Source organism: Lissotriton helveticus, chromosome 1_1, assembly GCF_964261635.1.
Source record: "Lissotriton helveticus chromosome 1_1, aLisHel1.1, whole genome shotgun sequence".
NCBI classification, from domain to species: Eukaryota; Metazoa; Chordata; class Amphibia; order Caudata; family Salamandridae; genus Lissotriton; species Lissotriton helveticus.
Genome location: NC_136057.1, coordinates 2,090,858,703 through 2,091,002,881, shown reverse-complemented (window position 1 = coordinate 2,091,002,881; position 144,179 = coordinate 2,090,858,703). Strand labels below are relative to the sequence as shown.

General features: G+C 44.0%; 1 pseudogene across 1 annotated transcript; it reads right to left on the bottom strand.

Moving 5' to 3' along the window:
• Positions 1-36,042: 36,042 nt before the first annotated feature.
• LOC144756170 (vitellogenin-A2-like) lies at positions 36,043-95,926 on the bottom strand (annotated as a pseudogene). Its single transcript, XR_013595094.1, has 34 exons — positions 95,822-95,926; positions 95,538-95,558; positions 95,264-95,415; positions 93,524-93,775; positions 91,675-91,836; positions 91,437-91,585; positions 88,801-88,951; positions 85,721-85,878; positions 85,469-85,634; positions 83,360-83,485; positions 81,490-81,708; positions 79,212-79,435; positions 78,996-79,093; positions 77,759-77,883; positions 72,229-72,330; positions 68,798-68,917; positions 68,519-68,708; positions 68,275-68,368; positions 62,940-63,125; positions 59,950-60,097; positions 59,095-59,320; positions 58,806-58,978; positions 57,892-58,425; positions 50,630-50,680; positions 49,854-49,958; positions 47,337-47,549; positions 47,099-47,241; positions 45,181-45,319; positions 44,953-45,088; positions 43,889-44,075; positions 41,190-41,278; positions 39,128-39,225; positions 38,852-39,033; positions 36,043-36,309 (listed from the first exon to the last, which is right to left on the bottom strand). The product of XR_013595094.1 is annotated as a vitellogenin-A2-like (transcript).
• Positions 95,927-144,179: the final 48,253 nt, after the last annotated feature.

The window sequence follows — 144,179 nt, the reverse complement described above, 5'->3', positions numbered from 1 at the left end:
TGTACATGATAAAACATATAATTTCCAGTGCAGAATAGCATCCTTTAGACACTTGGTTCTATAGTTTGTAATTGAATGATTACAGATAATCAGGAACATAGTCATTGTTGTTTCGGGAAGGAGACAACCAGGACATTCTCAGAAGCTAGATGGTGGAAATATCTTCTTGGAGAAATTTGAGTTTTTTCCCATGCACAGGCAAAAGACAAGACAATATCCATAGCCTCTATATCAGATCGACTGCAACTGTCAGGAAAAATGCAAAGACAACAAGGTGATGGATGGAATGCTCGAATTAATCTCAGTAACTGACCATCGCTAGGGCTGCATCCCAATACATCATGTTTTGCCCACTGTTGGAATTGTCCCTTTTTTGGAGGGTTATCCCCAAACCTTTTGTCTTTTGTCTGTTTTTTTTCTGACCTGTTTTTGTTCGATTTATGACTCTGGGCACTTTACCACTGCTGATCAGTGATAAAGTGTATGTGCTCTCTCTTGTAAACTTGGTGAGATTGGTCTACATTATTTTGTCACATTTAATTTACCAGTACGTCCCTTGTACAGTGGTAGCTCATATTCCCAGGGGCAGTTAATCAAATACTACAATTGGGCCTGCAGCGCTGCTTGCGCCACACATTGAATTAGCCTTTCAAATCTGTCTCAGGCCTCTGCAGGGCTTTAACACACAGTTTACTGCTGCTGTGACATGGCATTCGAAGTGTTTGCTATGCCTGAAAATGCCCTCTTACTACATATAGGTCACTCCTCAGGTAGGCTATAGATAGCCCTATGGGCATTGTGCTGTGTAGGTAAACGGTAGGACATGTGCCCTAGCTGTGTGGCATGTTTGGTAGTGACAAACAGCCTATTTGGTATCTCACTGCTATGAGGCTGTCCTCCCATAGGTTTGCATTTGGAATTCCCTGATATGTGTTTCAGTGGAAGCTTCTGATATGAAAGGGGTAGCGTGGCCATGTTTGGTATGTTTTGAATAGTAGTAATAAATCCTGCTTATTGGTGGAAGCAGGTTTGTTATTACTATTTTAGAAATAACACTTTTAGGGTAGCATTTCTGTGGGCTTATTACTCCTTGTGCCTTGCTGATTGTGTATTCAATGTCTGGTTTAGATTGACAGGAGGAGGGGATGTGTATTCACTCTAGCCAGTCACAAGGGTGGTTGAGGTGTGTCATGCTGGTCTGAATAGACTTTGGCTTCTTTTAGAGTGGTGGGAGGAGTTTCACTTGTACCTGAATAGGTCTGGTCTGCATTTAGAGTGGTGGGAGGAGTTGTACCTGCACCTGAATAAGGCTGGGTCCAACTTTCACAATGCTGTCTCCGCCCCCTGGAGTACATCCGGTGCCAGGCATTGGGATTGAATGGGGGTGTTGTGCCGGGATAAGGACTGGCACTTTGCTCTGAGGAACCTTGTGCTGGCCTGCCTGACTGCACCCTGCTCAGGATGTATGATGTTACAACGCATACTTTTACAACGCCAACCTTTACATCGCAAGTTTTACAACGCATACCATTACAACGCATAGTGCTTTTGGGCGCTGGATAGTGAATAGTTTAATTTACTATTCCAACTCCAGTCCCCATGGATAGTAGGGAAGGTGTTGGATAGTACATTAAACATATTCCCTATCCTAGAGCGCCCCCCAGCGCAATGCGTTGTAATGGTTTGCATTGTAAAAGTTGTGTCGTAAAGGCACTGCGTGGTAAAAGTTGCGTTGTAAAGGATGTTTACCCCCTGCTCATGTTTCCCCAGTGCTCTCCAAGGAGTGTTGTTATGCTCCTTATTCCCCTTGTCCTGGCAAAATCTAGCGCATGTTGAAATGCTTCATCTTTGGGTGCTGATAGCCTCCCTGTGTCTCATTATTGGAGAAGCCTGTTCATTTTATTTGCCTGAGGGAAAGTCTCCCATGTGCTTAACTTGGGACCTTCATTGAGGAAAGCCCCATGAGTTTTTCCATGCAAGCCCAGCCTTGCCTGGGCTGAGCTACTACCTGCTGCTGAACACAGGCTGTGAAGCAGGAGAGAACTCGCCCAGCCAAGGCATTGTCTGCGGGCCAGCTGGAGGTCCTTGTGTCACCCAGCAACCAGGGAAGCAAAGCCAATGCGGTGCCATTGCAGGCAGTCAAACGCAGTCGGAGTTGGGCAGCAGTCGGCCTCCCCAGTGCGAGCCAGCACAGCCCTAGGATCAGGATCCATGCTGCTCAAGCTGCACCAGACCGCCAGGCCGCACGCCACTGGTAGACGTCAACACCTTCAACTTACCACCACTGACAGCCTACCTTTTTTTTCTTCAGGGAAAAAGAGAGGAGGACGGAGACTTCTGCCCCGTGTCTGCCGGCCTTGAAGAGCCTGATCAGAGTCCCGCTGGTGTCCGCCCGCTGTTGTGATGTACTAATTACCCAATGCACTCTCCCAACAGTGGTTCTCTGCCTTGCTGCTCAGCCTATGATGATGTCATATAGAATGTTGAGTGGGTTTGCATGTAAGAGAGAATCAGTTGGTGTGGAAGGGCTGAGCAGCAAGGAGGCTGCTCCTGGTGGGGCACTTCTATGGATCAGAACATCTTCCTGTAACTAAGAACCTGTGATGTAACCACAAGAATAAATCTACTACCTTTACCTACAAGCCATGACTGTGCATCATTCTTCGTTTTAACACTGGCGACGATCTGAAGTACCTACGTGAGCTACCTTGAATGGACTTGTACATAGGAAACTGAAGAAGTGCATTTAAAAGAAGCAATCTGGCAGTCCACATACCCCACCAGTGACCATAGACCGGTCGGCCCCATCGTGGACGTGCCAGTGCCTGCTGAACTTGGGTGAGTGTTCCCCATAAGTGTAACTAGACAAACAGAATTTCCTGACTTTTCCATGCTGCCTATATGTCCTGCTGCTTGTTTAAATGCTGTCTTCGAAGAGGTGTCACTGTCATGATGACCTGGTTCAGTACCACCAGTGATTGCTCTCTGCCTAACTGTCTTGGTGTGACGGGACTAGGGACTGTGCCAAGACTGTGCAGTTGGATGACTATGAGGACGCTTTCTTTTGCTTTGAGTAAGCAGTATGCAGTCTTAGACCTGATGTCTTCGGGGACTTTTCAACTGTCATTTTTAAATTTAAAAATGAGGCAAGAGTCTTCACTAGCGTAAGAAGTCTTACTTTCGTGTGGGTCTCGGTGGGGATCAGCGCGGCACATATCCCTCGGTGAAAGTTTGTTAGAGCAGGAGCTCTTCATGCCTGGGCTGCCTGTTCTGGCTGATGACGCACCGGAATCCTGCAGAGGGATTCGGTGTTTAGTCAGCGTCATAACGTCATCAGTTCTCAAGTTTCTTTCATTGAACAGTTGACATAGCTGCGTGTGAGTGCTATAAAGACTGCCTGCACGGAAGCTTCCATCATTTCTCTTCACATCTGAGTGGCTCTGAGAAGGAAATAATTACACAGATCAGCTCAGCTGAGCTGCAATTTTACACAAGTTTGTGTCGCTCTTAGAAGGATATTGTTTAGGATCTCATTTGTGCAAGATTTCATCGGAAGGTTTTGTTTCTACAATTTTACACCTGTGGGTCTCAGCATGGATATGTTCATAGCTGTCGTAATTGATTTTTCCCCATTTTCTGCCCAGTGTTGTGCTGCCATCTACTGCCAAGATGAAATATGACGTTTGTGTGTTTGAATTGAATTTTTTCCTACATCAAGCATGTTCCTGAGGGATGAAGGATCAAGTGAGAAATTGCTCACTAAAGGGAAGTTCATAATGTCTTATAAGATTCTCATACCATCTGCTGTTATTTCTAACATTTTCTTGGTATAACTTAAGAGGTGTAATTTTACTCAGATGTTTCTAACATGCGGGGGGATGTGCTTACAGCAAAGGAATTTTACCAGAAAGTATGGCAGAAGATTTATTTAGCCAAGAATCCAGCTTTTAGCATTACACTGCGAGAAAAGTCAAGAATAGTCTACACATTGCTCTTGCGGTTTACAACTTTCTCTGTATTCATGTTTATTGCTATTTGAACTTATAGTGTAATTTGTTATTTATACTACACTGGCTATTGTGATGGTTTCTTGTTGCTTGGGGAGAGGTGATGTGAATTACCCTGAGTATGTTTTGAATTGATTTTAAGGGTTAGTTACACTCTTATTGTTTCCCCTTTTGTCATGACTGTGTGGTACCCTGGATTGTTATATGTTGTGTGAGTGTCATGGCTGTGCCCATCTGTGCTAGTTTTTCTGAATTTCAAGGATACCCTGGATTGTCATGGGTTTAAGGTTACCCATAGTTTGTTATGAGAGTGTCATGGGTTTAGAGATACCCAAAAAATGTTTGTCTTGGGTTTAAAGAAACCCATAATATGTTTGCCTTGGGGTTAGAGATACCCAAAATATGTTTGGCTGGGGTTTAAAGAAACTCATAATATGTTTGCCTTGGGTTTGGAGATACCCAAAATATGTTTACCTTGGGTTAAAGAAACCCATAATATGTTTGCCTTGGGTCTAAAGAAACCAAAATATGTTTGCCTTGGGTTTAGAGCTACCCAAATATGTTTGCCTTGGGTTTAAAAAAAAAACATAATATGTTTGCCTTGGGTTTTAGATACTCATAATCTGATTGTTTTGGGTTTATAGTTACCTATGGAATATTTTGAGTGTGTTTTGGGTTAAAGGATACCTTAGACTTACTTTGGGTTTAAAGATACCCATATCAGTTTCTGGAGTGTTGTGATTAAGTACTCTGTCTTGGTATGGGTGAAGTCTGACTCCTCTTCTTGGAGGTAGACCTGTCCTGCCATTAGTTTGTGCAATTGAAGGTTGTAGATCCCTGTTTTGCTGCAGTCTTGTGCCTTAGTTGTGGCGCAATGGGTACTCTGTGTGGTAAGTTGGATTTGTAACAGCGGTGTGTAGTTTAAGAATATATCTTCTTGTCTTGCATTCTTTGTTGTCTATGATCATTATCAGGGAGAAGGTTGTGTCATAATGTTTTTGGTAATGCATCCTCCTTTTCTGTCAAAGGTGTGTTTTACTATCTCTATTCATTTTTGTGTATATGATCATTATCGGTGGGGACGGATGTGTTATATGTATTGTTATTAATGCATCCTCCTTTGCTGACATGTGTATCTTATCACCTTCAGTCCTTTTGAATGTTTTCGATCATTATAAGGGGGAGATGTGTTGTAATGTACTAATTACCCAATCCACTCTCCCTACAGTGGTTCTCTGCCTTGCTGCTCAGCCTATGATGATGTCATATAGAATGTTGAGTGGGTTTGTATGTAAGAGAGAATCAGTTGGTGTGGAAGGGCTGAGCAGCGAGGAGGCTGCTCCTGGTGGGGCACTTCTATGGATCAGAACATCTTCCTGTAACTAAGAACTTGTGATGTAACTACAAAAATAAATCTACTACCTTTACCTACAAGACATGACTGCGCATCATTCTTCGTTTTAACACCGCCTTCATTTTTTTTGGAGTGAAAGCGAAGAGGGCAGATGAGCCCATTGGATTGGGGCAGCATTGCGAGTTAGCGGACAGCCCCAGCTATTGGTTTGTAGGCGGGGGCCCCAGTGAGGTCTGCCCGCTGACAGTGGCATTGTGGGGTGGAGTCTCCAAGAAGGTCCCTTTTTGGTATTTTGAGAAAGGGCTGCAGCTGCATTGGTTTCAGCTGCTGCCTATGTGGAGAACGGGGTGAGACCTCAAAGGAGGCCCCCGCTTTATGGCAGAAGAAATTCCTGCATTCCCTGTTGTAGGCTGGCAGGTGGCCCAGAAGCCTACCGGAAGGTAACAGAGTTACTGTATAACCTAGAAGCAGTGCTCAGGTGCTGCTCTTGTTGTTGTTTATTGTTATGCATGGTAATGTGGATATGTTGGGAGAAATTATGCTGTGTTGTGTACTGCCTAACCTGTTTGAGTTTTAGGCCCTGATGTGTTCTAATGTAAGTCATTTTTTACCTTTCATTTGTCAGGATAACAAGCATTATTCCAGGATTTGCCTTACATGTGAAGTAATGGTGGTTTCATAACGTGTGCAATCTACAAGTATTTTCTGGATTGCACAAGCTTGTAATGTTATTAAAATTGCGTGGTTGGCAAAGGGATTTTAGGAACTAAGTGACTGTCATGACAAGTGCCTAGTGGCACAATGATTTATCTGATTGTGGTCTAATGTGTTTTTATGTATAATACAAAGTATATTTTATAGAAGCTTGTGTGGATTCTCTTTTTGTGGCGTACCTGTTGTGTCACTGGTGTGTGTGTGTTGCACAAACGCTTTATGCATTGCTTTGCACAAACAGGTAGTGAGGTATACTCAGTGCATAGCCCAAGCAGCAAATATTTAAGATGAATTATTCATAAGTTGCATCAAGGGGAACCAAAGACAATGACCACCTAACGCTGTCAAAGAAAAAACAATAGTTACAACAATTCTTATTATAACATTAGACCAAGATAGGACCCCCGAGCTTAGTAAAAGTATTCACAATGTGAATAAAAGGTTTTTTTCAAATCAATTGTCCATATACACGCATTTGTAGTCATCAATCCTTTGTCTTTTATTTTCTTGTTTGAGAGATGTTCAAGAACACTTGTTGATACACATGTTGAGTCTTGATAATACAAACAACAGCCAACACGTGTTTCGTCAACGGGTGTGACCCAAATACTGCCTCAAGGCTGTAACAACAGATATTAAACTAATTATAATCTTCCAATAGGTATGCCAAGCCTAAATTATCAATACCTCCACCACAAAATGAAGAGTCACTCTATTTTATTTTTTGGTGGTGGTATTGATAATTTAAATAACGTACAAAATAAGATCCAAATCCAAACAGAAAAGTTGTTTATCAGTGCTTGGTGAAGCTTTCTTTTGTTTCTATTTGGCTTGCAGGCGCGAGACAACTTGGCTCTTCAGTTGTTTATGTGTTACACCATTTCTGAAGGTTAAACAAATAATTCAGCTTTGAGCCGCAAAGAGGAAATACATTCAAAGTTGTTTCAAACAGTGGCCCAATGTATATCTTACCAGGGGCCTCAAATATATTTAAGATGTCACTGGTTTTGTGTCATGACTGTTGGGCCCAGCCTGACAAATGGGGTACCGTTTTTGTCAGGAAACATCTTGAACAGAAAAGCATTTGTTATTAGATTTCTCTGTAGTATGGTCTTTCATATGTTAACCATTGTGCAGGAAAGAAGATATTTTGCAAATTGTCCTCTGGATCACTGAAGGTATGGAAACCCCCAAAACATGAGGTGTGCAAATACCCACTGTTCCTAAACTCAGTTTCTTGTGCACATTTCAAAAATACCTGCTGTTCCTCATACCCATTTTTCATTCTTTCTGTAGACATTGAAAAATTAATATAGGCTGCAGCTCCGTTATTGGCTGTAGGTATTGTCTGTTGTTTGAGAACCTACAAACCCTATATATCCCAGCAACTAAGAGGGTATATTAATGTAAAAGTGTATTGTTTTTGCAACAGAGCAATTCTATTTATAAAAATACTTGTGAAAACATTGTCACCAATTGATGTTTGATCCCATGCATTGTCCTTATACTTTTTTCCAAATATAAGTTTCTTTTGGAAAACCTTGAAGGCTGTACACAAACAAACCCTTGCTGATTTCAGTTTGTCTACTTTTCAGAAGTGAATAGTTTTCCAAGCTCACCCATGGGTTACACACCTGTTTCCATTACAAACTGCAAGTACTTTAAAACTAAAAATAATGTAAAAATGAAAAAAACTTTGGTAAAAATGTTTTTGATAAATTCTGCTTGTTCTTGAAACCTGTACAGATGGTGATACAAACACAACAAATCTTTCTTTGATTTCATTTTTAGAATAAGGCATACATTTTCTTGCAGAGCATTGTTTCAATCAATCAATCAATCACAGACATTTGTAGAGCACGCTACTCACCCGCTAGGGTCTCAAGTCGCTGGGAGGAGGGGGAGCCGCTATTGCTTGAACAGCCAGGTCTTGAGTTGTTTCTTGAAGGAGAGATGGTCCTGGGTCAGCCGTAGGTGGGTGGGGAGGGAGTTCCATGTCTTGGCTGCCAGGTATCAGAAGGATCTTCCTCCGGCGGTGGCTCTGCGAATTCGTGGGATGGTGGCGAGGGCGAGGCTGGCGGATCAGAGCTGGCGGGTGGGTGTGTAGAATGTGAGGCGGCAGTTGAGGTATTTGGGGCCCATGTCGTGGAGAGCCTTGTGTGCGTGGGTGAGGAGTCTGAACGTGATCCTCTCGCTGACGGGGAGCCAGTGCAGGTCTCTCAGATGGGCAGAGATGTGGCTGTGACGGGGGATGTCCAGGATGAGTTGTGCAGAAGCGTTCTGTATGCGCTGGAGTCTTTTCTGGAGTTTGGCTGTGGTTCCAGCGTAGAGGGTGTTCCCGTGGTCCAGTCGGCTGGTGACGAGGGCCTGGGTGACCATCTTCCTGATTTCGGTGGGGATCCACCGGAAGATCTTTCGGAGCATGCGCAGGGTGTTGAGAGAGGATGATGAGACGGCGTTGACTTGCTTGGTCAATTTTTCCCAATTTTCGAACCCACAATGTTGCTGTATTTTGACTTTTTGTCACTGCCCTGCAGGGAAATCCTACATTTCTGGGTACCTTTATAATCTCTTGACTGCTCGAATATAAAAACTCACATTTGGAATAGATACCTTACATAGGAAAAAGCTTAAGAATGCATCTGCACAAAGTGCCTAAAATATCAAAGAAAGTGTTCAGCACTGGGGGTGCAAAAGTATCAGTGGTGAAAGGGTTAAATTAGTGCTTCCACTGTTCACTTCATGTGAAACTGGCCACACACTCTTTGATTCTGGTTGAGGACATGGGAACAGAGCAATATGGTGAGAGAGTTGAATGCTGCCACATAGTTCAGTTGATGACAAACTTAGAAAATAATGTTTTTTTATATAAACGTCTGCATTGTAAAACAATCTCCGAATGTTAAGAAATCAGTAAAGGTAGGTCATTTTTAATGATCAAGCCTATATTTTCACAGTACAAACCAACTTGTATAATATCAGCTCTTTAAAATAAAGATCTGCTTTCATGGTTCTATTCCCAGGACTAGTGTTGCAGTTCGGAAGATGATTTTGCTTACAAAAACACTTACAATTTGCAAGACCTTTAATATGGAATTAATTCCTCTGTTTCTTGTTTTCTGGAAAGCCCTCAGATATACTTTGGTTACATCTATTTATAAATAATGAACATGCAGGGCAACATACCATCTTCAAACACCAGTACATTTCACAAAATGACTCCTAAAGAAAAAATTGCCAAAAAAATGAAATATATTTGCTGCCTAGGTTTCCCTTGCCAGAGCTTTATTATTTAGATCTTGTTATAGAAATTGGGTTCCTGGTTGACTGCGGTGGAAGCCACGGACAAACAGCCATCACAATCCTAGTCGGGGTAAGTCACAAACACTCCCTAAATAAACCTGTGCTCACCCTCTGGTAGCTTGGCACAAAGCAGTCAGTCTTAACTTAAGAGCAATGTGTCAAATATTTGCTAAACACTTCAAACTGCAAAAAAGTGAAGTAATCAAACAAATAAGATTCCACACAAGGTTAGAGAAATAGATAATATTTTAATAAATAAAACAATGCCAAAATGTCAACAATCAAATAAGTAAAACTTATGATATGATTTTTAAAAGAATAAACTGTAAAAACAAAGCTTAGAAGCAATAGGCGCATATTTGGGGCATCTTGGCGTGCCAGACAGGGACAAAGTCAAAAGTTCAGGTCGACCGCAATGGAGCGCGAACCGGATACAAGGACCCTGTGAGGTCCGCTGTCCAAAAGTACTTTAATATTGGTGGCCACAGCGAAGATGTGGGGTGTAGCAGAGCAATGCATTGGTGTTGATTCCGCAGTCGAGGTGATGCGTTGATTTTTTCCACGCAACAGCGACGATGTGATGGTTCCAAAGGCAAAGTGTTGGGTTTCTTAATGCAGTAGAGGTAATGCATTGAACTTCTCCACGCAGTGATGCATTGGTTCCGAAAAGGTAGTTCTCATGTTGATGCACTGGTTCCGAGGGCGATGAACCAATCCTGTTGCTACAACAGCAGCGATGCGTTGATTCTGCTCTCACAGCAGAGGATGCATCGATTCTACTGGAGGAAGCACCTTAGGCCCACTTCCAATGGTCCAGGTGAGGCAACAGGGTGAATGGAAGTCTTTTAGGTCCCTTAGAAATCAGCTCAGGTGGCCAGTCAGCTAGCCCCTGGAGTCATTCTGGGTTCTAGTGATGTAGGTCCACTCTTTATCACCCAAGCAAGAGAAAGCAGCAAGCCCCATGGCAACATAGCAAGGCAGCAGTTCTTCCAGAACAACACACAGCAGAGTGGTAGTCCATCAGCACAGCAGCTCTTATTCTTGGCTGAACGGTTACAGGTCCAGAAGTGTACTGAAGTGGAGATGTCAGATGTCTAGTACTTATACCTAGTTGTGCCTTTGAAGTGGGGGAGACTTCCAAAAAGTTTTTTTAAAGTTTACAGAGGTCCTCCCTTCGTTCCATGGCTCCAGACTCACTACAGGGGGGTGTGCAGCCCTTTGTGCGGGGACTGGACTCACCCTATTCAAGTGTAGGTGTGAGGCTGTGTCCAGCTCCTTCCTCCTATGCTCCCAGGATGGCCCATCAAGTCACACCTAAGCTTCCATTGTGTGGCTGTCTAGAGGGAACATACAAAGTCTAGCTGTCACCGAATGCAGACAGTGATGAGAGACAGGTAGAAGGCACTAAATAGCTAAGAACACTAAAATGGCTAGCTTTCTTAAAGTGGCATTTTCAAAATAGTATCAATAAATCAAACTTTGCCATTAAAGATCATATAACATTACGATTCCATAGGTACCAAACATGACAGATCTACCTCCCCTCACTTGTGAATTACAACGTATTAAATATAATATTGAATCCCGACTGTTATCCCATTGGAGGAGTTGACCTCAAAGTAGTGAAAAGTGAGTTTAAGAGTTTTGCAGTACTAAGACATGAACAACTTAAATGCACATGTCCTACATTTTAAGCACATAGCACACTGCCCTTTGGGCTACCCAGGGCCTACCTTAGAGGTGATGTATATGCAAAAAGGGGAGTTTAAGGATTGGCAAGGGGGTTTAAATTCCAAGTCAACATGCCAGTGAAACACTGCATTCAGACTGAAATGGCAGGCATGGGACAAATTTTAAAGTGCTACTAGGTGGTTGTCACAATCAGTGCTGTAGGCCCACATGAACCATTTAATTTACAGGCCCTGGGTATATGGTATACCACTCTACAAGGGACTTACAGTTAAATCAAATGTGCCAATTAGGCATATATCTATCAAACCATGGAAGTGAGCTTACGCACTTTAGCTCTGGTTAGCAGTGGTAAAGGGTACAGAGTCCTTAAACCACGAAAAAATGAATTCATTAAAATTGGAGGAAAGCAGACAAAATGTTTGGGGGAAGCTCACCCGAAGGCTGACAGATTTCTAACAGATCTGGTCTTGGCTTTACCTCCATTGATTGTTGACTTGGTGAATACCTCTTTACTGCAGGAATTATCTCACATTTAATAAGCAAGAATGGATCACAGTGCTTACTTTATAAGGTCACCTACTTCCTGGTTCGTGTTCAGTTAACAGCACAGATATAATGCACGGCAATTTTAATTTTGCTGCTTGGGTGGATGGACTGAGACTGCATTGCCTGCCACCCACACTAGACCCTGACAGTCCCTGCACCAGGATAACTCAGTTGTTCATTCTGTCAGGTTTATGTATTTCCTTTGTCACCCTGGACCATGTCTTCATAGTTGGTTTTGGTATCAGAGAGTGTTGGGACTGGTTTGTGGTGTGACAGCCATGATCGATGCATTCCTTAGAGCTCTCATCTCTCTCTGTTTTGATTTAACATATTTATGTATCAACATATGAGTTAATATATTGAGCACGCATTTTATGCTGATGATCTTGGATTGTCTACATGTTGTTATGCTCTACAATTGATGTTTCAATCTAGAGGCATTTGTAAAGCACAATCCTAACTAGAGCGGTGACCTAGGGCAGGAACTCTGAGGTATGATTTATGATCTTTTACAATGAAGCAGGATGTTCGTGGGTGTTTAATCCAGTTCTAATGTTGATGGGGTCTTGTTCTAGATCCTGAGTATGGTTGACTGATCTTGCATCAGCTCACAGATGAACACAGGTTAATTGCATGAAATTGAATGGCTCTAAAACCCAGTGTTGTTTTACAACTCATCTAAAATATTTCTGTAACTTAGAAGACTTGTCCTGAGTACTAAAATCCAATGAATACATATGTCTGGTAAGAGTAAAATAAAAAGATTGTTTGTCTTCTTGGATGCATGTGTGTGCCTGTAACAGAAGATAGATTAACACCATATTTTGCTATTTCAATTGCTGTTGAATATGACAAAAAGGAATGTGCCCTATTTATCAGAAGCCTACTTAGAAACAATTGCATGGGTAATAAACGGTTCTCAGATAGAATACTGTAATGAACCATATGCAGAAATGTGCAAGCCAACGTGAATAAGACATTCTGGATTTTCACTAGAACACAGAGAATACAACCAGTGTGACTAAGCCGTGAAAAGCTTTACTGTGTGTGCCTTGCCAAATGATGCAGATTTTGAAAATGAGTGATGCTACTATAAAATTTAAAATTAGACCATACCACAGGAGCAGGAAATCAGCTCCTGTCACCTGGTTCAACAACAAATAAATCTAGCTGATTTTATACCCTATTTGATTTTTAATTGATAAAATAGAAACACACTGACTTGGCCTCTAATTTGAAAAGTGGATACAATACATTATCAGATTTCCATATTATGGAAACACAGCAACTACAGTATTGAGCAAAACTTCAGTTTGGAACTAATGCAGTTTGTTTCATTCCCTATTAAAAAATCAGAAAGTGTAGTGCATATTTATTTGCCCCTCTTCATTGCACTAAGGTCCACTGAATAACACTTGATCTAAATGTATTCTCTTTTTGCATGCTTGTAGGTCTTGGTTTTACTCATTTGGGTGTTAACACCATGTAAGAGAGGAATAGGAACATAACTGAGTGGTTGGTCAACCTTGTTTGAGTTATCATTTGCTCCAACAATAAATATACCTTTGATGGAGATTTCCTGGAGGGCTTTGAGCTACATATGTGGCTTATTGCTATGGTATGTCGTTGAAATGCTCTCCATATTGCACTAAAGCTCCCATTGTGACTTACAAATATAATAAATGAAAAACCCCATGTTTGCTGAAAACATAAATATAACCACTCTGGACAACTAGGAAACAATGGGAAAGCAAAAATGCAGAAAGTGGGAGAAGCAGAGGAGACAACAGAATTTAATACTGGAAAACAGCAGGAACAAGAATGGAAATTATAAAAAATACTTAAATATATAGATGAAGGAGATGGAAGCCTGAACCATAGATAAGGGGAAAAGGAGGCCTGTTGTGTCATCTGAAAAATCTTTTTTCTCTTCTCCTTGCACACTTAGAGGCCAATGTAGACTGCGAACCATGGACTTTACTCCATCAGGCCGACTGAGTAAATGACTCCATTGCCAGGCAGAGTACCTGTCCTCCGAATCTAGAGATGTCTGCTGGCACAGCAGGCAAGGCTTACAGTGGCAGAAACCACTGCCGTGTCAATATCATGTTGATAAACCCATCTGCACATTTGTAACCTGTTTTTTTGTTTAAAAAACAATATCCTTGTAGGAAATTGGATTCTTGATTGAGGGGGGCAGAAACACTTCTTAAGCAACAACCACAATAGTGCCACAGTGAACCATGCAAGTTATTAAATTAAACTATAGTTATACTTCTGGAAGTTTTCTTTTTTTGTTGCTTTTTTCAGCTTGTTTTATTAGCATTTTTCAATAATAATCATCTTAGAATAACTTTTCCAGAACATGCGCAAAATAATTTTCACAGTAGCACTGTTCCTCAGGAAAAGTGGATAGTGGGAGAACAAAAGACTTCTACATCATACCACAATCTGCTTTCGAGTACTGGTCATGTACTTTCCCTCTTGAATATATTCATTTCCTATAAACCTTTGTCATACTCCTGGCTAAATTCGGCTCTTGGTATGAAGAAAGTGGTGCTCGGTAATCTTTTCATTCAATCTCAATTCTTTGTTTTCTGATTGTAATCAAACATATATAACAACTAACTGCTACTCTTCCTGTGGTCCCTCCTCCTTTACTTCCTCATGTGTTAAATTATCTTGCTTGTCTGGCCTCTTTTCCATTTCAGGGTGGGGGGCAAGTGTTGCATGGGTGGAGAAGGGGGCCCACTCATTCAACGCCACGGGTCTAGCTTTTCTCCCTCATGCCCGATGAGCCTCTTCTGTCTTTACTACTTTAACATATGGTGTGTGGAGAGCCCTTCCTCTTGCGTTGGTGCATGGCCTTCACTTTTGTTCTCCATGTCTCCTGTTCCTCTGGACTCCCACCCTCTCATTATTTCAGTCCAAGGTTCAGCTAGGGGTTTTCGCCTTTTAGTTACTTTGTCCACTTGGGTCAGTGCACGTTCTTCTGCTGTAGTCCAATTCGAGACTTCCATCTCCCAGACAGACAATCTGGAGCCCTTATCTGCTTTCCATCTATGCGCTATTTACCTACTGGTTAGCACCGGGGCTAGGTTAATAAATCTGTGCCCCATTTTATTGGTTTTGGGTCTCAGATAAAGCCCCAGCAGGCAAATCTCGGGACTGCATCTCAAAGCGCATGCAAGCACTTCGTTAAGAGTTCTTATTATCGGCAACCAGTACCTCTGTATTTCCATGCATCTCCATATCATGTGTGTAAAGTTGGTGTTGTGTTCTCCGCATCTAGGGCATGCCTTGTCTTAAGTCCCATACATGATGTTGAGCTTGTGTGGGGTTAGGTAGGTCATATGAAGAATATTGAACTGTATAAGTTTGAAATTAGCCTTTCTAGATATTTTCTTAATGCTCCCAGAAGATTTCTTCCCTTCCACAGCAGTCAGAGGTCTGCTGATTAGGTCCCCCCATTTCTGGTGCAGGTGGGTCAGAGTCGGTACCAACAGTTCCATAATTGCCCCACTTAACCATTTTATCAGGTGTCTGCTGGATGCCACATTACCACTATCTGGAGGACCCGGTGTAATCTAGGCTGGTGTGAGTCCCTGCCCCAAAGTGCAGCCTTCGCTCCCCTGACTTTGAAAATTTAGGAACTGGCCATGTCCTAGTTCGTGGTATTCCAGGAATTCCTTAAGGGGTAATAATTCATGTCTTGATAACAGTCCCGGACAGTGGTCACTTCCGCCTCCACCCATTCTTTCAACTGGCCATGTGTGGGGGGACCCACCACCCTCCTGACGCAGCCCCACCACAGGCAAGTAAGGTGCATATGGGGGAAACCCCACTCTGCACTTCACACACCTGATCCAGCATTTCAGGGCCACCTTAAACAGCACTGTCATATTTTCAATCTTATGTTTGGGTTGCAACATACTGGGCAGTAGTGTTCCATGTGGGGGTTTCCCAGCAGTGCCAGTGTCTCAAGTCCTAGTCCATCTAACCACTGTGCCAAACACTGGAGTTGTGCTGCCAGGTAATATGCCTCAAAATCCGAAGCTCCCAAACCTCCCATAGTCTCTGACTATCTCAGGGTCTTGAGAGACACTCTATCCCAGCCTCTGTCTCATATCAGATCTCTTAACAGGGCTCCCATGTAATTAAACCATTTCTTGGTGATCACCTCCGGGAAGTTTACGAAGAAGTAAAACAATCTCGGTAATATCACCATTTTGGAGAGTGCTATTCTAGTCATAACTGGGAGTTTGAGTGTTTGCCAGAAGGCACATTCATCTTTAAGGCATGACCAGCCTTCCCTAAGTTCCCCTCTAATAAGTCTACCTGGCTATGGAAAACATGGATTACCAGGTATTTAAAGGATGAAGGTGCCCATGTAGGCCTGTGTGGCAAGCCCACTGGTCTGCTAAGTGTGGGTCTCATTTGAGAAATCTGGGTCTTGCGTGTGTTCACCTGGAGTCCTGACAGTGTGCAAATTTTCCCAGGATGTGGAATGCTCTCTGTATCCCCTGCCTTCCATCCGTAGAGTATGATATTGTCTGCATATAACAAGATCATATGTACTGATTTATCAAGCTCAATCCCATGTCTTCCTCCCTCTCGTCGAAAGCTTTCCACCAGTGGCTCCATCGGCCAAGAGCAGAGGTGACAGTAGTCAGCCCTGCCATGTTCCCCTATATATAAAGTAAGATGAGGACACCATTCCACCCTTGCGTACCGGTGCTATGGGCTTCGAGTATAGCAATCATACCCATTGCAACCATTCTTCTCCCAGGCCCATGATCCTCATCACTTGGAACAGAAAGTTCCACCGCAGAGAATCTAAGGCCTTTTCCAGGTCAACCGCCACCACCATAGCCTCTGGGTATCTCAGTAGATTCTTATGGAATAGAATGTGATACAATCTCCTCAGGTTATTAGAGGTTGACCTGGTCGGGATAAACCTGTTATTATCCGAGTGGACCAGTCTCTGCAGATATGGCATTAGTCTTGTAGCCAGCACTTTGCTTAGGAGCTTAAAATCAAGGTTCCACATTGATGGCGGTCTAGAGCCTGCTGTACCCAGCGAGTCTGATTTGGTTTTTGGCAATGGAAGCACCAGTGCCTCCCCTGTGGATGCCGGGAGTGGTCCCCCCTGAAAGTCCGACCCCCCCCCCCTTGAGGGGGGGGGGGTGCTGTTACTGGTCGAAGAGCCGGGTATTGAGTTGTCTTCTGAAGGTCAGCAGGACTTCGGTTTGTCACAGGTCAAGGGGGAGAGTGTTCCAGGTCTTGGCGCCGCGATGGGAGAAGGACCTGCCTCCGGAAGTGGTTCTCCGGATGCGTGGGACTGCGGCCAGGGCGTGGTCAGCGGAGGGGAGATTCCAGTTGGGTACGTAGAAGGAGAGTCGACTGTTGAGATAGGCTGGGCCGGTTTTGTGGAGCGCTTTGTGTGCATGGATCAGGAGCTTGAAGGAGATTCTTTTGTCCACGGGGAGCCAATGCAGGTTCCTCAGGTGGGGGGTGATGTGGTTGCGGCGCTGGATGTCGAGGATCAGGCGTGCGGAGGCATTCTGGATTCTCTGTAGTCTGCTGATGAGCTTGGACGGGGCTCCGGCATAGAGGGCGTTTCCGTAGTCGAGTCTGCCGCTCACTAGGGCCTGGGTGACTGTTTTCCTTGTGTTGGTCGGAATCTACCTGTAGATTTTGCGGAGCATGCGGAGGGTGTTGAAACAGGTGGAGGAGACTGCGTTGACCTGTTTGGTCATGGAGAGTTTTGAGTCGAGGATGATTCCCAGGTTGCGTGTGTGGTCGGTGGGGGCTGGTGGGGACCCCAGTAACGTGGGCCACCAGGAGTCATCCCATGCGGAGGGGTTGGACCCGAGGATGAGGATTTCCGTCTTGTCTGTGTTCAGCTTGAGGCGGCTGTTCTCTATCCAGTCGGCGACGGCCTTCATTCCCTGGTGGAGGTTTGATTTGGCAGTGAGGGGGTCCTTTGTGAGGGAGAGGATCAGCTGAGTGTCGTCGGCGTAGGAGATTATTTTGAGGTCGTGCTGTCGGGCAATGCGTGCTAGTGGCACCATGCAGACGTTGAACAGCGTCGGGCTGAGGGAGGATCCTTGAGGGACGCCACAGATGACTTTGGTAGGCCTCGGAGTGGAACGGGGGAGGCAGACTCTCTGCGTTCTGCCGTAGAGGAAGGAGGTGGTCCAGTGCAGGGCCTTGTTACGGATCCCTGCATCGTGGAGGTGTGTGCGTAGTGTGTGGTGGCAGACGGTGTCGATGGCGGCGGAGAGGTCCAGGAGGATGAGGGCCACTGTCTCGCCATTATCCAGTAGGATCCTGATGTCGTCTGTGGCGGCGATTAGGGTGGTCTCGGTGCTGTGGTTACTGCGGAATCCTGATTGGGACGGGTCTCGGATGTTGTTGTCTTCGAGGTGTTGGGTGAGCTGGGTGTTTACTATCTTCTCGATGACCTTAGCTGGAAATGGGAGCAAGGGTCCAGAAGTTCTTGAGACCGTTCGGGTCCGCCTTGGGTTTCTTCAGTAGGATGTTGATCTCTGCGTGCTTCCAGATCTCAGGGAAGGTGGTGGTCTCGAAGGAGAGGTTGATGATTTTGTGCAGGTGGGGAGCGATTGACTCACTGGCTTTGTTGAAGATGTGGTGCGGGAGTGGGTCCGATGTGGATCTGGAGTGGACTGTTCCCATGGTCTTGATTGTGTCCTCGATGCTCACGTTAGCCCAGGATGTCAGGGTGTCGTGGGCAGTGGGGTGCAGTGGGTTCGGTGCGGTGTGGCCAGTAGGGGTCATCCGGGGTCTGAAGCTGTCGTGGATTTTGGTGATTTTCCGGTGAAAGATGGAGGCGAGGGAGTCTCACAGGGCTTGCGATGGTGGGATGTCGTTGGCGTTGGTGCTTGGGGTGGAGAGTTCCTTCACGATGGTGAAGAGCTCCTTGCTGTTGCGTACGTTGTTGTCAAGCCGGTCCGTGAAGGACGTTCTTTTGACGGTCCTGATGAGGTGGTGGTGGTTGCGGATGGCGTCTTTATGGGCAGTGCGGCTGTCTGGCGTCTTTTCATTATGCCATATGTTTTCCAGTTTTAGGTAGGCGCGTTTGGAGTTGAGGAGTTCCGGGGTGAACCAGCTGACTTTTCTGCTGGTGTCTGTGTTGGTGGGGTTTTTCAGTGGAGCGACGGTGTTGGCGCAGTCTTTCATCCAGTGTTGGAGGTCGAGTGTCCCTTCATCCGGGTTGGTTGGGGTCGTCAGGGGATTGAGTGCGAGGTTTGTCTGTAGTTGTTCTTCAGTGATTTTGCCCCAGCAGCAGCTGGGGGTCTGTAGGGTGCGGTGGTGTGTGGGTGGTTTTCGGAAGGAGAAGTGGATGCTGTGGTGGTCTGTCCAGGTGAGTTCGGAGGCGTGGCTGAAGGTGACGTGGGGGCTTGAGGAGAAGATGACATCTGGCGTGTGGCCGGCGTTGTGGGTCGGTGTCGTGGCAAGCTGTTTCAGTCCGAGGTTGGCGAGATTGCCGATCAGGGTGGAGGAGTTGTAGTCGTTGTTGTTCTCCAGGTGAAAGTTCAGGTCTCCGAGGAGGATGTAGTCGGTGGAGGTTAGTGCGTGTGTGCTGATGAGGTCGGCGATGGAGTCGCAGAATTGAGGCCGGGGTCCTGGAGGTCTATAGACGATGGTGCCTCTTAAGGTGTTCTTTGGGTTCGTGTGGATCTGGAAGTGCAGGTATTCGACGGTGATCAGGGTGTCGTTGGTGTTTGTTGAGATCTTGATGGTGTTTTTGTGGACAATGGTGATGCCTCCTCCGGCCTTGTTGGTGTGGTCTCTGCAGGTGATCTTGTACCCGTCTGGGATGGCTATGCCGATGTCAGGCAAGGAGGCTTCGTTCATCCAGGTCTCGGTCAGGAAGGCGACGTCCGGTGGTGTGGTGTCAAGCAGGTCCCAGAGTTAGACGGCGTGTTTGTGTGCGGAGCGGGTGTTGATCAGGATGCATCAAAGCTGGTTGGCTTCCATTGTGGTGGGTGTCTTTGCGCTTTCGTGGCAGGAGAAGCTGCAGTTCCGGCAGGTGAAGGGGCCGTGGGTGTGCCTTGGGGCGGCCTTGCAGCAGGTGTAGGTCCTTCCTGGGTTGAGAGCGATGAGGGTGTTGGCGTCGTAGCAGAGGCGGACATCTTGACTGGTGCGGGGGCGCAGCGGCCGCCATATATGGGAAGGTGGGGGGAGGAGCAGCTGGGAGGCGAGGGACGGGTTGACGAATGGGTGCGGAGGGGGCGGGTCCGCATGGGATCAGGGACCGGGGCACAGAAGAGAAAGTGTACAATTCGGGTCACAGAGGCACAAAAGTCAGCGCGAAGGATGGCGAGGGGTACAGAATATAAAGGGGCACAAAGCACAGAACAGATACAGGCACAAAGTTCACGGGGGCACAGAATCAGCGTAAGGGTAAAGACGATTGCGCGGGGTTCCGAATAAAAGGGGCACAGAGCAAAGCGGCGAGCGGGGGGCAGGGGGCACAGACAGAAACAGGCAAGACAACAGGCGGCAGTGAGAACGTACCTAAGGCCACCACTGGCCACCAGGAATGAGGCGCAGGTGGAGCCTGCGGGCGGTGGAGGACCTCTACTACTCCGGTGGCAGCAGCGACAGCGGGGGTGCAGGCGGAGCTGCAGCGGGGGGGACCTTTCAAAGGTCGTGGCAAAATTCAATAATAGGGGGCTATGGTCCGAGATAGCACGTCCTAAATATTCTGACCATGCCATGTTTGGTGCCCATTGCCTGGAGCAAAGGAACATGTCTAACCTAATATGTAGGCTATAGAGTGAGGAGCAATAGGAGTATTTGCTCCTGAGCTCCTTTTGCAGCCTCCAGATATCTAACAGTTCCCGTTTAGACATCCTTTCCCGAGGGCCCTTGGTTGTCACTGCTGCCGCTGTACCTCTCAATGGTGGCCTGGATCTATCTAAGTCGGGGTCTGCACACAGTTATAATTGCCCCTAGGATCAGATAGTTTGATGCTGTTTCAGATAGAGGATTAGATAATCAGTGCAGGAATTCGGTCTGGTCCTGATTCGGGGCATGTATGCTCCCTAGTGTTACTTCCCTCTCTTCAGCTTCCATTCACCAGTACAAAACACCCCTCTTTGTCTATAATTGTGTGTGTAGCGTGGTGCCAGGCTTAATCCATACAAGGGTCCCTCAAGCATAAGCAGAATACGTCATCGCAAGCAGCTGGCCTCTCCACCTATGCTTAAGCCGATGTACTTTCTCTGCCGTCAGGTGTGTCTCCTGGAGCATTGCTTCCTGTGTGCCTCTGCGTCTGATATAGCTAAGGATGCTATATCGCTTGGCAGGAGAACCAATTCCCCTGATGTTCGAGGAGATCAACTTAAATTCCTCAGCTTAATCCATGCATTGAACCATTTTCTACAGACACTGACCCCCGATCCCCCAACCTCAGATCCTGTGTGAAGGACCCCAGTATGACAAACAACAAACCCCAAAACTAACAACCCCCAACCCAAGAGCAGACCGGCAAGGGCCAGCTGCCCAAACCTGCAAAAAAACATTAGTTCAGATAGAACGCCACTTTCAGCTCCTTCAGAAGGGGGACTCTAGTGGGGGGGGGTGGAAAGGTCCCAAAAAGAAAGGGAGATAGGGCGTTGAGTCTGTCCCAGTACTCCAGTTCATAGGGAAGACCGACCACTGACCCTCCATGAGATCAGGTCTTACCAGGTCTCTGGGTCCCTACCCCCATGCAAGTTAGGTCTACCCGTTGACCTACTTCTTACATGATTTCATCCTCCATGCAGGGAGTGACTTCCGGAGGGTCTGTTTCGGTCTTTTTATTCACTTCCAACTCTGATGATCCTGCAAGCTGCTCAGAGGATGAGCTCATTAATTTGTCCGAATTCTGGGAAGACATCAGTGATCCCACTGCTTGCAGAGCAGCCTTACTTTCCTGCTGTGTCTGGGATGATGTGGGCTTCTGAAGTACACTGGCTTTCTTCGGACGTCTTTGTTGGGTCTAGTAGCAAGCTTCGTCCCTCGAGGGCCCTGTTGTGTTTTGGGAAGGGGTGAGCTCTTTTCGCATGCCTCCAACCAAGCCCATGTTTCCTCAGGAGTATTGATTGACTGCGTAGAGCCATCTAATATAATTCTGAGCATTGCCGGATAGAACAAGGTCTACTGCAGTCCAGCTTCTCAGGGAGCACTCTTAGGCGCGATGAAGGAGGCTCGCTGTGCCTGCAACTGAGCAGTGAAGTCAGGGAGCATCAGTACTTTACTGTTACCCAGGATAAAGGGCCCATGAGCCCATGCCTGTAAGATCGAGTCTCTGTCCATATAATGTAGGAGTTTAGCTACTACTGGTCTAGGAGGTCTCCCCGGAGTAGGTACCTGTCCAGGGACTCAGTGAGCTCTCTCCAGAGCAAAGAATTCGGAGAGGGAATTGGGCATTTCTTCATTCAGCCATTTCTAAAGAAATGTTATTATGTCTGTTCCCTCTGGGATACCCACTATTCTTATGTTATTTCTCCTATTTTTCACTTCGGCCCCTCATTCCAGTTCGGTTACTCTGGTGACAAAATCATTCAGGCGGGCTGCCCCTTTTTGTGTTCTGGGAGGAGCTCTTCCAGAGTAGTTTCCATTTCCTTGACCCTATCAGCCAATTTTCTGTGTTCAACTTGTAGTAGTCTCAGCCCCACTGACACTGTCCCGATATCCTGCTGGAGTGCCGCCTTGGTATCATCTATTGCAGCAAGCACTTTATCTTGATGAAGATGTAGTGCGTTGTCAGAGTTTGTAGATTCTACGCCATCGTTTTCAAGTGGGTTTGGAGAGGACTCCCTTGTAATTGGCTGAATGGCCCCTATTTTGCCTGCCTGTTTCGGCATTTTGTTTTACTTTTTTTTTTTTTTTTTTTAAAGACCTTTATTAGCATCAAAATCAGCGTCATTACAAATGCACTAGTAAGCATACATTTCGTGGCCACCGGGGCACAACAAGTCCTCAGTCAAAGATGTTACACAGCCTTGTTTGCCGGCATCCCGGGGGCCCGGCGGCGATATGTAGAGGACTCAACCCAGCTGTATTGATATTAGCTGCCCCACAAAGGCAGCACACATCGCAGCGCGACAACTGATCACACATTAATAACAACTCGAAGGGAAGGTCTCGTGCGTATGAGGTCAATAGTAGACCAAGAACGCCCAGAAACCCTACCCTAACTTCAACCCCCAACTCTACCCACCCACCCTTGTGTGTTCCGTGGAATGCCCAGTCAGACTGATGTGGATGTATCGTGTCGTGTGAACACCATGTCCCGTGCTACACCTCATCCCGTATCCCAATTGTCTAACCCTGTAGGGACCCTCCCTCTAAGCCCTCCCACGCAGGGAGCCCCATGTACGTCCCAGCACCCCCCCCCCAGCAACCTCTTCACTCTCCTACTCGTAGAGGAACCCCCGCCTGTCCCGCCCATTATTCTGAAACTTGGTCCTGAAGATCCACCTCCTCAGACGTGTCTGAATTACCTTCCTCCCCCTTCCGTAAGTATTCCTTATAGAGGTCCCAGAAGTTTTTCGGCCTACTCCTAGGAGGCAACAGTTCACTGTACAGCTCAGTTTGGGTACAGCAAAACCGCAGGTCCCTCTTCCATCTGGCCACAGTGGGCAGCGGTCTGCGCATCCAGCAGGATGCCACTACTCTCCTGGCTATCAACAACGCCATATCAGCCAGTCGGCGAAGTGATGGCGTGAGTGGCTTAGAAAAGCCCAGCAATGCCAGCGCTGGTGTCTTGGGTAGCGTTTCTTCTAGCATCTGGTCAAGCTCCGCAAACACCTCATTCCAGAACGCTTGCACACCAGGGCAGAGCCACGCCATGTGGAAAAAGTCGGCAACTTGGGTGCGACAGCGCTCACATTCCGCCGAAGGTCGTAGGCCATAGCGGTGTAGTCGCTTTGGAGTATAGTACACCCTTTGGAGAAACTTAAAGTGCACCAGCCTGTGCCTACCATTGAGTGAGATCTTACGGGTGCTGGAGCAGCAGTATCTCCACATGGCATCGTCTATGGGCGACTGCAGATCCTCCTGCCATGCCTCTCTGGCTTTAGATGGCGGTAGTGTCTGGTGTGCAACGCCTAACTTGTTGACCGACGAGAGGAGCTTGGCCGGGGACTTAGTTTTAATAATATAGGTCAGCTCCGGGATCTCCTCAGGTTCTTCCATAGCCGGGCCCATCTCGTCTCGGTAAGCCGATCGCAGTCTGTGAAACTGAAATCGTTGGAGCAGCGTGGGGCTCGCAATTTTCATAGTAAGCTGACCCCAAGTTTTAAGTGTGCCCTCTTCGAATAGATCCTCCATTCTCTCCAGACCCAAAGAGCGAAGGGATTCTACAACGCCTTTCTCTCTCAGGGGGCCCAACCATAGCGCCCATTCTATCGGCATCAGGGGTGAATATAATCGATCGCAAGCACGGGCGCGCACCAGTGCATGCCATGCGTGGTTAGTCGCCTTAAGGGAGTCAAGGCGCCCGACCGATCGATCCAATGGAAGGCTTATCGTAGCTGGAAGAGGGAGCGGGTCTGCGAACAGTCGCTCCAGGAGCAAGTGCGGTGTACGCGCGTCTCCGTGAACCCATGAGTGCAAGTGGGTAGCCTGCACCACACGATAGTAACGTTCCATGTCAGGGGCTCCCAGGCCCCCCAGTTCGCAAGGGAGAATCAGTGTCGCCCACCGTATCCTGGGCTGTTTGCCAGCCCATGCCAGCCGAATGAGTACCTGCGTGAGTTGGTTAAAGAAGGCCTTCGAGAGTACCACTGGTAGATTCGTGAATAAGAACAGAAACCGGGGTAAAACAATCATCTTCATAATGGCTATTCTGCCCAGTAGGGACATTGGGAGCCTGCACCAAGCGTCCACATCCTCCACCAGTTTGGCGAAGGCCACTCCGTAGTTATCACGGACAAGAATGTCCGGGTCAGTGTGTAAGTGGATGCCCAGGTATCGTACCGAGTCCGTTGTCCACCTTAGCGGGTACTCCATAGTGAAGGGCTGCGTCACAGGAGTGAGGGGGAATGCGATAGACTTGTCCCAATTCACACGCAGGCCTGAGAGGGAGCCGAAGCGGACCACCTCTCTGAGGACGGATGCCAGGTTAGTCTCTGGGTCGCGGACGTACAGCAAGGTGTCAACAGCGTACGTGGATATGCCTATCTTATAACAGGGGAAGCTGATCCCCTCCAAACTGTGGTACTCCCTGATGGCACAAGCAAGTGGTTCCGCCACCAGCGCATAAAGCAGCAGCGATAGTGGGCAGCCTTGCCGCGTCCCCCTGCTGATATGTATCGGTGCCGACACTCTATCCCCCAATTTCAATCTAGCCGACGGTCGGTGATACAGTGCGCCAACCCTTTGCAGAAATGGTTCACCCAGACCCAGCTTCCGAAGCACCCGGACCAGAAACGGCCATTCGACTGAGTCGAATGCCTTTTCCATATCCAGGAAAATCGCCAGAGCGCCATTCTCCTGCCGCACATGTTGCATCGTACCCAGGACCGTGCGTATATTGTACGTCAGGTTTCTACAAGGGACGAACCCAGACTGTTCAGGTGCAACCAGTTCCGGGACTAGGAGGGCTAGCCGATTGGCCAGTACTTTCGCGTAAATTTTAGCATCCACATTTAGCAGACTAAGGGGCCTGTAGGAATTGCACATGTTCAGCGGCTTCCCCGGCTTCGGGATTGTGACTAGCAGTGCCTCCCGCATGGTGGGGGGCATTTCCCCATCCTCACAAATCTCATCAAAGTGACCAAATGAGGAAGGAGGATCCCAGCATAGGCTTTATAGAAGCCCACCGTGAGCCCATCAGAACCCGGAGCACTACCCGCTCTCATGCCCGCCAAGGCTTCCAGTATTTCGTCCCCATGAAAGGGGGCCATAAGGAATTCCCTGTCGGAGTTCCGCAAAAATGGCATATTTATATGTCCCAGATAGTCGTCCATGGCTTCCTCCACGCCCAGGGATCTGGATTGATAGAGGTCCGCGTAATATCGACGGAAAGTTGTTAGGATTTGCTCCTCATCTGTGACCACGTCACCTTCCGGGGTGGTCAGTTCTTCTACGACTAGGGGTTTGCGTGAACTCCGCACCATGCGGGCCAGAAGGGCGCCTGGCCTGTCCCCTTCTCCATAAGCGCGGGCCGTAGCATATTTCCCCATAAAGAGGACCTCCCTATCTGCCAGCTCCTGGTATTCTGATAACAGAGGGGCAAACCTCGAGTCGATGTCGGGACCCGGGTCTCTGAGCTGTTTATTCTCCAGGTCCGCTAGTGAGGCCTCCAGCGCGGTCAACTCTCTTCTAATAGTACGCAGTGTACTGAAGTGTTTGGACATAGCCATGCCTCTAGTGAAGACCTTAAACGACTCCCAGATCGTAGAAATGTGATCTACTGAGCCCAGATTTGTAGCAAAGAATCCCTCAATATCTTCCGCCAGTTCGCCCCGAAACACCTCGTCTAGTAGGGCAAAGGGGGGGAACCTCCAGGTAAAAGCTGGGATACCTCTCCTGGCCGTGGTGAGATGTAACACCACGGGAGAGTGGTCAGATAGGGTGCGCGGCAGCACCTCGCACCTGCCAATACTTCGTTGGACCGAAGACGACGCCAACCAATAATCTATACGAGTGTGGACATTATGGAAGGCCGAGTAGTGGGTGAAGCCACCGAGCGTGGGGTGCCTCTCCCTCCAGACATCAACCAAGGCAAGTTTGAGTAATTCGGCTCTCATATAAGCAGCAGAAGCCACCGGCCTCCGGGCTGGTCCTGAGGAACGGTCCTTCTCGGGGTCGAAGACAAAGTTAAAATCACCCCCCCATAACACCCCTGGTTGAGTGTGCTTCCTACATAGTGCGGACAGAGCTGCATAGAAGTCTGAATTGTCATAATTAGGGCCGTAAACATTAACAATCAGGAGGTCTAGCCCCTTGCCTACACATCTGGCCAGGACATACCGCCCCTCAGTATCTATCTCCACCGGGATCAATGTCAGTTGCGAGGACGGGCTAACCCAGGTCAGTACCCCTCTAGAGTGTGTCGTAAAGCCAGACATCACTATGTGTCCCGCCAACCCTCGTGTCTGTAGCATCTTGCTATGGGTGGGCAAATGCGTTTCCTGTAGAAGGGCTATGTCCACCTTATGACGGTGCAGGTAACTAAGGACCTTCCTCAGTTTGCGGTGATCATTTAGCCCCCGTACATTCCACGTCATCAGTTTGAGAGTGTGTGGGGTGTGCGTGCGATCAGTCATGGCGGCATTCGACATTTCAATTTCAACTGTTCCATCATTAGTCTACAGGTAGCATGAGTAGTCTTCCCCATCACAGGGCCAAACACCAAGAGCACCCGATAAGCAGCGAAACACAGCATTACACATGGAGTCCCCTCGAGCCATATATACCTTCTTGCATGAGCGTCTCCACTACCCTGAACACACAAATACCCCCCCCTAGCACCACCCATAATCATCCCGCATAACAGTCCCAACATGTGAATCAGAGAACAGCCTCCCACCCACCCACAGCCGACCAACTCCAACCCGGTCAGACAGGACTCATCGCCACCCACCATCCCCCCCTTTATGCAACAAGAAACTCTACAGAACCCCAAGTAGCCCCCGAAGGAGCCAAAAGCCAAAAGCGCAGGGGCAGAGAAGTCTAGCCAGCTAACGGCTCAGCAGGGAGACCAGAGCTAGTAACCACTCGCGCGCTCCCGACCCGCCCCCCGCCCCGTAGCATTGAGCCCTGCCAGCTCCAGTCTTCGCAGTTTGTTAAGGACAGACCCTTATGTGGAGGGGTCTAGCCCGTTATTGCCCTCAGCCAGTTAAGCGGCCCCCCACCCAAACCACAGCGCAGACAAACCATTCCGATAGAATCAGTTAGATCTCACCCCAAAGTCATATCTCGACGGACCACACCGACTGTGTGTCAGTCCGAGCGCCGCACAGCGCCATCAGTTCAGCAGCGTCGCTCTAGTGTCCGGTTACTCCTGATCATCCAAGTGGGATGAGGCCTCCAGGTCCTCCTGCCGGCTCCTCTGACCATTGCGGTTGTCCTTCTCCCATTCCTTTAAGGATTTCTTAAGCTCTGCAGGGTCGGTGAAGAAGTGAGAGTGACCCTGCCTGTTGATGCGAGGCCTCGCAGGGTACAGCATGGCGTAGTCGAGCCCCAGGTCTTTCAGCTGCTTCTTGTAGGGGGCAAATCGCTTCCTTTCCTCCTGTACTCTCGCCGTGAAGTCCGGGAATAGGGAGATGTCCATGCCCTCGAACTGTAGCTTTCCCTTTTCTCTGGCCAGACGCAATGCCAAGTCCCTGTCCCGGTAATTTAATAGCTTCGCAATAATCGGACGTGGCGGGAGGCCCGGTTGTGGTTTCGGCCCCAGAGTGCGGTGGGCCCTCTCGATAATAAACATAGGGGAGAAGACATCTTCCCCCAACAGGGTCCGAAGGAGTTTCTCCACAAACAGCTCCATTTTACCGGTGCTTGTGGATTCTGCTACTCCCGTAATGCGTAGATTGGAGCGCCTTGAGCGCGCCTCCAAATCCTCCGTCTTATCTTGTATTACCTGGAGCAGCCGGCCAAACTGTCTGCGGTCCTTGTCCCACTCTGTTTGAGCCTCTTCCGCCTCTGTGAGCCGTCTCTCCGCCATGTCCAGCCTCTCCGCATGTTTGTCCACCCTCTCGGACATGCGGTCCATCCTGTACGTCAGCGCGTCAATTTTGGTGCTGATCTCCGTCATGCTGTCCTGCAGGCCCTTTTCCATGTTCCCCAGCATGCCCCGTATCTCCGAGCACAGAGAGTTCTCGGACGTTGTAGGGCGTGGAGGGGTAATTGGTGCTGCCCCCTCGGCCCCCTTTGCCTTCCTCTGGTCAAAAGATAGCTTGGGCTGCGTTCTGTCCCCTTTCCCCATGGTAGTCCTGGTGGACACACAGCCGGCCGGCTCAGGGGTGTGGGGTCCACAACTTGTGAGCAGTGGTCAGGCTTAGTAGTGAGCGAAGCGGCGGAGGTCCCCCCCGTCTAGGGTGGTATTCAGCCGGACCGTTGCCCAAGATGGCGGCCGCCCGCACCGGATTGCAGATTTTGGCCGGTTCGCAGGTCACACCCTTGGGCAGTAACCCTTGCAGTTTGTCCGTCCAGAGGGCGGCCGACTTGGACCTGTGCTTGGGGGTAAGCCTCACACCGCCCCTCCGATGTCTCTTCACTGCGCGGTGGCGGCGAACAGTACGCCTCGCCTTTAGGGCTGCAAGTCTTTTTTGGGGCTCTCCTCCCAGTCTATGTGTGCTCCGTACTCACTGTGGGAACCCCCTCAAGTTGTCGACACCGGACGGGGGCCGGTCCTCACTGCCGCCGCCAGCTCCGGCCGCGAGTGTGCCGACCGACCAGGTGTCTCTGCTGGCAGCCGGGACCGCCCGATCTCCCACGCCGCACGCACTGCGACGTAACCCGGGCAGTTCTTCAGTTCAGGTCGGGGATCGCGGCCTGGGATGTCGTTGCCCCGATCGCTTCGGCGCCAAGTCGCACCGCGCCTATTCTCCACCGGGTAGAGGGGCCACTGTCCTACCGGGGTGTCGTGCGGTGGTCCGCCACAGTTGTGAACGTCGGCAGGGCTGTTGTAGGATGTGTTTGTAAGAGTTTGGCGGGTTATCGGTAAGGAGCTCCGCGCTCGCACGTCTTACATGGACGCCGGCTAGCTCCGCCCCCCCTTGTTTTACGGTTTTAAAGGTGAAGTATGGGAAGCTCTTTCAACATCTCTTCAGCCTCTTCTTTCCACCCCCTCTCCAGTCCCTGAGTGTCCAGGAGCTTGTATTGCTAGAATTGTCAGACTCCCATCGTTCAACAAATGTTGAGGAAACCAGGAGCGTTGTCCTGCATTAGTTTACGTGTGACCCACTATCCATGTTCAGGTCTAGGCCTTCAATTTCTCCCTTGATCTTGCAGGCCTTGATTATCCTTCCCGGTCCAGTCTCTTCACTCTCACTGCTGGCAGAGTCCCAGATGGGGTCTGCACACTCTTTTCTTTAATCCAGCCCATGTGCCTAGCTGTCCGGTGGCCGCTTCTTCCAGCCGGGGCCGTGAATTTTTTCAGCCTGGTCTCACTATTGTCTAATGGGCCCTCTGACACAGCGCCCGGGTTGAGGTATTGCGCTCACCTGTGGCATGTCTCTGCTTGTTGCGCCAGCCTCTTGCTCTTCACTCAGCCTCCTTCTCCCTCTGCTTGTGCCTGTGTCCCTTCTGTTTCCCAGGGGTCCTGTTCTCCAGGGGCCCCTGCCGGCAGGTGGTTTCCACTATTCCCTAGGCCTCTCGCCCCAAGTACAGCCTTCAGACTTACCCAGCAACAGGGCTCACTCACCTCCATCGTTCGAGCAATGTGACCACCTTAATTCCTCTCAGCCTGAGTCCCTGCCGCTCAGTGCCCCGAATCCTTCTGGGCATCGATCGTGGCTGCCTGATCACCCGGATGCCAAGTTTGTCCCTCTGTGTTTACTTCAGGCTCCCGTACCATGCCTTAGTGTCGTGAGGCACATCCATGGTCCTCACCCTTACTCGATCGCTCGTCCAGGCGTCAAGCTGTTCGTGGTTTACTAAGGCGAGCGCCACTCTGCAGTGAGGGTTGAGACAGAGCTCCACTGTCTTCACTTCCTCTCATTTCAGTAACGCAGGCTGGAGATCTGATTCTCCTTCCGTTGTCCCTTGTCTGCTGTTCTGATCAGCCCCAGTTGTCCCACTTTGGCCGACTTTGATACCTGCAGGAGTTTCGCTCTGGTAGCTTGGCATAAAAGCAGTCAGGTTTAAATTAGAGGCAATGTGCAAAGTATTTATGTAGCACACCAACAGTAGTAAAGGGATAACTAAACACAAAAGAATCACACAACAATTTAGAAAAATAGAGTAAATTATAATAAATAAAATGACACTAGAATGATAAAAATCCCCTTCAGCAGAACCTGAGATATGCAATGTCAAAGGTTTTAGGTAACTATAGTGCCTCAAAGTACAGATTATCTTTAGAGATCATCTGGTCATGCTAACCACAGGAAAGTCAAAAGTTATTGCCAACTGAGATGGAGGATGGGCCAGATTCAGGACCCAGGTTAGTCCAACTGAAAAAGTAACTTTCTCAAAGTCTGGTGCAATAAGCCCAATTCGTAGTGGACGAGGCCACAAGGAGAACATACTAGATGGCTGTGGTTGCAGTGAGAAGAGCAGAACTGGCATCAGGGACAGTCAGTGTAGTAGCTCGTAGATCTGATGGGGATTTGCAGACGATTATAACTGGAGCTTCACTTTGGTGGTCTCTGTGGGCTGTTGTTGCTGTAGCACGAAGTGCAGATCTTGTTTCGGGGGTTATCGCTGGTGGTCTGCCAATCCAATCCCACACTGCTTTTCAGTAGCAGTCTGTTAGGCAATCCAAGCCAGCAGAGTGCAGTAACAGCCTTGCAGGGTTCAATTCAGAAGAGAGAGGTCGGAGCCTTGTACATTGAGAGTCTTGGGCAGCGGAGGAAGACTCAGACTGGGTGCCTCGGGCAGCAGCGAAGTCCTCGGACCAGAGGCCTTGGTCGGCGCTGGAAGGAAGTGGAGGAGCACTCCAGAGAGCAGTGAGATCCCCGGGCAACAGCAGGAGTGCCTCAGACACAAACATGGGCCTCGGACAGCCAGACAGTGGTGGGAGCCTCCAACACAACTGGGAGCCTCGGACAGCAGTAAGAGCCTCGTTAAAGCCTCGGACAGTGACGGGAGCCTTGGACAGCAGGGGCGGGACCAGGAAAAAACCCACAGGCCATGATCACCAGAACCTATGTCTGCACTAATGAAGCCCCTTATAGTCCAAAATGCGTTGGCTCCACTTTTGTGTACACTGACAGACAACAAGAATAAGAAGATTTAAAAGACAAAGGAATTATCTGTTTTGCTCTGTTATTTGTCTGATCTTCTTTTTGTATACTCTTTACTCATGTTGCCTGTCTAATGTAATTAAAGATTGCTGTAGAGCAAATGGTCTGGTTCACCAGAGCATTGCGTTGGCAGTAGTAGCAGGCATTAAAGTATAGGAGGGAATGGGCCCATTTGCGGATGCGAAGAAACTGAAACTTCAGGATATCACCTTTCCTTGCAGAGAAGTGCACTCAGATGCCAAACAATGGTTCAGGTCCGTCCTGGAGAGGCCCCTCTTGCAGATGAAGGACTCAATCTAGCAGAGGCCAGCAGGTCTCAGGCAGGTCTAGTTACAGGTCCAGGCTGGCCCAGTTGCAGCGTGTCAGGGGGCAGATATAAGGAGGTCTCTGGAGCTTGCTGTGTCCCTGTATCTCAGAACAGGAAGTCAGCCAACTGACCCTTGGAGTCAATCAGGTACCCTGAGATGAAGGTCGGAAGTCCATTCTTCTTTCAAGGAGAGCAGGACAGGCCTCAAGCAGCAGGGAAATCTCATGGAGAACAAGGCAGACCTCAAGCAGCAGAGCACTCCTCTGGTAGTAGTGGGGCAATCCTCTGAAGAGCTAAGGAGACCTCAAGAAGCTGGGCAGTCCTCTAGGGAACAAGGTAGTCCTTCTTCTGTAGTCCACAGGTGCAGGAGTGTACTGAAGAGGTGGTTCAGGAGGCCCAACATGTATACCTCGTCCCAGCCTTTGAAGTGAATTTACCATCCTATCTACAGCCAAATCTGGTCTGTAAAGTTCTTCCCTTCCCCTGTCAAGGCTCCAAGTAGCCTAGGGTGATAAAAGGCTGGTGTCAAGTTTCTTGTGTGTATGCTGGAGGCAGTCCTTTGAAATGGAAGCAGGGCAGGGAACTGACCTGCCCCATCGATCCTGGCATGCTGGCCCATCTTACCAACCACTATTCCCTCTTTGTCTCACTCTCCAGGAGGAATACACGAAGGCCAATTGCCAAGCTTCTCACTGTCATGTGACACAGGATACAGGCAAGTGGTTGGGACATGAAAATTGCAACTTTCTAAAAGTTTCAATGAATGAAAAAATGTATTGTTCAGTTACTAAAAACTTACAGTTAAAACAACATTATATAATTCTTCTTACATTTCATACATTATTAAGACCACATAATTAAAAGAAACTTTTCATCAATGTATAAAACCAAATATAAATAAAACCATCCTCATTGTCCACAGTTAAGCAATTTCTTCTCCACTATTTCTATAAACTTCAAAAGTCTACCCATGAATTGCAAGCTTTCTCCTTGTAAACTGGCTAAGACTGCTTGTCGGCATGTTCGTATAATTTGACTATTAAAGTCCGACCTTAACAGCCTCCTAGGTTCTTCTATTAGTGCAGGGCAGCTACAGATGATATGACAAATGTCTTCCCTCTTGTAATAACAGAGGCGACACGCCCTCTCACTACTCATCAATTTCCATGTAGGGGCGTCTCCAAGAAATTGGCTATTTCCAAATCGTAGATTCATCAGCTTCAGCTTTGCCCTTTGGCTATTTGAGTCTCCTAAATATCTTTGGGGTTTTAGCATACCGTACGAAGCAATAACTGCCCATGCATGGGATCTCTTTGCCAGTACTGCTTTATCCCATAAAGACGACAATTTTTTGCTGCACCCATCGGAGTCTATCCCTGAAATCAAACCGGCGACTGTTTGTAGTATGTTTATTTGAGCGTCCAGTTTGTCGGCGTGCATTATTGCGGCGTTTGCCATTGAGATCAAGGCTTCTTTGATTAGTGCTAAGTGATTTTCGATTTTAGGGCGCTTCTGCTCTTTATCCGCTCCCCCTCTGGGAGGGCTGGGGATCCAAGGATCTTTGTTTTGTACCGGACCCCTGGGATTTGGGGGATTGGTTTCTAATGTTTCTGCTGTTTCACTTGTTATGTGAGCATTGACTCCAATGGCTCCATTGGCTCCACTAGCCTCGGGTCCCGTTTGCGAGTTCCCTCATTTTTGAATAGCTGAATTGCGTGGGCTATTGTGGCTCAGCATACCCGGTGCTGCATTTGTTTCTGGTGTTCTTTCCCCCCGAACGATGATTATATCTGGTGAAAGTGGAATGGCTAGGTGCCTAGGTGAGTGGGGTTCTAAAGTTCTGTTGCTAACGTCTGTTGATGTTCTGGCAATTCTGGTGGTTTTTCCTGAGCCAGATGAACACGCTGCTCCTCCCGATGCCCCAAGTTTGTCGTCGGGAGTTGTACGGTACAGGAACTCTCTTATGTCTCTGTTACCATCTATGCTGATCGTTCTCTTTGCGGTGCTCGGACTGTTCTTGTTAGCCGTGGGCTCGTGTGTAGTGGAAGCCCTTCCCTGTGGAGTTACAGGTGCTGGTGCTGGTGCTGATAATAGGTCTCCTGTTTGCTGGTCCTCCGGGGGACCCTCCTTGGGACTTGGCCCTAGTTTGGAACCACCTCTGCTAGAGGGTAGAGCAATTTTAAATTTTGCTGATTTGTGGGGGCGAGGCTTCGCTTGAGGTTGGACCAGGTTTGAATTTCTTGTCCTCATATTTGAGATTGCCCTGAGTTTGCGTGAAGGAAAGTTAATGTCGATGAGGGAAAATAGGTTAAGGCCTCCTTTTAAAATTATTGGTGAGTTAAAACTACTGGCCTATTAAGCTGTTGAGCAGTTAGAGTACTAGTTGAACGGTTGAGTTAAGGGACTGCCGGGCTGTCGGGCTATCTGAGTGCTTTTTAAAAAAAAAAGAGAAGTGGCCCTTGAGATGAGAAGACTACCGAGTTTGATGCCACATGGTTGGTTCCCAAGTTATTACGCTGGGAGCCCCTAGTATTTGGTGGCTTAGTTGTTGTTTCTGTGTGGATTCAGGCTCCGCGCCTGCGTCCTTAGTAAGATAGAATTTTTTTACTAATTTAAGACTCTCTCTTTGCTAATATAAGTCCCCCACAGGGCCATGGAGTAGGTGAAAATATAAGTGGAGAGCATGACGCATTTAGGGAGTTTTTGACTGACCATGCTGCGTGAAACAAAAATTAGTTGCCGCTTCGGCCACGTTCGAGTGCTGCCGGCTCCTACCGCATTCAAATGGTTTTACGGCTTCAGCAGCGTTGAAGAAAATGCCTCGTGGCTCCTGCTATTTCAAACAATGTTTGTGGCTACAGCCACGCTGATGGAGTAAGTTGCGGCCCCATGTTGGTGACCTGTGTTAAAGGAGTGTATTTTCACTTGTGAGCAGGATGCTGCACTGCCGGCCCAGGCTAAAGTGCCAGTTGCTGCTGGGCTAGAACTATTGTGAAACAAGATTTGCGGCTCCAGCCGCTTTGGAGGGCGACTTGCGGCTGAGTCTACAAGCACCGCTTGACACGGCTGGAGCCGCATTTTTGCCTGAACGCGGCCCCGGGAGCCGCAAATCCCGTTTCCCACCGCGAACTGTCCTCCAACGCGGCCGGAGCCGCAGACCTTGTTTCAGCGCGGCTGGAGCCGCAATTTTGCTAAAACGCAGCGGGAAACGGGATTTGCGGCTCCAGCCGCATTCGAGGGCGGCTCCCGGGGCCGCGTTCAGGCAAAATACGGCTCCGGCCGCGTCAAGCGGTGCTTGTAGACTCAGCCGCACCAAGAGGAGGCACCCGCCGCGCCGAAAGTGTTGTCTGGGCCGACGGTATACCCCCTCAAGAGAACACCGAACCCACCCGAAAGGGAGCGCCCACCGACAGGGCTTCTGACCCCCGCCGTCTGCGTCAAACCACCCTGAAGGCTTCGGTAGCAAGGAAAGGTAGGCTCCCGTGAATGACTGCTTCTCTCTGGATGGTCTTTCACTGCCTTGCCGTACTGTTGCAGATCGAGTTCAGCTCGGCGGTATACTGTGTGTACTCGAGGCTATCATCTTAACTCAGAGGGAGCTTTTTAAAATGTAGGCTTGTATACATATCATTTTGCACAACTATTGTACGTGGTTTGTGTTCAAGCTTCTAAAATGTAGGGTATCTAACACAAACAACTACAGGAAATATCTCATTTGTAGGTCTCATTAAGGTGATATATTTTTCAATATGCTTAATGTCTAGTAAGAGCCAAACTTTTGTGTGTTTTAGAACAATTTTAGAACGTTCATTTCCAGTCTCCTGATTTTTAGTTAAGCATTACTTGGTTTCAGGTTACCAAATGAAGGTCCTACACAGCCAAAAAGAAACCAAACAGGTATTGTTTTATCGATGAATTATTAGTGAAAGGAAAGTGTGCTTGGCATTTAACCATATGTATTTAAAAATAGATGAAATTCTGAAAGGAAAAATAAACCATTTTAAAGCGTCCTCTTTATATTCCATTATTTTACTGACCTTTCTTTTTTGGACTGCATCAGGTGCTGCACCCCTAACTCCAGTGCAACTGCAAAATAATTGATCCAATCTTAATTCTTTGGACAAAAAGGTACATTTATGTTTACACCTTAATGACTTGCTAACTGAAATGAAACAATGACGCCTGTGCTTCTTTTTGAATGAAAGAAATGTTTATTTGGAAATAATATATTTATATGGAATTTATCATTTTATAGTTGGAATAGCAAATCATGGGTCAATTTAGATTTAGAATCATTTAAAATGACACACTGGTGAAAGGTTGATGTGGAAATCTCATCCTCTGAGTGGTTGTTCTGCGGAGTGCTTTGTAGTTCTTCAAATCAGCATCATGTTGTGTCATTAAAATCTTCACTTCTTGCCCACTTTAGACTTTCAGCAGAGTTCAGAGTAGAATCTGTACAAAAAGAGTGAAAGTTATCAACATGCAACAGCCAGGTTTATGCTGAGGCCCTGAAAGTGTTGACTGTACTAGGCATCAATAAATGCACACAAACAAATGCAGATACATATGTTGTTAGTGGCGGAACATATATGAGTATAAGTAGTTTTTTTTAGCAGTAAGCTCCCAGATAATTGGCAGAATACGTTCAGGCATTACCACAGGATGCAATTTTTACTGGATGCCATATTATCTTCCAGTGCCCTGTTCTCATTCTACAAGCTGCGAAACTAAGACCAAATTGTGTTTTCCTCACACAATTTACAGTAGGGTTTGCCTTGCAAAATTTGTATGGGGAAATATGTGGTATTACAAGACAAGTTGTCTTGTAAATATAGTATTATAAGAGAGGCTCTTATACTTCTTTGGTTGCAGACTTCTATTTCTATAAATTCTATTAAAAACTGTTTTAATCTAAATCATGTGGAGAAGTGTGGCTCACTGGGTAGAGATTGGAGAAGTGTGGCTCACTGGGTAGAGGAGGCAGACCTGGAAGCAGAGGTCAGCCCGGGACCAGGGTTCAATTCCCGGCTCAGCGGGGCTTGAGTCCTAAAATGTCCATGGACTCGACAATTCTCGCTCCGGTGCCTACTCGATTCACTGGTTCTCACTCTGCGACTCTGGGCAATAGCTTGCTTAATCTCCACAACGGCCCCTCGCGGCGGGATGCCTGGCTTTCACCTTGCGGATACCCTGCCGGGTTATCTCACAGGGGAATACCAGGACGGGTTCCCTAAGCAAGCGCTTAGAAACCGCTCGGTGATTTGCGCTATATAAATTCCTGTACATTTACATTTACATAAGTAAACCCCACTTTATAGTCAGTAAAGGCTGCATTTGCAAGATTATATTTTCCAATAGCACAACATTTGTAGGAGTATAGACCAAATAAGACTGGAATTTGATTTGCACCCCCACCCTCCTGTCCACTCAATTGCAGGGTAGGTTAATCACAAGCAGAACAATACGTAAGTTTCTAGGTCCATTGGCTTTTTCCAAAGGGCATCATTTTATCAATCCGTCATACAGGATATCAGCCATACCCCTTCATCTGACCCATATTTGGGTACTTATTTCAGTCAAATTACCTTAACACTCTCTGCATTGGGGAACATATCAGCTCCTTAGGATCACCTGGGCCTAACTCATATAACGTCACCAACAGGGGACTCAAGGTACATCTCTGAGACAAAGCTGAAACACGTCAACAACCTTCCTGAGTCACTTGCTTCTCTGTGCTGTGGCATAATTGGTTCTCTGTCTCATGGGTGTGATCAATTACTATATGGATGAATATCTCGTAAACAGGCATAGTGAAGGGCAGGCTAAGTGATGGAAAAAAGTTAAGAGGGAAAACCCAAGGTGAGGAGGAATCATAGGACCAATATTGTATTTGCTTGTTGCAAAATACAGGTCTCAGTTTGAAATCACTAATTTTGTGTCCAGTAATTACTTTTCTGAACTGATCTATGTATCATTGGGTCTAGTTGGAAAATTCAGAGTCAGAGTGGGTCGCAATTCAACCTACTTCATTAATATTCATCAGGTAAGTTGCAAATTGCAACTCATTCCAATTGGAGGCCATCACAAGGATGGTGGCCTGCTGGGGTCAACAAATCACCATATCTGTTATTGCTTTTCAATAAAATATCTATTTTATAATACAGCTGTTTTCCCTAAAGAAAATGGGGATGCATTTAAAAAGATGAGTTTGATTTATCTGTTTGATTTTTAGTAGAGTTCCAAATTGGACCACTTTGTTTTTGTGAAGGGCTACCATGCCAATGTGGGGGGTTGGCAAAATGTTGATTCATATGATATCAAATTGGCATTGAAGGGGAGCCCTAAACACATTTGTTCCAAAAATGGAACTGGTATCCATTCGGAATACCATGTCGCAAATGTTGAATCTGAGGAGATATGACTGTTAAACGCTTTGTACTTCACAGACAATATCATCTAATAGTTTTGAAATTTGAAATTTTTTGGAACCACTTTTAGTGTCATATTTCATCTCTTTAGCAAATAGAAGATGCAGGTATTTATGTGTGGGTGTGTTTATGTGTGTGTATGTGTAGTAACGTTTGTGCATGGAGTGTGTATTGGGTAGAAACAACCTACTTTCCATTGCAGCACAACCCTGCTACTCCTTGACAGTCTTAAGCAAAATGATTAAGAAACATGCAAACATTTGTGCTACAAGTTAAATTGTGATATTCATCCTACCATTAAACAAATCATGTTCATAATTTGACATTCTAGATACTATTTGGAAATGGAGACAAAATGAAATGGGCTTACATATCAAGTTATAATATTCAGTAATGACTAGGAATACCAGGAAGCTAAATGTGGGAAAACTAATTGAGAGAGGAAATGTTTTATTGGATGCATGGGCCTCTCTGCCAATCTATATGGTAGACTTGGTTCCAATAAAATGATGGCCACTCTGCTAGAGTTATTGCATTCCTCAAATGAATCCGTTGTGTCAACTCACCAGTTCAGAACCTTTGTTCACTGTTAAACAGAACATGATTCCTCTGTAATCCATGACCGGACAAAACTCCCCTCATCTTTAGCAACATATCCATCTGGCATCTGATATTCCTGTTCCCGCTCATCGTCATGGTGGCCACAAACTCCACATGTCTTGCCCTTCATCCACAAAGCTGGTGTAACCTTTATGATAAAGAAATAAAGAGACCTCTGATGTAAATCTATGTAATCTTGTCATAACGGCCAACCATGCAGTGAGTGAAATACATCAGAATACCTGGCATGTGACTCCATTGTAGTGAAGCTTCTCAATGCCAAAGTCCGGTGCGAGGAGGATCAGCCCATCAGTCTCCTTTTCAATCTTCAAATGCAGTTCTGGAATCAAAAGAAGTGTACTGTGGTTGAATTTTAAATGAACAAAGAACTTCAGAATATATTGTAGAACACATGCAGCAGAGATAAAAAAAGTGCTAGAGATAGATCCAAGAAGAGAAAGAGATTTATCTCTTAATAAATTGGAGCTGTACATATAGTTTTAATTTGAAACATCTATTTAGAATGCAACAAGTATGCATATAAACATGCATACTATGCAGGAGGGGGCCCTTTAATTTATTTCCTAGGAAAGTGCAATCTCTAGAGAACATTTTTCAAATAATTACAGGCCTGTTCTATGCCAAATCATCACACTTTATCGACTAACAATAAAGGCTTATCAATTCCACTTTAGGTCTGACTCAATAATAAAGGGAAAATATATTTGTGCTTGTGTGTCAGAATATTGATTACAGAAATATTGAAATGTACAAATATTGTGTTAAGAAATTGACAACCAGAATATTGTGTAAGCAGGTATATAACGGTGTGTGTGTGTGTGTGTGTGTGTCTGTGTGAGTGTGTGCGTGTGTGAGTGTGTATTTTTGTGGTATTACCTTTAGAGTTAAGTATAGTAAATCAATGCAGGCCTATGCCTACTTATCTTCAATATATTCTAATAGTTAATATGCTGGTCTCCATATGTGTGCATGTCAGCTTTCAAAACGTAATATTGTGGTACCATTACCACGTGTATATTTGATTTCCCTCCTGGTGATACTTTAAATCCCATTTCAGCAAACCTACAAAATTGCAAGGAAACATGATTCACATGTCATCAAGTCAGAAGGTGGCATCTATGTATCCTTGAGTAAATTCAAATACAGTTTTAGGATCAAATTATCTGCTTAAGATCAACCAGTGTTGCCACAAAAAGTCAGCATTCAAAATCTTTAAAATGCGATAATTAACTTCACGTGATCAATTCAAGTTAAGATTTTTCGAAGCTTGTAGAAAAGGCTGAAATTAATACATCTCAGACATGTAACTATTGATTTAGCTACTTGTCAGATAAACATAGTTACTTTGGGAAACCTGGGAGTTGTGTGTAATTTTTGTGAATTATGAAAGCACAAAGTGCGATGAACATTTTGAAATTGGATTCCCATCCTGGAAATATACATAACACTACTCATGTCACTGGTATGAGCAAATACCTTTTCGGTATAAGAGAACAAAAGTAACACTCCCATATTTAATGTAAGCATAAAGGGTAGAACACGGGGCTTACACAAAGGGGAAAACCTTCCTTCCAGAGAAAAATTTCAAAAATGCTCATGTTTACTCATGCACATTTTATGAGCGTTGAAAACTCAAATAAGTACAGTTTTGGGAGTAGTGGTGCTCTTGGAATAGTATGACTGCCATGGATTCCCAGGATTTTGGCTTATAATGGTTAAGCAACACAAAAAGTCAAAAATCTGCTAAAACATAGGAGTAGATTCCTGTATTTTTAAAGGTGGTCTTTGTGAATCGATTCAAGAGAAAGACAAGCATGTACATGATTTACTCATTGTAGGACCAACAACCAATCCAATCTGCACCACAAATCTTTTTACGTGTGTTACAGAACTAGAGTGACATTTTTGACCACTTTATACAATTTGAAACCATAGAGAGAATTGGTGACCAGCAAGGGAAGACAATATAGTCAAACGAAAGGACAGGGAGAGCAGGGGAGTGCAGGAGAACGGGCCAGAGAAGAGTCTGAATTCATTTACACATAGAAGGACAATGAAAAACTACAGGACTCTTAACTGAGCATTATCCCCTGATGCTGATATTGAAGATACCGCAGCATCAACTGCTGGCTTCATCTCATAATAGAAGCAAATGAGTTATACTAACTTATCAGCTGTAACCTGGTAGACCCCTGCCACTGACCCTAAAATGGGTCCTCATTTCAGTTGTGATGAAATTGATTGTTTGATTATTGATGCATCCAATACAACTCTGTCACCTACCAGAATGTGATTCATATGGCAGCCTGTTGACTTCAATGCCATTTACCGTCAGCTTCAGGGAGTCAGCAGATGGATACATGTCAATATCGCTGAAAAAGAAGAACAGATTATATGTATGTTTGTAATATCTTTTACTTCCAATGCAAAATCACATGCTTTGTTATGGTAAGTGTGTGGCCTAGCGCTTATAACACTTTGCTCTGTTTGTTTGATAGGCTTGCACTTTGGAATAAAAGAAGGCCCTTCCTGTAAAACCAAAAATGTTTCACTGCATAAACACTTACATGGTCAGGTGGTGTAATTCAAGAATTTCCCTGACACATACTTAACGCAAATCAAGAAATCCCTTCTGCATGGTGCACGTTCCTAAGAAAAAACATTGCACCATCTGATTCGACAAGCGAGAGTCGTAATTCTAATTTTCCACCCAGAAAATGGGCTTTACCCACTGCCCATACCACATGCCTGTTCTCTGGCTCGGGGTAGTCAGCAGATTGGGTCAGCATGATGGGCCACCTCCCATCTTATAGCTTGTATTTCTATTGTTATCTCATTTCCCTTAATTTGACATCAGTTGCATTTTGGGATAGGACTGGTCAATTAGCAAGAGTCCGTGTTTTACCATGATTTTAATTACTGCAGAAATCCATGCTGCGTGTTACATATGCTAGATCCCTCAGTTAATTAATATGGTGTCGTATGATTTGTTTTTAAATGGCCAAATTCAGAATAGGGATGCTTCTATTCTACTAAATTGCTCACTGGCAAAATTACTGGCCAATAGCCATTTTTCACTAACTGGGAAAACCAATTAGCAAACTGGACAACTCCTCTTGGAGTCTATGCCTGAAACCAAGTTGTTGGAAATAGACCAACAAAAAACATCCTGCGAGTAAAAAGTATTATAGACCTTTGCTGCCCATTGAACCAAGCCCCTTCACTCTATGTTCCACAAAACAAATATTACTGGATATGAACGTTGTTCAAAGTAGCTTTTTATATATATAAAAGTTGTGTTTTAAATGGCAATTGGACATAACAATACAAAATCTGAAAATGTTCCCAGTAGAGACAAGCTGATCACATTTTGTCTGGTGTTGCATCATCACTGCCGTAATAACCCAATACAGAGCACTCAGGTTACAGAAAGATAAGGTGAGAGGCAAAGGGCAACTAATACAATCAATACCTGTACCCACACGTGTGGAAGGAAATGCGTTAGAACATGTCCAATCATTAATTGTCATTAGGTAAACCTTCTGTCCTTCCCTCTCCCTATATGACCATCATTTTTATTAAATCTGATTATCGTTACCCGAGGAAACACAGACTTCTTATACTATTAGGATCTCTTGCAGTGAACAGAGCAATATTAACTGATATTGCCAAGTCCTTTGGTGAGACTAGTTTAAAAAAAACAGAATTCAGCTTAGTATCAATGTCTGCTTTCTCAAAGTGGTTAATGATGGCATTTGATAACCATGCCCCTTTGACTTCTAAATGAGTTTCTGCTCTATAGTACTCCCATGATTTAGCACAGGTCAAATTCAAACTCAGCTGGCTACAATGCAAATGGGGGCATCATTCAGTGATCATGTTAAAGGTTACAGAGAGTTTAGAAAAGGGCTATCTGCATACAAATAGCACATTTGTTTGGGTCAGACAAAATTGCTTTTTTCTTTGTAATCAGTGTCTCTGCAACCAAGCAGAAATTCATCTTTTTGATTCTCAGGAGCTCTCTGACACTTCCACAATAACATCTTGCATGATACCAGCACAAGTGTTCTGCGAGCAACTCACCTCATATTTTTGGAAAATTTGTCAACTTTGGCCTAGATATTTATAAAATTCAGTTGTGAAACGTATCTTCTTCAGTCCAGTTGACTAGGGAAGACCTACTCTCTATGATTGCCAAAGTAAACTCAGGCACCCCATTGGAACCTTGTCCTTCAATTACCCAGCACGAAATCTGACCCTTTGCTTGTTTGGTTTAATTCTCCACTTGAACAAGGATTAGTTCCTAGCACCCTTAAAGAAGAAACTGTTGTTACAATGTTAAAAAAAGACAGTGACTCATAAGACATAAAGAGTATCATCCTATTTCACTTTTACCAATTATTCCCCAAACCACTGAAAATGTGTGGGAAGTATTCTATGTACTCATTTACAAGAGACAACATTTCTAGATGATTCGCAAACTGTCATTCACACACCACATAATACTGAATCTGTTCTGTTATCTATTTTAATTGACCTACAAATTAACTTAGATCTGTAGCATTTGATATGGTTTATCATGTTATCCTACTCAATCATATCATCAGAGATGGCTTGGAGGGGAGTGAGCTTAATTGGTTACAGTTTTTTCTTAGTCAGAAATATCAAACAGTATGATTGGCACAGGGTACCACAGGGATCAACTGGATTCTTACTAGCCAGATGATCCACTGTAAGATATTCTGCATCATTTTTTAGTCCTTTTTATAGCTATTGTCATATGTTTGTAGCTCACCGAGATGCAAGATATTGCCCTGACCACCTCTAGAATCCGATAAAGCATAAAAATCATTAGACAACCATGTCATAGAATAAAACACACAAGGAACACATTTCTACTGGTTTTGAGAGATTAACATCTAAGGGTAACACCACGGATACACACTTTTGAACATTCGGCTTGTTAGACTGAAAATACTCACTAGCTGCCAAGTTTGACATTGATGGCCTTTTGCTCGGAAGACTCTTCCACTTTCTTCACCATCACCAGGAAGTTCAGATCAGGACTACAGTCTTGGACCAGGACATGGTAGCAGCTTCGGGGCATCGAGTAGTTAAAAGCAACATCATTAAAGGTGGTGATTGTGTCCTTGGAAACCGTGCAGCGACCTAAGAAATTATAAACAAGAACTCAAATATTTATGTTTGTACACCCTACAGTGAGAAAAATAGAAACGCTACAAACAGGATATTGGTTATCAACAACGTACTGGTCACTGGAAGTGACAGGACACTTTTTTAAAGGTGGATGTTGCTGCATTGGCCCCTTTCTCAAATGTAGCTCATCAGATGCATCTTTGTTAGTGATGAGGAAATGCTAGGAGTGGAAATGAAAGAAATTAACCTTTGTAATATTACTGCCTCTGACCTCATGATGCCTGAGATCAAAGTTACCAAAGGGAAAGCCAAGGATAGCTGCTGCTACTACTAACTGGCATCCGTGTTTAAATATTTTGCCCTATCATCAACACCAAGTGCCTAATTGTAAAAACCTGATTTTATTTATGTTCACATCAGGTAAATGAGTGCACATTTTCTTCGTCATGAATACTCCTTTATTTTGCAATGGCAAAGTCATGGTTGCATGGATTGCAACATGCCTCGTTAAAATCCTATATGTATTCCCAATTTCAATGCTCATGCCTTGCCCATGGTATGAATACATATTATTAGAGTGCCTGTTATTTGAGCGTTTAAAAGTTTAGACACGTATATTACATTGAAAGTATGATGTAGTACCAGTTTTTATTGGGACGTGTGCTCGGTGATTTTATAATATTCCGCAAACTATTTATTGTAATTAGGAGGACAAGTATATATTCAAATGTTTGCACTTTTATATTTTTAGTTTTTTTTTACACAAATGTGTGCCATGTTCTGATATTAATTAAATTCCACACAAACAGCATGTGTGGCCTTAAAAGAAAATGTAATTGACATTCGAGAGCAAAGGAATAGTTAGATATAAGTGCTCCCAGGTGTTTACCTCTTAGGTTGTCCAGCAGGTACTCAGGGGCTTCAGTAAAAATATTCCAGCTGGGGGACTGAAGGGATGAGATCTGTGTAGGGTGAGCAGCAGGGATCGCAAATGGAAGCTGAATGGATCTGTAATAAAGTGTGAGCTGCAAAGTAATCAGAAAAAGGCATTACATATCGATGGATCCACCCTTTACATGGTTAGAAATGTGTTACTGTCAGTAGCTGTAATATTTACCTTTGGAACCTGCATAACTGCATCAATGGATCTTGGAGAGCTTAGTGAGAGGACCACTGTTGCTTTCTTAGAGGGATTTTTCTGCATCTTTTCAGAGAACCCAGCCATGAGTGCAGCTCCTGGGACAAACTGTGCAGCCCTGCATAATTGAAACAACAGTAATATATGATGCTGATTTACTCATTTAGATGAAGTATAAAATTAGGTGGTAATGTTTCCATAAATACAGTGATCTGCATTGTAGCATTTGTTTAAGTAGCTAATCATGCTCCTTAATGGGTGAGTTTGGCTTGGTTTAGGAATGTAAAAATAGTTGATCTATTTGTAGGGAGTCATTTACGATCAGTTGAGATTTTGCATACTGTATATTTCAAATTGGAGTCTTTCCTTCCATCATTCAAGTGCATGTTCTGTCCTATTGTAGGCATTGGCAATCACTTCATCAGCCCTTCGGCATTGATTACGTCAGTGCCATCACTGGTGAGTTAGATCATCCCATGGGATTCCTTTAGAGTGTAGAGTTAGATCATTCCTGGGCATTGCTTTAGAGTTTAGAGTGTGGCCTGCCATCCCACCAGGTCAGCAGAGGCTCTGTCCTCCACAGTCCTAGAAGAGGACACCCCAGAGCAGATGCAGCCATCACAACCTGCCAGACACGGATTTCTGTGCTCTGCGTGAAGGCGCTGCTGAGGAGGCTTCGTCAAAGGCACTGAATATCTGATGTGTGAGCACCATGTTTGATATGGCTGCTACAAGAACAAACTCCCGAAGTGGAAGTTTGTTCCACAACAACAAAATAATGCCTCAGACATGTAGTGTGTGAGTCACTATGCGATTTTCAATAAGAGTGACAGTCACACCACCCTAAATAGCATGGAGCAATTGCCCACTATGGGCCTGTGGTCCCATGACTAATGGACCCCCATTCAAGGGTTTCCCTCAGAAGAGCCAGCTAAGGTTCTACCAGTGGAAACCTTGCAGCCTCCCATTTCTGCAGGGCACAGGTACTTCAAGTAGTGGGTAGAGATGCATCTATTGGTTGATGGAGGCTGCAGCATGCCGGCAGACTCTAAATGCCGCCTAAATGTTTGTAACTGTTTCAGTTATTTGTGCCTCTCTCCCATTAGAAGAAGTACCCAATCCTGACTGCAAGCCTGTTATTGAAAAATTCAAAAAAATTGTAGCATTTGTTCTTTCCTAGCACCGCATGAGACAAACACATATTTATTGAACTTGTGAAAATATTTTAAGTATGTTATGCAACTAAATTAAAATACGCTAAAATGTTGGATTGATTAGAAGTTAAGGATTATAGTATAGGCCTATAAATGCATGCTGAGAGAATTGAATGATTTTTTTATGTTACAAAGCATGCCTTCTTTTGAATATTGGGATAGAAATGGAATGACTTGTCAGCGGAATGAGGTACATGCACCAGGTTAAGTTAAAAGTGGAAACAGGATTTTTTTTTTACAAAGACTGTTAAATGACCATCATTGAAAAACTACTCAAGAGAAAAAAGTCTAAATAAATTCGAAGATGACCTTCAGGTAAAGCTGCAGTGCTAGTACAGGTTAGTGGAGACTAACATCAAGGAGCAAATGTCTAGGCATCTGGTTATTTGTGTCGTATGTTGGGTACATTTTGAACTTTGAGGATGAATATGATGTAAGATGTCTATTCTGAAGTACTTCAACATAAAACATTTTGAATACCCATTTTTATTTTCAGGACTCCGAAGACCTACCAACCTGCTTAACACTATTTTTAACTACAGCTTGAATTGAGACCTTCTATAGTGCTAATGTGTAAGTCACAAGGGGAAATCACCTGTTGGTGCCTACCTCAGAATATAGAATTTCTTTCTTTGCCTGAACATGTACAATCAGTTAATTCTTACGTAATGTAGAAATATTACCATTTTCCAGCCGATTTCAGTTTTGATGGAATTTTGGGCCACTCCACCTTCAGCCTCAAGCCCGGTTGACTGCCAAAGTGACCAGTTTGAGCCGTTGCGGCAATTTTGTAGTCCTTGCAATTCTGACCCCATTTCAGGTAGGCCTAATCATAATGTAAAAAATTACATATATTAATTTGATGTATTATATACAGAGAAGATGTTACTTTCCCTGTGCCGTCTGCTCGCCTGGCCTCACCTGTGCTTCATGAGAATTGACAACAACCGCATTTGCACAAGCCCGCCATCTACTGGAGCCGGCGATTTCCACAGCATAGGCCTGGATCTGGGGCTTGGAGGCGTGGTAGTCGGCGTATACGATCACCTGGTATCCTTGTTTCTTGTTGTCATTTCTCACCGCTTGAGCAGTAACTGCCAACACTGGGGGCTTGTTGTCTCCCATAAATGCAGGCTAGAGGTATGTGAAAAAAGTGGAAAACAGCTATTACAATGGAGACCTGAAAACTCTACACCAGTTCTATTGTCAGGAGGGATGCACAGGCACTTTCTAAAGTGGATGTTTGTTCAGATAACACCCTTGCACAATTAAACATGGGGCACTCTGCTCAGAGGATAACCTTGCTATATAATAAGAAAAAAGGGCCGTGTGCAAATATTTTTGGTTTCCATAGATTTGAATTGCAAAAAATTGCTCGGCCAGGTTGTGTATAACGCAACTGGTTGTACTTATGCTGTACAGCAGAGCCCCGAGAATCCATAATGCCTCGACTTTCACAGTCCATCATAGGAAACATATTCTGTGCTTTCCAAATTGCAATTGCACAGTCTTTAGAATCTTCACCACCATCTGTGGGACTCTGAAAAGATCTCTCTTCTAAGCCTCTGCCTTTAGTGATGGCAAGCTTTTTCGACCCAGAGACAATCAAGAAGCATGAAGCCTGATGCACTTGTTGTTAGTAAATAATTCATAAACTATGGGGCATATTAGCAAGGACCTCGTTAAAATTATCGCTGTTTTAGCTGCAGTTTCCTGCCGCTAAAACTGTGATAATGGGCTTGCTAATATGCGTTTAAGAATTCCAATAACCTGGACTTCTATTGGAATTCTATAACGCATATTAGCAAACCCATTATCGCCATTTTAGCAGCAGTTTCCTGCAGCAAAACGGCGATAATTTGAACGAGGTTCTTGCTAATGTGCCCCACAGTCTCTAGTAGGGGACACTGACGTTTCATCTAGATTATTCTAATTTATTTAAGACAACAGTTGCACTTTCTCTGATTTGCTGAAGAAAACACATGGTAGCCTGTTTATCATTGAAAAAATTGCTTTTTTCCAAATGATCTTCATTAACGTTTCATACGACACACTTTGCATCAGCGATAATCAGCAGATTTACCATTTGACACCAGTGGCTGTTTATCATAGAAACAAACATCTCATCTCAAGTTTATTTTAGGCAACATAAAGACTTCTTCTCCTGAGTTGCAGAGGGAATTATTGCTTGGATTCCTCAAATTTTTCATACAGAACATGAAGATATCTTCTACATGAGTTTGTTGTAGACAGCACTATGCATTGTCAAGATGGTTTACAGGAAAAATAAAGAGTGATAAGTGCCTTACTTGAATGTATCACTTGTAATGAACTCGGCCTCGTAATAAACAATAGTTTTCTTCTCAACGTGCTACACCAGACAAGGCAGAAACTAAGAGACACCCTAAGTGCAATGGGGAAACCCAGGCATAAGTTCCCAAACAACTGTGTTATTGGACTGACGTCACACATAGCTTGTAACATGTTTAAGGATGCCGGTATCCTCAACTGTATGGGACCTGGCATTGTAGCTCAGAGTGGCCTATATCTACTGGAGCAGGACCCCAGTGTGATGTGCATATGACTGGTCTCTGTCTAGACTTGGATAGCAGCTAGAGAAATAAGCAATGGCTGAAATTAATTCAAGCATTCCACTCATGATGATATTTTGTTTGTCACTTATGAACCACATATGCATGCTTTGGAATATGTACAGAACATTAAAACCTTCGCTGCGGCGGCTATTCCGCCGCAGCGCTAAGAGGGGGGGGAGGCGCGGCACGCCCATGCTGGTGACGGAACCGCTCAGTCACCAGCCTCGGTTGAGCTGTGCTCATGACGGAGCGGTTCCGTCATGGCCCCGCCCGCTCAAACGAACGCGAAATCAGCGATGACGGAACCGCTTCAAAGCAAAAGGAAATAACATAAGATCATATGTACATGGTTGACATTAGACAAAGTTAACCAATCAACAGATCGGTTTTCATGTAACACAATTCAGTTTCACCAAGGCAGAAAGCAATCCAAATTCGTGAAAACACATTTTTATGGAACCTTTTTGAACTTATACTTTAAAATAAATTGAGAGTATGCACTTTTCAGTGGTAGAGTGGTACAGAATTTCCTAGTTTGATGGTCACAGCAGATAAATCGAGTTTCAAAGCAGTATGTTGTGAATATTTGTAATCATAAAACTTGTTTGCTTCTAGAAATGTGGGCATTTCCTTGAAATACAGCATTTTTTCAATAGTTTGGATGGCACCCAAAGTCCTGTTTTCGTGATCCATCCATCCCCCAAGGTGCCCAGCGTTCCATCTCCACTTCCTCAGAGTTGGCTTAACGTAATTTGTTAATTTGCAGAATCTGAAAAGGAGCCCTCCCAAGATGTCCAACATGAGGGGATAATGTAATAGTGATCTATTTTCATGGGGCACCTACCCTCTGAGATCTTCTGGCATTGGAGGCGCTGCTACTGCTGCTGCTTGAAGAGCTGGAGCTGGACTGGGAAGAAGCTCTGTGTCCTGAGGCTCTCTTCCTAGGATTCTGGATCAATGGAAAATAGTTTATAGAAATTCACAATTTAAATGCAGTTTACATAAATGATAATCATGGCAATAACTTTTAAAAGTCAACTTTAAAATATATTTGCAGGCCTGACTGATCCTTAGAGATCTCAGGTCTAACTAAACCCTCACGAGTGAGCTCGATGGTCATGTATTTCTCTGTTTCTATCAAACATTATTTTACTGATCTTTCTGTCCTCCTCCTAAAGATATCTTGGATTGAGGTATGGCAGCCATGGATGTGTTCGAAGGTCTTCTTTCCACATACAAGCAGCAGCTAAAGCATGAATATTGCTATTGTATGACCTGAGCTAAGCAAAGTAAAGGAACTACAAGTGCCTTCAAGATTTAAACATTCTTTAATTTCTATCTACAAAGCTATCGTTAAACTCCCACACTATATCAAAACACTGTGACCTGTAAAAGGTACTTAATATTTTAACGAGTGTGTCTTAATTTTCTGACTGGTGCCACTTAGTGCTCAACGGAGAGAGATGGCTTAGGTCCCCACATGAAAACCACACATTCTGTTTTTTATGACATATGCAGCGTGGTGCTAACATTGCAGAAATCGCTCCTTACACATAATTCAAGTAAATTAACATAAAGTATCACAAATATTAACTTCAGATTATTTTGAACACCACTTACAGAGCTTTTGTATGCTGGGGTGAAACGTAGGTCATAAATGTCAGGGTTCGTCTGCAGAAGAAACAAGGAGAACAGATTTGTTTAGTGGTCCTTTCTCTAAACATGCAATTGATACTGCACAAACAAGTGATTATCACGCCTGACTCAAAATATTCAACATTAGCTGCATCATTTACAAGACTGTTAATACCAACATCCTTCCATACATTTGAAACCAAGAAGAGAACCTCTAACAAACCACAAACAACATCCAGGAGAACAGTCTCCAGGCTGCAAATGTGGAACAGCAAGAAGAAAAAGAAGTGATTACACACCGAGACCTACTCTGCGTCAAAACATTGGATTAACTCCACAAATCAAATCAAGCAGGTCAGATCACTGCTCCAGTTCTGGAAGGAGTTTCCCCCACTGCCATTTAATGTAAGGTGCCCCCACTTCATCAGTCCCCCATCTCTCGTGCTTTACGTTCATTCTGCTATCAGCTTTCTAAACCTTTTCACTTTGTCCCCATCACCACCCTCCCCATCCTAAAAAGTTGTATTTCTTCTCACCTACATACATTGTCTCCTGTACAGCGCTTCATTGCATTGTAACTAGATTCAAACTTTAGAAAACAAGTTAAAAGTTCAATATTTTAAAATTTAAATACCATTAATATTCCACATTTCCCAAATGTAATTCACATAAAATGAAATGCATTTCACTAATTTTAGAAATTCAACTTTACTGCTAGCTGCATCCCAAATAGTGCACATACATCTTTTTATTCTTCAAGTAGAATGCCATGATCTTCTGTATTAGAGGTGATTGAGGAATCAAGCATCATGAGTAATAAGTCGTATTCATTCATTTCAACTTAACAACTTCTGTTGAAGATGTTTTTAGTTCTTTTAAAAGGCTTAAAGAGGTGTTCTTTATCCTGATTTCATATATATTGTTACATCCACTTTTCGAGAATACCATTTGTCTTCCCAAATGTATCATGAGTAACTAGCTTTCAATATTTTTTTTGCATTTATAGTTTGTTTCAAAGTGTGGATGAGTTCAATCAATCGTTCAATCAGGGTGTTTGTTTAGCGCAAACTACTCACCTGGAACGGGTCTCAAGGCACTGAGGGAGAGGGCAGTGGGTGGGGGGGTTCGGCAGCTCCTGTAGGTTCGCTGAGTTCCATCAAAGAGCCAGGTCTTGCGGTTTTTAGGAACTTGGGGAGCGAATCAGTCTGTCGGAGGAGGAGCGGGAGTGAGTTCCACGCCTTGACAGCGAGGAGGGAGAAGGAGCGCCCTCCTGTTCTGCTTTTCTTGATCCGAGTTAAAGTTGTGAGGGAGAGCTGGGCCGAGGGGAGAGAGCGCAGGGGAGCATAGAACACAAGGCATGGTTCATGTTGGCAGGCCCGGCGTTGTGGAGGGCCTTGTGTGTGTGGGTAAGAAGCTTGAAAGTGATTCTCTTCTCGACGGGGAGCCAATGTAGGGTCAGTAGGTATTGACTGATGTGGCAATGGTGTGGTAGGTTGAGGACAAGTCTGGCGGAGGTGTTCTGGACGTTCTGCAGTTTGCAGGTAAGGTTCTTGTTGATACCGGCGTAGAGTGGGTTGCCGTAGTCCAGTCTGCTACTGATGAGGGTGTGAGTGACCGTTTTCCTGTGTTCGGGGGGGTCCTCTTGAAGGTCTTGCAGAGTAGGATGAGGGTGTGGTATCAGGAGGAGGTGATGGCGTTGACTTGGTGGTCCATTTTAAGTTCGGAGTTCAGGTTGAACCCGAGGTTGTGTGCGTGGTCTGTGGGGCTGGTGGGGTCCCCGACGGTGGGGGTCACTAGGTGTCATTCCAGGCGTTGGGGTGTAGGCCCATGATGAGTATCTCTGTTTTGTCCATGTTAAGTTGAAGGCAGCTGCTCTTCATCCAAATGGTGACAGGTTCCATTCCGTCTTGAAAGTTGCATTGGGTGATGTTGGGTTTGATGGATAGGTAGTGGATGAGTTCGGTGTCGTCTGCATATGAAGTGATGTTGTGGCCATGTGCTCTGACGATGGCTGCGAGCGGGGCCATGTAGATGTTGAAGAGGGTTGGCTGATGAAGGATCCTTGTGGGGGAATTTTGGAGGGATGGTTGAAAAGGAAAGCTGAAATGTGTGTTAAATAACACGTTTTGGCTATACCTGTTCTGCTGCATATTTGAAATTGGCCACGTAATGTGATTTTGCACTGTATTTACACACCTGTTGCAATGAATGTTAATATTTGGTATTGAGCTATTTTACATATACTCTAACATGGGTAACTGTCTACAAAAGTAATGATATATTGTAAACATGTTCACAAAATAGAGGTTTTTTTTGCATAGTACTGCTAAGGTATATTTGTACAAAATGTGGTTTGTAACTGACATTACTATTGCAGGATTAAATACCCTTCGCAAGCCATTTATAGAGTATCAATAATCGAATCAGCTAGAATCACAGCTGAAGTACACACAGACTGTTTAAAAGCAGGATGGAAAGGAGGTAAAATCACTCGCATATGTCACCATAAAGATGAGCACACAGATGGATCTAATGAACATGAGGAAGAGCAGGGAACAAGGAATAGGCAGCCCTAAGGAGAGTTTGTGGAAGAAGCCATTGATGTACCCGAGCAAACTATCACTCAGGATTTTGAATAATGCAATTAAAGATTCTCCACTGAGTATACTACATGATGCTTCAGGAAAAATATAAATACAGGTCTACTATTGCGCATCACTTAAGAGGATGTTGGTCAAGAGGCACCTTCATACACATGCTATTGAGCTGCCCAATCATTATATAGATATAGTGGAGAAGAGTGTGTATGGAACTGAAAGCAAACTTCGGAATACCTCTGGACCTGAAAGCACCTTCTCTACTTTTGGGCATATGAAAAATGAATGATGTTACTAGGTACAAAAGCGATTGCACCAGAAAAGGGTTATTGTGGTACATAAAGCAACTGTACAAAAATGGTGTAGTTGCCGCACACCCATGACTGGAGCAGGAACATGTACTGGTGAATTTTGGCTGACAATGCAGTGTATAACAAAAGAGGCTGAGCAAGGAAATTTGCTAAGATTTGTAGGGTTTGTTTTGAATAAATTGGGCTTGAGTGAGAGGTAGGGAATTATCACAATACTCATCTCTAATTACCAAGTGTTGCATGCGCAGGAATCAAAATGAATCAACTGTATGAAGAATGATGATTCAGTGTAGTCTTTATGCTGTGGTCTAATCCAATAAGCGAAGTAGATTTACTCTGGATATACTACTGTATGACTACATGAGTTGAGTGCCGTTCCAGCCTTTAGCATGGTCGACCTTGGCCCAGCCCAAGGGAACCAATTTTCCTAGGGGCGCATGGAGCTATGTGCCTTAAGGTTATATCAACAGCAGCACCTTTCTCATGTTGATCCAGCCTTGTTCATCCCCAGAGGGCCAGATCCCCTGGAGCCAATACCCCACTTAACATGGAAATTACCCCATCACAAGGCTATGTATATCCAGAACACGATTCAAACCCACGTACAGACGAACAAGTTGAGTGCCCTACATTACAGGTGTTTCCAAATCTCAAAGACCAAATAAAAATAACTTCCTGGAACATTGCAGGGCTAAGGTCCAAACTGTCAGATTCCAACTGGGCTAATCTAATAGACGAATGCCGTATGTTAATGTTCCAGTGAACATGGCGTACCGAACCAATTTGTACAGTACGGTACACCAACATTAGCATTCAAGCCAGACCGTCACCAGCAGGCCGACCGTCCGGATGTCTACTCATTTGGGTTAGAACAAGCCTAGCCTGCAAAGTCATTAGACTAAATATCGATTTAATAGGCTTTGACCCCATATCTCTAAAAGGCGAGTTTTCAAGAAGACTAATCAATATATATAATTGTTTCAAAAACAAAAACCAGGAATCTAACAGATTAGCTCTTTTGACCAATTTTTTACAACTCAGATAGAGAGAAATTTTTTCTTGCAGCTGGAGAGTTTAACTTTACATATGAGTGTGTGGCCTATGTCCAGGACCTCATGCAAAAACTGCAGGCACCCCGCTTAAAAGATGTACAAAGTTGGGCACAGCAAGTTCTAGCTTTTACCTTAACCCAGGGAGTATGTGCCTGCAACAGACCAACACAATCTGATTTAGAAGCTACCTTTACATTTAAGAGGGTGAACACTCCAAGCAGGCTTGATTGCACATTGATCAATCTAGACACAGTACATGATATGGTCATGACAGTGATCATAATGCAGTGGTTCTGGGATTAGTCAGCATTCCTTTTTTGCTGAAGAGTTCTGTCGGAATGGTCACTCCTATACTCACTTCAAATGATAATAGATCGATCAAATGGAGCCACAGAGTCTCAGATGAAAAGTCCTGAGCTAACATATATGCTGAGGTAGCATCTGCCCTCGTTAACATGAGCAACTTGGGATGGGATGACTTAACTATCATGCCTACTTTCACCCATCTCCTTAAGGTAATCAACAGCCGTTTCTCTAGACAGACAGTAAGCATGACCCACAGATGTAGGGATATGCCCTGGTTCAACGGTAACTGAAAACAGGCTAAGGCCGCCTTAATTGAAGGGACTGCAACAAGGCACAGATAGAGGCTAAGAGAAGTTGGGAGGACGAGAAATGGTGCACTTTGGCTGAAGCATCAAGAAAGAAAAATAGTAAATCATTTTGGCATTTATTAACCAAAGGAGCAGTGCACCCGGTAATAAAAGAGGATTTTTTTATTCGTTCATATGTTTGGGAGGAGCACTGTACACAGCTGAAAGTGATGGAGGGCAACGACAAGGACTCTGAGATCGCAAAGCATGATCCAAGCCTTATCCTAGAGAAAGTAGTAAAAGAAGCATTCTCCTTTACTCTAGAAAAAACTGTAACTGCATTCAGCAACCTGGGTAAGGGTAAAGCTCAAGGATTAGACAAGATACCGGGCGATCTTTACTGTTCAGAATCCACCATACGGGGTCCTGCACTTCACATAACATTTAACAAAATAGCGCAAGGAGGGGATATCCCAAGTACTCGGAATGGTCCTGAAATCAGCCAGATTTTAAAAAAAGGGGATTAGGGGGACCCCTCCAATTACAGACCAATCAGCTTCATAGATACTGCTCAGAAAGCTTTTAGTAAGTTGATCCTGATGCACCTAAATACTTGTATTGAGGCAAACAATATACTGTCTCACCTACAAGCTGGCTTCAGGAAACCACTAGCACCTTACAGCAGCTATTCCGTTTTTTACTGCTTACCTTGAAGGAAGTCATTATCAAACAGGGTCATCTCTATGCTGAGTTTGTCTTAAGCAAGCATGTTCCTCCATAAACCACACCAAATTATTGGTCGCCCTGCAGGATCTTGGTCTGCCAAATGGGCTGCTACAACTTACGTATGCACCAGGATAACTATGCCCAGATTTGCTGGAGCGAACGGGGCAAACTCACTGGGAAGATAGGAGTGCACAAGGGAGTTCGACAAGGATGCATCTTAACCCCAACCCTATTTACCTTATACATGAATGGGCTCGTTAAAGCGCTGTACAATTCTGGGGGGATATTCTCCTAATTTTGTGGGCATACAAATTCCATCCCTCCTGTTCACAGATAAAAGGCTACTGATTGCAAAAACACCTATGGGCGTGCACAATATACAATCAGGTTTGCAACAGCCTGCACTGACTTTGGTCGAGAGACCAATTGCTCAAAGACTAAATTCATGGCTTCGAACCCCCACCCAAAGTGAAAATCAGGTGGGCTCAAACATGCTTGAACAAGTCAAGGTTTTCGGCTACCTAGGTGTCAGACTGAATAGCAACTCAAGCTGGACTGACCAAATCCAAAAGAGCACCATTACTCTACAGTGTGTTGACTCAGCAGTGGCCAAAAAACGTAATCAATATGTTTATTGCCCTATTTCTCCAGCCCTAGAAATACATTGAGCTAGATGTCTGGGGGCAGCACTCTATGGTGCTGAACAGTGGGGCTTGGACCAGACGAAGAGCTTAGAGCTGGCAGAAAATACATTTATAAGGTCATTACTAAAACTGCCAAATAGTACCCCACTCCTACTGGTTCAGTTAGACCTTGGCCTACGAAGTTTTTAATGCATAGCAGAATTGAAATGCCTAGTGTTTTGGGTCAGAATATGGACCAGCACAATCCAAATCTCAGTAAAAGAAACTGTAGAGGAAGTAAAAAACCTTGATAGAGCAGTAGTATGGGGCTAGTGGTTTAGAGCGGTAAGGTACTGGTTAATGAGATTGGGGCTGTAGGCTACGTGGAAAGACCCCAAATCCCTGACGAAAGACACACTACCTCTTTTAAAAACGAAGTTCTGGGTTTACAGTCAGGACTCCTGTCATGTAGCCACAGCACAGGCCACCCTAACAGGGAAGTGTTTAGAGTTCAAATGCACATTGTCAGTTGAGGCAATCATGGAGGAAATTTAACCCCCACAGACACGTGCACCTTACTTACAATTAAGGTATGGAACTTTACGCCTGAATTACACTAGAGGTGATGGACTAAGGCTACTGTAACTCCGATGTGCCCGGCATGTATCCTTAGTCATTAATCATTAGGCCATTATATGTTTTTTTGTCCCTGCTATGCACAGATTAGGAAAAAGTGGCTTATACCTCCATGTCGGCTTTTATCGTGTAGGTGACCAGTATATTTTTATCAGATTCTACAAAATGGTTTGTATTCACCATATCTACGTACTTGCTTTATAACTGGTGCATTAGGTCTAAGTTGTTAACCACAAGGTAAAGCTGAGGACAACACAGGCTAGGCATAATTTGCAAATAACATTATGACTTTTTTGATAACACTTGTTTTTAATGTCAAAGGTCATATGCTCCTAATTACCTTTTATTCTTTTAAAATTTGTATAACTTTTATGCTATGACCATTTATGTATTACTGTATAATGTTTTTTATTAAGGAAGATTGTTGTATATAAATGTGGTGAATGATCTCTATTTGATCAAATAAAGGAATATTCAATTCACAATCATCAGCAAGGGCACCAAATTTCTCATCCACTCACACCCAGGGAGCTATCTTATCAAAGGCTGGCCCTCGTTGGGTGTTTCTTTCTGGTTTCCGTCAGGGACTGCGCATGCAGTCAGCTCAGCTGCAGACAAGTAGACCCATCTTTAAAGATTACTACATTAACTTCATTAAATACATTGTCAAAATTATATCATTCATATCACAATAAAATCAGTACATTACCTGTTTCCTGTGGGACTCGTTGCTACTGCTGCTGCTGCTGCTGCTTGCACTGCTAATGCTCCATTGATTCCTGTGATTATGTTGATGCTGTTGTTGGCTTCCAGGGTGAGAAGTTTGATGGCGCCTGAGACTTTTTCTCTTGCTGTTGCTGTTGCTGCTACTGCTGCTGCTACTGCTGCTGCTGCTACTACTACTGCTGCTGCTACTGCTGCTGCTGCTGTTTGGCCTCTTTTTGTTTCTGTTCTTACTGCTGCTGCTGCTACTGCTACTGCTGCTTCTGCTGCTGCTGCTGCTGCTGCTACTACTGCTTCGACCTTTGTTCTTTCTAGCATTTCTGCTGTCTTGTTGCTGGCTGCTGCTTGAGAGGCTGCTAGATGATGAGGATGATGACGAGGAAGAGGAAGATGAAGAACTAGATAAACTCTTCTTCTTTCCAGATGTAGCAACCTCAGCAACATTTGGAGCATGCTCCTTAGAATTTTTGACTTTCCTTTGATGTTTCTTCTTCTTTCTAAGCAAGCTTCCATTTTTAACCTGCAATCAGAATAAGAATATGAATGCAACGTCTTGAATCTGCTCTTCAAAATAGCATTAGTGTTTCTCTAACAATACTCTCTTGCACAGTTACATAATGCCAGAAGGTGTTTGGTGTGACCAAAGTAATTTTGCACAATGGACAATGGACCACCATTTCAAATGATGTTCTTATGATTATTAAACAAGACGTATAACAGATATGCACACAGTAAGTAAAGTCAAACTTAAAACAAAAAATTACATAAGCATATTGGTCCAATATTTGCAAAACTTTCTTCAAAAGAATAATGGTGAACTCTATTAGAAAACCATTTAATATAAATTACATTATTAAGGACAATTTCTTAAGCGGGCTAGTATATTATGTTACCAATTACCTTATATTCTTCATCAATCCCCAGAATCTTCTTCAGCTTCATTTGAACCACGGAGTCTTCAAGCTCTTCACCTTCGTTCTCTTCCACAGTTACCATGGTGATTATTTTTGAGGCCGCTTTTGGTCCTGCCTGGACCTCTAGCATCAGTTTCTCAATAGCTGCATCTGTATGAGCTGCAACCAATCAGAGGAATTAGATTATTGCATACAATCTGCTGTAATAAATCTTCAATTATCAATTATGTTCAACATTTTGTCCCTGAACACAAACAAGAATTGCTCAAACGTACCTGGTTTCATGACAAGTTTGGCTTCATTCTCTCCAATTAATTTGTACAAAGGTGAATTTCTGAGAAAAGCAGCATTTTGTGATTTGTACTCGAGGCAGACTTGGAAGCCAAAGGTTTTAGCCTTCACACAGGACTGATATGCATTAGTACTTCTGGCAGCATTGTGGTGATCTCTGTCTTCTGCAGAGTAGGCATACCTCTTGGACAAAAGTTCAGATGATACTTCCTGTTTTAAACATAGAAAAACGATTATTCATAAATGTGTTTTTCGTGTTTGTACATGTAGTGCATATTGTGATTGTCTTGCTAGGTCTCTTCATTGTGTGACTGTGTAGGAAATAATTATAAATTAGTTTATCTCTCTGTTTGTCTGTCTTCCTGTACATCTAGCTAGTTAGTGGTCATTGTGTCGGTCTGTCTTTGTGATTGTCTGGTTATCTATTGCTCTCTGTCTTGCACAGGTAGTTAATAAGAATTCCTTTAGATGTAGACCATATTTTGTGAACATGAAGTCAAAAGGAATGCAATACCTTTTGTGCAACTAATTTTGATATTATGCTTTGCTTTTCTTTTCTTTTGAATTCCAATCCATTCATTGAATTAGGTGCTGTTTAGAATTTTAGGCATATACGTTTCTAAATCATTTCCACATCTGGTCACAAATTATTCAGCTTTGTCCTGATCTGAAACCTAAGTATTTGATTATAAGTGAGCATTAAGTTTGAAACCTTGCTCATTTGTAATTTTGTTGCATTAAACATTTGAACTTTGAACAGAATTAAATTAACTTTATTTCAATATGCCTGTTTATTCCCTTTTCAATTAGAATCAGTGAAGTAGTAAAACCCATATTACCATCATGCTGGCAGCTTCTGCTGATGACTTTCCTGTTGTCTCAAAATGTTTCTTAAGAATGTTTGGCACAGCTCCTTGTGTCAATAATGGGGTCTTCTTGGCTGCATCCTGGTCTTCTACATTCCTTGTAACAGCAAACACCTGAGCTCTGGTGACACAAAGAATAAATACTATGAATCTGATGGATGGACTGGGGTGCACCAGAAGGTTCAGAGGTGAGCTTTACATTCTGCATTTAGAGGCATATTTATGTCGTTTTGGCGTAGGGCAACCTTTCTACACTGCCCTACGTCAAAGTGAAATGTCTAATACGGTGTATTTTTGTCCTGTCCCCCTGTGCTGGTGGCATTTATGCAGAATAGGGCCAATGCAGGCACCCTTGCACCATGGTGCAAGACAGCCTGTGTTGTCTGCAGGATTGTTTTTTTGCAGGAAGTGCCACCTTCCTGCACAAAAACAACCCTGGGAGTCGTGTTCCTTACTCAATGTGTGCTGCAGAATGCAGCACACATGGAATGAAGAAAAAACGAGGAGAAATAAAGTTATTTCCCCTTGTTATGCCTCACCTCAGAAGGCATAATATTTTGGTGTATACTGGGTTTACATGGTTTTGAAAATCTGAGGAAGAATCAAAATCCATGGGTGTTGCGTGAGAATTCATAGCTGGGCTTTCAAAGTCACTCAAAGTGGCTTTGTGTGGCCTCTTAGATAAGATTTCACTGACAGAGTGCCACAAAAAGTGATGCTCTGGCAGTGCAAGGGGCTCATAAATATGCCCCTTAGTCCTTAGACAATGTGCTGCATTTGTAAGTTTCAGGCATGGGGCAAGGAATTCTTAAAACAAAGTTCATATGGTAGATGTTCAGACTAGCATATCTTTTGTTTTGTTAACTTTTCCACAGATGCCACAATGCCCATGTACAGTTGGGAAATACAATGCAAATATTTACATGTGCATTTGGCATTCCCTGGAAGATTGATCCAGTATTGGAGCCACAGAATTGACCCTTGTCGAGGATAAAAATTATTTCTCTGCAGCTCATATATGGCATCATCACAGTGGTCTGTTGTAGCTCTTGCTTCAGGTCACAAAACTGATTGTAATAATTGTATTAACAACTCCACTGGTAGCCAATGAAAAACAGTACTTATTTACACTTTACCTAGTTGATCATCCATGAAGGGTTATATTTGAAGACTTCGCTGTTTATGTTCCTTCTAACTAAAGGCTGCACATCTGATTGTGGCTTAAAACATAAAGCGCAACCATGAGGTAATCCCAGGAAGAGCGGCACCAGTACATCATTATCAGATTATTCTCAGATATAAACATTCTGTCCTATATATTCCTACAAAAAAATTGCCTCGTTGGAGGTGATAATAAAAAGCCTGCAGTAAAAGGACAACATCCTTGTAAACAATATGCACTGCCCAATAATTATGTCAGACCATGTAGGTTCAAGTTCAGCCTCAAAGGTATACTCCAAGCTGCTTTTATGAAACAAATACATGTTTAACAGAGAAGGTTACACAAGTCTTGTCTGGTAGCTAATTAAGCTGTAAGTTAATTTGTGATGGGTACACACATTTTATATCTCCACTTACAGCTCTTCCATCTGTTTCATGGATTGCTAATAAAAGTCTTATGGCTTTTCAACACACTCTCAGTGAAGAGAATTGCCACACACCATCTTATATCTACTGGACGGTTTGTGTATAGTTGAATCTACCTTTTATTTATATATGAAATAGCTTTTAATTTATTGTCATAGGCACAAGTAGCATATATTTTATGAACACCTCATCAAATAAACACAGTACTAGTTAGGAAGGAGTCAAGTCCAGATAGGACTATAAGAAGGAGGGTAAAGATAGGGCAAATTATCCATGGTCTGTTCTAGGGCAGTGCTCTGAAATTTAGATGACAATATATATAATTAATGACTCAAGAAATATGAAGTTATTAATGTCTAACCTAACTGTGTAATTTTAGTTACTGCTTTAGAGCTGCTCAGCTAATGCCAAACAGGCCAATATTTTGGGAGGTGTGGGTCTGGAAAAAGCAAGATGGATGACCCTTTCTACAAAAACTGAAGCATCAGTGTACTTTGCTTTTTGTGACACTGTATACTTTTATTCTCCATTTCAATACATGCAGATCCATCATTTTCTGAGGCAAAGAACATTTTAGTCTTGACATTTTCACTCATAGACATAATGGTAAAAAGTGAAGGTTGGTGGATAAAAACACAACAGAGACTATGGAATGTTTGTTGGAGCATTTGTTTTTGGAAGATAAGGGTAATGGGTTACTATCCCTACTATAAAGTTCTGAGTGATAGATATATAATACCATGTAGGGGCGAAAAGTACTAACCAGAACTAGTGTTAGAGATATGAAAAACCCAACACTTCTTTAGGTCAGGAATTGACACCCATATATATTTGGGCTAAGCGAACATGTTAAATGGAAATAGAGTGTGAGTCTGTCTATGAAATTTACACCATCTCTCCCTGTACCTTTCAAAAATAGAGAGAATAGCTGTATGCTTTTTAGGAGTGATTCCACATTTTCAATTAAGAGCACACACACTTAGTACAGCTGTTTCCATGCATTTACCTTGTAAAAAACAAACCTCATGCCTATGCCCTCATAGAATGAAATTGTAGGTGAGTGGTGCATATCTTCTCATTTATCGTTAAAACAAAGGGAATATTTTATGAAGCATAGCAACCGGTTAGGCAATGCAGTACCAAAGATTTTTTTGCTACATGTCAGTGCTTTTGCCTTGTTAAAAAGGAATGCTCAGAACCTTGAAAATTTACCAAATCAAAGAAACATTAAGATCCTCTAGTTAAAAAATGTAGTCACGTCAATTTCTCAGGAAAACTATTTTTAAAATGTAAAGAATTTTTTATGATCAAGGAAACAACACGTCAGCATTTGCAACAAATCCATGTTAACAAATATATACAAATAGATTGAATACCTGGTTATTAATAGTTCATTCTCCTGCTGGCATGGCGTTGTCTCAACCTTGATATTTTTCTCTTTTATGTCAATCTTGGCTGTGAATTTCATTGGGGTATTTGCACGAACCTTGGCATGAAACTCAATTCCAGCCTGGATGAGGTGGGTGTTGATACCCATTGTCGCCACTGTGTGCTTGGACACACTGAAAGAAAAATTTTACTATTTGTGGTCATGAACTCAGTATCGAGAGACAAATATATTGTGGACCAGCAGCCAGTGGTCAAAGTAGGACTGCATGCATACAATAGGAAATTCTCATCTACCATGTATCTGATGAGTATGAGTATTTGTTAACACAATATGTGCGACACTTGATTTGTAGAGGAAAGCCACCAGAGTGAGGTAATATGAAATAATTTAAATTTAGGGTACACATTCACATTCAGGTTAGTCCTAATATAAGATAAAATGATCTGCCATAGTAGATAGAGAAAGAAAAAGGTAAGCCCATATTTAGAAATAATATGCTGGTTAAAATTCTTGGATCAATATCTTGGTAGCAAGAGACGAGCAAAATTGTTCTTCCAAGATCTTTCAAGGTAAAGGCACTTGGAGCAAATGAGAATCATGTATCTCTTGTAACATTAGGATTGAGGGTTGGATTTGGTGGCATGTTTTAGCACTGCAAATCATTGTATGCGGTCCAGGAGACCGTTCAAATTTCAAGCCATTAAGAAGAACGTCATTTTATCTGGGATGCGGTTTTAGATGGGTTGGAGTTCCTGCTTGAGGTGTCTCCATCCTGGTGAGCAATTTGCTAAAAAAATACCGATGTTTACAAGTTGTTTGTGTTGGGTATCAGGGCCTAGGGAAAAGGGCTCGCTCAAACATCAAACTAACAGCAGATCACCATAATGTCACCCCACCCCAACAACACCCACCTGCACTTCCTCCCCAGAACCATTTGTCGCCTCATACATCCACTTAAAAAACTCATAAACAAACACAAGCCAAAGATAACGGTCTTTAGAGTTAAGCCCCCTCCGTCCCAGGACCACACAGTAATTTTTCCATCCACACCATATAGTACCAGGACAAACCATAGTAGTCATAAGGTCTCTGCTCAAGTGGTCTGTATCCAGACTCTCTTCTTGAATTGAGTGTCCAGGACAGAGGTGACCGTATTGGTGAAGAGTATCTAGGTTTGGTTGGTCTCTCAGTTTCTGGTATCATTGGGTGTGGGTGGGCTGTGAGAGGATGTACAGCATCTACCCTTTATTGGTACTGGCCCAGCACCAGGAGGATCATTGTGGTGCAGTCACTGCTGCACAAGAGGTGTTGCTCAGGGAATGACCCCAATGAGTCTCAGGATCCAGTAGTTCAGACCTCTCCATCACCCTCTACTACGCCGCCTAGGGTGTCTCAAAGAAATAGGATCTCTTTTGAAGGAGTACTAAGAGTTGTGCTGGGAATATCCGTATAGAGTGGTGGCTCATGGCACACATTTTTTGTTTGGCTTCCTCGACGGATCATGTGGCTCCCTTTACAGTTCTCTATTCATACAATCAGAGGTCTTTGGGGCCCCCCGTGGGGGTCATTGTGCTAGGGAGCAGTGAACCCTTCCAATTATGAACAAGTTGGACAGGTGACGTGGGAGCATAAAGGACACAAGCCAGGATTCTAGGAAGGAATCAGTGTTCTTAATCTTCATAGCTTCCGGGAAATCGGCAAAGAAGGTTATTCCGGCGCAACCTTTTTTGTGTGGGACCTATTTTATGCTGTCCTCTGCTTGAGCTTCAAGGGCAATGAGAGTGGACAGCAGCCTGGAGCTGTCGTTTTCAAGGATGCCATGCCATCCTCAAGGCTCAAGACCCTGCTCTCCGCTTCGGTAACTTTGGATGCCACATTCTGGAGATCTTGGCGTTAGATCGAGACATCAACTTTTATCACTCCTATTTTGGATTCCACTGCTTTCTGGAAGGACCGGATGGCTTGCAGGATGGTTGCTGGATCTCCAGATTCCATAGGGAGCTGCATGAGTGAGACATTCTTGTGGGGTTCGGTCACACCAGAGGAGCGAACAATGTATTCGTCCATTTTAGATTGAGCACCCATGCCATTGTCTTTCCCCCAAGATGCAGTGCCCACCCCACACTGTTCTTGGAGGCAAGGGCAGGGGTTGGGTAACACAACGATTCCACAGGTCTCCAGAGACAGGCTGATGGCACCTTATGACCTCTGGTCTCTCCAGGACTTACCCTGTGTCCCCCAAGGCCCAGACAAGGGTGACCAGCTCAGGGGTTATCTCATGAGTCTCCCACGGAGATCTGTAGTGCTGCAGCACCTTTGTTGCCCAAGTTTCCCTGCAGAGGGCCTGATGTAAGATGTCATGTCACTGGCCCGCTAACCCTCCCTAGGAGGTCCTTGCGGAGGGGAAGGACAGCAGAAGAAGCCAGCAGACTACTGTTGCATGTCTCTATTGGGGGAGGGAAGACCCAACCTCTCGGGATTTGTGGCCCTATGGCAGCCTCTTTTCAATGCCCATGATAGGCATTTTCTGCTCCCCGCCCCTCACAGAAGTCCCTCGCCTCACTAGGTACAGGGGGAAATAAGTGGCCATTGAGAATGCATCCCAGGCATGGTCATGTGGGTCTGGTGTGATCTGGCTCGGGAATATCTGGTGTGGCTAGGGGGCAAAGGGTGGCAGTAGATCAGCTTGTTGGTGATCTACCGTCAGCCCACTTGCCCCCAGTGGTTATTTGAGGAGGGTGGGCAGTACAAGCAGGCAATCGCCGACTGCATCTGTCTTCCACTTGAGGGGAAGGGACCATCCTCTTATGAGGCACGGCTCATGTTGTTAAATATTTCCCAGGCTGGAGTGGGCCGTGAGCTATTGGGTGCCTCCTGCAGGGTTCCAAGCCCACTTCTGTTGGGGAGCGAAAAGCTGTGGAATAGTGCAGACAAGGCCTAGGCCAATCACCCACCTTGTGACCACAGTCATGCAGCTTTGGTGCAGGCAAACTCTGTAGGGTCCGTAGCCTCCCCAAATACCTGGATGTGTTCTCTCTCAGCTGCAGCACTGTCTCCCCTTGGAGCTGCCGTAGTTCCATTGTCAATTCTGCTTTGCGGAATGTGGTGGCCATACCTCTCGCCTGCCTTGACCAGCGTCTCAGTTGTTCTTTTGTTACATTGGAATGGTCGGCCTTTCCCTGGGCCTCCGGTTATTGGGAGTCACCAGTGTGGCTGACAATGGAGGATACCAGCAGATTTGGGGGGAGGTCATGGAGCACTCTCAAAGTGCAAGTGCCATCTAGGCCCTCTCAGCCAGACCCCCCACCTTTCAACATTATCACAAGTTTCTACTATAATGTGTATGGGATAATGCGTACTTAACTATACATTACAGACATATTGTGAGTCACCGTGAGGGTTTGTGGCCTTATAAAGGTGCAATTTCATTCTGGGAATGGTAGTTTTGTTTCTACTTTTGCAAAATAGGAAAATGATGACTGTGTGCACTGCTAATGCTCCACCAGGACAAACTGAAAGCGTCCCATTCATCTTCCTCCATCTATATGTATGTGGAAGAATAATTCTAAAACCCAATTAGCAAATAGAGGTAAGAAAAAGATCCTAGTTACAGACAACATTCACATTAAGCTCATGTGCTGGCTACAACCTTAATAAACTGCTATAGATAAGGCTAAATTGCTGTTTAAAACACTATTTCCTCACCGACTAAAAAAGAACATTTTTGATTCAAAATAATTATATTCGTTATGTGCAGCTTGTGTACAATTCTTGTAAATGAGAGGGCTCAGTTGCACTACAAATACTAGTTGGGCACTATTAAACAACATCTCTGATGCACTTACTCTACAAAAATTGTACTCTAAGTTTTGCAAGGTTGTTCAAGTTTGTATGCTAGAACCTAATTGATGAAGCTTTGTCCAAAACAACTACATGTCTATCCACATTTAATTTCTTTGGATTCTTGATACACTTTTTCCAAGGAGCAAATTCTAGGGTACTGGTTCTTCTAATGGCAGGAATGGCAATTCACATTCCGGGTTGTAGCAATGAGAGGCTTCTTTCCCCATCTTCTGTCAATGGCATTTAAAGATATTCAACAGGTTAATTTCAGATGATCATAAGGTTCCTGTCTGTTCTAGGAGGCAGTCTGGCATTTAAGCGCTGTATCATGTAGAGTTTCATGTAAACACATAGGGGCATATTATCAAGTAAGGGCGTTACATTATCGCCGCTTTTATCGGCAGGAAACTGCCGATAAAGCGGCGATAATGGGCTAGATAATATGCTCTATGAATTCCAATCGTAGCCCATGTTAGATGTCTTCACATCTAACACGGGCTACGAATGGAATTCATAGAGCATATTATCAAGCCCATTATCGCCGCTTTATCGGCATTTTCCTGCCGATAAAAGCGGCGATAATGTAACCCCCTTTCTTGATTAAATGCCCATAGACCTTCAAACTAATTTGATGGACTAATTTGAGTCATTGAATCAACCTCTATCTTTGCAAGTTATCATCATATTTACGAAGACCCAGAGTAAGTCTAAACTTAGTATGTTAACAGTGCTGCTTGGAAGTAAATGTTGTGCTCTACATTGCCAGTTTGTCGTCTTACTTAAAGTTCATACTTAAGTTTGATCTATTATAGTAACTCAGTGAAGGAAACTTTCATCAGTGAAATAGATAGACCTCTCTTCAACCTAAAGAGGATTATCTCTGTTTTGTCGCCAGTAAGCTGATTACGCTTCAACCTCAGTGGTGACTGCACTCATTGATCCAATAATCAAAGTATTATTGAACTGTAGTTATACATGAATCGGCTTAGACATTGGCACCTGTTCTGCTCAAGGACCACACAGATTAATAGTCATTTTTGACTTCTGCTAAAGTCCATCATTTTGTTGCTCACATTGAATTGCTTCTAAAACATGTTCCTATATTTCACTTGTATTCTTTTTCTAAAGCGTAATTAGTAAGGACTGTATACTATAGTTAACTTTTTCAAAGCAGAGATTACAACTAGATATCCATTATTCTTTTAATTTTCCTGCTTTTTCAATCATTGTTTTTGTACATTCCTTATTTCCCTAGAGTTCGCTTTCAACCTGACTCATAGAACCCAATGGTAGGATACATTTAAGAAGCTTTTTTGCTTGCTCCACTTAACCTATTTTTGTGGGAGCTTTGATACAATGGCAATTCTTTCAAATGTAGGTGTAGAATGTTCAGTCACGCTGGATTTTAACAATGATCATTTTTGTCACTTATATTTCGGCCAGTCTTCATTGGATAAATTAATGTATATTTATTTTACCTTGGAGATACATCAGCGTGAACTTGGATATTAGACTCAAGAAGCTGAGCAAGGCTGAAATCCGAGGAAGGAGAGGGAGTCACCTTCACATCAGCTGCAAAAAGAAAGATTAGTATTGAAGCAGACAGATAGAAACATTCAAAATAGGCACACATCTCTGTGCAGCACTAGCTCAATATTAAACTGTTGTTCCCATCATAATTTCTTGATATAAATATTAAATACATGAATATTAGAAACTTACTGTTAAGTGCAGCATTCACTACAGCAGCAGAATATATGCTCAATTCCATGGGCAGACCAACACAAGTGGGAACGATCTGTCGAACCTCAGCTGCCAACACCGGTTGGGAATATTGCCCTGCAACACCATTAAGAAGTTTGTTGATAACAGTCTTTACCATACTGTGTCTTGCTGCTGGTTCATTGAGAGCCTGTAGTGAGTGAAAAAACAGAGGATAGTTGAATGAGAGGTACTGCTGCTGTAGAGAGCTATGAGAATGCAGAATTCAGCTGTTGTTACCTTAATGGCAGTCTGAATAAATTACTTGTCAATGTCAAGGAAGGCCATCTCCTGACCAAACAGCTTGATGTAAGCTGAGATTAATGGGGCATCTGCAGGCAGAGCCTTAAAGCCCAACAGCTGTGGAAACAGAGAACACAAGTAGTAAGAAATACAAAACAGCTTTATAAAATCAAAATGCTTTGTAAAACTAACTTCACTAAGTAATTAGTGTCTGATGCAATGCTCTTGAAAGCAGATACCATTCAAACTAAATCTTAGCCAGTCAACCTTTGCCCAAGGCATGGGCCGCATCAGTGTTCACCAGGGCTTCCGGCAACCTGTTGAAAACTGAGAAGAAGTAACACTCTCAGCTGCTTCTCTGAGGATGTTTGCTTGAGGATTCTCTGTCTTGGCAGTGACAAGAGAAACATATCATCTCCCTCAGAGAGAGTGCTACAGACTCTCAGACCACCCATCTAACATATGTTGATTGAGATCATCTTCCCATTGAGAAGTTGGGTCTCTGGATGCCCTACATCAGAGAGGGTTCTTAGGATACTTATTGAAGTCCCTCACATGTCCAAAAGGGTGCACAGACATAATATCGACTCCAAAATATTGTTTGGACAGAATATCGAGTTTTAAATATTGTTTGGAGAAAATATCGACTAGACAGAATATCGACAGCCAAAATATCGTTTTTAAGGTAAGTGAAGTAATATCGACTGTAAATAATATAGACAGTGAAAATATCCAAGTATATAATCTAGATAGTAAAAAATATAGTTTTATAAATAATATTTAATTATTTATAGTGTTTTTATGTTATAATATTTGTGAAAAGTGTCATTTTATTTTATAATTATTTTTAATTAATGAGTTTTTTAAAATTATTGTGTAATTTTATTCTGTAGCGGGTTGTGGGTTTATAGGGGAATAGGGTGGGAAGTAATTTTATTATAATTAATTAAATATGTAAATTTATTAATTGGTAGTAATAATTAATTAATTGGTAATTAAATAATATATGTTAATTATTTAAAATTTAATTGGTAATTAATTTAATTTAATTGATTAATTGCTAATTATGTAAATTAAAATAATGTATTTTCTGTAGCGGGTTGTGGGTTTATAGGGAATAGGGTGGGAAGTAATTTAATTATAATTAATTAAATATGTAAATTTAATAATTGGTAGTAATATTTAATTAATTGTTAATTAAAAAATATTTGTTAATTAATTAAAATGTAATTGGTAATTAATTTAATTTAATTGATTAATTGCTAATTATGTTAAATTAAAGGGGTATTTTTAGGGTTCAGGGTCAGTTTTTAGTTTTTGGGTAAAGGGGTATTTTTTGGGTTCAGGGTCAGTTTTTAGTTTTTGGGTAAAGGGGTATTTTTAGGGTTCAGGGTCAGTTTTTAGTTTTTGGGTAAAGGGGTATTTTTAGGGTTCAGGGTCAGTTTTTAGTTTTTGGGTAAAGGGGTATTTTTAGGGTTCAGGGTCAGTTTTGGGTTTTTGGGGTACATATACAATGTTGCCTATTATTTAATGAAATTTTGTTACTATATATATATATGTTTTAAGAAATATGATTAAAAAAATATTATTTTTTTACTTTAATTAATTATTTAATTATTAAAAGTTATTTTAAGTATTGTTAATTATATTTTAGTAATTAATTTTTTATATTAATGTAATTAAATATTGTTTTTAGTAAAGTCGATATTTTTTACAACGATATTTTTGTAAACGATATTTTGTACTCGATATTTTTGTACTTACCTGTTTGTACATACAAACTCGATATTTTGGTTGTAGATATTTTTTCCTCGATATTTTGGGTAGTCGATATTTTGGTAGTCGATATTCTTTCAGTGATCCGTCCAAAAGCAATTGTTCCATGTGTCTGTCACCACAGTAGTCACACATTAAATAAATGGGTTGCAAGAGCACCTATAGTTGAACTATCTAACCACTAGTGCCAGCGAACCCTTTGGCCAGCTTATGTAATGGGAAACTATGGACACCATTAAGAGTTCGGCAGAATGAGCATCCTGCTGTAATTCAGCAATGATCAGGTGCCACAAAAATTTAAGTTCCTCCACTTTAGTTAGGGTTAGGACAACCTTTATGTGTCAGACAGCAGAGCCTCAAGCAGGCCCTGGCGTGGGAAACTCCTGACCCGATCACCCACCTTCCACACCCTATCTATGAGGCTAACAGCAGTATAGACCAAATGTATAGGTCACCTGGCCTATGCACTTGGTCTATACCTCTGTTGGACTCATAAATAGGATGGGCCTATTTTTCCTGCCAGGGACTGACACATGCAGGGAACTCAATATCTACCATACTCAGAGTGCAAACAGATTGCATTTCAAGGACATTGATTTGCTACGGCCTGACTTTAGGGACTTGTTTCACAAGTAATGATTACAGGCCACTAATGCATGGTGGGTGGTTGGAAGTCAAGTTTTCCAAAGGGGCTCTTGATGTGTTAGCTGTAGAGCTTTCATCAATACACGACTCACCAACAAGGCAGAAATCTGAATGATGTGTGGTGCTCTGCTATAAAAGTAGAAACAAGGACCTCATGTGTCAAGTGAGATTTAAATTTGCTTCATTTTGTGTAAGTGTCTTTAACTCCGATGGGTCACTGTAATTGCACCTAAATGATTTGTTCATATTGCAACAAAAAATGGAGTGACCTAGTCTATTTAATATCTTAACACATGCTAGCCAAACCAAATGACATTCCAGGCACAAAGAAAGACCTGCATTTTCCAAAAGACTTGTTATCATTAGACAGATCTATTCCTATAGCTCTTCTTCATTAATCTAGCAGCAAAGTTTACTATCCTTGTTCTGTGCTTATACATCTTTGTACTTTATCAGAAAATGAATAACTATTACTTAAAATAAGAGATGCATGTCTATGAATGACTAATTTAATATACATTGCTAGGCTCAATTTAGTTTTGTTGGAAATTTTTAAATGAAAATTTAGTGTTACCAAACATAATGCTACAAAGGTTTGCATTTTTGTAAACATCTTTTGGTTCGTGGCAGATCCAGCAAATCCAGACAGCAGTCACACCACTGCAGCCATCAGTAACACACCCAGTGGTAGATTTATATCTGATAGGAACCAGTGGGTTTCACATAGCTGCCTGCCGCTAAATCATAACCAAAATTATTTGAGCAATTTTAGGCAAAATTTATTTTCAAACAATACTCTTGTGTGATTCAATGACTACCTGAAATGGGTAATGTTAGCAACAGTGCACATAGTGAGAACTTGTGGGAGACTTCGGTGGGAGTGTCTGATGTTTGACAGGCATTGACTGACTGAAGAGGAAATGGATGTGCCTTGGTATTTATGGAAATCCTGCGATTAAATCTAATGTGTAAATAATAAGTTCAACAAATGTAAATGAATACCTTACAGTTTTTACAATCTGCTGGATTTTCTTGCGCATTGGGTATTCAACAAATGGAGTATTCTGTTTCCTGAGAGCTTGTTCCAGACCTTCAGCTCGGACAGCAATCTAGTAACAAATATTCAAATGTAAGTTTCTGTAGAGAGCGGTGATGTATCAGTTAGCAGCATGTTGATCACTGATTTGGTATATTAAGAACTGCAATAGTTATTCCCTTACAGCAGCATGACAGTGGTTTTGGTTTGCAAGGTTTCTCCCATCTCCTGATACACATTTTATTATATCTACCTTTATTTATTCTATTTATTTTTAATAATAGAGTTTTATAAAGCGCAAATAAGATCCACGAGGGTATACAAGCATTTTACATATAGTCAGGGCAAGGAAACAAGAGGATCAAAATTAAATAACAAATTCAAGAATGAAAATAGCTGTTGCAAAGTCAAGGGGCGGGGTATTAATTCCCCCTGAAGGACAATGCAAATATGAAAACAAACAGAAGCATTGGTAGGAAGTTGCAAACATGCGTGAAGAGAATGCTCCATAACGTGGTCCAGAGGTAGAGTTTGTGAATTTTAGTCTTCATCAGCAAGGCTTTAACTTCTTTTTTGAAAGTCACAGGTAAGGGATTCAGTATGGATTCGGAGGGCAGAGAGTTCCAAATTCTATGGACAATGCCCGAGAAGGCACAGTTGTAGGTTTTCTCTTTATGAAATAAAGTGCTGGTGCTTCTAGAGGACCTACAGCCACCAGGTCAATCCAGTTTTTTGTGCAATGTACAGTGAGGTGTTGAAGTGTAGGGCGCTGTGGGTTATGCAGGCAATTTGTAGTGGAATCCTAGCCTTATATGGGTGCTAGTTTAAAGATTTCAAATCTGTTGAGATGAGGTTGTTTCTTTTGGATCCTGTGATGAGCCTTGCTGCGGAGTTAAGGCCATCTTGTATCTCAATACACCTCAAAGGGTTGCACTTCCATAGTACAGCCTGGACATTACTAGGGCTTGAACTGCAGACTTAAAATCATCAGGGGATAGAAAGTGTTTAATTGCTATGTTCAGATTCTTATCTAGTGTTATTCCCAGTGAGCTTGCAGAATCTATGATGTGTAGCATGCAGTTAAAAGCAGTTAGTTGTTTCAAATATTCTTCAATAATGGGAAATTGCTTGGGTGGGGCAATTAGGAGAAATTCCATTTGAGAGTTAATAGATGAGATACATTGAGGGGCCTGATATCCTCAGGGAAGTGATTGTCAGGTCAATTTCAATCAATCAATCAATCAGGTCATTTATAGAGCGCACTACTCACCCGTAGGGTCTCAAGGCGCTGGGTAGGGGGGGGTGCCGTTACTGCTCGAACAGCCAGGTCTTGAGCTTCTTCCTGAAGGAGAGGTGGTCTTGGGTCAGGCGCAGGTCGGTCGGGAGTGAGTTCCAGGTCTTGGCGGCCAGGTAGGAGAAGGACCTTCCTCCTGTTGTCGCTCTTCGGATGCGGGGGACGGCGGCGAGGGCGTGGTTGGTTGATCTGAGGAGGCGCTTGGGAGTGTAGAAGTTGATCCGGTTGTTGAGCTAGCTCGGGCCTTGGTTGTGTAGGGCTTTGTGCGCATGGGTGAGGAGACGGAAGGTGATTCTCTTGTTGACCGGGAGCCAGTGCAGATCTCTCAGGTGTCCGGAGATGTGGCTGCGTCGGGGGATGTCGAGGATGAGTCTGGCCGAGGCGTTCTGGATCCGCTGGAGTCTCTTCTGGAGCTTGGCGGTGGTTCCGGCGTAGAGGGCGTTGCCGTAGTCCAGTCGGCTGGTGACGAGGGCCTGGGTGACCGTCTGCCTCGTCTCGGTGGGGATCCACCGGAAGATCTTACGTAGCATGCGCAGGATGTTGAAGCAAGACGAGGAGACGGCGTTTACTTGTCTGGTCATGGAGAGGGAGGAGTCCAGGATGAAGCCCAGGTTGCGTGCGTGGTCCGTCGGTTTGGGTGCGGTGCCCAGGGCGGGGGGCCACCAGGAGTCGTCCCAGGCGGAGGGCGAGGAGCCCAGGATGAGGACCTCCGTCTTGTCCGAGTTCAGTTTCAGGCGGCTGGTCGTCATCCATTCGGCTACATCTCTCATCCCTTCGTGCAGGTTGGCTCTGGCGGTGGCGGGGTCGTTGGTCAGGGAGAGGTTCAGCTGGGTGTCGTCGGCGTAGGAGATTATGTTGAGGTTGTGTTGGCGTGCGATGGCCGCGAGGGGGCTCATGTAGACGTTGAAGAGGGTGGGGCTCAGTGAGGATCCTTGAGGGACGCCGCAGATGACTTTGGTGGCCTCTGACTTGTACGGTGGTAGGCAGACTCTCTGTGTTCTTCCGTCGAGGAAGGAGGTGATCCATTCCAGTGCGTTGTCCTGGATTCCGATGTTGCCGAGGCGCTGTACTAGGGTGCGGTGGCAGACAGTGTCGAAAGCCGCGGAGAGGTCCAGGAGGATGAGGGCCGCTGTTTCTCCGTTGTCCATCAGAGTTCGAAGGTCATCGGTGGCAGCGATGAGGGCGGTCTCGGTGCTGTGGTTCGCTCGGAAGCCCGACTGTGAGGGGTCGAGGGATCCATTCGTCTCGAGGAAGGCGGCCAGCTGTTTGTTGACGGTCTTCTCGATGACTTTGGCCGGGAACGGGAGGAGCGAGATGGGACGGTAGTTCTTGAGGTCGGTGGGGTCTGCTGTGGGTTTCTTGAGAAGAGCGCTGAGTTCGGCGTGCTTCCAGCTCTCAGGGAAGGTGGCGGTGTCGAAGGAGGTGTTGATGATGTCCCGCAGGTGGGGTGCGATGACAGCGTCGGCCTTGTTGAAGACGTGGTGAGGGCAGGGGTCAGTCGGAGATCCGGAATGGATGGAGTTCATGGTGCGGATGGTGTCTTCGGTGCTGATCGGGGTCCAGGTGCGGAGGGTGGTGGTGGGTGGCGTTGTTGCGGTTGTGGCTTGCGTTGGTTGGTTGTTGAAGCTGTTGTGTATGTCCGTGATCTTGTTGTGGAAGTAGGACGCGAGGGAGTTGCAAAGGTCTTGCGACGGGGTGATGTCGTTGTTTCCGGCGTTGGGGTTGGAGAGCTCTTTCACGATGTTGAAGAGTTCCTTGCAGTTGTGTGCGTTGTTGTCCAGTCGATCCTTGTATGTATTTTTCTTGGTGGCGCGGATCAGTTGGTGGTGTTTCCGGGTGGCGAGCTTGAGGGTGGTCATGTTGTCCGTAGTTGGTTCCCTTCTCCAGACTTTCTCGAGGGCTCGACAGTTCTTCTTGGAGCTCTTGAGTTCGTCGGTGAACCATGGTGTTTTTCTGCTGCAGGGTCTGCTGGGTGGGGTTCTCAGAGGGGCGAGTTCGTCCGCGCAGTTGTTGATCCACTTCGTGAGGTTGTCGGCGGCCTGGCTGGGGTTCGCTGAGCTGGCGGGAGGGTGCTGGCTCAGGGAAGCGGTGAGCTGGTCGGCTGTGATCTTGTTCCAGCTTCTTCAGGCAACCTGTTGCTGGTGATGGTGGATCGTCGTTCTTCTGAAGGTGAAGTGGACGCAGCTGTGGTCCGTCCAGTGGAGTCCTGTTGCGTGGCTGAAGGTGACGTCTTTGCTGGATGAGAAGACGGCGTCGAGTGTGTGTCCGGCGAGGTGGGTGGGGGTGGACACCAGCTGCTTGAGTCCGAGGTTGGCGAGGTTGTCGAGCAGGCTGATGGTGTTGCGGTCGCTGTTGTTCTCCAGGTGGAAGTTGAGGTCCCCCAGGAGGATGTAGTCGGTGGAGGGGAGGGCATGCGGGCTGACGAAGTCGGCGATGTCCTCGCTGAATCGTGTGCGTGGTCCCGGGGGTCGGTAGATCAGGGTGCCTCTGAGGGTGGTGTTCGGGTTGGTGTGGATCTGGAAGTGCAGGTGTTCAGCGGTGGTTAGGGTGTCGTCGGTGTTGGTCGTGATGCGGATGGTGTCTCTGTGGATGATGGCGATGCCTCCTCCCGTCTGGTTGGCGGTGCGGTCCCTCCGGGTGATCTTGTAGCCCTCTGGGATGGCGATGGCGATGTCTGGGGCTGAGGAGGCGTTCATCCAGGTCTCGGTGAGGAAGGCAACGTCAGGGGCGGTGGTGTCGAGGAGGTTCCAGAGTTCTACGGCGTGTCTGTGGACGGAGCGGGTGTTGAGCAGGATGCACTTGAGGTGGTTGCTGCTGGTGTTCGGCTTGGTGGGTGCAGGGAAGGTCCGGATGCAGGTGAACTTGCAGGCGTGGCAGCTGAAGGGTCCGTGGGTGTGCTTCGGGGCGGCTCGGTGACATCCTGGGATGCGGCCGGTGTTGAGTGCGATGAGATCGGTGGCGGTGTAGGTTCGTCGGGTCGGCTTTCGTCGGTGGGGGCCAGGGGTCCTGGCGCTGGTCGCGATCCGGTCGCGGACGGGCGCAGACGGGCTTACCTTTGGCGCGCCTTCGGCGCACAATCGGCGCGCCTGCTGCGCGTTCGCACGGTCGCCATTTAAGGCGAAGTGCGCGGGTGGGCGGAGCAGCTGGGAGGCGGGAGCGGGGAGGGAACAGAAGGAAAAAAGGGGCGTGGTCGGCGGTGGTGGCGGGAAGCGGGGGGCGGCGAGGGAGGCGGGAAACAGGACGGAGGACGGCCAGAGACTAAGAAACAAGCACAGAATACAGTCAGAAACGCTTAACACGGGCTAAAACAAATAAAGATAGAAACAAGCACAAATTACAGTACAAACCGCTTGACACGGGCAGAAACTGAGAAAAATAAAACAAGCACAAATGGGAGGCAAAACAGAGCAGAGCGACCGACAGCAGGGTCAGCCGGCAGCGAGGCAGGCAGCGAGGCAGAGGGCACAGCAGAGGGGCACACGCAGCAGCTGGTGGCCGTGCGGCGCGGGGGTGTCCCACAATTTGGGTGTAATCGGCATACATGTGATAGTGGGTGTTAGGTTATTTCAAGATTTTAATTAAAGGCTCAATGAACAGGTTGAAGAGAGTGGATGAGAGCTTGGAGCCCTGTGGAACCCCTAGTGTGACCGGTGTAGACTTGGACTGAGACTGATTGACCTTAATTCTTTGTATCCTCAAAAGTTGATGAGAGGTCGAGGAGGATTAGAAGGCAAGATTAGTTTTGATCCCGTATTTTTAATGTCATCAACTATGTGTGTAATAGCTGTTTCAGCCCTGTGACCCCTAGGGAAGCCAGATTGGAACCAGTCAAGGAGATGAAATTGGTCTATGTGGTTGCAAAGTGTACTTAGACACATCTATTGAGGTGCTTCACCAGAGTCGGAATGTTGGTGATTGGGAGGAAGTTGTTGAGGTCTTCGTGGTCAACCATGGGAGTTTTGAAAATAGTAGTTAGCTGCCCCGTCGTTGGGTAATCAGGGATCTTGCCTTGAAGTAGGGAGGCATTGAATATGTTGGTCGAAAGTGGAAGCATAGAATTGTTCATCGCAATCAAGAAATTTTTAGGTAAAGGGTCAAAGTAGTGGTTTGACGGTTTCAGTGCTTTGGTTAATATGACAATTCATCCATACTTTATTTACTGGTCTAGAAGTGTGCTCCTTTACCATGGCAAACTAGTAGTCTTTACCTCAAGAATATCAGCCTCTGCACCGATGATGTACCCTCGGGTTTTGGCAAGGAGGAACACTGGGAACATTGTGTTTGCGCTGTTCATGATAAAGACATCTGCAGTTGCTCCAGCCATAAGTGCATCTATAGTAAAACAATAAATGCATGTTCTTTAAAAAATGGAATAGATGGTTCATCATCCTGCTGCTTTATTGTGGCCCTCGCATAAGTGCATGACAAGTTAAGACACTGTACAAGATTCTAAGTTTCCAGGAAATGTGCACTTAATAATACGATTTTACGCCATCAGCGTGAAAAGCGTTGAGCTTGAAATATATAAAAGATTGTGAGAAAATGTTCTCAGATATATATATGCACAGAAAGCCCATGTTTCACTTATACATACCACCTAAAGATGCTGATCATCCATGTTGGTTTATGAGGAATGTGTAATTGGCCAAGTGAGGTACACATCACCTTCGCAATTCATATACATTTCAATAGAGGTCCCTTCGATGAGGAACAACTTCTGGAAATACACTTTCACAACAAGCTCTATTTCATATGCACATTCTGAGTGGTATCTCATTTTGATCCAATGGCAGTCAATGTTTACCACCTTAGCACTGTGTGGAAATAGGTAAAACGACAAATGATCGATTATCACTGCATGTGTATTTTGTATCCCCCCAAATTTTAATTTTAATTGTTCTTATCTGTGTCACCATCAAAGATGTGGTGTGTACTCACTAGATCAAGGTGTCCTCAAACACTAATTTAACTTTCTAATCTGAAGCTAAGAGTTCTTTTTCTTTCAATTTGGGTTCCTCCAGATCTCCACATCCGAGATTCTTGGTGTACTCCTGGTATCAACAGCACACTGTCTTCCTCCTGTCCATGTGGAGGATGTGTTTGTGTTCGAGCACTAATATTTGGTACTGAAGGCAATCATGATAGTGAGTGAGGGTTAAAAGCTTTCCATGATTTCAAAATATCTTCTGTCTGTAAAAAAGTGGTTGACTTTTGATAGTTTGTAGTAAAGATATTATGATAATTGCGATTTACTTGCATTTATCTTATATGAACACTATTACTTAATTGTAGTCATAGTTCTATAGAACTTCAAGGGTGAACTATATATATTTGTGTATTATGTGTTTGTCTGGCCTACATCATAGCTGGTAGAGTTTGGGAAACTTGTAGACAGACAGGCAAAACAATTGGAAAATTGTCTGCTAAACATTTTTTGTACTTACGTTGGAATGAACCGACATGTAAAGCTTTGCTGTAACGATAGCTCATTCTGTCGAGCATGGGGTTCAACATCTTTACAGCAACACTGGAAGCAGCAGCTCTAAAGGAAATGATGTTAACTCTTATCATTGAGTTTTTGTTACAGATGATTTGGCATATATGATCACATTTTATTCTAAGTTTTTATCCATAACATAACCTTCCACTTTGATGCTTACACTTGATGGAGCGATGGGACACGGTTTCTGGACAAGGCCTTCATCTGTGAATATACAAAACTTGCGAGTTGTAGGTTCACTTTGCTCTCCTTTGATGCAATGTTGGCGATGGTTGTCACTAAGGCGAGACCAGGCTTGGTTTCAAACAGAACCACAGAGGCCATCATCCGAACTTCAGTACGAACTCGGCGGTCCATGAAGATCTGCAGAAGAATTTCCTGAACCTACAGTCAGAAACATAATATATCAATTGAAATATCTAGTGTGAAAACACATAACCAGTATCCTGGGATTCAAATTTACCTTTCTATAAAATAAATGTATTTGTACTGATAAATAGCTTGATACTCAGAAGATGCTGTGGGGTGTGTAGTCACTAAAGAGGCGCCTTCCTGATCAGTTATTTCTTCATCTGTGTAAGATGATATCAGGATGGCGGACATGCAACCATCAATACTTGTCTAACTTCCAAACCATCTATCTTCAGTGCAACAACTACAACAGAATCACAAGGTGCTATGAATATTCAACTACTATTAAAAAGATTTAGGTGAAATACTCAATGTACCTCATATGAAGCAACAAATTGTAATCAGAAGTTTTATTTTCAAAATGTGCAAGTGATAAGAAGTGGCAGAGTATCAGTGAAGTAGACACACTCTATTCGAGATGTGTACTCCAACAGCACCTTTACCATTCTCAAGGAGTGAACCTGCAGATATGTTAATGTGCCTGAGCCTGTAAAGCTCTGGCAATGAGAATCAATATGTTAACTTGAAACAATTACCATAGAACACAGTGTATTCCCTCTAAATTCATATTTCTGGTCTTTGTTACAAACCTTATCTTAAGTAAAGCAGACCTTTGTGGAACAACATCGGAAACCCTGCATGTAAAACTGTCAGGTCAGTAATGTGAGGCATCATAATATCAGGATGGGGATTTTTTAAAACTTAGAGACTTCATATACATAGGGTTAGGAAGATTTTGTGGGAAAAAGTATGAAAATTGGAATGCTTCATAGGGAATGGCTATTTTTATCTGAGATATAACCACATTTGTGCACCAGAGGCCTTTTCTTATATTATAATTTAAATTAATGATGAAATATTTATGTAAGTGAAACATTGGGAAATCTGGTGTTACTTTAGTAGATGAACCAAAGTGGGTCAATCACTTCTGGTGGTATGAGTAAAACGTATAATAAAGAAATATAAAAACTATATTTAGAATGCAGTTACCTATTGTGTGTCTCCATAATGGTGAAAAGCCTATTACAAAATAAGCTGCTGCCTATCAAATGTTGACAGAAATAAGATACAATCTATTTTCCCACTGGATCTCCATTAAATTACACTTAGAAGGCACCTGATTCTGACAAGAGACTTCTGCAGCCCTCAGGTTTTGTTTATGATATTTTATATCAGAAAACATTACTGAACTAAAAATTGTCCACTTCTTAGAAAATCTTCCTGAATACCAGACATAGAGAACGACTTTGTAACCATCAATCCAGTGAAGCATGTGAGTATATTAAATTACATCAATGTGGAATAAATGTATACTTTCTTTGTTCAACTCATATTAGGTTTAACATATGTGGTCTATTTTCTTTTGTGTTGCTTTATAAGAAGGCAGACCTAATGTAAAATTGCTTCCAAAGTGCCTGAAGAATGAACATCTTTTTCTGTAGACTCTTTACACTCATATTGTGGTGTGCCTATAGAATTCCACTACTTTGGTACTACAAAGACCTTCCATGGAAGGCTAAATTTAATCTTATTGCTAGGGACATACAATAGATCAATGAATGCTTCCTTCGCTAACTAACGATAGTTAATGGTAAATCTGAGATATCTTAAAGTCACTCTCCATCTGGGCTATATACTGACATCAGAATGTGATATTGGAAATTTTACGAAAACGTGTGCAGATTAAAGTCACACACATACACGTTTGATGGCATACCCACTTGAATGCGCTATTTGAACAACATTTGGAAAGACATCTATGGGAGAGCACCACCTATTTGTTAAGACAATAAATCAGTGCACAAAGCAACACATAAATTACATTATTAATTGTATTTTGTATAAATATGAAACTTCTGAGTTCTTCTAGGGTTTTTTATGGTGATCGTATGTAGGCAAACAAACCAACTGAAATGGATATTGAATCACATATTGTGCTCAGGGTGAGCTATACAATTATTCTTTTGATTCTGCTATGCATCTTAGTATGATGGTTGTTTTGATGAATCTCGCTCCTTCTTTCTTACCCTTCTTGAATCCTCCTTCACAATGTTCCTCAAAGCCATCACTGCATCAGTCTGGATCCTGACAGGCAGCTGATAAGCGCTGGAGGAGAATCCTGGCAAGAACTTCTGGATCCGCTTGATACTGGCCGGCTGTCCTGCATTTCCAAGAGCCTTCAGAGCCAGTGACATGTCCTCTTCATGGGCATTGCTGGCCGCTTCAGCTGCCAAGTCATGTAGAGGCTGAAAAAGAAACACATCTAATGCTCATCATTTTGCCACTTTTCCACTCCTAGGTTCTCTTTCCTATTCTTTATTTGTACCTTCTTTTTTTGGATTAAATTAATTTACCCATAATTCTGTCACCCTGTCTAATGACCTCTCTGTCTCACTTTCTTCCTCTTACCATAATCCAAATGAGAGTTGGTTTGTGTTTCTGTAGTTCTTACTTCCCTATTGCCATAGTAGTGAATAACTGGGCTTCAAATCCAGTTTGCAAGCTAAGGGCTCTTCTCGAAAGCCATAAATAACATCTACATCTCCATGCAGTGAACCTATTGTTAACATTGCTCTACATAAAGTACAAATATCCATAATAATGTTTGATTTATAACCCTAAGAAAGAGGAAAATATATTCTGATACAGAGACACCCAGGTTCTACATGAGCAATGGTCTATTGGACATGGGCAATGCACGTAGGAGAATTCTTTCCATTGGTTGAATTTGAGCACTAGTGTGCGCAAATGACTGGCACTGGCTAAATTGTGACAAGTAATATTGAGTGTCACGACCGTTTGGAAAGGGAACCTTGCTTCATTCACGCACGGAACTTTGTTGAAGCACACGCTCAAGAAAGTATTATACGAAGCTGGTTTTTTTCAAGCGCCAGATGGTGCCAAAGGATGCCGTCACCATCCATTATTGGAATTTTGGGTCAAGTCATTTATGAACCGCTAGAGTGGGCATTCATCAACTTCTTTCAACAGCTTTACTTATTTGAAAACTGATCTTGTGGCGTTTTCAGAATAGAGGTTTCTGGTCACGACTGTTTGGAAAGGGAACCTTGCTTCATTCATGCACGGAACTTTGTTGCAGCACACGCTCAAGAAAGGATTATATGAAGCTGGAGTGGGCATCAATAAACAACTTTTGACAGCTTCATCAACTACTTTCTTTGAAACTGATCTTGTGGCTTTTTTGGTCCTGAAGAGAATCCCATGAACATAGGGATTTGAAACGCGTAGACCACGTTTTTTTTGCCAAACAGTGGTTTTGTTGATTAGGCTTGTTTGTGTTGTGCCCAATTAATGTAACTGTTCCATTGGTTGTACATTAGTGTAAATATTGTACAGGGTACATTTATAGAAAAAATCTTTTTGTAAGTTAATCACAGCTTTGTTAGGCATTGTAGGTGCTTTCTAGGCGGATTACTTGTCCCACCCCTTTTTGCACCAAGGAGGTTGAATGGGTATGGTGTTGTGTAGAGTGAATGTGTTTGGAAGTATAGGAATGCAAGTGGATTGATTATTGGTTTTTGTGTTGAAATGTATTCACAATTTATTTTTTGGTCATCACATTTAGTCATGTGTTCCCTTTTGGAGGAAAGAAATTGAAAAAGATTCTGTGCTATTGAAATAAGAGCTACTAATGAGCTTACGGTGTATTGTTTTATGGCTCTTGCACCCTTGGTTGAAATATTGAAAACATTGAACCAGTATTGGCATTTTTCTTGTTGTTTGTTAAATTGTGGTAGGACATAAAATGGTCAGAGATGCTGTTTTACCATATTAATGCACATACTTCAGTGCATAGATTGACTAAAGCACACCGATTGTGTTTATGAAAGAAATATGTAAAACTATTCTCCTTGTCAATACTGAAAAGTTACTCACGGATAGAGCTTCCTCGGGACAGGAAGAATGAGCACCACAGTACTTGTTCACCATGGACCCGTATGCCAGGATCGCTGCCATGTATACGACAGGGGATTTCTGATGTTCTGCCTCTTTGACTAAATCCTGCAAGGTTATGGACAGAGGTTAATCACTGGAAGTTTGTAGACTGTGTTTATTTTATACACCAAACATGGTTTGGACATTTCACAACATTTGTCCAATTATGGAGAATAGGGTTAAAAAGTAAAAGATGGCTAACACATTACAAAAAACACGTCATTGAGGTATATCATACAGATCACTCAGCACTCTACATAACAACAATTTATCAAGTGATTTTACAAGAGAGGACTTTACATGTCCCTAAGGGCCATTTGTTGAACTTCATACACTAGTGGCACAGAGGCTAGACAGCTACGGATATATTAGTGAGCCAACATGTTATGGGTGTGTAATAGCAACGACAGGGTGATTTTAAAAGTCAACGGTGGCATGAAGGTATGGCATACGCAGGTACAACATGATCACAATTTGAATTTCACAGGTTTGTAATAGTACCAAATACATAAAATGCTAGATAAAAACTTCAAAGTACACAATTAAACACAAACAATCTTTGTAGAGTGAAGAATTTAGAATGTTGATCCGAAGTGTGACATTTTTCACAAATTGTATCAGACACCGATATGATGGATAGAATGCTATAAATAATCTCAGGCAGAGCAAATCTCGTGGGGGCCGTATTCCAGTCCAGTGTTTTCCATGTACTATGCCAATCTAGCAGAAGCCAATCAAATGAAAATGAGCCCTGATCCTGTTTCAATGGGAAAAGTTCAGTCCAAACTGCCAGACAGTCCCCGATGACATAAGCAACCCCAGACAAGTTGAAGTGCCATAGTGGCAGAAAAAAGATTTGGGTTGCTTGTGTTCTCATTCAGAGGGGACCTGGCTAGAAGCTCAAGCGCGATTATTCTTACTGGAACAGGACTAATATATACATGCATAAGGCTGGTCTCTATCTGAAGTGGAGTAGTAGGGAAAACATAATGGACTGGAATGCAACTCAATCGCTTATCAGTTGCTGTGGCTTTTTACAAGTGTTCCATCCCTCCTCACCTTTGTTTTTTCCTCTATACATTGTCTTAAATACTTAAGGAATATCCAGTTTTGGTCCCATGCCCATTGTGCCATGGGATTGAAGGTATACCTCATTGACAAGGCCTAAATAGGCCAAAACTTGTCTGGGATTGTATGTGTTCTCATACAGACCATGCCTCAGAGTTTGTGCATTGTTATTCCTATTCAAGCAGCCCCTGAGCTAATTTGGACGTCTTAAATTGCATACTGGGCTGAAAATCATAGACTGGAATGCAGCCCAAAAGATTCACAGTGGCTGTGACTTTTTGCAATCACTCCACCTATCGCCTTGTTGTTTTTTTCCTTTTTAATATTTTTTTAATTGGACACTACAATAGTTAAATTTTAGCTGCAATGAAGTGATAACAAAATTAGATGACATTTTTACACTGAACACTCAATGTTACCGCAGTATGTACTGCTAGTATGCCCTGTAACAAACTGAAATATTCGATCAGGAAAACAAACGCCACCTGGTCTCTTCACAGACGATCAAAGTTCAACAGAACATAGGAGAAGGGAAGTCATATCAACCACAGATGGAAGGGTAAGCAGACTCTAAATTGTCAATGAAATGGAAAAGATATCTGTAGCTGTTGGTGACTCAAAACGTGACTTTAAAATTAACTGTGGTCGAGTGTCCTTGGAGAACTATGCATCCCTACTATTGTTCCTGTTATTTTGATGTAAATAGGATCAAAGACAGGGTACCAATCAAAAAAGTGCTGCAGTTTGTTTGTACATCAGCAGAGGCACCATTTCTGTGACACTATTGGATGGTATTCTACATGTGAAATAATGGTGGGCCAAGGCCCCAGTTTGAGGAGGCCTTAAGAGGGGACATTTGGTTGTTTTATCATGCATTTGACTTCCCTTCTAAGTCATACTACACTGTCCGCCATAACTGCACAATGTCCACTATGTCCACTAACATGAGAGAACAACATGATAAAACTTTATTAGACTTACTTGAGCCACTTGCAAGGTCTGGTGATCTGCTCTGGTGAACTGGACAGCTAGAGTGACAGCCTGGGCTGCCTCCCTGGGGCTCAGCTCCTGGTTGTGGATCTTCTGCTTAATAACCTTCAGTGCATCAATGGTTCCCACCGCTGGGATGGCATTCAGCAACCAGCGCCTGCATGTAGGATACAAATCCCAGGTGTTAGGCAGATACAATTCTAGTATTACAAGCCATTGGTTGACATAATAACAGCAAATCACCTGTACTGAGGTCTGTCTGCAAACTGCTTCCATATGGCTTGGATATTTTCATAGTTTGCTGCTCGAAGAATCTGGGTGAGCTGTAGGAATTTGGCAGGAGCATCAGCATGTACCTGTTGTTGGTTATTCTGCACTAAATGCTGGAGGGTTTCCGCAACCTGTACCAAAAAATAAAATAGGTGGAATTTTTTTTTTTTTAAACTTATGGAAAGTATCATGAAACATATTGTGCCATATCTTTCAAGAAGCTAGAGGAAAGGAGTATATTCGCAAATTTTAAGTTGTTAAATTGCTAAAGATAGTTCTTCATGCCTCTTCTCTCACACTACATCTATAAGGACATTCATCCCTGTTTAATTAGTTTCTGTGTCATTTTGGGTTTCCTAGCATTATCTAGAGATGGAGCACTAGAGGGGCAGCGTGCATCAGAGGGACAAACAACAAATGGTATTTATGATATGAAACAGAGAGATAAAAACAGAAGATGGAAAATCTTCAGTGGCATCATTGAATAATCGTTTGTTTTTTCCAAACTGTCCCAGGAAAATCGTTTGAATTCTGAAAGTAATTAATCGCAGGTATTGTTCTATTTTCTCCTACACAATATAACCATGGTGTGGGAAATTTCTTGTGGGACTATCCTCCAGATTTGTCTTTAAATATTTGGAATTACATCATCATCCAATGCTTAATCAGACCCTGGTGATCAAAACATTCCTACTGTCTAAAATGTGCAGTGCCTATAACTCCTCTGCCTCTCCCACTGGTATTACTTTCTATTTGTGGGCTCTTAGATGGTATTAGTACAATGTCTAATTTATAGAGGCAAAGTGTCTAGAAGTACGTTTTGTGCACGACTGTATTTACAAATAACGTATGGATTACAGAACAAAGTCAATCAGTGTACGACCTGTAAAATGCTTTTGATTGATGCTAAATGGCTGAGCTTAAAGATTTTTCTATCTATCCCAATTATAATCTATGATCATATTGGCCAGCGTTTACCACAGTACAGCACTCTGACTGGTTGGTGATTAAAAAAATGTCTAAAAAATAAATAAGTGAGAGTGTTTTCTCGAGCAAATATCTGAATTGTTACTCAAACGTAGGCACAGCCAGTGCCATAGAAGGTCTGCGCACAAAGGGAACAATACTTTGTTGGGCTGAATGCTAATGGAGGCTCAGTTTGGTCCCATTGATCAATCACTAGACCTGGTCTTTAGGGTTAGATATGATTCTTTAAGAGATACAGGGAATTACATACTTGTGTGCTATTACAGATTTTCCAAGCATTCGAAAGGGACATCTGGGGGTAAATGACTCAATATACCTTAAAGCCAAAGCAGACATCAGTAAACAAAGAACTTTCTATAATACTTATTGGTGATGATTTGTAATGAAGTGCAACTGGTTGAAAGTACATGTTCCTTTATCAGGCATGGCTTCCATAGTAAACCTCTACTGTTTAAACCAGATTTCAAATCTGGTAACTCACTGCTATGACATAGCAAAAGTTGATAAGAAAACCCGTTATCCACCATTGCTACATTATAAAGGATGTTCAGACCAGGCTGACAGGGCTGTCTTAAAGCCTGCCAGCACAGTTCTGCTTGCTTGCTTTGGCTGAAGGCAGAGAGCACAGCTGCAGGAGTAGAAACATAGGTGGGGTTGGGGTGGGAGTTAGTTAAGGATGGCCAGTAAGCTATTTTTCCATATTTGGGTCTGGGATTGGAGGCCATGCTCCCCTATTACTCCTCTGCCCCGTGGGTAGCAGTGATAAGCAGGGGCAGATGCTTTTAGGTGCCATCCATTACTTTATAGATGGATAATTGTGAGTTACAGAGATGTTATTCTCAGAACCCCTGAGTGAACAAAATCCCTGTAAAACACAGTTACTCATCTATGTGTCTATATGCTATGTATGTTTCCATTGGAGGCATCTATTGTGAATACCAGATTCTAAATCTGATTATTCACAGCTATGATGTAGCAATTGTGAGAAATAAAGGTTGATTCCCACAGTTTCGACCCCTAAAGTAAGTCCACACTGCTCTGACAGGCCTCTCTGCAAGCCAGTTAGTGCAGCACTTGGTCTGGCCCACCTTTGAGAGGATGGGGAGTGGAAGTACACAGAGCTTGTTGGAAGTTGGTAGCAGGTGGCCAGATATTCCCTTTTTACATTTGGACATTTGGGAGAGGGGGAGAGGCCATGTTATGTACGCTTCCCCAATTACTCCTCTGCCCCTTTGTAGTTGATGAAAGCAGGGTCAAATGATTTTGGACACCATACATAACATACCATATAAACTGAATATAAAAGTATATATGGGTATAATATGAATAACAGAGATCTTTTTCACCTCAGTGTTCTGAGTGACATCATACACAATTTGACAGTTTCTTTTGCTGTCTACTCAATGCCACTCAGAACACCTCAGTGAGAAACATTCCAGTTGTACTATGTTACCCAAATATAATTCTATGAAAAATGTTTTTTCAAGTGCACAAAATGCGATTCTGTATCCTATTATTGAATCACATTTTGCATTTGTGATTCGATATTTGGAAGGGGCTTCCCTTCCAAATACTAAATCAATATGGTATGTATTACTGTTTTGCAATAGCATTCTGGTTGCAATTCAGTAATACTTTTCCCGCCAGTTTAAAACTGGTGGTAACCCATTTGCAAATATGAAGGGGTCCCTAAGGGACCCCTTCCTTGTTGAGAATGTAAATATAAATACTTAAAAAATGAAACCTTTTTTTCTTTTGAAACACATATCATTTTCCTTAAAGGAAAACAGACTACATTTAAAAGAAAAAAGATTGCTTAGTTAAAAAGCAGTGACAAGCATGGGGGTCTGCTGATCTCTGCCGGCCATCATCCCAGTGATGGCAGTGACTCCTAATGGGTCGCAAACTGCAACTTACCTCCTTTATATGTATAAGGTATGTCGATTTGCAACTCACAAGCAATCCCTAAATGAAACTTTATGAGTTTCATTAATTAGGAGTTCCTAATTGCGATTCAGAGAGAATTTAAATGTCACATGCACACTGATATATTGAGATTTACATACTTGGGTTTCAGGACTCCTTGTCTTCACTAACTGAATAGGCATTTGAAATATTTCAGAAGCGAACTGGTACTGAAGACCACCGCGGTTCTGTAGCTCAGTCTGAGGAGCATTCACTCGATTGCTTTTCGTTTCAACAAAGGTGAGCACTTGCCTGAAAGAAAGATGAATAGAAAATGTATTAGCTCCCTATTTGTCTTGTCAAGAACCCTAGCTTGCAAACGATCAGGTAAGCAGGGGTCCTAAAATGCCATGTGCTTGGAGTCTGCCATTCCAGACATTATACATGCACATATTTGGACCTCGGAATACAGACTGAAAATAAAAGGTTTTTGTGCTGATCTGATGAGGGCAGATGTTCATCTCATCCTACTTCCTAATGGACCTTTTTGGGATAGTAGATGCTCATTGTCTTCATCACTGAGAAGTTTAATTTTCTCTGGCCCTACTCAGACGTTGCATCAGCCCAGATTCTCTCACAGTTATGAACATATATAGATGCGAGGCCAGCGCTTTAGCCTAAGATTCAAACATTGCTCTGTTTGACTTCATTACATAGCTATGATTTGATGAGCTAAGAATCTGGATTTTATTTTCCGAACCACCTTTCACTTTCTATGTACAGCTCTATGTTGTGAAAGATATCTTCGGCTTGAAACCTTTCAATCTTTCCTCCTTCATTGTAACCTATCTGAAGGAGAAGATCCGGTGATATAGAGAGATGCTAAAAATCATTTTAGAGATATTACAATAAACAGTTATGGTTGTATATTAACATAACTGTGTCAATGATTTACAGAGACACACCCCAGCAGAAAGTTGAAGGACAACACTTTACAAGCAAAAATCAAGCCAGTTTTCTGCTAGATAATGGTTATAAATCTGCTAATGCTTTTTTGAAGAAAGTACCATGGACATTATTTCATCAGGTGTAGCGGAAGGGACATCCTGAATACTTTCGACCACAACGGTCATCACATACATTGACTGTTTGTCTCAAATCGAACCCCTCAACAGACTTATGTTTGCTGCCAAGTGCCTGAGGAAAAGTCAGTGAGTGGAAGCTATGAAAGGTAAATAGGGCTCACGGAGCCTTGTTTACTTTCTTTTGGTTTTAATCCTAGTATAATATAAGAGCCTGAGATAGCAAGGACAGAGCCAGGGGTGGCATGCAATAGGTAGATGCTGCAAACCTTGGCTAGCTTAAAATGATGTCAATGGACAACAGCTTCATGAATTAAAAAGATGAATCAGAATTCATATGTTGGGGAAATCTTGTTATACTCTCAACAGTTATCCAATGTATAAAGCAAACTCAAGGGCAATATTTTTTATTTCTTGTAGTAAAATCAACTCACATAGCTAAAAAACAAAAGGCTCTCCTCTATGCCTTTAAATTCATTTGTATTGCTTGCTCTCTGAAATTATGCAATACCAAAGTGATCATTAATTCTGCAAATCAAAAACTTGCCATTGTGGCACTAAACCACTGAGGCAGGTGTTGACAAACCCTTTTCAACTGTCACTCAATTCTTGACATGTGTAATTTTACAAATGTCCTCTAGAAAGCATTAGCTTCATCGAAACACACATTTAAATCTCAGACATATTCTAACAAGACTTAGACCAAACATCCTTTGCCTTCCAAGACTCAACCTCCAATAGTACAAAGAACCATGCACTGTAGAAAAGTTCCTGCCTTTCTGTTAGCAATAAATGTGTGGAATACAGTCATCGCCAGTGGACTCATTACCTTTTGTAGTGTTATTCTTTGCTTACAGCTGTTTGGCACAATATGTGTGGCTTCATGGAGTTTTAAGGCTCCGTATTTTGTCCTTATGATGTACCAGATGATTACTGAGAGAACAGACAGGCAGTTTAGCTGTTTCTAAAATATCAAACTGTCTTTCTGAGCTCAAGTTCAAAGTGGCTTGGTGTCTCATAGCTTGCCTGTTGGAAGAACAATGGGCAAACCCCATTCTCATTTTAGTATGCCTTGGAACATATAAGATGTTTTTGGGGGTGATCATCTGGATAGTACTCTATGATATAACCAGTCGAGCTAAGTAGTAGCATTTAGGAGCCAAGCCAATTTCATTGATCTGGTATGGCTATTGGCAAGAATAAAAAAAAAAAAGAATCAAACAAAGTTGACTTGTGTCTTAAAAGCTATTGCCACAGTATTGATATATCTGAGGCATTAGATAGGATATAAAAGCAAGTGTAAACACATGCTCTTTCCATAATCAAATCATAAGGCCATGAAGGTGGAGATGTCAGTTCTCCTTTCACTGGCAGACAGACAATTGTTTTTATGGGGATAAAACCGGTGCTAAGAGAAGGGAATTAAGGGTAGCGGATTCTATAAAAGGAAGAATCTATCTATTGATAAATATTGATTTTTTTGTGTTCAAGTTTAATGTGCAAGCTCTTAAACATTTATGGTTTCTCGGTCCATGTTGTTCCTGGTCTATTAAACATATTGAATAGCTGTTTCACTAAACATAAATTCATTTTGAATTGGAATTGCTAAATTCCTGATTAACACTGCTATGATCCTTTGGACACTTGACATGTAATTTTGTGATGATCCTGCACAAAACAGCACCCACAGAGATTGATGAATATAAGACACCCACCTAGCTTCCATTACAGCTGCACCATAGAGTTCATAGAAGGGGGAGAACTGATAAACCTGTCGTGCAGTCACTTCAGTGATTAGAGCGCCACCATCTCTGGGCTTCATCTTGTAAGTATATGTTGCCGCCCTTCTTAGATTCTTTACCATCTATAAAAGTATAGAAGCAGATAAAATGATCATGGAGAGGTACGATATTAAAAGTCATATTTGAGTCTACATATGTGACAAGCATGTACCTTCTGCCAAGAATCGCTTTTCTCCATGTAAGCCATGCCGATGTTCTTTTCCACTTTATCCTGACAGTTGTTCAGGTCTCTGGATTTCACAACGATGATTCTATCTGTTCTCTTGTCTTCTTGGATCACATACCTTGTGTGGCAGACACCGGTGACACCAGACTGTGGAAATTAGCAGCAGAGACAATCAAAATTGCTAGGTGGTGGTCTGGGTCCTTATATGAACATATTCAGATAAGGTAAGATTTGCCAATTATCAAAGGTTTTTGCTGTAAGTAGCCCATCACTCGATTCAACCTACTGATCTGCAGGCCATAACAGCAATGGGTGATATCTTGATTTGCTGCAAGCTGAATGTTCTATGAAAACCATCTAGAATTAATTTTACTGACTCTTAAGGGAGGACACCATACCTCTTTCATATGTGTGAGTAATACAAACAAGTGTCCTTACTTCACTTCCATTCTATGGAGTCTGCATCAGTTACCCTTGGACGCAAGGTGTTGAGAAAATCAACCGTCTTGTTTCTAGTAAAATAGGGTTAGCATCTCCATCATGAATGTTGCTTAAACTTTGGAGTCTAAGTATATCTAGGTCCACCTGAGTCAGGCACTTTGGAAATTAGAAACACATTCTTTTGAAAGCACACAACTCAAAGAGTACCTTGCTATCTTTCTCTTTGTAATGCATATATTTAACAAGGACCCCCTGAATACAAAGAATTGTAGTTCCTAGACCAGGGAAAACAAATGAGTGATAGGTATCAATCTAGGCAACAACCATAGTAGACATAGGAAGGGACTGAGCTACAACAATAGTTTTTAGAAAAATTGTACAATTTTATTCAGAATTATTAACACAGCTTTAAGTTCATGTAATACAGTCAATTTCAATTTTAAAAGAGGCAAATATATCACAATAAAAATAAACAATCAAGGTATCATAAAAATTTCCATTCAATTAGATGGATGGATACACGTAAGAATAAACAATTAGAAAAATATATAAACAAGGTGGCAAATTTTATCTCAAAATTTGCCACCTTGTTTATATATTGAATAAAATTGTACAATTTTTCTAAAAACTATTGTTGTTGCTCAGTCCCTTCCTATGTCTACTATGGTTGTTGCCTAGATTGATACCTATCACTCATCTTTCTCTTTGTATGCAGGAATCAATTTTCTCTGCAAGTTTTCTGCTTTTAAATATTATTATCGAGTGCATTAGTCTGAATGACTCCATAAAAGCAAACAAAGACTACAACTCTTAGAACTCACTAGATTAGCAAAACACAGAGCATGTCCTGCCAATGTGAAACACGATGGAAACAATACATTAGGACAGTCTTTGCAGGCGTGCCTTTATCACTCTGGAGAAAAAATGTGAGGACTTCTTCTCAACACTGTTTCAGAAGGTCAAAATATCTCCTAGAACGTTGATCAACAGTTTTATACTTTAGAGATATCATCATCACACAACACCATCCATGAACCTAGTTGGAAACAATGAGAAAGACATCCAATGTGTTGTTGACCAGGTTCCCATTTAACATCAAATGATGTCATGGAAGCTATAGGAGGTGTAGATACTGGACATTGTAAGTGAAGGTGTACTTTCACCAGACACATTTGTTAAGTTTGGGAAAGAAATAAGATTTTTTTTAAACTAACCTCACAACACTCAGACATCAGCATTTTTATATCTTGGAGGGAGCCTTTACCACACTTTGTAGGTGGCTTTATAGATTTGTTCATGCCACTTAAATATATATTTATGATTGTATTGTCACATGGTGTCACTAATAGATCTCAATATTGCTAACAACCGTTTTAAAATAATTGACACTAACCTCTTGCAAGTCATAGACATTTTGTGTTTTCTTGATGGTGACCTGCAGCATGTTCACGATTCCTCTGTAAATGTTAAGTATAGTTTCAGAAACACCATCTGGGGCGTACATGTGTCCTACACGTCCATTGCTGTACTCAAACTTCACAGGTCTGCTCAGCTGAGCAGCAATGCTTTGTGTCAGCTTTGAGGAACGAGTGAATGGATCCTTGGGCCAGATGCCATTGTATTCTTTGATTTCCGTAGAGGTGATCTGGAAAAAAAAATTGTTATTGTTAGTATCTTTGAAAGGTACTGCTATGTCTCATGAAGACAATACCATTAGAAACTTAGATGCTGAGTGCATCCTGTAGAATATTGAGGTTCTTGATTTACCCATGATATGTGCACCTATGTACTACACGTTGTACCTATGTATTTCACAGTGCACTACTGTCTGTAATACTGATCACTTTGCGCATACCTAGTTCATTCCCACCAAGTTCTGGCTGCCATTGCCACCCCAATCCAACTGAAAACAAAATAAACATCATCCTGTCAAGTTTGTACACCACCCTCAGCATTTTCCAATCTTTCAACTCCAAAATATTGAAGAATAAAATATGGTGTCCTGCCATATGTCCAAATCACCCTCTCTTTATTGCCCCTCCCAACTACACCCAAATATATCAAATGCACTATCTGGTGTTCTGCCACTCTTTGTGCCTTCCCCACCCCACTCGAAGCTGTGCCTTAGGGTAGGCGCAGTGCCTGTAGTGGCTCTCTGAAAGCCACATCAACACATACTGAATCCCCTGCCCGCTGTGGGTCTCTGCAGACTTGCAGCTGACCACGAAGATGTTGGCTGGGGAGTGACAGAGCACGACCTTAGTTCCTCCACCTCCCTCAGGTTTATGGAGACCCAACAGAAGTGGGAGAAGCCTAGTGACAAAGAAGAGCATTATGTGCCATTCTGCTGCCTCGCTCAATCTCTGGTGACCTGGGTAAGGTGAAGAAACACCAGGAAAGCAAACACAACCACTGGTGACATAGCACAGAAATAACAACCTAATGAATGAATGAGTGGGATTTGTTTAGCGGACTCTGAAGAGTGTCCAGGTGCTAACAGGCAGAGTCCAGGTACGCAAACCCACAGCGGAGAACTTACCAGGCTTGAAGTTTTTGGGGAAAGTGAGCTCAGAAGAGATCCAGCACAAGCCTCGAGGAAGCTCAATACAGGCCTTAGCAGCCAGGAAGGAGAAGGCTTTGCCACCCCTTGAGATAGGCTTACAGCGACGCATACCCAAAAGCGAAGCAGAGCAGAGTGCAGCGCTCTGGAGGGAATATACTGACTGAATCTCCTCCAAATGACCAGGACTGGAAAGGAACTCTGCCCTGTGAACCATCGCTGTGAACGTATTACTGTGATATCAAAGCAGCGAATCATTACTGTCCGGTTGGACCCAAGATATGTTTTTATGTTGATATTTATACTTGTATTGACCATGGAGCCAGTAGGTCTTTTATCATGATGAAAGGTACAGTGGGGACAATACTGTCTTTTAATAAAGAAGATTAAAACTAATTTTAAATGATGCAATTGCTATTAAATGAAGAGTCGTTCCACTGGCAACGTTGGCTAAGTCTGCCATATTAGTTTAACTCTGAAAGAAAATGCTATGATTGTAGGAGGGCCTCCTCCCACTGCCCCCCCCCCTGTGCCACGTCATCACTGTGCGCTACACACTGTGTTAGTTCTTACCCTGAGGAGATAGGCCTTCTGAGCGAATCCACTGATCTCCACCTTGCAGTTCAGTTTTATTCCAGATCTGGCCAGGCCAGCCTCCGGTAATCCATTCAGGATAATGGCCTCGTACTGGAAGACGTAGGTCTTACTTTCACTGAAGACGGGTTCTGCAAGAAAACATAGAGCTGAGCACAGAGACGAACATTTCACCTGACATTGACGCAAGGTAATGAGATGCAGTGAGGTCATTACAGGTGAACACACCACTTATACCAACAAAGGTACATACCATAGTTGGACTGCTCGCTGCCTGTGGGAGGAATACAAACAGGAAAGGTGAGAAGCAGCTTAGAAAGAACCAGATTCATGAAAGGTTAACAGTATAATGAAGGTCACTACATTAAATAAATGAGGCTTCTTTCACTGTCCTACTATTCACTCTACCACAAGCGCTCTGGAAGAAACATTTAGATTTAATAATTCTATTAAAAACGATATAAAATACAATTAAAAGAAAGATTTTCTATCCATCCCCACAAGTTTCCATTGAAAAGAGCAGAAGTGCGAGCTTACCCACAAGAGCAACCAGAAGGGCTAGAATGACTCCCCTCATGGTGGCGGTGGATGGAGGTGAGTGGTTGTGCTGCTGCTTTTATAGCCGGGAAAGGGGAGTGTGTGGCTATCTACCAGCTGATTCTAGCTGATGCGTCAGTTTTTTATCACTCACGACAAACATTGTTTTCACCTACAATGATATCGATCTCTAGCTGGAAATAAAGATGCAGAAAGGCTTGACATAGCTAGTATTATTCTACATATTGTATACACTAAAATAATTCAAATGTACTTTTGGAAAGATTTATAAAAAGTGATTGGTTGTCAGACAGCGATGAAATAAATGAATATGTGGTTATGCTGATGAGATTCACTGGAGGTTTTTGGCAGGTCTTACTGTACACCTATGAACGGTTGTGATGACCTTGCTCTGGTCATTCTGACTCGACCGACAGATCTTATCTAAATGATAGTGAGTCTGAGCACTGTGCAAACCTCATGATGACATCAGAGTAGACAGTTGCCCCAGGAATGTCTTATTTTCCACATTAACGGATTTGTGTGAATGCAGTGATGTGCTGTGACACCTTCCTTGGTTTATATATAACATTAATGTGTGGATTAATGCTGCATGCTCCTGGATCTGTCGCTTAGTGCAGCTGCCTCTTTTTACACAATAAGGCACAGGCAGTGAGGTCACTGCTGGAAGGCAGATATGATATATAAAAAGCCCCCTATGCCTGTGTATATATTTGCATCCAAGTCCTTATCAGACTGTAGTCATGTCAATGCTACTCCTCTGTAATAGAAAACAGCATCACTATCATATTAATGTATTGCTGTGCAGGTGTGGTGCACAACACCTGCTGCCAGAGCCAGACCAGGGACAGTGGGAAGAGCAGCTGCATAAGCACATCACCAAGTGCCACTTATACAATTAGCATTCACGGGCTTGATATGATAAGGAGCGATCAGTGTCAGATTATGAATAAAATGCCCGCCTTGAGTTCAATGTAAGAGGGCAGCAATTCATCTGCACATTGGCAATCATTTGTGGGACACCCCCGCGCCGCACGGCCACCAGCTGCTGCGTGTGCCCCTTGCCGCCCTCTGCCTGACTGCCTGCCTCGTTGCCGGTTGCCGGCTGACTCCGCTCTGGTTGTTTTTGCCGTTGTTTTGCTGTAAATTGTGCCTGTTTTGTATTTCTCTTCGTGTCTGTGTGTTAGCTGTTTTTGCCTCTGTTTTTACGGTAAATTGTGCCTGTTCAGTATAGTTTCCCCGTGCCCGTGTTTTGGTCTCCTACCTCGCCGCCCCCCGCTCTCCCTTCCCGCCACCGCCGCTTTCCCCGCCCCTTTTTTGTATTCTGTACCCTCCCCGCTCCCGCCTCCCAGCTGCTCCGCCCACCCGCGCACTTGGCCTTAAATGGCGTCCGTGCAGCGCAGGTGAGTGTGACCCACTTGTGGGACACCCCCGCGCCGCACGGCCACCAGCTGCTGCGTGTGCCCCTTGCCGCCCTCTGCCTGACTGCCTGCCTCGTTGCCGGTTGCCGGCTGACTCCGCTCTGGTTGTTTTTGCCGTTGTTTTGCTGTAAATTGTGCCTGTTTTGTATTTCTCTTCGTGTCTGTGTGTTAGCTGTTTTTGCCTCTGTTTTTACGGTAAATTGTGCCTGTTCAGTATAGTTTCCCCGTGCCCGTGTTTTGGTCTCCTACCTCGCCGCCCCCCGCTCTCCCTTCCCGCCACCGCCGCTTTCCCCGCCCCTTTTTTGTATTCTGTACCCTCCCCGCTCCCGCCTCCCAGCTGCTCCGCCCACCCGCGCACTTGGCCTTAAATGGCGTCCGTGCAGCGCAGGTGAGTGTGACCCACTTGTGGGACACCCCCGCGCCGCACGGCCACCAGCTGCTGCGTGTGCCCCTTGCCGCCCTCTGCCTGACTGCCTGCCTCGTTGCCGGTTGCCGGCTGACTCCGCTCTGGTTGTTTTTGCCGTTGTTTTGCTGTAAATTGTGCCTGTTTTGTATTTCTCTTCGTGTCTGTGTGTTAGCTGTTTTTGCCTCTGTTTTTACGGTAAATTGTGCCTGTTCAGTATAGTTTCCCCGTGCCCGTGTTTTGGTCTCCTACCTCGCCGCCCCCCGCTCTCCCTTCCCGCCACCGCCGCTTTCCCCGCCCCTTTTTTGTATTCTGTACCCTCCCCGCTCCCGCCTCCCAGCTGCTCCGCCCACCCGCGCACTTCGCCTTAAATGGCGTCCGTGCGAACGCGCAGCGGGCACGCGCAGCGGGCGCGCCGATTGTGCGCCGAAGGTGCGCCAAAGGTAAGCCCGTCTGCGCCCGTCCGCGCCTGGACCGCGCCCAGTGCCAGGACCCCTGGCCCACGAGGATCCCGACCGACACGCCAGACGTACTCCGCCGCCACCCTCACCGCTATCAACACCGGCCGACTCCCAGAATGCCATCAAGCCGCTCCAAGACGGACCCACGGACCTTTCAGCTGCCACGCCTGCAAATTCACCTGCATCCGGACTAGACCCGCACCAGCACCCGCCAAGTCGAACACCAGCAGCACCCACCTCAAGTGCATCCTGCTCAACACCCGCTCCGTCCACAGACACGCCGTAGAACTCTGGAACCTCCTCGACACCACCGCCCCAGACGTTGCCTTCCTCACGGAGACCTGGATGAACGCCTCTTCAGCTCCCGACATCGCCATCGCTATCCCAGAGGGCTACAAGATCGTCCGGAGGGACCGAAACGCCAACCAGATGGGAGGAGGCATCGCCATCATCCACAGGAGCACCATCCGTCTCACGACCAGCACCGACAACACCCTGACCAGCGCCGAACACCTGCACTTCCAGATCCACATCAACCCGAACACCACCCTCAGAGGCACCCTGATTTACCGACCCCCTGGACCACGCACGCAATTCAGCGAGGACATCGCCGACTTCATCAGCCCGCATGCCCTCCCCTCCGCTGACTACATCCTCCTGGGAGACCTCAACTTCCACCTGGAGAACAACAACGACCGCAACACCAGCACCCTGCTCGACAACCTCGCCAACCTGGGACTCAAGCAACTGGTGTCCACCCCCACCCACCTCGCCGGACACACACTCGACGCCGTCTTCTCATCCAGCACAGACATCGACTTCAGCCACGCCACAGAGCTTCAATGGACGGACCACAGCTGCGTCCACTTCACCTTCAAGAGAACGACAACCCACCAACACCAGCAACAGGCCGCCCGCAGAAGCTGGAACAAGATCACAGCAGACCAGCTCGCCACCTCCCTGAACCAGCACCCTCCTGCCAGCTCAGCGAACCCCAGCCAGGCCGCCGACAACCTCACGAAGTGGATCAGCAACTGCGCGGACGAACTCGCCCCACTGAGGACCCCGCCTAGCAGACCCGGCAGCAAGAAGGCCCCATGGTTCACCGACGAACTCAAGAGCTCCAAGAAGAACTGCCGAGCCCTCGAGAAAGTCTGGAAAAGGTAACCGACACCGGACAACAGGACCCCCTACAAACTTGCCACCCGGAAACACCACCAGCTGATCCGCGCCGCCAAGAAAACAGCATTCAAGGACCGGTTGGACAACAACGCACACAACTGCAAGGAACTCTTCAACATCGTGAAAGAGCTTTCCAACCCCAGCGCAGGAAACAACGACATCACCCCATCGCAAGACCTCTGCAACTCCCTCGCTTCATACTTCCACAACAAGATCACGGACATACACAGCAGTTTCAACAACCAACCAACGCACACCATGACCGAACAACCACCCCCCACCACCACCCTCCACGCCTGGACCCCGATCAGCACCGAAGACACCATCCGCACGATGAACACCATCCACTCCGGATCACCGACCGACCCCTGTCCTCACCACGTCTTCAACAAGGCCGACACTGTCATCGCACCTCACCTGCGGGACATCATCAACACCTCCTTCGACACCGCCACCTTCCCTGAGAGCTGGAAACACGCCGAACTCAGCGCTCTACTCAAGAAACCAACAGCGGACCCCACCGACCTCAAGAATTACCGCCCCATCTCGCTCCTCCCGTTTCCAGCCAAAGTCATCGAGAAGACCGTCAACAAGCAGATGGCCGCCTTCCTCGAGACGAACGGATCCCTCGACCCCTCACAGTCCGGCTTCCGAGCCAACCACAGCACCGAGACCGCCCTCATCGCCGCCACCGATGACATCCGAGCCCTGATGGACAATGGAGAAACAGCGGCTCTCATCCTCCTAGACCTCTCCGCGGCATTCGACACGGTCTGCCACCGCACCCTAGTACGGCGCCTCAGCAACACCGGAATCCAGGACAAGGCGCTGGAATGGATCATCTCCTTCCTCGACGGAAGAACACAGAGAGTCCGCCTACCACCGTACAAGTCAGAGGCCTCCGAAGTCATCTGCGGCGTCCCCCAAGGATCATCTCTGAGCCCCACCCTCTTCAACGTCTACATGAGCCCCCTCGCGGCCATCGTACGCAAACACAACCTCAGCATAATCTCCTACGCCGATGACACCCAGCTGATCCTCTCCCTGACCAACAACCCCGCCGCCGCCAGAGCCAACCTGCACGAAGGGATGAAAGAGGTAGCCGAGTGGATGACGACCAGCCGCCTGAAACTGAACTCGGACAAGACGGAGGTCCTCATCCTGGGCTCCTCACCCTCCGCCTGGGACGACTCCTGGTGGCCTCCCGCCCTGGGCACCGCTCCCAAACCGACAGACCATGCACGCAACCTGGGCTTCATCCTGGACTCCTCCCTCTCCATGACCAGGCAAGTCAACAACGTCTCCTCGGCGTGCTTCAACATCCTACGCATGCTACGGAAGATCTTCTGGTGGATCCCCACCGAGACCAGGAAGACCGTCACCCAGGCCCTCGTCACCAGCCGACTGGGCTACGGCAACGCCCTCTACGCCGGTACCACCGCCAAGCTCCAGAAGAGACTCCAGCGGATCCAGAACGCCTCAGCCAGACTCATCCTCGACATCCCACGAACCAGCCACATCTCCGGACATCTGAGAGACCTTCACTGGCTCCCCGTCAACAAAAGAATCACCTTCCGCCTCCTCACCCACGCACACAAAGCCCTACACGACCAAGGCCCGAGCTACCTCAACAGCCGAGTCAACTTCTACGCTCCCAAACGCCACCTCCGATCAGCCAACCACGCCCTCGCCGCCGTCCCCCGCATCCGAAGAGCGACTACAGGAGGAAGGTCCTTCTCCTACCTGGCCGCCAAGACCTGGAACTCCCTCCCGACCGACCTGCGCCTGACCCAAGACCACCTCTCCTTCAGGAAGAAGCTGAAGACCTGGCTGTTCGAGCAGTAGCGGCACCCACCCCCCCCCCCCAGCGCCTTGAGACCCTACGGGTATGTAGCGTGCTTTATAAATGTCAATGATTGATTGAATCATTTTACACATCGAAATTCACTTGCTTTAAACTATCTTCAACAAGTCGGAGGCTGCTTTTGGTCATATCTTTTTCACTGTACATATTCCAAATGTATTCTATAAAAGTGTAACAAGAAACTCACTTCCTTGTAAGAGTTACTTACCCAGCATTGTGGGGTGAGGGGTGAGTGGTGAGTAAGGAGGTATCCACAAGTATGATATATATTGTAACAGGTACATTATCCCCTTGCATTACCGTGCAAGGCATAACATAGTCCTCTGCCTCTACAGTGGTATTCTTGATTTAGCCTCATTCCTCTGTAGGGCCACATATTTCCTCTGTGGCTTGAAATAGGCTTTCCGCCTTATATACCTCACTCCCATAATTCACCCTCAGTTAGAACCATGGTCATAGACCTCAATATCAAGAAAGCACTAGTAATATTGCTGCCCTATATATCAGCAAGCAGACGAAAAATGCTAGTGAGCTTAAAGAATTTATCTTAGTAATATGTTCCTGTTGATGTATTCCCTGAGATAGTTCATGCGACTGTCAGCAAATAGCAGCCAATGCTGCATTACTATGCCACTCCTGAAATACGGGAATAAGGGGGGGCATTTTACAGAAAAGTGTCGCTATATAGAGATCAAGGGAGCGCTGAACAGTGGGCGAGGCCTAGGAATACGTGCCGTTTAATCTAGGGTGTGCGGGCTCTTTGAAGATATGTCTGCTCGGTTTGTTCAAAATTGATGTTGAAGTACAGATACTTACACTCCATCGAAAGCGCGAATGACAAGCATTAGCATAATAACACAACGCGTTTAAGTAAAAGTACAAATGAGTAGTTTCTAACAAAGGCAAGTACGAATGCACATTCTTTGGAAGCACATTTGGCAACATGAGAATATGCCCTTTGGTTACGAACAAACAGTTGAGCATGGGCATAATTTTGCATAATTTTGAATATTCATTAGAATGTAGTATCTGATTTACTAAATGCTGAAAAACATCACATAAAGAGTGAGAGTTTGATGGTTTTTAATTGAATTCATGACTAAGGAACATAGATATGGATTTAAATACTAGAGGCATGCGATTGAATTGTGATTAAAATTAAAGACTGGAAACCACCAGTTTTATAATGAGTAGGGCTAGAGTACGTGGTTACTCAAGGCAGGACAAGTGTTAAGTGATGTATGGCAATGTTGATAACTCACATCCAGCAAAAATACAAAGCTGGAAGTTCATTTTAATATGTAAAATAAGTCCCTTTACCCTCCTCCAAGGTGACACATCTTTATTTTATAGGCACAAAGATTGACTCTAAGAAGAAGGGATTAATACGTCGCCTTCTCACTTTCACACCCCGGTCCTGAAGAAAGCCCACTGATCATTTTGACGATAAGGGCTGAAACAAGTCGACCTTTTAGACCACGAAAATAGGTAGCGTAGAGAACCCTAAAAACTCTCTGAACGCATACCAGGAATATTTTCACCATAATTAACTCGAATCCAGAACAATAAATTCACCTTCTGGCTGTCCGAGTTATTTTAAACTTCACCACCTTCACAAATCACTGGACACTACTGCACATAACCTTGGATGACTACCTCCTGGTGGAGGCTGCATACAAATTAACCCTGTGATTATGCAGACACCCGAGTGCCATAGCGGAGAATCAAGATATACCGCTATTTACGACAACAACTCGAGTGCATGAGGGTTTTTTACCGAGGGACGTACTAAATACCTGAGGAATCCAGGTTGACAGGACAAGTGATCCACCCCCCAATTGATTGAAAGAGTCCATTATATTCCTACAACTTTCCTGCAGGCTCAGTGCTCAGGGTTTGCAATGGATCAACCAGCGTTTATTTATTTTATTTATTTATTTGCATGTTTATATAGCGCTATGAATAAACTCCCGTAGGAGTATCTCCGCGCTGCAGACAACCGGTACAGAAACTGATAAAAGAAGCAATGAAGTTAAAAAGTGCTGTGAAGCTCCTATAAGCCTACAGAGGTGCCAGTTAAAATAAACTAAACAGAAAAGTTTTCAAGTATTTTCTGAATTGAAGGTGGTTATGGCATTGCCTCAAAGAGAGCGGGAGTGAGTTCCAGAGGTTGGGACCTACTACAGACAGAGCCCTGCCACCTAGCCTAGATTTAGTTATCTTAGGGACACTCAATAACAACTGGTCGCTGGATCTAAGGGCATGAGTGGGGACATAAGGAACAAATGTATTCGCCAAATACTCTGGTCCTAATTGATTGAGGCCTTTATGAATAATGCAGCAGGTCTTAAACTTCACTCGTTGGCGTATTGGTAACCAGTGAAGTTTATGAGGTAACGGTTTGGAGGAGGATCTGGGGGGTGCATTTAGCACCAACCTAGCTGCTGTATTTTGCACCACCTGTAGACGATCCAAAACCTCTTCACTTGCACCTGCCAGAAGACCATTACAATAATCAAGCCGGCTGATAACCAGAGCCTGAACTAAGGTTTTCCTATGGGAGTCAGGGAGGAAGGGAAAGATTCTACGGAGTAGACCAATCACATGGAAGCAAGATCCCACAGTAGTATTGACATTTTGCTTCATGGTCAGCTCCGGCTCCAATCTAACTCCCAAGTTCTTGATTATTGTTTTAGGCTCAGGAACTGGGCCCAAATCAGGAGGCCACCAATCGGGGGACCATTGGACCCTGGCTTCCCCGAAGAGCATCACCTCTGTCTTTCCAACATTACATTGAAGAAAGTTGGAAGACATCCACCTTGCAACTACCTTCATCCCATCGGAAAAAGATTGTATAATTTCCGGGGTAAGTTGTTTAAAAGGGAAGAGCAGCTGCGTATCATCAGCGTAGGACACTGGGCAGAATCCAAAAGCTCTAGTAACATCTGCCAAGGGAGCCACATAGGTATTAAATAAGGTCGGGCTCAGACAGGAACCCTGCGGGACCCCCTTGGTAATGTTAACTTCCTCCGACTTGAACTCACCCATGGTGACAGATTGGGTGCGGTTGGAGAGAAAGCTTTTGATCCAGTCCAGTGCCCTACCGCCGATTCCACTCACAGACAGTCATTCGATCAAGATGGTGTGGGAAATCGTATCGAACGCTGCCGATAAGTCTAGCAGCACCAGGACAACAGAGTAACCCCTGTCCTGGTACAGCCGTAGGTCGTCTGTTATCGACAGCAAGGCCGTTTCAGTGCTGAATTTAGGCCTAAAACCTGACTGCGAGGGATCGAGACTACCAGATTGTTCTAGGTAGGTGGATAGGTGCTTGTTGGTGTGCTTTTCGATGATTTTCCCTAGAAATGGCAAAAGGGAAATGGGCCTCAGGTTAGACATGTTGGTCCAAGGAATAGATGTATTCTTCCTAATGGGTCTAACTAGGGCTTTTTTCCAGCACAGTGGAACAACACCAGATGTAAGTGATAAGTTGACCAGTCTCTGAACATCAGGACCTAGTGTACTCCCTAGCGGACCCATAAGTCTGGCTGGGAGCAGGTCTGCCGGGCTTCCACTTTTGATATCAGAAAACAGTTTCTGAACCTCTATCAGCGATATTTCAGGAAAATCATTAAAAGAGTAGATATTGATGGGTGCTGTCTGTATCAAAGTGTGGTTATCTTGGCTAATTATATCAGGGCTAAGTACCTCTATTTTGTTATAGATGGCATCAATTTTTTCTGAAAAGAAACAGGAAATACTATCACAGAGATGTTGTGACGCCATGTCAGCACTTTCACAAGCTGTTGGTTTCAGAAATGTGTTGACAATCTGATATAAAACTTTTGAATCATTGCCAGCTGCTTCTAGCTGAGCAGTAACATGATTTTTCCGTGCTGATCGTATGGCTTTATGATAGATGTTGAGATTATTTCTGTAATAGATTTTATCTTCCTCCCTGGAGGATTTTCTCCATGTCTTTTCAGACTTTCTAGCCAGGCGTTTGAGACTGCGTAGTTCCTCTGAATACCAGACCTCTTGTTTCCTGGCAAGGCTTGTTTTAAAAGTCTTTATCGGGGCAATGTGTTGTACTGCAGCATCAACTGCAAGATCCCAATTTGAAAGAGCAATGTTTTTTTCATCTGTACAAACAATTGGAGGAGGGAGGTATTTTTGTACAAAATTAACAAGACACATGCCAGTGGTAACAGCTGCTACAACTGGCGACCCCTATATGGAGATCCATCTCCAACTGGACACCAATCACAACTGAAGACACCGCCTCAAGCATAGAAGGTATCTCCACGAGGCCCCCACCGACCCCTGCCCTTCTCACTGCTTCCACAGAGCTACGGCCGCCATCGCACACGAACTACAACGCACCATCAACACCACCTTCACAGTAGGCACCTTCCCAGATGATTGGAAGCACGCAAAAGTCAGACCCCTGCTCAAGAAATCCACGGCTGACCCCAATGACTAAATAACTACCGATCCATCTCGCTCCTCCCCTTCACAGCCAAAGTTGCAGAGAAGACAGTCAACAGGGAACTGACACGATTCATCGAAGAGAACGCATCCTCAACCCTTCCCAATCCGGATTCCCAAGCAACCACAGCAGCGAGACTGCCCTACTCCCTGCCACAGATGACATCCGCACCCTCCTGGACCAGAGCCACTCCATAGCACTCATCCTACTCGACCTATCAGCGGCCTTCAACACAGTCCTCCACCACATACTAGCCACCAGACTACACAATGCCGGCATACAGGGAACAGCCTTGGAATGGATCTGATCATTCTTCACCAGAAGAAGCCAAAGGATCAGACTGCCACCCTTCCTCTCCGATCCCATGAAAATCACCTGTGGAGTCCACAAGGTTCGCCTCTGAGCCCAACCCCTTTCAACATCTATATGGCCCCCCTCTCTGCCATCTCCCACATCGCAGCCAAGACCTGGAATGAGCTACCGGCAGACATCAGACGCCCCCTTCCCTGAACACCTTCATGAAGACCCTTAAGACCTGGCTCTTCGGCTAAGCAGCCCTTCTGACCCCACCACCCCCCAACGCCTTGAGACCCTCACTGGTGAGGAGTGCGCTTATAATCCCCCTGATTGATTGATGGATTGAGGGTAGACAATGTAATCTCCTTTTTTCTGCCCATCACCACAGGCAATAGTAATAATAACCCTTTGGCCCTGTGAGAAAGATCTCAGGGTGTTTTTCAGAAACAAATTCCTATTCAGTGTAATGGTTTGGAGGAACTGATGGCAACCACCGACAAAACATTTTGCACTTAGAAGGAAATTCTCAAGGTACAGTGATGACCACTGGAGTGGTGGTCATTTCTAAACTGCATTGGATTTTCTCACTTGTATGATGCAAATTAGGTTGCTGCACTGTGTTACATGAAAAATGAGTAAATCCAGTTTTAGGCTTAGGTTTGTTTCTTGTGAGTATACTCAGACGGTCTGGAGCACACCTTATATGTTTCCATGCACAGTAGCAATAATGTATGTATAAAAGGCAAGCATTCTCATGTTGTGATATGGACTACAAGGTCCGAGTTTATTGCCAAGTTTGATATACTGTTTGTTCCTTTGTAATATGAATAAAGATAGTTCTAATGTGCTTCTGTATACAGATGTGTAGATCTTGTCATGAGGTGTGCAAAACTTATATAATAGGGTCCTTTTAATAATTAGACTGGCAGTATTGCAAATATGGTCAATTGATGATAACATTAGTGTCATACGCAGATGCAGTGAGTGTGGAAACAGCAACCATGTTTCTTTCTTTTATATAATTTTTTATTCCTCATTTACAAATAAGAAATTTGTCTTATGGGTTCAAAAGCAATTCCAATTGGAGAGAGGCTCGGCTACTCGGGGGATTCCAGCCATCTCTGAGATTCCCAAAGAGCCAATCTCAAGGGAACCAAGCCAAGGGAGGATTAATAATGCCCTGAGAATGACTCCTCCATCCTGCCATGGTCTTACTTATTTCATAATTATTGGACCTTTAATAGATATTATCTAATGATCATTGTTAACCCAATCTTCCAAAACCACCCAAGTTCCTGATGTTTTTTTTAATAGACTGCTACTAGACTGTTTACTCTATTTAGAGACCTGACCCAATCCAGATATACTGGAGCAGAAGGAGACACCCATTTCAAGCAGATTTTCCTTCTTGACAATAATATTAAGACACATAACAGTTGTGCATGCTGTTTTATAAGTTTAAATTGTAACCCCTCTCCTGGCAAGACCCCAAAAATAGCCAAAGCAAGGCTTACCTCGATCTCTTTTTCCAACATTTCTGAGATAGCCTTACCAACATCTCGCCAGAAGACGTGGATCTGAGGACACTGCCGGAACATATGTACATCATCAGCATTATGTGGAAACCCTTTGAGCAAGATTTGGTTCCTTCACCTCCCAGTCTTTTAGGGGTCCATTACGCTCTGTGAATCGTAAAATTATGATTTCTTCTGTGATGTACAGCTTTAACAACCGACCATAGAATGAGCATCAATACATGTTATAGGTATGCTACATCTATCGTATGTAGGTCTCTCTTCAAGGATTCCTCAGGATGTCCTGAAACCAAATATTTCCCCATTACCAGCACCCAGTACCACTTGGAAACGTCTTTGCATTGATGAAGGGGCCCCTGCAGTTTATTTTCCCATTCTTTATTTCCTTCCCCGTCTTTACCATAAGGTGCGTGCATAGGTCGGTAATTGATCAAAATTAAAATTTGGTACGTGATAGTATTTAAGGTCTCCTAGTAAACTATTTTGTTATCCTACTGTAATTGCCCTCATTTATTTATTCCTAGTTCCATCAATGGGAGAGCCATTTTATCCTGTAGGCAATAAGGAGTTCCTGGGGAATTCCAAATAGGTGCACTAATACTGTAATAGGGTATCTTCAAAATTCTTCTGATCTAGTACCAAAGCTCACTTGCGGCTCTTAATACCTTAAGTTTAACACTCTGAAAAACTTTGGGTGACCAAATCTAAAAAGAAAGAAATCACCACCAAAAGGTTAGTCTTTTGTTATTGCTCAAAAACAAGGAGAAAAACAAGCTGAATTACACAAGAGAGGTCTTATATCTGTTAGCTGGAAGGCCCAGCAGTATGAACAAAAATCGGGCCCTGCAATGCTTCCTTCTAATTTAGTTCTTTAAAGTTTCTTTCAAGCGATCCTCTCACACTTGCAGGACCAAATGAAACTTGTAATTTCTCCTTGTAGAGTTTTTTATAGCTTATTATGACACTTTTTATTTAGTTGTATACAGCGCGAACTAGACCAAAGACATCGGGTATCAGAGCGCTTTACAAGAGCACCGGTTTCGTTACAGAAGGACACATTTATTTTTATTGGGCATAGTGAGATTGAGTGATTTGCCCAGAATCACAGGATGTTAAGTGTTTTTGCAGAGACTCCCACCCGGTTCCCCAGATTTGAGGTTGACCGCTCTAACCATATGGTTACATCCTCTCCCACACATGGCAAGAGAATTTGATTTGTTCAAGTTTTACATTCTACATGTTTGATATATAAATCTAAAAGCAAAGGGGATAACGTTCAACCCTGTCTTGTCCCTGGTTCTATCTTAATTGACTTAGTGAGGGTCCCATTATATAAAATCCTTGCAGTAGGCTTCCTATTTATGGCACTGACAGCTTTAAAAAACTTCTCACCCAGACCAAATTTATGGATAGTTTGAAGTCAGAAAGACTAGCATACTCTATCAAAGGCCTTTGCCGTGTCAAATGTAAGAACAAATAAAGAAAAGTCAATTGAGCGTATCAAATCAAGTGTTGAATTATGCAGCTGAAGGTCTTTAATAAAACCCTTCCGATCATTCTAAACCAGCGAACTGATTACTCGATCCAACCTCTTTGCTAGAATTTGTGCACACATTTTAAAATCACAATTTGGCAATGAAATTGGTCTGTAAGACTCACAATTTTTAGGATCTTTATTTGGTTTCATGATTAAGCCGTTTTGTCTCAAGACTTCAGGCTCTGTAGATCCTCAAAAAATATTCCCCCATTAGCTTAGCCAAAATGGGCACAATTTCTTTGGAACGAGATTTGTAAAACTCATTGGGAATATCATCCAACCTGGCAGCACTGCCTCTCATTACTTTTTCAGCTGCTGCTTAAACCTCCTCTAGAGTAATATTCTGAGAAAGCAACTGTGCTAAATTGTCACTGAGCAAAGGCAGTGCTATACCATTGATATAGTCTTTTAACTGTATCTCAGAGGCTGAACGGTCCTCCTTCTATAATTCTTGAAAGAAATCTTTGGATGCTTGTTTTATTTCTATGTTCTCTTTCCAGCCCCTCACAGATTCTTTAGATACTATTTCTTTTATTATATTTCTAGTGTATTCAGGTTGTGACTTCCAGGCAAGAAGCTTCCCACATCCTTCCCCATATTCATATTGGACTAATTTGCTGACCTCCCATTTCTTTCTTAATATACAGTCTAAGTAGTCTACTAAGGCCTGTCCTGCAGTTTTAATGTCATTGTCTTTATTAGCCGGTTCCTGGTCTTCTTATTGCAAGACTCTCTCACTCAAAGCCCTTAAGATGTCACCTTCCAGATCCTTTATCTTGTATCTATTCTCCTTATGCTTTTTTGCTGTGTGGCTGACTACTCAATCCCTAATATAGGCCTTTTAAGTGTCCCGTTTTTTGTGTGTAGAGCTGAGGAGTTATTAACTTAAAAAATCCATTGTGTTTCTCTTTAACTAAGATACAGTTGGATCTAATAGGGATCTCTCAAAAATCCAGCTACTGTAGGCAGACCTATTATCCAACTGTACCTCTAAGAGAAATGCTGAAGGGTCTGAGAGATGCTTGGGATATGTTCTACCTTCTTAACTCTATTACCAAGCTAGTATCAACCCAAAATATTGATTCTGGAAGCATGACCATGCCTTCTATTGTGAAAATTAACATTTTGATTTCCACTAAACCCCTTTGTTTTAACCATCCAAATATCTTTTAATCCTAGATCTTCAATAATTATCTTAATAAACCTTCTCATTTTTGGAGAAGTAGTACACTCCCATTTGGTAGATTTATCAAGATTAGGATTCAGTAACAGATTAAAATTAATTCCCAGAATTATTGGGGCTTTAACCTCCAAAAGCTGATAAAATAGGGATTTCAGGGGTGTGACATCATCAATGTTTGGCCCATAACATCCTGCCAAAGCATACCATACATTCTGTATTTTAATTTTGCAATAATCCAATTTCCTCCATCATCTACCTTGCACTCCCGTAAAACAGCTTTGACAGGTCTTTTAATGAGTATTGATTCTACAATCCACTTTGGTTTAGGCAATATGGGCTTCCATTCGTCTTGCATTATTTTAAACATGTGTTTCATGACTATTTCCAGGCTTTTTTAAATCAATAAGACATGTAGAAGGAGAATGATGGGTACCAAAGTAAAATATGCAATTAATTGCATATATTTGATTAGTAAGGTAAAATTCAAAACTAGGAGCCGTTGCACTTGTGATAGAAAGTCATATGGTAGTCTGATAGTGATTATGGGGTAAATTGAGGTCAGTAAACACCAATGTGGCTTGGTTGTCAGGGTCCATAAAGGCTAATTGGGTTACCAATCAACCTATGTAGAACCAGACAATCCCCTATATTCACTGTCACACCTTCTCGATCACCTCACCTCTTCTCTATATTTAAATCATGCAGCTACCTATTCTTTTGTTTCGAATATTGATAGAGGTCCACAATGGTTGCAGTCAAGGGCCCAGCCCCCGAACACTCAGCACTTCCTAAAAGTGGCATTTCTAAAATAATAACGTTAAATCCAACTCTACCAGTAAGGAAGATTTATCATTACCATACTAATGATATAAAACATGACAGGGCTTCTCCTTCTCATGCAGAAATTGCAGCCTAAAAGTGTAATAAGAAATTCCCAACATTAAGCTATGAGAGGAGTAGGCCTAATAGTAGTGAAAAATGAATGTGGACGGTTTTCACTACCAGGACATGCAGAACTTAAAAGTACATGTCCTACCTTTTCCTTACACAGCACCCTGCCCCATGGGCTACCTATGGCCGAACTTAGGGGTGACTTATATGTAATAAAAGGGGAGTTTAAACCATGGCAAAGGCTTTTAAATGTGTAAACTGCACACCCACACTCTGCAGTGGCAGGCCTGAAAAATGTTTAAGGGCTTCTTGAGTGGGAGGCATAAGCAGTACTACAGTCTCACTAGTGGCATTTAATTTACAGGCCCTGGGCACATGTAGTGCACTGCATAGGGACTTATGGGTAAATTAAATGTGTCAATTGAGGATAAATCAATTAAACCATATTTAGAGGAGGGGCACATGCATGCACTGGTTCGCAGTGGTAAAGTGCTCAGAGACCCAAAGTCAACAAAAACATGGCCAGAAACAGAGGAGGAAGAAGGAAAAAAGTTTTCAGTGACCCTTCAGAGAGGGACATTTTCCAACATTGACTTATACACATTTGGCATATTTTAATTTATTTATAAGTCCCTAGAAAAGTGCACTATATGTGCCCAGGGACTATAAATGAAATGCTACTAGTGGGCATGCAGCACTGATTGTGCCTCCCACTTCATTAGCCCTTTAAAAGATGTCTCAGGCCTGCCACTGCAGGGCTGGCATGAGCAGTTTACACTGTCATGACCTCTTTCTTGAAAGCAATCGTAGGTGGGTTCATACAGATCTCTTGTGGAAGAGAATTCCAGATTCTGAGGGCAAATCTAGAGAAAGTGAAGGCATAGGCTTTTCTTTTTTTGGATCTGGGTGGCTCCAGTAAAAAGAATCTTTTGCCTTCAGGGGAGCAGCAGCCTAATGAGATGGTGAGATTGAGGGATAGGTATTTGGAGGTGCAGTTGTGTAGTGCTTTCTGTATCAGGCATTGTACCTTAAGTAGGCGCCTGTCTTCAATTGGGAACCATTGGCGGGACATGAAAGAGGTGCCATGTGATTAAAACGTATTGTTCCTGTTATCAGTGGTGCTGATACATTGAGGGCCTCCTTGAGCTGTGCAAAAATTGTGCTCTATATTCTTATTAGGGTACTGCTTCCATATCCTAGTTTTGATATAACCATGGATTGCACTGCAGCCTTGAAGTCAGGAGGCATGGTTCAACCTTCTTGAGGAAGCTGATTTGAGAAGGGCATTTCACATAAAAGAAGTCCTGTGGGCATGTTATGTTTTTGGTCTAGGGTTATCCCAAGGGATTTTATTGATTCAATAATGACAGGTTTGCATTTGAGGAGGTTGAGCCTTTCTTGTATGCAGGAAAACTGTCATGGGGAGATGAGGAGGAATTCAGTTTTTCAAGGAGTTCAGTTTGAGGTGGTTTTGTGTCAGCAGAATATGTGCAGGTGCAACCGAGTCTCATCCAGGTACATGTGTTGCACATGATTTGCATGCTGGAAGATCGCAGTCAGTCGTTCCAAATAGATCTTGAGGTTTGTGGGGCATATAATGGATCCTTGTGGGACTCCAAACATGGCTGAGGATGGTCCTCATACTGAGGAACCGAGTTTGATTTGTTGTGAGGGGAACCATTTCAGTATTTCATCCCCAATCTGAATTCTAACACCTCCAAAAGACTGCTGTGAGTTGATCATGTTGAAAGCTGAGAAGAGGTCGAGGAGAACGAAAAAGCTGGAGCTGTTCTAGTCCGGGAATTTGAGTGTGTTGTCCATATTGCTCTTTCTGTGCTGTTCTAAAGAATGATTGGAAGTTATTGAGAAGGTCAACGTTTTTAATGTATTGATAGAGTTGATGTGTACACATTTTTCCAGTATTTTTTTAACAGAACGGGATTTTAATATCTGGACAAATGTAATTTAAATTGGATCAACACCTGCTTTTTTTACAGGAAGTCTTGAATTGTGCCTTGGATAAGTGATGCATTTACAATATTCATCCAATGTTAAAAGGTGACTGAGATCTTTTGGTTTCAGTGAGTGAGTTGGTATCGGTTGAAGGTTTTGAAATTGCTGCATGTTGTATTGTTGTAGGTCTTAGGGGGAAAGTCAAGAGCCTAAAAACATGTTCAGAAACTTTGTGTTCCTATTAGGAAAAGTGCATGCCCTTTCTCATAGTCTGTGTTGCCTCTGTCATTTGAAACAGATCATTTAATTTTTCAAATATGTTCCTCACAAAAGGTTGCAATTCATCATAGTTCTCCGTGGAGGTGTTCCTGGTCGTGGTGGTAGTATTGGTGCCTGCTTATTGTTTGTAAATTTTGAAACATTTGCCAGGCTGGTCTTCACATTCTTGAGGTAGAATCTGCAGAATTAGGACTTGGCATTCCATATTATGGTTCTTGTCTCCATCTTAACTCTGCTAGTCGAAGTCCCCTTCTTTCTACATTTAAGTTGTAGTTGTACCAAGGGTTGTACATTATGTTTTTGTATCTTCTGAGGCTAGGGGAGCTAATACCTCCATAGTGTCTGTCACAGTCTGGTTGAACTGTTCGATTAGCTCCTGTGTATTCTGCAATTCATTTGTGGGTATAAGGTTCCTCTGAAAAGAGAGATGAGATCTTTCCTATTTACATTTTAGTGTCCCTTATCCAATGTTTGCGTTTGATCCCTTGGCTTCTGTATGTGCCCAGTGGAATGGAATATTGTTGAATGGTTGTCTGAGCTGTCAATTGGGATGGTGGATTTGATAGGCAGTACTCTATTCTTGGATATGAGTTCAATCATTTTTTCTTTGATGTGTGTTTGGCCTGTACATGCTCGTAGGTTAAGGTCTGCAAAGAAGGCTTTTAGAGAAGTAGTTGGTGTTTCTCTTCATCATTCCAGTGGAGGTTGAATTCTGCTAGAAATATGGTGTTAATGTGTAGAAGGGAGTGTAGAAGGGAGTGTACGCCCATCTGACCCTCTTCCTCACCAAGGTCCCCCTCAAAGCCAAAACCAACCTCCAGCAATGAATGAAAGCTGTCGCCGAGTGGATGAAGAACAGCCGTCTGAAGCTGAACTCAGACAAGACACAGGTCATCATCCTCGGCTCAACCTCCTCAGTTTGAGACACTCCTGGTGACCGTCCGCACTGGGAGCAGCACCAACACCCACTGACCATGCATGCAACCTGGGTTTATCCTCGACTAAACACTCTCCATGACCAAGCAAGTCAAAGCCATCTCATCCTCCTGCTTCAACACCCTCCACATGCTCTGAAAGATCTACAAGTGGCTCCACACTAACACTAGAAGAACGGTCACCCAGGCCCTCCTCAGCAGCAGACTGGACTACGAAAACGACTGCAATGCATACAGAACGCCTCTGCCTGCCTGATCCTCGACATCCCATGCCAAAGCCACATCACACCCCACCTAAGAGACCTGCACTAGCTCCCCGTCAACAAGAGAATCACCTTCAAGCTCATCACCCACGCACATAAAGCCCTCCACAACACCGTTCCATCATGCTCTGCGAGATCTACAGGTGAATCCCCACCGAAACAAGAAGAAGGGTCCCCCAGGCCCTCATCAGCAGTAGGCTGGACTACGGAAACGCCCTCTATGCAGGAGCCTCAGCCAAACTCCTGAAACACCTGCAACGCATACAGAACACCTCTGCTTGCCTGATCCTTGACATACTGTGCCACAGCCACATCACACCACACATGATACGTGCACTGGCTTCCGGTCAACGAGAGGATCACCTTCAAGCTCCTCACCCACGCACACAAGGCACTCCACAACACTGGACCGGCATACCACAACAGACGACTCTCCTTCTATACCACGAACTGACAGCTCCGCTCCGCCGACCTCGCCCTTGCCACCGTTCCACGCATCCTAAGAGCAGCCACTGGTGGCAGATCATTCTCCCACCTCGCCACCAAGACCTGGAACACCCTCCCCACCCTCCTAGGGCAGACCCAGGACCTACTAACCTTCAGGAGGCTTCTCAAGATTCGGCTATTCGATCAGTAGCAGCACCCCTCCCCCCCCCCCCAGGGCCTTGAGACCCTCACGGGTGAGTAGTGCACTTTACAAATGTACTGATTGATTGATTGATTACTGTGATAATTACTCTGGTTGTCTCCTGGTCTAGTGCCAATGAATATGCGATTCATTTAGCTGATGATCTTATTGCTGTGAACCTTTCGACTCCCATGCATTCACAGGTGGGAAAGTTATCAATTGTGAAAGAAGCGATATTTAGGAAGTTTCACTGAATGACCGTAATCCAGTAAACCTGTTAATGTGGCTGATCTGGAAGTTCAAAACCACTAGGATATCCTTTGGGGGTAAAGGAGTGATTTAGCGACATTTCATTCTGGAATATAGGGGATTACTTACAAGCCCCTTGCATTGCTTATGCCTCACTTTTATTATGGGAAAAGGTGATGTACCAGAGACACAAGGGGCTTGTAAATAAGCCCTTTAACGTCTAGCTTTGTCTGATTGCTTCTGCTGTGTTTGTTGCATGTTTGGCTACTGATCTGCAGTTGTGTAGCTTGCATTTAAGTTCTGCCCCTGGAGCTGAGGATAGAGTTGTATTCTTCAGGTTTGGTCTCCGTGTGTCAGTGTTAGTATTGATCTGTATGGCATAAGTTGGCAATATGGATGTCTGAGAGGCTTTGCTTTAGGATTGCAGCAGTGAACCAATATCCGATATGGATAGCTGGTGGGGTATAGATAGACAGAGTTGAGTGGGTGACTATCACAATCTGGTTGGCTGGCGAGAGTGGGGGAACTTGGACATTCAGGTACCTAATCTAGGATCTCTCTGTGCTGTGGGTGCCATGGTGAGGGTTTGGGTATAGGGTTGCCGTCTTATGTGAGATGGAAACACAGGGAATCAGCCACTCCACAGTGATATGATATGGGGCTATGCGGATTGGGGGGAACCTAGCTAGGATATGAGTGAGGTATGTCCAGGTGGGGTGTGTCACCCCTGTGGGGTTAGGGTGAGGCGAAAGGTCACTGATAAGTGAGGGATTATCTAGGTAGAGTGTAGAATTTACGTTGTGGTTGTGGCTTGGTGTCGTGTGCATGGGGAATTCCTCTGAGGGGCTTTGGGTCTATAGGAGAAAGCAAGAAAGAAGACGTGCAATAAGAGGGCCCCGGGATACATTGCCCTAAGCGAGCCTATCTATTCATAATATATCAATATCTATATCCATGTCTATATTTATATCTATTTGTATACACCCTCTCTCTGTCTCTCTCTGTCTCTCTGTCTCTCTCTCTCTCTCTCTATATATATATATATATTCACTAAAAAAACATAGGTTTCAGGGACGTTATAGTTAGTTGGACATTTGACTCCTTTGCAAAACCAGAGAAATTCACCTGTTGTAGTTAGTTGAGCTAACTATAACTTGCACACCCGCAATGCACTGCTGATGATGTCACATATTACATCACTCATGACCTGGTCAGTGACATCACTGATGACATCTCACATGACATCATTCATGACATCACTCATGACATCATCTAGTGAATGCGTGTTTCTGTAAAGTTTAAATATGTTTTATATATATATATGCCAAGGTGTATTGAAGAATGAATGCATTTACTAGTGCCTAAAGGGATTTTTTCATAGGTGCGTGAGTGATTGAACGTGTCTTACTGAATGCATGGGTTAGTGACTAAACTGTGTGAAAGTCCTTATTAGTCTCTCATTTGTTGTGTAAGCAACTGCATGGGTTGCTGAATAGCTACATGAGTGTCTATATAGGTCATTGATTTATTGTCTGAGTATCTGTATAGATCCCTGAGTGTCTGTGTGGGTAAGTGGGGGGATGTATGAGTATGTGCATAGATATCTGAGTGGGTGACTCACTGGTTGTATGGCTTAAAAAGTGCATCTGGGAAGCGCTGTATGGGTGAGTTAGTGTATGTATTGGTGTGTTGGTGAGTGAATGAATGTCTCAGTGATATATCTGTGACTAACTACGTATGTTTTAAGGCACTATACCCTACACCCCACACAGACAGGTTTCAGAAGCAAGCAGGGTACTGAAACAGCCTTGATCGCAGTGGTGGAAGAAACAAGAAAGACCATGGACAGTGGAAGTTGTGTGGCCATAGTACTTTGAGATCTCAGCGCGGCCTTTGACACCGTGAATCATTCCATTCTGATTCAGAGGCTAAGAGAAGTAGGTGTCACGGGCCAGGCGCTTAATTGGCTGTGCTCCTTCATGTCTGACAGGTCATTTGCGGTGGTTGAGGACAATGTATTCTCCCCCCAAATGCGTCAACAGTGTGGTGTTCCCCAGGGTTCATCCCTCAGCCCTACCTTTTTTAACATATATATGAGGCCGTTGGCTGAGGTGGTGTTGCCCTGGGGGGTACAACTTGTGACGTATGCAGACGACACCCACCTCATCATCTCCTTGACTACTCAAGCCGCCCCGTATGTTAATATTTCCACCTGCCTTGACAAGATCCATGAATGGATAGATAAATCCTTCTTAAAGCCAAACGGTGCGAAAACGGAGGTGATGATGCTGGGATACAACCCACCCACCACTGTTGAAAATTGGTGGCCTGACAGCTTGGCCAGCCGCCCCCACCAAAGCGGCAAATCAAGAGCCTGGGGGTCTGGCTAGACCCAGCTCTGAACTTTGCGGTACAGGCCCGGAAGGTAGCAGGTACCTGCTTTGCTCTGATCAGGCTACTGAGAAAAATTGTTAAGCTCCTTCCTTTTGAAGCTAGGAAGATCATGGTGCAAGCGCTGATCTTATCACGCCTAGATTATGCTAACGCACTATACCTCTGACTCCTCTAGGGACAGTAAAAATTCTTCAGACAGTACAGAACTGTGCAGCACGAATGCTGTTGAATGTCCCACGAAGGTCTTCCGCTAAGCCTGGATTGCGCCAGCTTCACTGGCTACCAGTGCAACAGAGAGTAGAATTTAAAGCCTTGACTATGGTACACAAGGCAGTCAATAAAATTGGACCAGCACCTATTCAATCAATGTTCTGCCCATATAACCCCAAGCGGACTCTGAGATCCAACAACAAAAATTTGCTTATGGTTCTCAAAACAAGGAGAGTGCGTATGGGGAGAGACGTTTTTCCTTACAAGCCACAAATTTATGGAACAACCTCCCCGAATCAATCAGAATGGAAGTAAACCATTTAAGATTTAGAAAGTTGCTAAAAACCTTCTTGTTCGCCTAAACCTCAGAGGTTGGAATGAGCTTAAAGCGCTGGGATGCCTCCGGGTAGCCATGCGCTATACAAATGCGTAATTCAATTCAATTCAATTCTATATGTGAGTGTTGGAGTATATAAATGACTATACATGAGACTAAGCTATTTGAAGAGTGGGGATATATAAGTGTCTGCTTCTATCAGTGATTGTATAAGACAGTAAATATGTGTTAGTATCTGTATAAATAAGTTATGTGGTATGTCTATAAATAACGAAGTTGGTGTGTATAACTGTATACATAAGTAAATGGGTATGTGATTGATTCTTTGCATTACTGACTAGGTGTGTGAGTAACTATGGATGAGTGGCAGAGTGTGACTGCATGTATAGATGTATGAGTGCATATTATAGTCCTGGATTGATGAGTAACTACATGTATAAGTGACTGGATGTGTGTGTAGACCTAGGAAATAGTGAGTGGTATGTAGTATATGGCATTCTTGTGTGTATGGTTTCAAAAATAGTACTCTGCATTTTTTGAATGGCAGTGGCGGGGACAAGATGGCTGAGCGGACGTGAGCCGCTTCAGCTCCGTACCCCCTTAGCTGCCATGAGTGGTTTTTCAGCTGCACGGAGAGCAGAGAATGGCCTGTTTTAGCGGAGCGTGATACAGAGCCGCTGCGGAGGGTGACGGATTGCCCTTCGTGAAGCTCCTTGACAAGAAAATACCCTGGATCGGTTGGGGGGCGAGGGCCGGAGAGGCATCCATCATGGCGCGGGGAACGGTGCTGGTCGGTATGGGCACCCGCTAACCCCCACCCTGCACTCCCAGACCTGACGCTCCATTACCTCCCACAAAGACGATCTTCCCCAATGCGATGGCTTACCTGGGGATGTCTGGACGAGCGCGGCCGTCGCGGCAATGTGAAACCACGAAGGAGACCTGAATGTCACAGCAGAGTACCGAGCACAGCAGGCTGCGATTCAATGGACCGAGGGGCACAGATACCACGGCTAATGGCCACCGTGGGCTGATGGGTTCTCAACATAATTTTCACAGTTTTTGACTTTGGGGCATGAGGAAAGATTTCCACGTGGAGCCCTGCCTGACCTCAAAAAAGCAACCACGCTGTGAGCTGTCATCTTCTTGATCCTGTCACTGCATCTTTGGGATCACAGGAGCTACAGTAGGCTGGGCATCCCCATCCCATGTGTCCCTTCTAGGGCTGGGAATATTATTCTCTAGCGGTCGCTGTCCTGGATACTGACTCCACCTGCCAGATGCCTGACCTTAGGATGGCCACCAGTGTACAGTACAGTCCCCTGCCTGACCCCAAGATGGCTGCCATAGTGGTCCCCTCCATGTTGTTTTACTTCCCTGGGACAACAATTGGACATTGACCAGACCTTGAACCTATCCCCTAACACGCTTACCCATCAGGACTTGTAAGCTCTGGGCCTTACCACAGACTGTGCAGACCAAGCGATTTGGCTGATGCCCGGTGGAGCTACCAGATAGCTAAAGAGGAGATGGGTTGTGCCCCCCCCCCGCCGTCACCTACCCAGCCAGACCTTGGGCAGATTTTCCTCTCGTCTCTACGTCTTATCTTCCTCCTTCCCCTTTACCCTATCCCCTCACCCGCTCCATTCACCTTGTCCCTATGTTCTTTAAATGCTTGTCTTGATACTTATGCAACTTTTGACTGATGTTAATTGCAACATTCTTGTTCCTCATGTAAAGCACTCTGATTCCTTTGGGTCTAGCCAGCGCTATATAATAACTCATTAATTAAATATGCTCCTATTTAGTACTCTTTCTCTCTTTGTCTACTTCCCTAGCTCCTATTCCCTCTCCCCTGAATCTTTCCCCTTGCCTGCTACTCTGCCTAGCCCCCTGTCCGTTGTGCCCTTTGACTAAGCACTCTTTCCCCCCTTGTTGGGGAAAGATCTAATATTTATACTCTGGAGTCTCAGCGAACCCGCTGAGAGATGCCACTGCGCCAAGGGAGCCCTTCACAGCTGAGGTATGGTATGGCACCCCTTGCCAAAGCACTCCCTCTCCCCTTTTTGGGGAAGGATCCAGTATGTAGGCGTTGGAGTCTTTGAGACCCCTCTGAGAGAGTCCACTGCGTAAAGGGCACCTCTCGCAACAGAGATAGGGAAGTGATACCACTTCCCCTGGGATCACAGATTACTGGACTTTGGACGTTGCTTTGACTCATCTACCGGTTTGTGTCCCGTCGCCCTTCCTCTCCTCTTTCCAAGCGGTTCCTCTCACCCTCCCCTCCTCTTTCCCGCCTTCATTATCTGTCTACTTCCCCTGCTCCTACCAGCTCCCCTGAATCTCTCCCCTTGCTTAATTTTCCCCTTACATATTTGTGCTTATTGTTTATCTCAACCTAACAAGTAACTATGTTGCCATGCTCTAATAACTGTGTAACCTTTTTAACGATGTAACCTGTAACTATGATCTGATACTCATGTAAAGCCCCCTGGTACCTTCGGGTCTAGCCAGCGCTATATAAAACCTTTAAAATAAATAAATTGAATAAATAAAAAAATAAAGTGTATCAAAGTTTATATTAGAGCATCAGTATGTGCATCAGATTATCACGTGGATGATGTTTAACGTCCCTGAAACCTATGGTTATTTAGTGAATTTCAAAGGTTTTTAAAATGCTAATTCCTAACTATAATGTCTATAAAACCATGCAGGAAATGAACAGCACCCAGGTCCCCCGAACAATTATTCACACCCCTACGCTGGCCCGGCGTATGCAAGCCCAGCCCACTTTGCATACGTATAAATAGGATAACAACAACGCTATATGTCCCAGTTCTTCCATACTGCCTCAGGTGATATAGACGCATCCACCTCGCATATCACTATGTGCAATAAATAAGGCATACACCATACTGGCAATTAACACTGGACATGAATTGGGAACCCTACTGGATGTCGTATTTCGAAAGGGATCCATGCACCATCCTGCAATCAACACTGCATCTGAATTGTGAACACTGCTGCTTGTCGTGTTTGGACACACAACAATGACAGCAGGTGAGCAGTGGGGCCTGGGGGCACAGGGGCTGCAATTGACCGCAGTGCTGCGGAAGGGGTGGAGTGCATCAGCCTGGGTGCGCCGGTGCGAACAAGCGATGTTGCCGTGCGTAATGATGTGATCTCTGACCTCATTCGGTCACATCTCTGTCCCATTTTAAGGACCTGCTGGACCGTACTATAGGTCTGAGCCAGCAGGCAGCACTGCCCTAAAAAAACAGTGTCATTGGCTTTTAGGGTACTATAGTGAGCTCTAAGTGTACATGCACACAGGCTTGCTCCACTGCATTACATGAACACATTATGCTTCTAGCACGCGCTCTGTTCCTTTGTATGTGAACGTTGGCATAACATATTATTATTTAACCTTGTGTATTCTCGTACACTCCAACTCCTCTTTGAAACCACGATTACCACTAACAGTTGGTAGATCGTACTTCAAGATTCAAGGATGCACTCAACTGGTGTTCTCTATTAAGCTTCAAATAAACCTTAATTTACCGCCAGACGTTTCCACCATTACATTTTTCTCCCTTTTTCAGACACTGAATTGGTTAATCCAAAAGCTTGGTTTCCAAAGTTCAAAATTATTAACAGGGCAAAATTGAGGATTTGAAATTGTGATGGTACACCAGAAGCTCCACATTCATAGGCTGGCTAGTTAACTTCTAACGTAACTCCTGTTAATGCACATATTCCAATTATTAGTTTTGAGATAAAGATCTCCAGGTAAAACCTGCCAATAATTATCAATAGAAAAATATCCAGTCTTTAACAGAACATGCTGATCTTGATGGTATGTGCTATGCAAAGGATGGATGGAATACTAAATAAATCATACATTCACCCCGTCAAGAGATCTGGGTTAAATCCATCGTTCTTTTCCTCACCATGCCACCCAGTTTAGACCCAGCGTATGCAAATCAGTCTTGACCCTGTGCCTCATGGGAACAGTCCCGACCTAACTGCCTAGGCAGGTTCTCCCTGGACCGGAAACCAGCATCCTGGGACCAGTGTCTGGGTTTACCGTTTATCAGTCAGGCTAGCTTGAATCCAGTGGCACGGTGAGAAAGGGACCTACGTCTGGGCATACCCATCTCACTTAGGGTGAAAGGTGCTACACAAACAAATGATGAATGAAATGCTGAATAAATCATACATTCACCCCCAGTGAAAAGATCTGGGTGAAATCCATCGTTCTTGATCTTGATGTTAAAACACCAAAATATGCATGGAAATTCCCCAAACTCTGTAATTATGTGGTATTTATCCTGCTTGATAAAATCCAACTCAGCAGAGTCAGCTTGTTCAGGTGTGAGAAATATCACACCAATTACCGGGCTGCTCATAATCAGGACCCCAGTGATACACTATTAAGCTAGCAGCACACTTTAGCCAGACATGTATAAAAGAAAAACTGCATAATATCAATGTCTGAATGTAGGATTGCTGCTGCCTATACAATACCTTCCCTTTGTGTGTGTGCATCAGAGAAGTCTACCTTCCTAGTGTCTCTGATTGACATGTTTTAGTTTTTGGTGAAAATCTTACCTCTGTTGTGCAATGAAATGAAATGAAACTTTATTGTATAGTTAATGAAAACCATTACAAAGTATATATACGGCAGTATACTAAAACATAAAAGATTTGCACTGCTACGTGTGCCATAAAAAGTTATAAATAAGTGTCTTTCAAGTTAAATAATAAACATTTTTCAGATTCAGGACTTTGCGAGAGTTCTCTGTTTTGCAGTGCTTGCTTTGTTTCTGTACTTAGCTTGCATTTTTGCTGTCTTTTCTGTAATTGCTTTATTTCTGACTGTGATATACCTTCTGGGCATGAGAAAAGTTAGCACTCGGGGTCTCTTGCAGACACAAATTAACTATCTTTCACATCTACTAAAGAGTGTAAAAGATGAGTGCATACTTCATACCACTCAAATATTTTATACTTGGTTCAGACTGCACACAACTCTCTCAACAGCAATTCCTAAACATATAAGAACCCTATTTAGGTCTTGCTATAGACAGCTTTTGCTTTCTGGCAAGATCATTTGCTGCCACACTATGCACTGGCGAAGTTCGTGGAGTTTTGCCTACTTTGTGTTCCATTTGGAGCAAGGAGTTCCAGCAAAACTCTGCCAAGGGCCACGTGGCGGAAGTTTTTCTTTTGTGCGGCTCACCAATGTTAAATTGGAGAGTGTGAGTGAGAATTTGCTTCCCCTAGCACGATTTCCGGGTGCTAGAACGCCTCCTGGCGAGATTTATCAATAAGGGTGGTCACTGCAGTTAATTGCCATTTGCATTGAGAAAGCTACCATTCGAGTAGAAAAAACCCACGAACCCAGTGGATTGCCTTCCCCTATGGCTAATGTGGACCGGTGGGAACCAAGCACATCACCAAATACCGGACTTGGTGCTTTGCTTTCTGTAATAGAGTTAACCAAATCCACTAGGGATGGAAATTTCTTAAATGATGAATCTGGGGCCCAGTTACGTGGAAATGAGTTATTGATGGAACCAATTGAGGGGACCTCATTGAATACAGGGGATAAGCACCAAATCCATTTACTACCAAACAAGCCAAAAAGAGATCTGAAAATTATGTCATGGAACATTGCGGGGTTGGTTAGAAACCTTTGTGATAGGAATTGGAGCTCCTTTTTGGAGGAACATGATGTGATACTCCTACAAGAAACCTGGGCAACTGATATTGTACATAGATTGGGTTACAAAGCTTTTTTTTGTGGTGCTATTGCGTCAGTAAGAGGAAGACCATCAGGTGGTTTAATAATCTGGATCAGTATATCTCTGGATGTTGTTGTATCACCCTTGTACCTTGCCTCTAAAGATTTGCTTGGGGTAAAGATAGCTACGAAAGATTTGGGCGACATTTACTTGATTAATGTTTATAATAGACCAAATCCACAGAAAAAAAAGCAATCAGTAGTTATAGAACAACTTAGCTCCTATTTGTGTAATCTAGAGACAGACTCGAAAATAATCATAGGTGGGGATTTCAATTGTCGATTCGAGCCCATATTGGGGCTTGAAAACCTATTGGAAGATGAAGATAGAGCCCAAAATATCCCGCCCCTAGATAGTGCTAAGTTAGTAAAAAGTACAGTGGCGGCTATACAAATCTATGAAATGACTGTATCCTATAACTTGAGGGCCTGTAATGGTCGATTGGATCCAGATAAGCCAGCTAATGATACATTCAGTAAGGGACAGTCAAAATCGTTGATTGACTTTATGCTGATTTCAACCAATCTTTGGTACCTATTGTTGGATTTCAAGGTCGTGAATAGATCAGAAAGTGATCACTTCCCCTTACAATTGGGTTTGCAATCAGGTCCTTTTGGGATAATTGCTAGAGAGATTGAACAAGAAGGAGAGGTGGCTGAGGTTGTTGTTTCCAATAATAGAAAAGCAGTAAAATGGCCTAACATTTTAGCAAAAGAAGATACGCTTGTGGGCATTTACAACACTTTCTCAGATATCATCCCCTTATACGAAAACCAAAGGCTGGGCTCTCATGATGTCTTGACAATGCACACACACTTAATAGATTCTTTAACTCCCCTCCTGAGCAAGCCATGTAATACTAAACATGGTAATATAAGAAGGCAATTGGAACTAGAGACACCCTGGTATAATAAACAGTGTCATCTAGCAAAAACTAACCTAATTAATGCCGTAAAAACTAAAGTTCAGATGAGGGTTAGAGAATGCAGACAAGAATATAAAAGACTTTTGCATAACGCAAAAAAGGGATGGGATGATTCAATCTGGGAAGATCTCTTAAATGCGGCTAGGAAGCACGACCAATGCACATTCTGGAATTTAATTGCTAAAAATAATAAAACAGGCAGTTCAAATAGAGACTTCTTTTTGGACGAAAAAATCTGGTTTGATCACTTTGAAAATCTTTACAACCAGGCTGGGCCATTTCCAGAGTCCAATAATCTCGGATCTTTCCCTATGAGCTCTAATATAGAGAAATTTTGCATTAACGAAACTCTGTGTGCAATAAAATCAATTAAGGCAGGAAAGGCCCCGGGGCCAGATAAACTACCCGGTGATTTATTCACCCATAATATTGAAGTATGGTGCCCCTACATAAACTTTCTGTGTAACTCTATCCTGCTGGGAACCCCGATCCCAGAAACTTGGAAAGGGGCTGAAATAGTTACTATTTACAAAAAAGGGGATCGCTACAATCCGGGTAATTATAGACCAATAAGTTTAATTGATATTTTACAGAAAATCTTTGCCAGACATATTTTAAATAGACTTTTAAATTGGGTAGATGAATTTGAAATCCTCTCAAAATATCAAGCAGGATTCAGAATTAAAACAAGCACCGTGGATCAAGTGTATAGGTTCATGTGTATCTGTTGGAAATACATCCAGATAAAGAAGTGTAGTATATACGTGGCATTTGTGGACCTACGCTCAGCGTTCGATCTTGTTCCCCGTCACCTCTTATGGGATACATTAAGGAAGATGGGGGTTCCAGACGACTTGTTGATTAACCTTATAAAGCTCCATACTGACAACTTTGCCAAAGTAAGATGGGGAAGAAATGGCGAACTTACCCAAGCCATACCGGTAAAAAGGGGGGTCAGGCAAGGGTGTGTGCTGGCTCCAACCCTTTTTTCTTTATTTGTTAACGATATTCCCCTCTATTTGGCACAATTCAATCATGATTCCCCCAAGTTGTGTAACGAGGCAGTGACAGCGTTGTTATTTGCCGATGACACCATTTTAATATCCCAAACACCAAAAGGCCTGCAAAATTTAATCAACAAATTTAATAGTTATTGTGAGCTAAAGGGGTTAGAAATTAATTCTTCTAAAACCAAGTATATGGCAATCAACCCTCCTAAAACTTTTAAGAAGAATCTGGCCCTGAACAACACCAAACTGGACTATGTGGACTTTTTTGATTATTTAGGTATTAGGCTGGATAGCAGATTATCTTGGATAAATCAACTAGAAAAGAGTAGGCTAACACTCAAGCAAAACTCCCTCCCAATTTTAAAAATCCATGGTGGGAGTAGCTCAAAAGCTATAACTCCTGCGATTGAGGTGTTTAAAGCCAAAGCACAATCTGCCGCCCTTTATGGGGCTGAGATCTGGGGGCCTTATATAAAGACAACATTTGACACCGATGAAAATGTTTTCTTTAGACGTCTATTAAGACTACCAGGAAGAACGCCCCTAGTACCAGTATACCTAGACATTAGCTTAAAACGCACTGGTCACTTAAGTTGGCTGAGGCCATTGCTCTATTGGGTAAGATTATGGTCCACCCCGGAACTCGATGATTACAAAGCAGGACTATTGGAAGTTAGGGAGTTAGACTCGTTTAATTCAATCAAGTGGTTGAGACATGTATCCCATTGGCTCATAAAAATAGGCCTTTCACACTTCTGGGAAACACCCGCGCTGTCAATTACTTCGTTAACCATTTGTAAAGAACAAGTAAAATCTGCTTATTGGAACTACGTGAACATTAATGTATATGAACGTGCTACTGGCTCACTAACGCATAAGTTTTTACAATTTAAGGACCATCCCACATTTGAATATTTTATGGATGAAATTGAGCCACCCCTGGCAAAAACTGTTTATCTCCTCTATAGATACGGGGCTTTACAGATTAATGCGAATACTTGCCGGTGGGGAGGAGCTAAACATGATCCAACTTGTAAACTGTGTGATTTAAATCAGAGAGAAGATGAGGCTCATATTCTCTTTTTTTGCCCGTCATACAGTTCACAACGTAAGAAATGGATCATACCACTTTGCAAAAACCTGGGCACACGCTCTTATATAGAGGCAGAGCGGTTACTTAGATCCTCAACTGCTAGATTGATAACATTTGGTGTGAGCAGGTACCTTCATGGTGTTTGTTTATTTAGGAAGAAAATTGGAATGATATTGTAAGAATATTAAATGTTTTTATTGCTGGCTTTTTAATTATTTATATTTGTATAAAAATTGTTTTTAATACCGGGTCATGTAATATTGCTGATTGTAGGTTCTATATTTTTATATGACTAAAGTATTTCCCTAAAACCAGAAACAAATTATAAATACGGATCGGGGTTTGCACTTATTTGTACTTTTGCATTTATGAATGTTTTTGCTAATTGGATAACAATTTTTAATTGTGTATATGTTTGCTTGTTTGTATTATATGTTTGTGTTGGCTTTATGACCAAGTGTCGAATAAAAGCTTTTACAACAACTCAAGCAGCAGAAAGAAGCAGCAGCCTCTGGCATACTGCGTGGTGCCTTTTGCGCTGATTTTACAGTGCAGAACTATCTTCTGGTGATAAAAATCAGTGCAACATGCTGAATTCAGACCACTCCCAGAACTCTGTGGAATCCCACAGAAGTTTTATGTAACTCCACAGAATTCTCTGCGAGTGCCGACCACCACGAACACACTACGCAACATCATAATGCATGTAATACAGAAATCAATTCTCATGAACACAATCAATCAGGTGTTTCCTTAAATCAACACAAGGAATCAACTGAATGGCACATGATATTTATCCATCCTTGCACACAAGTGCATCCTTTAAATTTTAAAAATCCTGGGTGCTTTCACTACACCTTTCACTTACCTTCCAACCTTCTTTTGCTTTGCCCAAAATTTCTAGTAATACCTGATACACTTCCATTACTTTCCTTTGTTCTCCTCCCTGTATAATACCTCATCTATCTACACACTTCCTCAGTTTTAGTCTCTATCTTATCTCTTTCTTTCACATTTTAAACTTCACTTCAATTAGCCTCGGAAAGCAATCAACCAGGAATTGTTTACCCCTGTGCACAAAAGTAATGTCAAACAAAGAGGGGCATATTTACAAGGGAATGGAAAAGTGTGACATTAAGCAAACATTGCTAATGCCACACTCTGCCATTCTGAAAATGCAGAGATGTGCCCTATTCACAAGAATGCAGTGCTCCCCTGTGTTTCCCCTAGTGCTGGACCTAAATCTTGCTGCCTAGTGCCAATGCAGGTACCCTTGTACCATAGTGCAAGGGTGATGTGTGGGCGGGATGATTGTTTATGAGCAGGAAATTGTCCCTTCCTGCACATAAACAATCCAGAATGGGGTATTGTAACTTACAAGTTCATTCTTGTGATTTGTGACGTAGCCTCACCTGGTGATAAACCAAAGTGAAATCCAGTGACAAAGTGTTTGGCCAAGTTTGTAATTCCTCAATTGGGTCATTCTCAAACTTGCCAAGTTCCTGCAACACCACATCCTCACACTTGTCTTCCTTAACACGTCACATTTCTTTTTTTAGTTTCATTCAGTTGTACAACTCTTGGCATTATATCCCTCCTTTAGACACAATTTAAAGATTAACCTCCACCCACTGCAATATATCATATTTGCACGTGGCCATATACTCCACACCTATACACTTTCCCTGAAATAGTTCTTTCTCTCTCACATAATCCTTCTCAAATGTTTTCAGTTTAACCACATGCACCTTTTCACCATTTCCTTTGTCACATCACAATTATCTTTCTTCGTCTCCTTCAAAACGACGTACTGTCTTTACATGTTTTGGTAAAGGTTAAGACTTCCTTCAAAGAAGGATCATCTTTTGCCTAAAACATTCTCTTGCAATCTTCATTCTACAATCCAACATTAATTGATCTCTTTACGTTCCTCTGAACTACCAAAATTGCATGAGAAGCACTCTCTTTCCTAAGTGCTACCGTTATAATATGGTGCTCACCTTGGGACGATATTGCAAGTCAAGTTTCTTCAGACAAATTTCATATTCTCTTTGGCCCAAGGCCTCATCTGCTGACAGATCAGGAAGATGTTCAAATACTTCATGGCCCTCGGGCCCTAAGCAGTGCATCACAAGAGAAGCTCTGTGTTCCACACAGAGGCCTAGAGTTACAAAAGAATGACACCATGCATGGCAGCACTCAAAGTAGCTGCATTGTGTTGCATGAACCGAAGAGATCCAAATAGTGCCATATCTACAAATAATTAGAGTAGGTCTGCTCTCTCCCTGCGTTGGCACACTTGCAGCGCAGTCAAGCATTAATATTCTGTATTTATGACAAAAGTGTGGCACACCTGAAAATCACCTTTATGGAATAAAATCTGTAAAACTGAAGCTATTTCTTACAGAGAGGGACTGCAGTAAAGTAACAAAATGATGGATCTTTTTACCATAGAAATTATGGTAAGTTCTCTAGAAAGCTAAACAAGGGCACATTTTCAGTTAGTTTTCAAATATTTTCTTCATCCATGTCATGGCACATTCCAGAGAGAAACATGTACTTCGAACACCAGCAGCAGTCTGCCAGTTATCCTATTGGAGAATATTGATGTGGCCTCCACATCAAGCAAACTCCAAGCCAGGTACTATTGATGTGGATGTCCCGTCAGCATGCCAAGGTCAGGAATTCTCTCTGGTGATTGCACCAGAGGAATTCTCTTTTTTCATTTTAGGTTGGGCAGCTGTTGTATGGCAATCAGTGTGCATGGTGAGGTGATAACATTCCTGCTAAAAGTGTAAGTGAAATGAACTGATTAGTTCATTTTACTTTCACTTTCAACAGTGCAAGGGGTCATATGTTAGCCCTTCAAGCACTGATTTTCATGGGAGAGGTATTTTTGGAAAGGAGGAGGTTTCCTCTTTTCGGGGATATCCCTCAATAGTGAATCCTTGATTGGGGATTGACTTGAGAGGGCACAAGGTATTGTTTTGTCAGGGGGAGTGTTGTCCCCCCGTCCAAGAGCAAAACAGTCTTCGTGCCCCTTGCACTTGGGGGGGCAGATTGAGGAGGGGTTTGATCTAATTCTGCCTTCTGTGGATGGTGGAAAGCCCACTTGATGCATGGGTTTCTAAACAAAAGGGGTAGGGTCCCACTCTGGCATTGGGTCATGCTCTGACCTCAGAAGAAGAATGCAGTCTTTCTACTTCACGCAGAGGGATCGACCATTACTGGCAGGATAGGAGAGCGGACCTGGGCACAGAGCTACTTACACTTGATAAGGCTGTGTCCTGCCTCCATACAAAGGGCTGCATACCCCCTGTAGTTAGTCTGGAGCCAAGGGAGTGAAGGCATGAAGCCTGTTGACTTCAATGGGAAACTTCTAGTAGCTTCTCCCCAATTCAAAGGAAGGCCCAGGTATAAATATTGGACCTCAGACACCAAATTTCCAGCACACATATGGACCTGTGGATACTCTGTTAAGAAAAAGGACTGCTGTCTTACTGTGGTGAGTGCTGACCTGCTGGCCTCTTTCTTGTGTAAGAAGGACTGGACAGCCATATGGTGAATCCAGGACCCCAGAATGATTCAAAGGGCTAAAAGTCTGTGGAACGGAAGGCTCCAACAACCTTAAACCCAGCATTGGACTCTTCCATCTGTGAGTCCTACCCTGCCAAGTGGTACCACCCCGGTCCAGGACTCCAGGAGGTGAGCCTGACGATGCTTTGCCAGCCCATCTGTTGATCCATCAGAACTGACACATCTCCTCTGCTGCACTGCAGAATCCCGGACAGACCTGATTCATGCCTCTGCTATGAGGATTATCTCAAAGCAAGGTCTCCGCATCGACCTAGCAGCGCGCATCGGAACCGCCGCTGTGCAAAGCTTCCCTGATGCAAGTACCTGAATCTCAAATCTCTTGTTAATGGCAGCCTACCCGACAATGCAGGTTCTTGCAACACAGCCCCTCTGAACTGACACATCGCCCCCACTATGAGATGCATCCTCAGTGCCGGATTTTGCATCACAAACCCTTGTCAATGGAATCCTCAACAGTGATGCTGAAACTTTAATTGAAGCTCAGCAGCTCCTCTGAACCAATGCACAGCCAAGTCTGTGCAATTCATCCATGACACAGTACCTGCCAATGCCCTGCAACCAGGATTTAAGGTATTGTTGTTCTGTAGGCATACCTGGGTTGCTGTAGCTGACCCATCCTGCAAGAGCAGATATCAAACGTTTGCCGATTTTTGTGATTTCATTTATGTGACAATTTTCACTAACATCTTTAAAATTGCAAATCTCTTTAAAATTACATATCTTTGGTTCCACAGATTGGGTTTCTGTTGTTTTAGTCTTGTTTTATTTAATAAAGAATAATAATCTATTTCAATATACCTGGTGTGTGATCCTTTTTTGGTGTGTTTGTCCTTATGGTACTGTTTGAAGTGTTGCACACATACTTTACAGATTGCCTCTATGTCAAGCCTGAATGCTATAAGCCAAACAATCAGGGAGTGGAGCACAGGTTAATTTGGAGTTTGCTTGTGGCTTCACCCTGACACAGACTTTTACTTTCTACTTGAGAAATGTTTCAGTTTAGAGAATGCACACACTATTCAGCTGCTCATTTCTGCACTGATTGGTCTGTGAATAAATGTTTGTGAGATATCCATTTCAGAGCACAAAATATAGCTTCACAAACTCTTCAAGAGTAACATATTAGCATGTAGCAGTGTCATGAGCCATATTTGTAGACATTTGTACATCATATTCATTATGATTTTGAAAGATCAGAAAGAAATTACTCTACTCAGAATCTGCTTTATAGTTCTATAGTCTGCAACTTTTACCAGAATTGTAAATAGATACTTAAAATGTGGTAAGGCTGAGTTAAATTAAAGGTTCTCATCAACTTTTCTTGCAGAGTCAGAGAATCAATACTGTCCTCTTTATGTTTTGGTATGCACATGATTCATAGATTTGAGGACTAGTGAATCTCTATGCTTTTTCAGTGTCATTTCCATTAGTCTTTACTATTGATTCTAAAATGTAATTTGTAAGATTTCAATTTAAGAAAACTACTTTTTCACCTCTAGAAGAAAACTGTCAACATTTTAAGTCGATGCATTTTTTCTCCTTCAATTGCTCTGATGTTATCTCTTCTGCAAGTTTCATATATTTAATATGGTTTTTGGGTTACCAGCCCGCATCTGTCTGATAGTTTGCATCTCTGCTGATTCTACACTAAAATGTACCTTTTGCAAGGGTGCATTGATTGAGCTAGTCCAATTCAAATAAGAGCCAACTGATTGATCAAACAGTTTTTCTGCTTAGGTTGCTGACTGAGTCCAGCGCAGCAAGTTTTGCATATGAGTGATTAATTTGCTTTGGTTTGCATATATATGAGAAATTGGATTGTTGATTGTGTGGGGTGTAAGCACTGGTCAAGCAACAGCCACAGTCCTAGAAAGGGTTAAGCACAAAAGTTGCTAAATTAACCAGTAGAGCCAGACATATGCAATTTTAAAGATTTGAAAGCAAATAGAGCTAAAAAGCACAACGTGCCAACATTAGTTATCTGTTCACACTGGATCAGGACAAAGTCACAAATTCAGGCCGTCAGCGATAGAGTGTGGACTGCCTACATGGAACAAGTTAGGCCCACTGAACAAAATGCCTTACATCCTAATTCACAGTCTGTGTGATATGGATTTATGAGACTTCACATCATCCGGTATCTGTTATGATGAAGCTGTGTGGTGTGGTTTTTAAGCGCTTTGCATTTATTTGTGTCAGTTCTGGGGAGCTGCACGACAAAGCTTGACGGGCTTGCTGCCACTTTGCTTTGGTTCCTATGCAGCTGGCAGCTGTGCAGCAAGGCTTTGCGGGTTTTTGCGTTTCTCGGCGTCAACTCCGATGAGGCTAGCAGCTGTGCTGCGAGGCTTTGCAGGGCTTTGCGTCGCTTTCCTCCGATTCTGATGGGGACCACAGCTGAACTGGCAAAGAACCTTCAGGCCCACTTCCAAGGATCCAGTACATGGGAGGGCAGCACTTACAGCTGGCAATAACCAAGTGCTGGGTTCAAGATGGAGGAAGCCTGTTCTGTCCCTGAGGTTTCTGATCAGTAGGCCAGCCAACTAGCCTTGGAGTCACTCTGGGAGTAGTCCTGGGTTCCATCTGCAGGCCCAGTCCTTCTCACTCAGGCAGGAGGGAAGCCGGGCAGCTTAGCAGGCCAGCAGAGTGGCAGTACTTCTTGCAGTAAAGCAAAACAGCAGTCCTTAGTCTGAGTGCTCCACAGGTCTAGATGTGTACTGCAGAGCTGGAAGCTGAGGTCTAATATTTATACCCAGTGCCCACTTTGAAATAGGAGACGTTTCTACAGGCTTCCACCCCTGAGGTGTCAGGCATCCCCTTCCTCCATTCCCTGGCCCCCGCTTTTCTGGGGACACAAATGACTAGTGCAAACCCTTTGTGAGAGCCCTCAGGCAAAGCCTTTGTGATGTACAAGTGTGGGTGGTGACAGCATCTCCACCTAAGTCAGAGCAGCCCATCCTGCCAACACCTAGCTTCCCTTTGTCTTACTGTCGGGAGCGATACACAAAGACTAACTGCCAGCTATATTTAGTCATGCGACCCAGAAACCGGCTGTAGGCCCCAAATGGTTAGGACAAGAAAAAGCCAACTTTGTAAAAGTGTCATTTTCAGAATTGTGCCTAAATATCTGACTTTATCATTAACAAGGACTTTTAATCACAATTCTTTAGACACCAAACTCGCCCTGTCCACCTGCTCCCAATTGAATGTTATCACTTAAATGCAAAATGGAAACTCAATATTATCCTATGACAGAGGTAGGCCTTACAGTAGTGAAAACAAATGTAGGAGTTTTTCACTATCAGGACATGTCAACTTAAAAGTGCATGACCAATTTCTAAAGTAGACTGCATCCCGCCGCTGGCTTGTGAGGAACCTACCTTAGGGGTGACACATGTAATAATGTAAATATAAGAAAAGAAGAGTTTAAGGCTTGCCAATGGACATATTTTGCCTTATCTAATTGGCAGTTTAAAACTACATACAATGGCAGATTACAAGGGCAGGGCTGAGGCATATTTTAAAAGGGCTGCTTAGGTGAGTGGTACAATAAGTGCTGCAGGCCCACTAGTAGCATTCACTTTACAGGCCTAAGGTTTATGGTATACCACTCTACGAGGGGCTTGCTAGCAAATTAAAGGAGAGAGTGCAAGCACTTTTTCACTGATTAGCAGAAGTAAAGTGTGCAGAGTCCAACAAAACAGGTACAGAAAACAGGAGGGTGAAGTCAAAAAGTTTGGGGATGACCCTGCAGAGAGTGCCAAGTCCAACTACATTATTAGATATAATGCTATCCTCATCCTCTTTTCACATATTTTTACCCTTTGTAGAAACTGTTATTGAATCGTTAAGTAAATCTCTCTCCATTATTGTGGGAATTTGGCTTCAAACATAGGAGGTACTGTTGCAGTAGTTGTGGGTTTTGAATTGAAAAGTGGTATTTTCAGATTTGTGCCTAAATATCTATCTTTACTATTAACAAGGAATTTTAATAACAATTCTTTAGACACCAAACTCGCCCTGTCCACCTGCTCCCATTGCTTAAATGCAAAATGGCATTCACTTTGCAGGCCTAAGCTATATGGTATATCACTCTACGAGGGACTTGCAAGCAAATTAAATGTGTTAATTGAGTGAAAGCCCAGTCTGCCATGTTTAAAGGAGAGAGTGCAAGCCCGTTTTCACTGATTGGTAGAAGTAAAGTGTGCAGAGTCCTACAATCCAACAAAACAGGTTCAGAAAGCAGGAGGATGAAAGCAAAAAGTTTGGGGATGACCCTAAAGAAAGGGCCAAGTCCAACTACATTATTAGATCAAATTTTACAAAACAAGTAGAAAATTTCTGACAATAAAAGTTTGTGTAAAAAACATTTCATTTAATATCTCATCAACAAACAAATACAATGTATTTAAGTGCCATTACATATTGATGAGATATTAAATGAATTTGTTTTTTACACAAACTTTTATTGTCAGAAATTTTCTACTTGTTTTGTAAAATTTGAAAAGTTGATATTATTGAAGACTAGTGGATCTTGAAATCAGCTGCCAGCTCTTTCCCCCACCCTGGGCCCCAGGGACATTTGTTTATTTCTTACACTGTTTTCTCCTTGTCCCCTGATGGATTTCTAAGGAGACCTCCTTTTGTTTATATATATATGTTGAATCATTAAACACATCTCTTTACATTATTGTGGGAATTTAGCTTCAAACACAGGAGGTACTGTTGCAGTACTTGTGGGTTTTGAATTGAATTGAGCACTGTCTGACAATTCAGAAGCAGTTAGCTGTAATGTTTGGTTCCCAGCTGGCATTACTTGCATATCAGAACTTAGTATGTATGAACGTTCTGATTTACGATGACCTAATTGCGATGTTTTGCTTATCTCAATTAAGAAATTGCAAATTAAAATGTATATATGTTATAACAGAGAAAATAGCAACTCTTAACCCTTTCCATGCTGATGACGGAACCGCTCCGTCATCAGCTGCGGTTGGGCTGTGCTGATGACGGAGCGGTTCAGTCATGGCCCGGCCACCGCGCCTGCAAGGCGCGTTTCTATTGAGCGGGCGGGGCCATGACGGAACCGCTCCGTCATGAGCACAGCACAACCGCGGCTGATGACGGAGCGGTTCCGTCATCAGCATGCGGTCGCCGCGCGGCCGCCCCGCTCCCTTAGAGCTGCGGCGGAATAGCCGCCACAGCGATGCGGTTAAATGAGTCACTTCTTTAGTTTCGAAATCACATTTCAAACGCAGTTGCAAATAGCAAATGCGGTCACACAAAGAAAAGTACTTCCTGTTCTGTGTGATGACTCAGCCAGATAGTGGTGCTCATTTCATACCTGGAAAGCAGCAAGAGTGGAGGTGGAGAACTGCTGTCTGAGAGAATTGCGACTGGGCCCTCCGTAGAACATCTTCCAACATCAAGAATGGTCAGCCAAGACTCAGAGAAGGAGGAAGGGGGACAAAAGAGAAAATTGAATTTATCTAAAAAAGTATTAGAAATACTGACAGAGGAGTGCTGTAAAAATCATGCCCTTCTGTTTGGGCGGTCACACATGACTGTGCCGTAGGCTCAGAAGTGTAAAATCTGGGAGGAGATGCATCAGAATATAAATGCTGTAGGATTGAGTTTTAATGGGTCCAGACTTGAGAAATAACAGTCAGCCGACACGTGTTTCGTCGTGTGCCGTTGAGTCAACACGACTCTTCAGGGCTTAGAGTCAACCCTTACGATGGGGTTGAGCGAGGTCTGGGCCTTATAGCGGTGTACCCTTTAGGTAAATTGGCGAGATGCTGTCACTAGGAGTAGTAGAATTTTAAGAAATTTAGTTGCAAACGGATGGATTATCCTGTGGTTCCGAAAATAAGGTCACGTGCTAATCGACTAGTGACGTCTGTTTCTTAGTGGTATCAGAGATTTCCTGGTGCAGGGCCTCTGAATTAAGTCATGTAAACTACGAAAACCGGGAGGGGATCCATACCCGGTGGCCGTCTGTCATGGTCCGTTCATGACAGACGGCCACCGGGTACACACAGAGGAGGGATACCGATTAATAGCTCACCACTAACCAGGAAGCACACCCGTCTTCCATGGTTTTCTTCTTTATGGATCCCCTCCCGGTTTTCGTAGTTTACATGACTTAATTCTGTCCATCATTGTTGTGTTTGCAGTTACAGGTGGAAATGGGCCACAACTGCAGTGGGAATGTATCCAGGGGCTCATGTCAGATTGCTACCCACTTGCCAAATTGCAAGTGGGTAGTCACAGAACCTCATGCTAGCAAGGATATTTCCAGCTTTAGCAGCATCTCGCCACAGATGCACACATGCAGACATACTCCTGCAGCTCAACATGGTAGCACATCTCATTGGGGAAACAGCCAGAAGAAGTAGGGACGGGCACAGGACAGGAAATACCTACATTGCTACACTTTTTTTTAATGTTCAATATATTTGATTACGTTTACAACCAGTACTAGACAGTGGTCAAAGAAACAAATATACAGTAGGAAAGGCAGGATACATTTAGGGGGAGGGGGAGAGGCTGTGCATAAGATGATACAGTAAACAGTATTCAGTTGGTAAAGATCAGTATGTTGCGTAAGAGTTAATACATAAGCAGAGAGGCATAAATAACACAATGAAATCGTCGAAGAGCTTTACATTTTCGAATAAGTGTTACTTCAGCGAAGTTCATACATGTTCATACAATACATTTTTGGATGCTGTTGAGAAATAGATGCAAACTGAATAATATACATTGATTTCTATAACACATCGATATGCACAGGTGTGAATAAAATGATTTTGTCTCACAAGAATGAGGGAAGATGGAGTCGAGGGTGATCGTGGAGCCTGGTGTAGTAGTTGCAGGAACGAGTTTTTATCCGTTGTAAAAGGAGATTACTGAAGGGGAAGTAATTTTCATGGACGAGAGATCATGGGGGCTTGTAAATGAAGGCACTTGTGTCTAGCGCATTCCAAATCAAGCCACACAAATCAGCCCGACAACTCAGGTCAGACAACCTGTTTCTGGCGAGCGTACCCAGAATAAGGAAAGCTCGCACTGGCGGTCGCCGCTTCTCTTATAACGCTCCCAAGCTTTGGAACAGCCTCCCCCTTAATATCCGCAAAGAAAATAATCTCCTCTCATTTTGCAGATTGTTGAAACCCTGGTTGTTCCCCCAATAATCCACCCCCAGGAGTACTGTCAAGCTTTACGTTAGCGCTGGGATGCCCGAGGGTAGCTACGCGCTCTAGAAATCCTGAGGAGAAGTGTGGCTCACTGGTTAGAGGAGGCAGACCCGGACGCTGAGATCAGACACGGGACCTGGGTTCAATTCCCGACGCGGCAGGGTCTTGAGCCCAAAATGTCCACGTAATTCTCGCTTCGGTGCCTACTCGAATCACAGGTTCACACTCTGCAACTCTGGGCAATAGCTTGCTTAATCTCCACTACGGCCCCCCACGGCGGGATGCCTGGCTTTCACCTTGGGGATACCCAGTAGGGGCTATCTCACAGGGAAAAACCAGGACGGGTTCCCAATGCAAAGCGCTTTGAGACCTGGTGGTGATATTGTGCTTTATAAAAACCTATCCATCCAATCAAATCAAATCAAATTGAACAATGCGCAGATATCCATGGGGAAAATTGGTGAACAATGTTATTGACGCTTCTGCGAAAAGTTTACCACTCTTGCCACATAGAAAAAGAGACCACTTTAAAGTTTTACCAGTTGTTTAGAATGAGCTTGCAGGCTAGAGTGAGCATTAAGTCCAGTAAAAAATGATTGTTGTCATGTATGAGAATTATTTTCTGGGACGAGTATTTAGGGTATGTCAGTGCTGTAACTGATTTTATTTTTCACACTCCAGATTGTTTTATACAGTTTCAATACACCTGACAATAAGGGTATCTTTACTTTGAAGAATCAAACAAGTGTTGTAGAATTGTTTTTATCTTCTACATTCACATATGGCTTACTTTGGGAAGTAATGTGTGACAATGCTGTCCCTGTACCTTCTCCCCTCCACTGCTCTACTCTCATCTGTAGACTGATGGACAGGTGGCTCAGGATCTTCATCCTCTGAGTCAGACTCTGAAACAGTGATGTGTAGACCTATCCTGGTGGCAATATTGTGTCGGATGGCACACGCTGCTACTATCTTACATGCAATCCTGGTACATATTGTAAGGCACCCCCACTCTTATGCAGAATTTAGCTTTCAGTCGCTGAAATCTCTTCTTAGTCACAGTTCTGGTGTGATGATGTGCACTGTTATATCACTGTTCATTTTGGGATGTGGGGGAAAGGTATGGTTTCAGAATCAAGGGATTTAAGGAATACACACTATCACCTGACGCATGTAAATAAGTTTGAACCTTCATACATTTTGAAATGGATTACCACAAACATATTTGTAGTTAGATTCCAAATCATTATGTAATAAATATCCATAACAAAACTCCCCTATTTCCCTCTGTCTGTATATTCCACTGTGCTTAAAAATGAAGGAGTCGTGGGTGCTTCGAGGATATTGTAACACAATATCAGTTCTTAAATTGTGGGCATCCCACACCACTTGAATATTGACAGAATGTGCATTTTTCATGTTATTTACCCCTTCGCTGCTGCCGTCGGCCGTTGGACGTCGCGCGAGCTACCTCCCTGGTGCCCCGCATGTCCAACGGCCGACGCAGCCCCGCCCACCCTTTCGGAACGGCCGTGGTTAAGGCGTTAAAAAGATTTTCAAGAACGGATGAGGAAAAAGAGGCACTTGTGTCCCATCTATACATCCTATTACTTGGGGACATTTGGAATTCTAATAGCATGTTAATTTGATATTTTGCATGTCCTGGATATTCCTGGCTAAGTATATGTACAAATCTTTGTCACATTTTTATTGTGTTGTGTTTTCTTCTAATTTGCTACTTTACACTTACTAGCCATGATTGAGTTGTGGTTTTACAAACTAAGCTAATGGGGTATTATACCGGAAATTTGACAGAAATACATGGTGAGGTTGTTCAACCACACCATACAGTAATCCATATTTTCACACTCATTCACTTTCTGAACTCCAGCATGGCTATTTTGGGGGTCTGTACCACCCTCCCACAGCCCTACTTCCATCGGCTATGGATGCATCAGTGATGGAAGTGGGCTGTGTCCTTCTAAGAAAGATATTGTACATCAGCACTTATTCTTTAATAAATTAACCACTCATCAGGGATAGTAAGTCTTATATGAATTCAACTATAAGACAATGCAATACACTAGAGTGGAGTGGAGCCTGAGTCAGATCAGTCCAATCTTTGTATTAGCCCCAGGTAAACAATGTAGCTGCCAAACTCGCATATGCTGTTAGACCACTGTTGGCTCACACTCATAGCTGTGTGATGCAAACCATTGTGTAAATGAGTTACAGGCACTGGCAGTAATGACATGGCTCACCTGACCTCTGCAACCTGCAAATATGCAGGATTGTCTTCTCTACTTCGGTGCTGCTGCTGATTCTGAGAGAAAGCCTCAGGCTGACTAAGCGAAGGGCTAAGATGTACAAGATTGTTGCTGATGCGAAAAGCAGTCCTGAAACTTCTATAAGTGTTACAAAATTTGTGGTAGTTGGACCTTTTAACATCATCAAAATCTCTTCTGATTTGTGCACTACACATGCCATAGGCTACCAGTGCAAGACTATGCAGCTACTTGCTAGGGTATCTTTCAGCACAATAGGTATCACATTGCCTCCTCTCTGAGAGATGGAAGGGATCTCGGGAGTAGAATACATTCATGAAAAGGGGTGTAGAAAGAATGAAAAAATGGAGGCCACAGGACCTGTTCATTGATGTAACAAGCTTCTTGCAAACAGAAGTTAGAGCAGTGTATTCCAAGGTACTTGATGTGTCTTTTCAATGGGAGTGTACAGCAAAAACATTACTGCCTGAATGGTAACTGGCACAGGTTACTCTTTAAAATAATAATTAATTCTACATATTGTGGTCTACTTAACACGTGCTAGTTGTGGTCTGATTAGGCAAGCATTTAGCAAGTGAAAAGACTTTCAGCGTTGTGGGCAGCTTTGTGGTGTCAATATGGCAGGACCTTTAAAATAAATATCAAATAGTCCCGAATTCATCTAATGGGCACGTTTTTTTTACTTCAAGTAAATCAATACTCATCCTGTCACAAGTAATTAAGACTTTTCAATCAGAAAAAATGAATGTCAGAAAGTAAAGCCACCCCTACTGTGCATATGGTTTATTCATTAAGTAAAAATCACAGTAAAGATGATAAAAGTGCAAAATGTGTTTCAAAATTGCACTGTGTCATGCAAATGCAAACTTCAAAGGAGACTAGAAACCCTACTGTCCTAAACCATTCAAAGGAGTTTAAAACTATGAAGGTTCATTGATTTTGAGAACTCTGTCTGATACTTGAGGTACTGCTATGCGCAAGCAAGAATGTGAAACCTGAAAATGGTTCAAGGTCAGCACTATCCCCAGCAGCCTCGCCTGCACGCCACACGTCAGACTGCTCCTGACTGCCTCCCAGCTCCAGGTTTGAGCCAGCAGTCCGCCCGGCGGTAACTGCTGCTGCCATCATGCGCTCGCTGTAATTGTCTTGCTTCCTTTCCTGTGCCCCATATTGTGTGTGCGTTGTTTTAATTTTTAAATTGTATTTCTGGTATTGCGCATCCCTTTCCTTCAGCCATCTTCAGTGTTTGCCCGCGCTTTTTCCTGCCGCTGCTGCCCCTGTGGCCCGCCCACTGATCCAGCCCGCACCTGCCCCCTTTCTGCTTCCGCCCCCTCCCCTTCTTATGGCGACAGCGCACAGCGGGTGTGCCGCTGGCACGCCGAAAGCGCGCCTAAGGCAAGCCCGTCTGCACCCGTCTGTGTCCCTCTACGCCTGGACGGTGCCCAGCGTCAGAACCCCACACCCCCAAGAACACCGCCACAACTCCCGACTACGCTCCGATGCCAGCACCCTCCACGCACTCAGCACCGGTCGAACACACTCCTGCTTCCAGGCCGACCCGAAGCACACCCAAGGACCCTTCTCCTGCCGGAACTGCAGCTTCACCAGCAACAGACCCGCCAATCCACCCACCATGACAGGACGCAACCACCTCAGATGCATACTCCTGAACAGTCGCTCCGCACATAAACACGCCATCGAACTCTGGGACCTGCTTGATATATCCTCCCCGGACATTGCTTTCCTGACTGAGACCTGGATGAATGACTCCTCGGCTCCCAACATCCCCATAGCCATCCCAGACTGCTACAAGATCACCCCAAAGACCGCACCAATGGAGTAGGAGGTGGAATCCCCGTTGTCCACAAGTCCACCCTCAAGATCTCAACCAACTCCGACGACACCCTCAACACCGCCGAACACCTGCACTTCCAGATCCACACTGATCCCAACACCACCCTCAGAGGAACTCTGATTTACAGGCCTCCCGGACCCCGAACACAGCTCAGCGATTCCATCGCCAACTTCGTCAGCATACACGTTCTTACGTCCACTGACTACATCCTCCTCAGGGACCTGAGCTTCCACCTCTAGAAAAACAACAACACCAACTCCATCACCCTGCTCGACAGCCTCGACAACCTAAGACTCAAACAGCTCATCTCGACTGCCACCCACTCTGCTGGACACACGCTTGATCCCATTTTCTCTGCAAGCCCCCACGTCTCCTTCAGCCACACCACCGTACTGCACTGGACCGATCATCGCTGCGTCCACTTCTCCTTCAAGAAGCCTACCACACACCACAGCACCCAACAGATCCCCTGCCACTGCTGGAGCAAAATCACCAAAGACCAGCCACACACCGCCCTTGCCTGTAGCCCACCCACAGACCCCACCAACCCTGACTCTGCCGCCAGCAGCCTCAGATGCTGGATCAAAGACTGCGCCAACACCCTCGCCCGATTAAGAATCCCTCCAACAGCCACACGAACAAGACTTCCAGCTGGTTCACCGCGAACCTCCAGACCTCCAAGCAAAACTGCTGAAAGCTGGAAAAGAAATTACGCTTTGAACAAACACCAAAGAACCAAACAGCCCACAAGAACGCCATACACCAGCATCATCACCCCATCAGATCTGCCAAAAAGACCTCCTTCAAGGACCACCTCAACAACAACGCACACAACAGCAAAGAGCTCAAAAAACATTGTGAAGGAACTCTCCAACCCCAACGCCAGCACCAACGACATCCCACCTTCACAAGACCTGTGCAACTCCCTGGCCTCCTTCCTCCACCGCAAAATCGCAGACATCCACGCCAGCTTCAACAACCAGGCCTCCTGCACAGCCCGCGACACCTCAGGCCCCTCGGCCACCGCCCACAGATTCCTCTTCCTCACCTAGACCAACATCAATGATGACGACACCATCAAAATCATGAGCACCATCCACTCCAGCTCCCCATCAGACCCGTGCCCCCACCACATCTTCGACAAAGCCAGCACCACCATCGCACCCCATCTCTGTAAAGCCATCAACATCTCCTTTAAGACCGAAACCTTCCCGGAAAGATGGAAGCATAACGAGATCAACTCCCTGCTCAAGAAGCCCAAAGCAAACCCCAAGGACCTCAAGAACTTCCGGCCCATCTCCCTGCTCCCATTCCCTGCGAAGGTAATCAAGAAAAAGGTCAACAAACAGCTGACACGCTACCCCGAGGAGAAAAACATCCTGGACCCATCACAGTCCGGGTTCCACAGCAACTACAGCACCGAGACAGCCCTCATCGCCGCCACCGATGACATCAAGAGCCTTATGGACAATGGCGAGACCGCGGCCCTCATCCTCCTGGACCTGTCAGACGCCTTCGACACTGTCTGCCACAGCATCATACGCACCCACCTCCACGGCCTAGGAATACAAGGCAAAGGTCTGGACTGGACGACCTCATTCCTCTCTGGTAGAACACAGAGCATCCGCCTCCCTCCCTTCGGATCCGAAGCCACCAACATCATCTGTGGCATACTCCAATGATCCTCACTCAGACTAACGCTGTTCAACATATACAAGGCCCCACTCACCCACATCGCATGACTGCACGACCTCAACATCATCTCCTATGCCGACAACACACAACTTCTCACTCACCAAGAACCCTGTCACCACCAAAACCAACCTCCACGAAGGTATGAAAGCTGTCGCGGAATGGATGAAGAACAACCGTCTGAAGCTGAACTCGGACAAAACGGACGTCCTCTTCCTCGGCTCTTCACCTTCAGTGTGGGACGACTCCTGGTGGCCGACCGCCCTGGGAGCTGCTCCAACACCCACCGACTACGCACGCAACCTGGGATTCATCCTCGACTCCACACTCTCCATGACCAAGCAAGTCAACGCCATCTCATCCTCC